This window comes from Podarcis vaucheri (genome assembly GCF_965113315.1).
Source record: "Podarcis vaucheri genome assembly, chromosome: 16".
Classification (NCBI taxonomy): Eukaryota; Metazoa; Chordata; class Lepidosauria; order Squamata; family Lacertidae; genus Podarcis; species Podarcis vaucheri.
This window is the reverse complement of record NC_138754.1, coordinates 2,934,410-3,076,490: the sequence shown is the minus strand read 5'-3', so window position 1 is coordinate 3,076,490 and position 142,081 is coordinate 2,934,410. Positions and strand designations below refer to the sequence as shown.

At 48.3% G+C, this 142,081-nt stretch overlaps 2 protein-coding genes across 5 annotated transcripts; both read left to right on the top strand.

Annotated features, from left to right (window-relative positions):
• Positions 1-9,927: 9,927 nt before the first annotated feature.
• On the top strand, positions 9,928-65,433 carry TUFT1 (tuftelin 1). 3 transcript variants are annotated; one of them, XM_082202408.1, is made up of 12 exons: positions 9,928-10,118; positions 41,023-41,097; positions 44,214-44,318; positions 46,614-46,700; positions 49,614-49,685; positions 51,349-51,465; positions 53,788-53,916; positions 55,353-55,447; positions 57,006-57,111; positions 60,308-60,391; positions 61,521-61,612; positions 64,555-65,433. In XM_082202408.1, exons 1-12 carry the CDS (start codon positions 10,002-10,004, stop codon positions 64,616-64,618), a joined length of 1,143 nt encoding a protein of 380 aa, XP_082058534.1. In that variant the 5' UTR covers positions 9,928-10,001; the 3' UTR covers positions 64,619-65,433. The 3 variants fall into 3 exon arrangements, with proteins under 3 accessions (XP_082058534.1, XP_082058533.1, XP_082058535.1); XM_082202407.1 differs by having other exon boundaries at positions 61,521-61,624; XM_082202409.1 differs by lacking the exon at positions 9,928-10,118 and adding an exon at positions 24,807-24,905 and having other exon boundaries at positions 61,521-61,624.
• Positions 65,434-76,944: 11,511 nt separating this feature from the next.
• On the top strand, positions 76,945-122,472 carry SNX27 (sorting nexin 27). 2 transcript variants are annotated; one of them, XM_082202239.1, is made up of 13 exons: positions 76,945-77,234; positions 100,538-100,769; positions 106,029-106,221; positions 109,602-109,666; positions 112,593-112,697; positions 114,609-114,687; positions 115,365-115,528; positions 117,592-117,681; positions 118,553-118,702; positions 118,845-118,973; positions 119,200-119,259; positions 120,861-120,923; positions 122,243-122,472. In XM_082202239.1, exons 1-13 carry the CDS (start codon positions 76,960-76,962, stop codon positions 122,288-122,290), a joined length of 1,653 nt encoding a protein of 550 aa, XP_082058365.1. In that variant the 5' UTR covers positions 76,945-76,959; the 3' UTR covers positions 122,291-122,472. The 2 variants fall into 2 exon arrangements, with proteins under 2 accessions (XP_082058365.1, XP_082058364.1); XM_082202238.1 differs by having other exon boundaries at positions 76,945-77,369.
• Positions 122,473-142,081: the final 19,609 nt, after the last annotated feature.

Sequence of the window (142,081 nt, the reverse complement as noted above, 5' to 3'; positions counted from 1 at the left end):
AGTGGACCGGCCCTCTGCTGAAAAAAATTGCTGACCCCTGGGGTAGATGACCCTACTTTACAATTTTATGATTCTCCCAGGGGTCACGGGGAAAGGTTTAGCTAGGCGGCCCACATGTTTGCCTAGCATTATTATTAATAATAATATTAATTAATTAATTAATTAATATTATATTAATTTTCTCCTGCCAACCGAGCAGTTTGAAAGCACGAAGTGCAAGTAGATAAATAGGTACCGCTCCAGCGGGAAGGTAAATGGCTGATAAATAGACCGTTGTCAAATGGGCATCTCACTTCTCTCAAAGGGAAGAGATCGCCTTTCGTACCACGATGGGGCCGCTGCTCTTGTTTTGGTATAATCTACATAAAATCACATGCGCACCCATGCAGTATATATCCCGTTTTCTTTCAGCTTTGTAATTAGGCAGAAGTCGTGTTGCGGCCTGCTTCCCCAATCTGGCGGTGTAATCCCAGTAAGATCTGCAGGAATAAAACCTTCCTTGACACAACTTCACGCCATTTCTGAGCTGTGCTTTATTCTAGCCCTCTCAGCTCTGGTCCACAGCCCTAAATTAGGGCTATCCCCCTCCCCACCGCGACCCCATTGTCATTGTGGGCAAAAACACCTGTAACCGTCAGGCAGAAATCCGACTGGTGCACCTTTCCCCTGGCACAGAAGTCTCTACCCGCTGAGTGAATGTCTGCAGCTCACATTCCGTTTCTCGAATTGAATTCGCTCTTAATTGGGCTGTCGCCTGATTTAAACAGAGCTTTATTACCTAACTGATGAATACCATCTTGAAAGAGGCATTCTCTGTTCCTTGCTTGAAATGTACCAAATTCCACCCCCCACCCCAGTAAAAGAGAGAATTATGCCAAAAGACCCTGAAATGTTTACAGCCATTCGAGGGACATTCAGCTTGATGGTAGCAGAGCAGCAAGACTTTCACATCATCGGAAGGCCATATATATATATCTATATATTTATCTGTATCTCTGACCACAGCCATCGCCTCCCCCATCTATATTTTTTTTACAAGCTAATTCATTTTACTGAAAGCAGATTTAGATCAACGCGAGAGGCAGCTGTGGTTTCCAAGACAAACACCGCCATGAGCCGAAAACTAACACATTAACTTTTTCCCGCCGCCAAACTGGAGATGGCGGATAAATTTGGCTCGGTTCCTGTTTTAACGAAGGAGCTCCTGCGCTTCTTGAAACAGTGTAAGAACTGGAACAGCCATTCTCCACAACCTGCACCTCTCCGGATTTTGCAATGCCCTCCTCTAACCCACCAAAAATGTCTATAAAAAGGCAGCCGTGTTGGTCTGCCATAGTCAAAATAAAAAAATTCCTTCCAGTAGCACCTTAAAGACCAACTAAGTTACCGTATTTTTCGCTCTATAAGACGCACCAGACCACAAGACGCACCTAGTTTTTGGAGGAGGAAAACAAGGAAAAAAATATTCTGAATCTCAGAAGCCAGAACAGCAAGAGGGATCGCTGTGCAGTGAAAGCAGCGATCCCTCTTGCTGTTCTGGCTTCTGGGATAGCTGCGCAGCCTGCATTCACTCCATAAGACGCACAAACATTTCCCCTTACTTTTTAGGAGAGAAAAAGTGAGTCTTATAGAGCAAAAAATACGGTAGTTCTTGGTATGAGCTTTCGTGTGCATGCACACTTCTTCAGATACCCTGAAACAGAAGTTGCCAGATCCTTCTATATAGTGAGAAGGTGGGGAGGGGTATTACTCAGAAGGGTGGTGGGAATGGGAGATTGGCAGATAGCTGAGATGAGCCTGTTGACGACTCTTAACAACTGCAATAGGTCTTCCAGGAAAAGGCAAAGGGTGAGAAGGTGAAAAATGGCTTAGTCATGTATAATGAGATAAGAATCCAATGCCTTTGTTCAGACCAGGTCTCTCCATGGTTTTAAGTTTGGTAATGAATTGCAATTCAGCAGCTTCTCTTTCCAGTCTATTTCTGAAATTCCTTTGTAGTAAAACAGCTACTTTGAGATCTTGTATAGAATGTCCTGGGAGATTGAAGTGTTCTCCTATTGTGTTCTCTGTTTTCTGACATCAAGAATCACACGGGCAGAATTTGAACCCTGATCTCCCAAGTCCTAGCCTGACACTCTTAACTGCTACACCGGTTAGGAGTAAGTGTGTGTAGAGATGCATATATTCATGAGAAAGACATGCAAGTAGATCTGCCCTATTCCTGTAATTTGTTTCAAAACTACTTTTAAATATTGAATTTTGTATTGGTGCAGCCCTAACTCTGAGACCTAATGTGGAAGGGAGGGTAAGAAATCTAGTAGTAGTAGTAGTAGTAATAATAATAATATAATAATAATAATGTAATGATCAATAAATAAGAACAATCAGTTGATGATGTATTTATTGAGTTATTACATTTATACATACAGTGGTGCCTCGCAAGACAAAAAGAATCCGTTCCGTGATTCTCTTCGTCTAGCGGTTTTTTCGTCTTGCGAAGCAAGCCCATTGACGGATTAGCGCTATTAGCGGCTTTTAGCGGCTAACTGCTGATCGGATCAGCTGATAAGCGGCTTAGCAGCTTAGAAAAAAGGGGGGAGGGAAAAAACCCCGCAGGAACTTGCAAGACATTGTCGTCTTGCGAAGCAAGCCCATAGGGAGATTCGTTTTTCGAAGCACCTCCAAAACGGAAAAGTCTTTCGTCTAGCGAGTTTTCCGTCTTGCGAGGCATTCGTCTTGCGGGGTACCACTGTATCCCACCTTTTTCTCCCAGGAGGGTGGCATATGCAGTTCTTCCCCCTCCACATTATCTCCTCACAACAGCCCTGCGAGGTAAGTTATACGTTAGCGAGACAGCGGCTGACCAAAATTTGGGAGACCAGCAGCCACACCTAACAAATGCATGTTCTTGCTAGTTAGCACGAGAAGGGGTTAATGCCACAGAGCTGTCTTGCTGAGAGGCAGATAGACAATAGAAAATGTAAATGGAAGAGGGGGCTGTGTGTGATGTCATTTCTCCTCTCTTCCTGTTTCCTGCCCCCTCCCTCTCCTTCTCCCTTCGACTGGCCATGAGGACAGACGTACCCTGTGCTTGCTCCAGTCCTAGCCACAAGCATGAGATGGTTTTCACTGTGAACACCAGCATTTCACCAGCATAGTTTTTACTACTGCTTGTTTTCCAGGACCCTCTAGGAGTTCCCAAACTGATCTGAGGACCTCTCAGTCATCCACCAGCTCCATTGTTGGACTACAACTCCTATCATCCCTGAGCGCCAGCCTTGCTAGCTAGGGGTGATGGGAGTTGTAGTTCAACAATCTCTGGGGACCCACAGGTTGAGAAAGGCTGTGAGGGAACAGCACACTGTCATAAGAAAGAATACGTTTAGTTCTCTTATGGGGTATCTAGAGCCCTTAAGTGTAGAGCCCTTAAGTGGGTTCCCTATTGGTAGGAGAAAAATAACAGAGGCCAACTAGAGAATACAGTGGTGCCTCGCAAGACGAAATTAATTCATTCCGCGAGTTTTTTCGTCTAGCGAATTTTTCGTCTTGCGAAGCACGGTGTTGGAAAAGTTTTGGAAAAGCTTCAAAAATCACCAAAGTCTTTAAAAACCTCAAAAAAGGCTACTATGTACACTGCGTTCTATGAGTTGCTCCTCGAAGTCAAGTCACAACTGTATTAACTGTGTTAAGAAAAAGGAAACAAACTTGCAAGACGTTTTCGTTTTGCGAAGCAAGCCCATAGGGAAAGTCGTCTTGCGAAGCAGCTCTAAAACCGCAAAACCCTTTCGTCTAGCGAGTTTTTCGTCTTGCGAGGCATTCGTCTTGCGGGGCACCACTGTATTGAGAAGCAAAGTGGCTAGTAAGCCTGATATTTATTAAAGGAAATAAACTGTTGCAACAGGGTCCCCACTCACCACACGCAGGAGGGAGGAGAACCCCCAACAATGGTGTGCCAGCCTCTATAAAGATTTTTGAAATTGCCCACCCTGTAGCCCAATAATAATAGTAATAGTAGTAGTAGTAGTAATAATAATAATAATAATAATTTATTTGTACCCCGCCCATCTGGCTGGGTTTCCCCAGCCACTCTGGGCGGCTTCCACAAAGACCAAAAATACACTAAGATGCCACACATTAAAAACTTCCCTGAAGCCCAAGACCACCCCCAAAAAACATCATACCTACTTCGCAGAAGGAGGCGGTCTACAGCAGAAATTTGAGAGTGTTGCTTCTCTCCTGTCTGCCAGGATCCCTGATAATGCCTTACTTGACTGCATTTTCTGAGTAGCTTGACATTCCTTTGAGATGGTAAATACTTTAGTTCCTGAATCTCTTATGTATATTGATAGTTTGCTCAGTTTAACAGATACTTGCCAGACTGTATCTGAAAAGGAAGGTATAAGCCCCTAGGAGTCAAAAGACAATTGGAAAGCTTTTCCCATTTCCTTCCTCCTTGCAAAGAAAATTTTGAAGTCAATTTGGGAGAGTCAAAATGGCTTCAGGATTGCTCTCAGGCACTATACTTATGCATGTGTATTTGCCTTGTACGTTTATGAACATTTATTCTGTATTTGCGACCTTAGAATTCTCATAACAGCACCCATTGCATTCAATATTCAAATTGATCTTTAGTTATTTAACCACTTCACGATCGCTTCTTTTCTTTCTTAGATTGTGTTTTATGGCGCAGCAAATTGAATTCTATTTGCAATTTGCATTCTGTACAGGACAATTTCTAGAAAATGAAAGAGGCAATTAAAAGGCAATTAAGAACCATCCAGCGTCGTTTAGCACGGCCCATTAACAATGGCTACAATAAGCAGGGAAATCATTAAGGGGTCTGCCAATAACCTCAGCCATTTCCCAACGCTTTAAAATACGCACTAAGATGCTGGCAAATCATCGTGAGGACTTTGAACATTGCAAGCTGGTGCAGATAAGTCTCAAACTGCAGATGGCAGCCGAAATTGACAGATTTGTCCACTCCTAAGCCATCCTCCTTTTTTAAAAAATCCATAGCACTGGGCAAATTTTTTTAAAAAATATTTTATTAGTTGAATATAAGAACAACATGTCTGTGTATGAATAGGGTGAGTCTGTGACCTGGCTCAGGAACTAAGTATTTATCATTACAAAAGACTGGCCAGGCTCCCCAGGGTATACAATCAAGTGAGCATTAACAGGTAACCTGCCAGACAGGAGGTAAACAACGCACTCAGATTTCTGTGGTAGACCGCCCTTTCTGTGATGTAGGTATGATGTTTCTGGGGGTGGTCTGGAGTTTGAGAAAAGCGATGACAAACCTGGACAGCATCTTAAAAAGCAGAGACGTCACCTTGCCAACAAAGGTCCGTACAGTTAAAGCTATGGTTTTCCTAGTAGTGATGTATGGAAGTGAGAGCTGGACCATCAAGAAGGCTGATTGCCGAAGAATTGATGCTTTTGAATTCTGGTGCTGGAGGAGACTCTTGAGAGTCCCATGGACTGCAAGAAGATCAAACCTCTCCATTCTGAAGGAAATCAGCCCTGAGTGCTCACTGGAAGGACAGATCCTGAAGCTGAGGCTCCAAGACTTTGGCCACCTCATGAGAAGAGAAGACTCCCTGGAAAAGACCCTGGTGTTGGGAAAGATGGAGGGCACAAGGAGAAGGGGACGACGGAGGACGAGATGGTGGGACAGTGTTCTCGAAGAGACCAGCATGAGTTTGACAAAAGTGCGGGAGGCAGCGGAAGACAGGAGTGCCTGGCGTGCTCTGGTCCAGGGGGTCACGAAGAGGCGGACACGACTAAACGACTAAACAACAGATATGATGTTTGTGGGGGTGGTGGTCTTGGGTTACACCACTTCTGTGATGTATATATGATGTATGGTGGGGTGGTATGTGGGGCAGAGAGTTTAAAATAAGGGCAGGCACACCTTTGTTGTGGGTCCTCCTCCTCTCCCGTGTGCGAGGGGAGCACCCTGTTGCAACAGATCAATAAAGATCAGGCTTACTAGCTGCTTTGCTTCTCAATATTCTCTGCTTGGCCTCTGTTCTTTTCTCCTACCAATAGGGAACCTACGTAAGGACTCTATACGGGCTCTTGGATACCCCATAAGGGAGAAAGGGCAGATTTTGTTTAGAACAGCAGGCAGAGCTAGAAGAGAAAAGCAGGATACGGAAAGAGAGAGAAAGCAGATGAGCTTTGTGCCTCAAGTCTTCCGGCCTCCTTGTTATGATCCTGTAAACACCACCTTTGGCCAGATGTTGCGTGTCTGCCGAGTGATTCACAGGGCAAAAATGATCCGCTCAGCCATCTGCGGTGATGAAACTTCTCTGAGACTGCAAAGGAATCGCTCTGTAATTGGACACTTGGGTTTGCAGAACTCACCTCCCTCCTGCTCAGGTGTGACATCATACCTGCGGCGAGACGGAAAACATGACCGTGTTGGGTATAGAGAAAGGGCAACCTCCGTAGGATGGAGGAGCCAGCGAGGTTTCCTCTGATCTTCCCTAATCTGTGCAACAGTTCCACGTAGCTTTAGATCAGGGGTCAGCAAACTTTTCCAGCAGAGGGCCAGTCCACTGTCCCTCAGATCTTGTGGGGGGGGCGGACTATATTTTGAAAGAAATAATGAACGAATTCCTATGCCCCACAAGTAACCCAGAGATGCATTTTAAATAAAAGGACACATTTTACACACGTGAAAACACACTGATTCCCAGACCGTCTGTGGGCTGGATTTAGAAGGCGATTGAGGCGGATCCAGCCCCCAGGCCTACCCAGGCTATAGGTTTTCATTCATAACCACTCATATTTCTAGGTGAAAAACAGAGAGAGAGAAAGAGAGAGAGCGAGGGAGGGAGGGAGGGAGGGAGATTCACACCAGGCCAGAATGAATATTTTTATTCATCCGTTCAAACCATTTTTTAACCCACTGTTCACTGCTGGAAAAGCCTTCCAAGTCAGCTTGGAAGCATGAAGGAATAAGACAGACACGGCACAAAAGGAAAAGCGATTGGGAGGGAGGAGGAAAAAACAATGTGGTGCAGCACGCAGGCCCATTTTACATCTGCGGAACACTGAGGCTCAGAGCTTGCTTACAGTTAGAGCAGAGTCGAGAAATGCTTTCTGGTCTACTGAGAAAGACTCGGCAGCCTGCTGGCAATCTACCAATTTCCCAGATCCTTTGCACCCCAGAAGCTCCTTCCCTTTGGAGCAGGCAGGAGAAGGAAAGCGGCTTTGCTACATCTCAGATATCAAAAATCTGCCTAACTGGCCCCAGTTATCAGCTGCTGGGGTAAGTGGCAAACTGTGGGCTGGGCTGGGCGCTGCTCGTGTTTGCCCAGCTGGTCAGGACAAAGTTCACTTCCAATTCCACTGTGCAACTTTTGCAGGTGCCCTTCGCTCAAATTTCGCTGTGTTTCCTTAGGAGGAGCTGCCAATCAGAGATCATTGCCTACCTTTCCAGGTAGAAGGTTCCAGGGAGTTGTGCACAACTTTCCTGCCCGGCCTTCTGCTTCATCTGGTGGCTGATCTTCTGTATTTTTAAGAGCAAGCTGTCTTGCATAAGGATAGAATCATAGAATCTTAGAAGGGGCCCCAGGGGTCATCCAGTCCAACCCCCTGCAAGGCACAAATCTCAGCAAAAGCATCCATGACAGACGGCCGTCCAACCTTTGCTTAAAAACATCCAAGGAAAGAATGTTGTAAACAAAATCTGCCCTTTTTCCCTTATGGGGTATCCAAGAGCCCATATAGAGTCCTTATGTGGGTTCCCTATTGGTAGGAGAAAATAACAGAGGCCAAGCAGAGAATATCGAGAAGCAAAGCAGCTCGTAAGCCTGATCTTTAGTGATCTGTTGCAACAGGGGGCTCCCCTCACACGCAGGAAAGGAGAAGGACCTCGAACAACGTCTAGACATTTTAAATTCCCTGCCCTGGAGCTCAAGACCACCCCTCCACACATCATACATACATTACAGAAGGGGTGTAACCCAAGACCACCACCCCACATACCTACATCACAGAAAAGGCGGTCTACAGCAGAAATCTGAACGCATTTTCCCTGTCTGCCAGGTTATATGCCTTTCCTGATTGCCTTTCCTGATAGTCTGTCACCCATTAAAATGCTGATTACTCAATTCCTGATACAGTGGGAAGGCTCCCTGACCCCCCCTACTTGCAGAGAAAACATTTGGTCAGCTTGGGAATCAAGAATGGTTTCAGGTTGGTCTTCCTCTGCTGATCTATGTACTTGCTTGGTTGGTACACTTATGAACATTTATTATATATCTAGGGACGTGGGTGGCACTGTGGGTTAAACCACAGAGCCTAGGACTTGCCGATCAGAAGGTCGGCGGTTCGAATCCCCTCGACGGGGTGAGCTCCCGTTGCTCGGTCCCTGCTCCTGCCAACCTAGCAGTTCAAAAGCACGTCAAAAGTACAAGTAGATAAATAGGTACCACTCTGGCAGGAAGGTAAACGGCGTTTCCGTGCGCTGCTCTGGTTCGCCAGAAGCGGCTTAGTCATGCTGGCCACATGACCCGGAAGCTGTACGCCAGCTCCCTCGGCCAGTAAAGCGAGATGAGCGCCGCAACCCCAGAGTCGGCCACGACTGGACCTAATGGTCAGGGGTCCCTTTACCTTTAAAAGAGGATTGGATGTATTAATTAACGGAGGTTACCAGAACCTCCACAGCCAGAGGCAGCAGTGCGTCTGAATACCAGTCGCTGGAAACCATAGGAGGAGAAAGAGTTCGAATCCTGACGGTTCCCCACAGGCCTCTGGTTGGCCAAGGTGAGAATCAGAAGCTGAACTGGTTGCGCCCCCTTTGGCCCGATTCGGCAGGCTTTCCATATGTTCTTAATCCTGGGAACCGTAGTTTCCCCATGGGCAGATCTAGAGTTCCCAGCACTCTTAAAAAACAACAACACATTGATTGCACAAAACTGGAAGACTGGAGAAATACCAACTAAAGAACAACGGCAATAGAAGTTGATGAACTATGCAGAACTGGCAAAAAATGACAGATAGACTAAGAGAAAAAGACAACAGAGACTTTGAAAAAGATTGGGAACCATTCATATTATATTTGCAGAAACAAAGAAAGGCAATAGACTGGATGGCAGGATTTAAATAAACATCCACATTATCAGCATCAGAAAATGTTTAGAAGATGGTGAAATAGGATGGTGTATTTACTTTTATTTCTATGTTTTTAGGTTTGATGTTATGTCTAGTATACCTGAAGGAGCGTCTCCACCCCCATCATTCTGCCCGGACACTGAGGTCCAGCTCCGAGGGCTTTCTGGCGGTTCCCTCTCTGCGAGAAGCGAAGTCACAGGGAACCAGGCAGAGGGCCTTCTCGGTGGTGGCGCCCTCCCTGTGGAACGCCCTCCTACCAGATGTCAAAGAGAAGAACAACTACCAGACTTTTAGAAGACATCTGAAGGCAGCCCTCTTTAGGGAAGCTTTTAAATAGATTATTGTATTTTAGTGTTTTGTTGGAAGCCGCCCAGGGGAAACCCAGCCAGATGGGCGGGGTATAAATAAATAAACAAATTGTTGTTGTTGTTGTTGTTTTCTGTTGAGATAGCAAAGCGGGTGAAAGGAGAAACAAACCAGAAGCGGAAGTTGGGGGAAGTCTTGGAGGGGAAGGAGGGAGGAATATATAGTAAATGTTCAGAATTTGAGATGTATGTAATGAATGAAATAGGAAAATGAATATTATTATTTTTAAACAACAACACCACCACATTCCCACGGGAGAATGTGCTTTAATTCTGTCGCTGTGCATGCAGCCTCCCTGATGTTTTTGAAGGCTTCCTTCCATCGTTGGGCCTCCATGATGTAATTTCGAGGGAATGTGACAATTAGGAGGAGGAGGAGCAGCCCAAGGGAAAGATGGAACGCCTCTCTCAGCCGAGCTGGAGGTCAGACCGGCTCAGGCAGGTGAGGAGGAGAAGAAGAAGAAGGAGAGGTTGTTGTCGACAGATGCTCCGAGCCGAAAAGGCGCCATGGCCTCCTGGAACTGTCCCAGGAGGCTCTCCATGCCGGCCGGAGGGATAGGGAGAAGCTGGCTGCACCCTCATCTCTGGGGCCCAGAGGAGGAGAGGAGGGTCTTCTCCCCCCAGGTGAGTCTCGGAAGGGGAAGGGGCTTCCCGCAGAGTCTGCTTGGTGACCTGGGTCGGCAACTGGCGGACCTTGTGCCAAATTTGGCCCAGGAAGGATGGATGAACTGGATTGGGGACCTTTCGGAAGCACATTCGATCCCCACAAAAAATATGGGAATTGTCGTTTGTCGAGGGTGCTAGGAATTGTAGCTCTGTGAGGGGCGAACTAAAGTGTTTCCAGGATTCTGGAGGGGTAGGTGTGTTTTAAATGTAGTTTGTTGGGGTGCTGGGAACTGTAGCTTTTTTAAAAGAGGTAAATGGCAGTTCTCAGGTTATTGGGGTGTGTGGCTGCTTTAAATGTAGTTTGTCAGGGGTGCTGGGAAATGTAGCGCTGCGAGGGGTGAACTGCAGTTTTCAGGATTCTTGGGGTGTGTGTGATAAAAGTTGTTTGTCATGGGTGCTGGGAATTGTCGCTCTGGGAGAAGTAAACTATAGTTCTCAGGTTATTGGATGGGGGTGTTAAAAGTAGGTTGTTGGACATGCTGTGAACTGTAGTTCTGTAAATTACAGTATACTGGGTTCTTTTTGTGGGGGAGCAGTGCTTTAAAGATATGGTGTGCAGGCGACACTGGGAAGCAAAATGGCACTAGATGGAGATCTGTCAAGCGATTTGGGGCCAAGGAAGCTCACAGCTGACCCCTTGGGCAAAATCCGCTCCGTCTAGACGTCATCCCTAAAGTGGGATAAACGTTTCTCCTAGGTCTGTGAGGATGAGGCCAGATAGAGCCTCTCCAGCCAGGAGTGGTCTACCTGCGGGGAGTCCCTGGAGGTGTTCCCGCCTCAGAAAGGGGGGGTCTATCTGTCTGTTGGTGTGCTGAGTGCTTTGGTGAGAGAGAGAAAAAGATGTCTCTTCATTTTATATCTTTCAGAGGAGGCTCTCGTAGGAACATTGGGAGCTGCTGGCTCCAACCAAGTTAGCCCAGGGGTTCATTTAACTCAATATTGTCTACACTGACTGGCAGGCTCTCTCCAGGGGTTTCCGGCAGGCTCTCTCCAGGGGTTTCCGGAGATCTTTGGGATTGAACCGAAAATCTTCTGCATGCAGGGCAGCTGCCCTGCCCATTTAAGCTGCAGTCTTTTCCTTAAAAAGAAATTAAGATTCCAATCCTCAGCGTTCGAAATATGGGGCTGATTTAAAGATAGGAAGAAGACGGGAAGCTGTTTCCCAACCCTACCAAGAGATGCCAGGAATTGAACCCAGAACCTTCTGCACCCAAGGTAGAAGCTCACCCACTAAATCCTTCTCCTGCAACGAGTGTTTACATGCTGCATTTGACAAGTACAGTGGTGCCTCGGGTTACATACGCTTCAGGTTACATACGCTTTAGGTTACAGACTCCGCTAACCCAGAAATAGTGCTTCAGGTTAAGAACTTTGCTTCAGGATAAGAACAGAAATCGTGCTCCGGTGGCGTGGCGGCAGCAGGAGGCCCCATTAGCTAAAGTGGTGCTTCAGGTTAAGAACAGTTTCAGGTTAAGAACGGACCTCCGGAACGAATTAAGTTCTTAACCCGAGGTACCACTATACACAAGCTGTGCAGCCATGTAGCTGCTCACCTCTCAGGTTCAACGACAAACGTGTTCACTCTTTCCCACAAGTGCCGCCCACGGCTGGAAGCAGCCTGTGCTCCGTTTAATGCGCCGATGAGTCTTGAGTCTGTGAGATGTGCTGGTCAGAGTGTTGGACCGGGACCTGCGCATTGTCCGACTGCTTTAAAACCTCCTGACGACTCGAGACAGCGAGCCACGCTGCAACAGGCAGAAAACAGATGCCTGCTCTTTTTTATTTTCTCAAAAAAGTATATTCATTTTATAACACAAATAAAAAACACAAACAGAAAAGACAAACGATACAAACCAATTCTTGTCATATCCTTATTTTTCTAAACATTGTTAGGTGGGCTTCCCCAAGTCCCCCTATCTGATTTTCATTTTACTTCATCTTTAGCAGTTTACATATATCATAATTTCTAACCATCTTTTTTTTTTATCACACTTAAAATAACTTCACCTTTTATCACTTGCAAATAATACTGTTTTAAAATACCCTATCTTCTACTTCTAACCCTACAGCCTATATCCACTTCCAAAGCTATTCTAAGATTTAAATATTAACATATTTTTTTCAAAATAAAAAATTCCTTCCTGTAGCACCTTAAAGACCAACTAAGTTAGTTCTTGGTATGAGCTTTCGTGTGCATGCACACTTCTTCAGATACACTGAAACAGAAGTTGCCAGACCCTTCTATATAGTGAGAAGGTGGGGAGGGGTATTACTCAGAAGGGTGGTGGGAATGGGAGATTGGCAGATAGCTGAGATGAGCCTGTTGACGACTCTTAACGACTGCAATAGGTCTTACAGGAAAAGCCAAGGGGTGAGAAGGTGAAAAATGGCTTAGTCATGTATAATGGGATAAGAATCCAATGTCTTTGTTCAAACCAGGTCTCTCCATGGTTTTAAGTTTGGTAATGAGTTGCAATATTTTTTTCAAATATTCTTTAAACTTCTTCCAATCTTCTTCCACTGTCTCTTCTCTCTGGTCTCGGAGTCTCTCGGTCAGTTCGGCAAGTTCCATCTAGTCCATCATCTTCATCTGCCATTCTTTGATAGTTGGTAAATCTTGTTTCTTCCAAGTCTTCGCTAAACGGATGCCTGTTCTTGAAGCAATTTGACTTGGTACGGCAGGAGAGGGGAACCTGTAGCCCTTCAGAGGCAGCGGTTGTGTAGTGGTTAGAGTGCCGGACTAGGGAGAGACTCGGGTTCAAATCTCCAGTCGGCTGTGGAGCTTCAATGGCCCAGTCACGGCCTCTCAGCCTAGCCTACCTCACAGAATCGTTGTGAGAAGAACCTTGGGATATCAATGTAATAAATATTGGAGATGAGTTATTTCAGGGCTTAAGATGTGGTGGTAGCGATTGCACGGTTATCTGTTATTGAGGGGCACCCAGGCTATTGGATGGGGTGGCCTTGCACCCCAATAAACCCTAGTTCTCTCTGTGTGTGTGTGTGTGTGTCAGAGAGTGATACACCTGCTTTGGTGTTGAATATTCACTGACGTGTGCTTGACATATTTTCAGCAGCTTGATTAAAAAAGAAGTCTGTACGTGTGATTAATCCTCTGTAATTTGACTCATTTAATCAATTAAACAAATTAGCATTTGGACAAAACCTCAATATGTTTTCAAGGTATTTAAGGACGCGTCTGCTGACACGGCGATGTGATAAGCAGAGACGCCCTCTCAAGGAAAAGGCATATGGATGGGCTCATCTTGAATTCTGGTAGCTCATCCAGATCTCAAGAAGCTAACACAGCAGAAGGGGTGTAATTTGAACTCAGGGTCTGATTCATTTGAAAGAAACCACTTGTGTTTTTTGAAAAGAAAATACATTTGCATGTCGATGGAGAAGTATATTCAAATCACCTGGAGGAGGCAGTCAAATTTAGATAGGAAATATGTCATGCATATCTGACAAAAATTTGCAGGCTACAGACTATTTGGTGTGAAGACTTGCAGGCGGAAGCGCTGAAAGGAATTTATTTATCTTTTTGGTATAGCTTTTCTGTTTCATTTTTAACGAAAATGAATATAATGCATATAAGAGAGAGAACAAGCATAGCAACAGATAACAGATGAAAATTAAAAGATGAAAAGCAAAACTATAAAACTGATACCGAAGGGAACGGATCCAGCAAATGCAGGTTTTCTCCTTCTTCAATGTCCTCCTTTAAAAAAAAGAACTTCTCTCTCCATTACCGAGGAGGCAGGTTTAGTCGTTGTTTGAAGACTATCCCTGCCTCCGGGTCTGGCCTTGACCAGATGGGTACTGGAATCAACAGGGGAAACCCACATAACCTGAAGGTGTTGCTGTGTAATGCCAGGTCAATGATGAATAAAACCACTGCCATCCACGACCTGATTGTGGATGGAGGATTTGACCTGGCTTGTGTGACAGAGACCTGGTTGAATGAGGCAGACGGGCCTGTCCTTGCTGCCGCTTGCCCACCGGGTTTCTCTTATGCACAGCAACCCAGGTCATGTGGGCGGGGAGGGGGGGTTGCAGTGATTTTTAGGAAGTCATTAGTTTGCATCAGGCGTCCTGTTGGGAAGACCCAGTTTTCTGAGTGCATGTTCTGGAAGTTGGGCAATAGGGGCAGTACAGGATTCCTTTTGGTGTACCGACCTCCCCGCTGCACCAAGGATTCCCTGTCCGAGCTGCTTCAGGTCGTGGCGGATGTTCTCCTGGGGACACCTAGTTTGGTTGTCCTAGGGGATTTTAACATCCACGCCGACACGACCTTACAAGGGGCCGCTCGGGACTTCGTGGAAAGCATGGCCTCCATGGGGCTGTCCCTGAATAAGTTGGGCCCAACTCATAGTCATGGACATGCCTTAGACCTGGTATTCACCTCTAGCGACGTGGGTGATCTGACACTAAGTAAAAATGAAACCAAAGAAGTGCCATGGTCAGATCACTTCCTGGTGCAACTGGACTTCTCCGCGACCCTTCCCCTCTGCAGGGAGGTGGGACCAATTCGGATGGTCCGCCCCCGCCACTTAATGGATCCAAATGGTTTCCAGAGAGTGGTAGGGGATGCTTTATCCCATGTTGATGGCCTTTCAGCTGATTCCCTGGTGGCCCGCTGGAATGCGGAGTTAACCAGGGCTATCGACTGTCTGGCTCCGAAGCGCCCTCTCCGATTGCATGGAGCCCGGACAGCCCCGTGGTTTTCCCCGGAGCTGAGGGCAATGAAACAATCGCTGAGACGGCTAGAGCGTCGGTGGCAAAAAACTCACTCCGAATCTGACCGGACACAGGTTAGAGCTCAACGTCGAGCCTACCAAGTGGCGATAGCGACGGCGAAGAAGACTTTCTTCACCGCCTCTATTGCATCTGCAGAAAATAGTAGCAGGAGACTCTTTCAGGTGGTCCGCAAATTAACGGAACCACCTTTACCACCGGGGCCTTGTAAAGACCCCAAGATCTCCTGCAATGATTTTGCAAAGTTTTTTGCAGATAAAATCACTCATATTCGGAAGGAGCTAGACACCACCGTGGGAGCAGGGCCGGGGCGGGAGAGTGCTAGAGCCCTGTCTGGTCAAGTTGCATGGAATCAATTTCAATCCGTTACCCCCGAGGATGTGGACAGGCTGCTTGGACGCGTGAAACCAACCACCTGTCTCCTTGATCCTTGCCCATCCTGGCTAATAAAAGCAAGCCGGGAAGGGCTGGGCGATGGGCTCTGCGGGGTGGTGAATGCTTCCCTCTGTGAGGGAACATTCCCAGATCCGCTGAAAGAGGCGGTCATTAAACCGCTTCTTAAAAAACCATCTTTAGACCCGGCCAGTATGGCCAACTATCGCCCAGTCTCAAATCTTCCATTCTTGGGCAAGGTGATTGAGCGTGTGGTTGCTGAACAACTCCAGGCACGCCTGGAGGATGCGGACCATTTGGATCCCTTCCAATCAGGGTTCAGGCCTCATCATGGGACTGAAACTGCCTTGGTCGCACTGGTTGATGATCTCCGGCGAGCTAGGGACAAAGGTGAGAGTTGTTTCCTAGTTCTGCTGGATCTCTCAGCGGCCTTTGATACAATCGACCATAACATCCTTCTGGACCGTCTAGAGGGGTTGGGAGCTGGGGGCACTGTTATACAGTGGTTTCGCTCCTTCCTTCTGGGCCGTGTTCAGAAAGTGGTGGTGGGGGATGAGTGTTCAGACCCCTGGGCCCTCACTTGTGGGGTGCCTCAGGGTTCTGTCCTCTCCCCCATGCTTTTTAACATCTATATGAAGCCGCTGGGAGAGATCATCAGGGGGTTTGCACTGGGTGTCCATCAATATGCAGATGATACCCAGCTCTACCTTTCTTTCAAATCAGAACCAGTGAAGGCGGTGAAGGTCCTGTGTGAGTGCCTGGAGGCGGTTGGAGGATGGATGGCGGCTAATGGATTGAAGTTGAATCCTGACAAGACAGAAGTACTGTTTTTGGGGGACAGGGGGCGGGCTGGTGTGGAGGACTCCCTGGTCCTGAATAGGGTAACTGTGCCCCTGAAGGACCAGGTGCGTAGCCTAGGAGTCATTTTGGACTCACAGCTGTCCATGGAGGCGCAGGTCAATTCTGTATCCAGGGCAGCTGTCTACCAACTCCACCTGGTACGCAGGCTGAGACCTTACCTGCCCGCGGACTGTCTGGCCAGAGTGGTGCATGCTCTAGTTATCTCCCGCTTGGACTACTGCAATGCGCTCTACGTGGGGCTACCTTTGAAGGTGACTCGGAAACTACAGCTAATCCAGAATGCGGCAGCTAGACTGGTGACTGGGGGCGGCCGCCGAGACCACATAACACCAGTCTTGAAAGACCTACATTGGCTCCCAGTACGTTTCCGAGCACAATTCAAAGTGCTGGTGTTGACCTTTAAAGCCCTAAACGGCTTCGGCCCAGTATACCTGAAGGAGCGTCTCCACCCCCATCGTTCTGCCCAGACACTGAGGTCCAGCGCCGAGGGCCTCCTGGCGGTTCCCTCATTACGAGAAGCGAAGCTACAGGGAACCAGGCAGAGGGCCTTTTCGGTGGTGGCGCCCGCCCTGTGGAATGCCCTCCCATTGGATGTCAAGGTGATGGACAACTACCTGACATTCAGAAGACATCTTAAGGCGGCCCTATTCAGGGAAGCTTTTAATGTATGATATTTTAGTGTTTTTTGGTTTCTGTGGAAGCCGCCCAGAGTGGCTGGGGAAACCCAGCCAGATGGGCGGGGTACAAATAATAAATTATTATTATTATTATTATTATTTTTAAAAGCACAAGGCAACTTACAATAACATGAATATAACAACATTTCTCTATCTCTCTGTCTGATCAGATGTAATACATATTGAGAGGGGAGCTTGCTATCTTTAATGCTCTTTCAGGATAATATTCAGTAGCTGCCTGTCCAGCAGAAAACTCCCAGGTAAAGCTTTCCCCCTTAGCACAGAGTTGCAGTGAAGGACATAAGCTACACCTGCAGAATTTCTGCCTGTCACGTGGTGTCTCTGCCCCCCAAACGATGGCAGCCTCCGTTTCTTTTGGCCAAACAAAGTTCCTGTTTCCTTTTTTTAATTCTGTGACTGTGCATGGACCATATATTTAAAGCACCCCTCCAATAATGTTGGGAACTGTAGTTTTTTATGGGCGCTGCGAACTTGCAGATCAGTGAAGGGCGAACCGCACTTCCCAGGATTCTCGGGGTGGAAGGGATGTGTTTTGTGTACACCCCGCTCAAGTTCCTTCTCGGCCTCACCTAATTAAAATTCCTGACCTGTGCAGGACGTATTTAAATTTGTTTTGTTCTTTGCATTGTTCCAAAATGTCATTGGCAGTGACATTACCAATGCCTTGAGGGTGGACAGGACTTCCTGATGACTTCCAGGATACAAGTTCCAAGAACAGAGTTGCTCTTCGTTATGTGTCATGTGTGTGCAACTGCTTTTTTTTCTAATGCCATTGTCTGCAAACACTTTCCCTATTGGTTGACCTTCTCTGATGACACAGAATGTTCAGCTGCCTCCAAAGGGCAGTTGCGGAATGCAGAAAAACGGATGGAACTGCAGAGAGTTGACAGGCGGGAAATTAGTATTTCTGTGGCCAGAAGCAGTTTTAGGAAGGGAGGAATATCAAATATGGCACAGAGGCAAAGAGATCTCTTGAAGCGGAGTTGAGGAGTCAAGGGGCTTGGGATAAAATAAGGGGGTGCTAGGACAGGACATCACCTTGCCAACAAAGGTCCGTATAGTTCAAGCTCTGGTTTTCCCAGTAGTGATGTGTGGAAGTGAGAGCTGGACCATCAAGAAGGCTGATCGCCAGAGAATGGATGCTTTTGAATTCTGGTGCTGGAGGAGACTCTTGAGAGTCCCATGGACTGCAAGAAGATCCAACCTCTCCATTCTTCAGGAAATCAGCCCTGAGTGCTCACTGGAAGGACAGATCCTGAAGCTGAGGCTCAAAGACTTTGGCCACCTCATGAGAAGAGAAGACTCCCTGGAAAAGACCCTGATGTTGGGAAAGGTGGAGGGCACAAGGAGAAGGGGGACGACAGAGGACGAGATGGTGGGACAGTGTTCTTGAAGCTACCAGCATGAGTTGGTCAAACTGCGGGAGGCAGTGGAAGATAGGAGGGCCTGGCTTGCTCTGGTCCAGGGGGTCACGAAGAGTTGGACACCACTAAACAACAGGACAGGACAGGTTTTGTGTGTCAGCGAGGGGTTCAGAGAGGTATAGATGGCTGAATTTCACACCGGTATAAAGCCAGATCTTTGGTTTCTGTAATATTTCTTGGATTGAGGAAGAATAAGCTGCGTACACACATTTAAAGCACATTTAATGCACACACCAAAGATCCTGGGAACTATAGTTTACCTCTTGACAGAGCTACAATTCTCAGCACCCTTAACAAACTACAATTCTTTTTCTTGGATTTGTGTGTGTGCTCTTTAAATGTGCTTTATAGAAAGACCCCGGACTGAAACCCCACAGAGGAAACCAGCGTAGGCAATACAGTATGAAGCTAGGCAGACCATTGGCCTGACTAGGCATAAGCTCTAGATAAGGCTTTCTAGAGCAGCCCTGTATTCAGGAACCATGAGGACTAGCCTCTTACTTTAAGAGAGAGGCTGTAGCTCTGTGTTTGAGCACCTGCTTCCTATGGCTCAGCTGTATAGGATAAACATGCAAAGACACACAGCCGTTTGCAAATAGACAGAAGCAGCAGGCCTAGCTTTATTGCTCTAACTCTGATGTTTATTTAAGGAGAAAATGCAGGGCTTAAAAAAAAGGGTTGTTTCTAGTTCTCATGATTCTATAGGGGGGGGGGACCAAATTACTGATGAAACTGCAAGGAGCTTTTCCTAAGGGTTCAGCCGGAGCAAAAACAAACAAAAGCCCTTACCCAATTCTTGTTTTCGTTTTAAACCTTACGATTCTGGCAGGGTGAGTGAGCCCTGTAATTTATCCTTAACTCCTTGGGGTGTGTCTCTCACACAAGCGCTGGCCTTTCCTTACATCAACAACCGGAACGGAGAATAAAAAGACACGGATGTGTTCACATCAAAGAACTTTATTCCTGTCCTGGGTTTTCTCTTGCCTCGCCTCCCAGCCCTACCCAGAGCGTGTTTGAGATCTGCTGCTAGGAACTACGCCTTATCCCTTAAATATAACAGTTAAGTTTCCAGTTCTCATGGTTTTGGTTATAGGACTGATTTAAATGTGAACACAGCGAGTGTAGTTCTGTATACAATATATTGATTTCAGGGTGGTTTTTGACAAAGTCCAAGTGATATTCTCACGAGGAAGCTGGTAAACTGTGGGTTGAACAAGGTAACTGTTAGGTGGATTTGTAGCTAGTTGACTGACCGAACCCAAAGATTAATGCAGTGGTTCTCCACCTGTGGGTCCCCAGATGTTGTTGGACTACAACTCCCATCATCCCTAGCTAGCAAGGCCGGAGCTCAGGGATGATGGGAGTTGTAGTCCAACAACATCTGGGGATCCACAGGTTGAGAACCGCTGCATTAATGTTATACTGGGGGAAAGTTGGCAAGTGGGGTGCTGCAAGGTTCTGTCCTGGGCCCGTTGTTGTTCACTGTCTTCATAAAAGACTTGGATGAAGGAATAGAGGGGGTGCTCATCAAATTTGCAGATGACACCAAACTGAGAGGGGTAGCTAATGTTGCAGAAAACAGAATCAGGATTCAAAATTACCTTAACGGATTGGAGAACTGGGTGCAAGCAAGCTAAGAAAAATGAATTTCAATAAGGGTAAATGTAAGGTTCTCCACATGAAGAACCAGATGCACAAATATAGGATGGGGGACACCTGGCTTGCCAGCAGTACAGTGGTAGAAGGTAAAGGGAGCCCTGACCATTAGGTCCAGTCATGGCTGACTCTGGGGTTGTGGCGCTCATCTCGCTTTACTGGCCGAGGGAGTCGGCGTACAGCTTCCGGGTCATGTGGCCAGCATGACTAAGCCGCTTCTGGTGAACCAGAGCAGCGCACGGAAATGCCGTTTACCTTCCCACTGGAGCGGTACCTATTTATCTACTTGCACTTTGACGTGCTTTTGAACTGCTAGGTTGGCAGGAGCAGGGATCGAGCAATGGGAGCTCACCCCGTCACGGGGATTCGAAGCTCTAGGCTCTGTAGTTTAACCCACAGCGCCACCCGCGTCCCTTAAAATGAATTTAAATAGGGGCAAAAGTAAGGTTCTTCACTTAGGCAGGAAGAACCAGATGCAGAAATACAGTGGTACCTCTGGCTATGTACTTAATTTATTCTGGAGGTCTGTTCTTAACCTGAAACTGTTCTTAACCTGAGACACCACTTTAGATAATGGGGCCTCCAGCTGCCGCCACACTGCCACCGTCCAATTTCTGTTCTCATCCTGAAGCAAAGTTCTTAACCCGAGGTACTATTTCTGGGCTAGCAGAGTCTGTAACCTGAAGCATCTGTAACCTGAAGCACCTGTAATCCGAGGTACCACTGTATAGGATGGGGGATTGCCGGCAGTACATGCAAAAAGGATCTAGGGGTCTTGATGGACCCACAAGCTCACCATGAGTCCACAGTGTGATGCAGCAGCAAAAAAAGCTAACGCTATTCTAATCTGCATCAACAGAGGTATAGTGTCCAGACCAAGGGAAGTAATAGTCCCACTCTATCCTGCCTTGGTCAGGCCACACCTGGAATCCTGTGTCCGGTTCTGGGCGCCACAGTATAAGAAGGATGTTGACAAGCTGGAACGTGTACAGAGGAGGGCAACCAAAATGATCAAGGGTCTGGAAACTAAGCCTTATGAGGAATGGTTTAGGGAGCTGGTTATGTCTAGCCTGGAAGAGAGGAGACTGAGAGGAGATATGAGAGCTATCTTCAAATATCTCAAAGGCTATCACATGGAAAGATGGAGCAAGCTTGTTTTCTCCTGCTCTGGAGATTAGGGTTTGAGGCTCTTGTCCAGCCCATTACTGAAATAAGACACCAAACCAGCACATTCCCCGCTGCACTTTCTGATGTAAAGGCGAAATAAGAGCTGTGTGTCATCAGCAAATTGATGACAACGCACTCCAAATCTCTGGATGACCCTGCTCAGCAGATTCAGATCGATGACCACTGACTTGGACGGTTTTGAAAGAACGTTGGATGAATACAGGGAGGAGGGGGGCAGCTATCAAGGGCTACTAGCCTTAGTAGCTATGTTTTGTAGGATCCTAAATGGGGAGAAGGACGCGGGTGGCGCTATGGGTTAAACCACAGAGCCTAGGACTTGCCGATCAGAAGGTTGGCGGTTCGAATCCCCGCGACGGGGTGAGCTCCCGTTGCTCGGTCCCTGCTCCTGCCAACCTAGCAGTTCCAAAGCACGTCAAGGTGCAAGTAGATAAATAGATACCACTCCGGTGGGAAGGTAAGTGGCGTTTCCGTGCGCTGCTCTGGTTTGCCAGAAGTGGCTTAGTCATGCTGGCCTCATGACCCGGAAGCTGTACGTCGGCTCCCTCGGCCAGTAAAGCGAGATGAGCGCCTCAACCCCAGAGTTGGTCACGACTGGACCTAATGGTCAGGGGTCCCTTTAACTTACCCTTTAATTGGGGAGAATCAACAAGCTTAGATATGCAGATGACACAACCTTGATGCCAGAAAGTGAGGAGGAATTAAAGAACCTTTTAATGAGGGTGAAAAAGGAGAGTGCAAAATATGGTCTGAAGCTCAACATCAAAAAAACGAAGATCATGGCCACTGGTCCCATCACCTCCTGGCAAATAGAAGGGGAAGAAATGGAGGCAGTGAGAGACTATACAAAGGTCCGTATAGTCAAAGCTATGGTTTTCCCAGTAGTGATGTATGGAAGTGAGAGCTGGACCATCAAGAAGGCTGATTGCCAAAAAATTGATGTTTTTGAACTATGGTGCTGGAGGAGACTCTTGAGAGTCCCATGGACTGCAAGAAGATCAAACCTCTCCATTCTGAAGGAAATCAGCCCTGAGTGCTCACTGGAAGGACAGATCCTGAAGCTGAGGCTCCAAGACTTTGGCCACCTCAGGAGAAGAGAAGACTCCCTGGAAAAGACCCTGATGTTGGGAAAGATGGAGGGCACAAGGAGAAGGGGACGACAGAGGACGAGATGGTGGGACAGTGTTCTCAAAGCGACCAGCATGAGTTTGACCAAACTGTGGGAGGCAGTGGAAGACAGGAGGGCCTGGCGTGCTCTGGTCCAGGGGGTCACGAAGAGGCGGACACGACTAAATGACTAAACAACAACAAAATGGGGATATCAGATTCTGCTTAGAATCATAGAGTTGGAAGGGACCCCTGAGTCCATCTAGTCCAACCCCACCAATGCAGCAATGTGTAGCTGTCCTTTATGGACACAGTAAGAACAGGATGCGAGACTAGGTGGGACTTTGGCTTCATCCAGCAGGGCTCCTCAGATGTTCTGATGGAACCTCCAGCTCCAGAGACAGTCCATCTAGATTTCTGGGTTCTTAGGGGCACTTGGCCACTGTGAGAACAGGAAATTGGCTTGATCCAGCTACAGGGCTCTTCTTACATTCTTAACAGCATGGGGGTGGGAGGACTGACTCCTGTAGACCCCCGTTTTGAAGGCTCCAGGGGGCCAGGAGCCTTCAAAGCAGAACTGATTCCCAGTGGTATGGAAAGCCACAGAGAGAATCAGCAGACTCACACTCTCTGCCATCTCCCTTGTGCCAGGCGCTGGTGGGACCTACGGGCATTGATGGGTGGGCAGGGGGGCGGAGGTTCGCACGGCTGAGAAGAGCATGCATCGCAGCAGGTGCATTAAACATGAGATGTGCCTAAAGCGTCAAAATGTGGAAAATATGGAATCAAGTAGGAGAGGCAGGACCAAGATGTGGGGATATGCTTCAGAGATACAGACTGTGGGGAGCTCCGAAAAATTAATAATTATAGTTTGGACTATAATTTGGTCTTTTTTATTTTAGTTTTTTATTTTAATTGGAGTATTATGATTGGATATATTAATTGGATGTTTTTTATTGGAAAATCAGTAAAAATGATTTTTAAAAAAATGAGATGTGCCACTCAAGAGAGAGAGAATTGTACTCATTTGTTTTGTGGCACCTGCCAGATTACGTACATCTTGAGGGCATGTGGCCCTTGTCAGAAAAACAAAACAAAACATATTGGCCACTGTTGAGCTCAGGCTTCAGGGCCTGGGAGCAAACTGGCACAGGCTGTCCTTGCCAAGCTGCAGTCCTGGGTTTATGGGCCAACGATGGCTCCAGGCGGCCACCTTCCATGTCAGGTCGGTGGAGATGTGCCTGAAGGCGATTGCTTAACAGCACGGGCAAAATGCACTCTGCACATGCTCTTGAGATGTGGTGCTTGGTGTTTCTAATTTATTTATTTAGTTCTCTTCATTATCACATTTCTACCCCACGTTTCCTAGTCCATGTCCTTTTCCCCCCATCCCTTGTATTCTCAAAACAACCCTGTGAGGTGGGTTTGGCTGAGAGGTTGTGACTGAACCAACGTCATGGGACTGTGTGGGGATTTGAACCCTGGACACGCCCAGATCTTAGTCCAGCCCTCTAACCACTATACAACACTGCTGCCTATATGTATATGGGTGTCTGTATTTATTTGCCCAATCATTTGCCCAATGAGGGGCTCAAGCCAAGACCCTGAGATTGAGCTGCATTTTGTGACAGCTCAGCTATTTTCCCCTTTGTGCAGTAACCTCGTTTCCACACCCAGACAACCCAAACATTAAAAGCCTTGCCAGAGTGTGTTGTTTTGTGTATCTCTGACTGGTGCTGTTTGCAAAACAATTGTGTGTCTCCTGCTGTATCTGGAAGTGACGAAAGCTAAAGCAATCCTCCCTGAACAAAACAGTCTACCTGTAAACTACCTGAGCCTGGAAGGTGGCTTACAATACCATGCACTCAGTAACTAATGTATGACTATTACTATTTTTAATATTTAATATTTATATTTATATTTAATATTTAATATTTAATAAGCCTAATCAATAACAATTACAATTGTAATTTTTAAATAAAATTGTCATTTCTCAATTATGTTTATTAATAATCGCAATCAGTAGCCAAAACTTAATTAATAATCAGTTTATACGTAATTATTAATTGGTTAATAGCCAATAATTAATCATTATTGAAAATATTAAAATGAATTATTATTGACTGGAGGCTGGATCACTGAGGACGGCAGGCATCCGGACTCTAGAGGCAATTCCCTGCCCTCAAACATTTGCAGACTTTATGCAGGGTACTAACCAATTAGTTAATAGATGAATACATTGCCAATGTATTAATATAAAGGGACAAAGCGAGTGCGCATGTGCGGGGGAAAGGGAGTAGGGAGGGGGAAGGGGGCGGAGCCTAAGGAGTCGCCGAGCGGCGGCGGACAAAAGAATGACGGCAAAGGTGGGCGGGCCTTTGAGAGCGCGCGGAGGCGTGGCCAGCGCGAAGGGAGATGACGCTGCAGAACGGAGGGGTGGGCGTGGCCGGCGCTGGCGGGCGAGGAGGCGAAGGGGCGTGGCCGAGGCGGCAGGGGCGGGGAAGTGGGCGTGGCCGGTATATAAGGAGCGGGCGTGGCCGGATGCGCCTTCAGTCGCCAGGAAGCGTCGCCGGGAGCGGAGCGGGCAGGGCAGGTTTGCTGCAATGAACGGGGCTCGGAGCCTTTGCACGCTGGTGGATCTGCAACCGGAGGCAGAGAACCCGGTAAGCGACTATGCACCTTTTCAGCCTCCCCTGTTCGAGGCTTTTTAGATAATAATCAAACTTTTAAATATATTTTGCTTCTCTCTAATTTTTAAAATCTTTGCAAGACTGTGGCAATCGTAAAGAGTAACGAACAGGTCCCGTAGCAAGTATTTTACTTTTTAATATCATTTTTAAAAATTCCTTACCGTTTGTAAAGCAGCGTTCCTCTGCACCTTTTCGAGGCTTTATAGATAATAATTAAACTTTGAAATAAAGCTTACTTCTCTCTAATATTTCAAACCTTTTGCAAGACTCTGGCAATCGTAAAGAGTAACAAGCAAGTATTTTACTTTTTAATATCATTTTTAAAAAATTCCTTACCGTTTGTAAAGCATCGTTCCTTGGTAACTTTATTTGCTATTTTTTTAAAGGAAAAAAAAAGGATTTTAGGTTGCTAAGTGTTACTCAGAGTAGGTCCACTGAATTTTCGGACCCTGAATTAGTCGTGTTTCTTCAATGGGTCTACTCTGAGGAGCATCGAATTAACCCCCTTGGAAAGTGATGTGCCCTGTTGATACTTAAAAGAAAAAGAAAATGAAGTTTTGCAATTGTGTGTGTGTTTTTAATGCAGTGCTGTATTTAAGAATAACGCGGCATCCGAGATGTAAAAAGAAAAACGACTGTCAAAAAGATAAACAAGTCCTTTCTAAGTCAAAATCAGATTATAATGCGATACTAAAAGCAGCCAGAAGTGTAGGTGTGTGTTTGACAGATCATGGTTGAATCCTATAAACACTTGGACTGTCATCTTGTCCCTGAGAGTACAACTCCTTGAACCTTAGTGGAGCTTACTTCTGAGTAGATCCATGTAGGGTCACACTGTTGAGTACAGTTGGCACTCAGTTAAATACGTACTCTACAAGATTGTGCTGTGTGGTGGTTACTTGTAATGTAAATCCTAGCTGTCGCTCATTACACTTTGTAAAGGTTGTCTCTGAGCATGTGCAGTTGGCCCTTGTGTCAGCAAGTTCCAGACATTTATACAGTATTTGTTAGTCTCTGTCTCTTTTTTTTTTTTTGCAAGTCACCCCTAAAGCAGAGGTTACAGCTTTTTGGCTGGGGGGGAAGGCATGGTATCCACAATTCTGGGCCAAAAGGCTCATATTTGGTGTGGAACAGACAACTAGAGGCACATTTTTTATCTGGGATTAGTCTGAACTTGTGTTAAAGTCAAGTAGACTCAAGATTTAAAGAACAAATCTATTGCTTCAAACCTATTGCTCGGAAGTAACTCCCTGTGGAATTCTGTGGGGTTTACTTTTGAGTAACTTTACATTACTTTACTTTCTGTGGGGTTTACTTTTGGGGGGCGGGTGGCGCTGTGGGCTAAAGCCTCAACGCCTAGGGCTTGCCGATCGAAAGGTCGGCGGTTCGAATCCCCGCGGCGCGGTGCGCTCCCGCTGCTCGGTCCCAGCGCCTGCCCACCTAGCAGTTCGAAAGCACCCCCGGGGGCAAGTAGATAAATAGGTACCGCTTACCAGCGGGAAGGTAAACGGCGGCCACGTGACCCGGAAGTGTCCCCGGACAGCGCTGGCCCCCGGCCAATAGATGTGAGATGGGCGCACAAACCCCACAGTCTGTCAAGACTGGCCCGTTCGGGCAGGGGTACCTTTACCTTTACCTTTAGGTGTAGCTAGGATCACCGCCTATATGTATGCGTGAGTCTGCTGATCAGATTGCTCTGTTTGCTTCTTCCTTGGGTGTCCTGTTTTAAAAATAAAGGAGAAAAGCAAACTATGTTTTAAAGAAATACATAGGACACGCTCCTTTGTAAGGAGGAGGCTGTATAATTTTTTACTAATATTCTTGCGGTGACTTCTGAGTTGTAACACTTAATATTTGAGAGGCTCAACGGTTTTGAGAAGTATTTATTTTACAGGGCGATCTGTGCAAAATGTCAAAGGCAGTGGCTAGATTTGGGAAATAATTGACTTGCTGCAGTTGAATAAGGATTCCACAAAAAAGTTTTTGTAAGCTTATATTATCTGGCCTTAACACTGACCCTTGGAAGCGAGGAAGGAAAGCTTTGGTGTTCCCATTTTGCAGATGGCAATGGGGCAAATGGAGGCCAGGAGAAAATGACTTCCCTCAGGCCACCCGATGAGTTTGTGAGGACTACCAATGTTCACCGCAGTTGTGTTTTACCTTTTGTCATAGTGATTTTTGTTGTATGAGGTAGCCCGGAGGTGACATCTATTCCCATACGTTTGTGAGGTTGCAGTTACTGAAGGCCTCCTTCATTCTAGGACTTATTTTAGGGCAAGGTCCATAAAAAGCAATGATTGTTTTTTTTAAAAAAAATATGGATTTTTTTTGATTTAAATAGGATTTTTTTTTAAAAAAAATCTTTTGGAGGAAAAGTCTTTCTAAAGGTAGTTTTCTGTTTAGGTTACATTATAGTCCAAAGGCTGTTCATCAGGAAATAAGGATTTGTTTTAAGTTAACAAACATGGATACATATGCTACAATGTTATTGCTATAGTTAAATAAGTTGTTTAAATTGTTATTATGTAAATGATTATTTTTCTCCTTCTACTAAAGTACAGCAGAAAAGTTGTCCAAATATAAACAGTTCACTTATTGAGCCTCACAATAATTTCATAATTATCTGTCTATGTATTTCTAATAGTATAACCAAATCAGTGATTTTTGATATCACTGTAAAAACCGCTCTGGAAATTTATTATTCCAAAAAGGAAGCCTTCATCTGGTTGTAATTATTGAGATTATACCAGCAAGAGTGAGTCTCTGTAAAAAAAATGAGAGATTTAAATCAAGTCTTACTGACTAGTGATTTAAATCGATATTTAAATCAGACCCACCCTGTTTTAGAGACTCTCCCACCATTACCTCTCACTTGTGAAGGCCGCCCAGTGATCATCTCTCTCTGGTGAGTTTGGGGTTGTCCCATCTCCCACTCCCCCCCCCCAATAAAATTCATATAGCAGGATCCCTGTGACTCTTTAGATCCCAGGGTGGATTTAGTTGTAGGGGTCTGGGAGTCAGCGACTGGGGCTTGGCCTGCTACCTGGGGAGTCCCTACGGGTTTTCCAACATCTTACTATTGGGGGGGGGCTTCCATGGGGGTTGCGTGGTCTTTGATCGGAGTGTTTTGTACTGTGAGATGCAGGAATGAGTCTTGTTTCTTTTCTTTTTTTCCAAAATTTTTATTAATTTTCCCCAAAAAATTTTTTAACAAACACACAAATAGAAAAACAAACATAGATCTCAACCGTATTTAAACCAAACTTGGTAACATTGTTGAGTGACTTCCTCATATTCCCCCTGCTTCAATTTCAGTGTATATCATTTTAACGGTTTTCCAAAACCACTATTCTTATAAAATTAACTTAGTCACTTAAAATATTTTTATTTTCCTTTCCAACTCTGTATTAAACATATTAATTCATCCTATTATCTGATTATGTCCTATCTGTTATTTGCAAGCTTCTCCAATTAGTTTAACTTAACATATTTTACTAAATAGTCTTTAAATTTCGTCCATTCTTCCTGGTAATCCTCCGCCTTCTGGACTCTTAGGAATGAGTCTCGTTTCTCAGGTGCCCGAGAAGCAGCGGAAAGTCAAACATGATTTAAAACTGTTATCTGAAGGAATTGCAGGTTGGCTGTTTTGACACGTCCAACCTTTTGGGGATGGCACCAATAATGACATGATGATGCCACTCCCTGCTGCTGAAAATGGTTGCTTATCTGATGTCTCCGCTGGGAGATGAGGAGGGCAAATTAATGAGATATTCCTGAAATAGGCCTTTTTTGGGGAAGGGAGGTGGGGGTAGGAGTTGAAAGGATGGATGGTGGGAACATATTTTTCAAAAAATTAATGCAAGTTCAGGCGGATGATAATGTCTTGCATTTTTGCAAAACAGAGTTGGCGTCTGTTGTGTTCGTTAATTTATTTATTTAACAGAATTTACGTGCCACTTAATTGTAAATCAAACCTCTTTAGAGGTACACACAATTGTAAACTGCCCAGGTTGGTCTGACCCGAGAGCTAAATTTACCTGTGTTTACTCTCCTTAGAGAGATAGGGAGGGGATTGTAGCTCACCTGAATTGTCTCTCTCTTCTTCCTTATCTTGTTCTTCGACTCTGCTGTTATCTGGTTTTGCAAATTCCTCTGCCCACCCAAATTCTTGAAATTGCTGTATCAAAGCATGAACTTTGACCATCTTGCAAATCGCCTCCTTCACCTTAAAAGGCCAAGATAATGAGTTTCTCCTTCCCAGCCTTGTCCTTGGCTTAATTTACTGCTCATTCCTTGTCGGGTCTTGGCATTTTAAAAAAGTAAAACAACAACAACACTCTAAACAGGAGTTTTCTTCCTTTCTTTAATGAGTAGCTGTCGCTTGGATAAAAATTTGGGCATTTGACCCAGCAAAAAAGAAAGATTTATCCAGTTGACCAGTCAAGTTAACAGTGAAGCATTTTGCAATTTATTTGTGTTGGAACAGAAATGTGATTTAAATCGTTTAAAGTTTAAATAATCAGCAGGCTTAGCAGGTAGGCGGAACACAAAAACAAACTCTGGTTTAGAAGCAAAGGAATCCAGTTCCTTTTTAGTTAATGTTCCAACTTTGCACAACACTCCCTAAGGCTTCCAATAAATAAACAGATCATGACATGCGCTTTTTATTTAATCCTGGAACACAGAATCTGCTTCAAGTCAATTTTTTAAGGAAGGATATTAAGCCAAATAATGTAACAGCAAGCTTTTTTTTTTTAAAGCCAAACCTGAAACAAAGGCTGTTTTTGCTAAGTAGACAGCCGTCCACTTTGTCAGGCCTCATAGAATCTTTGACTGCTGGCAAATTGACAGCATTTAAGTGGTCAGTTGGCTGGTGTACAAAACTTAATTTTAAGCCGAAGGAGGAAGGCTTATTGAGTGGATTTTAGCATATATATGCTGCTGAGGGAGTAATAAAAGGTCAAAGGGGGGGGGGAACCATCTCTTCTGGTTAGAAACAGGGATGCTCACCTGATCCCCATCATTGCTTACCTTTAGGAAAACCTTTTTCCTTTCTGCAAGGCCTTCGGCTTTCAGATATCTGTAGGCTCCTTGATTGGGTGGGATGTTTTAATCCTGCCTTTTAAAAACACAATTGTCTTTTTGTTCTGTTTTAAGCTGGTTTTAATGTTTGCTTGTTGCTTTTGAATTGGCTTTGTGTTTTTTTTGAAAAGACTCATAAGTTTAATAAATAAAATAATGCACCGTATTTTTCGCTCTATAAGACGCACCAGACGACAGGACGCACCTAGTTTTTGAAGGAGGAAAACAAGAAACAAAATATTCTGAATCTCAGAAACCAGAAAAGCAAGAGGGATCATTGCGCAGTGAAAGCAGCAATCCCTCTTGCTGTTCTGGCTTCTGGGATAGCTGCGCAGCCTGCATTCGCTCCATAAGACGCACACACATTTCCCCTTACTTTTTGGGAGGGAAAAAGTGAGTCTTATAGAGCAAAAAATACGGTAAATAAGCAACTGGAATGCTTAGCTGCCCCAAGGTGGTTGTTCCCTGCCCACTCCTTAAAAAAAAGGTGTTTTGCCAGGGATATATTGTGTGATCATTGAGAAGGAAAGTTACCTGTTTTTTTATCTACTGTGACCCTCTGTTCTTATTAGGCAGGGTTACGAATGTGAAGTCCTGGTTTATCACAGACTTCTGAAATGGCGTCTTTGTAACTCAGATTTCATTTGGAAAACAGTATCTTTATGACAAATTTTTGTTTGCAAGACATGGGTTACGTTCAGAAGTGGGCTTTTTGTGTGGACTAGTTTTCCTGGTCATAAATTGTAGCGCTTACGTCTTGATTTTCAGCATTCCGTTTAAATTGCAATGCCTTGCGTTAGAAAACTCTGGCTTTTAAAAAATCAGTTTACTGCCGCATCACGCTGAATTTTAAATGGCGGTAAAGAACTGTAATTTTGCCACTGCAAGTTTTCCCGAGTTAACAGTCTTGCAAATGCTCCCTCTCCTACAAGAAATGATTAAGGCAGAAATTAGAGCTAAACCTCCACTGAATGCAGCCGTGGCATTTCAGGACTCCAACTAGGTATTTTTAAAATTCCTAGGCAGGGTCATAACAATAGCATTCCTCGTCTTCAGGGTGGATTTATAAACATCTTCTCCCACCCTTCCCCAGCTTGAGTTCTTGAGGAAAGTGACTGTTTTGACGATTCTTATTTTCATCAGTTGTGTGCTAAGCTGATCCCAAACCTGTTATAAGATGGCGCTGTGGGTTAAACCACAGAGCCTCTTGGGCTTGCCGATCAGAAGGTCGGCGGTTCGAATCCCCGCGACAGGGTGAGCTCCCGTTGCTCAGTCCCTGCTTCCGCCAACTTAGCAGTTTGAAAGCACACCAAAGTGCAAGTAGATAAATAGGTACCACTCTGGCGGGAAGGTAAACGGTGTTTCCGTGCGCTGCTCTGGTTTCACCAGAAGCGGCTTAGTCCTGCTGGCCACATGACCCGGAAGCTGTACGCCGGCTCCCTCGGCCAGTAAAGCGAGATGAGCGCCGCAACCCCAGAGTCGTCCACGACTGGACCTAATGGTCAGGGGTCCCTTTACCTTTCCCTATCTCTTGTTTTGGGATGAGCCAGCTTTGTGGTTACTGTGTGAATGTATCCACGTTCTAGCAACCGAGGGTGCCTTAGCGGTGACGTCACAGGCGCTGTCCACTAGGTGCCTGTGGCCTTTCTGCAATTACATCCTGGATCACAGGAGCCTGGCTAGCTGGACTCCTATATAAATGTTAGTTATTACCAAATACGTAACATGCTTGCAGTTGGGAGTTAGTTATTATCAAATACATAACGTGCTTGCGTTTGGGAGTCGGAAGTTTGTGATCTAGGTTGATGACACAACAGCAGCAACAACAACAAACCCAGAGGGATTTGGTGGCTAATATCCTACCTGGGTGGATACTGGTGATTAAGCACACTGAGGACTAGTAACTTGCCTCTCTTCCCAAGTTCAATGCCCAGTATCTCCAGTTCACCCACCTCAAGTCGGAGTGTTGTGGAAAAGACTTCTGGCTGGCCTCTAAGCCCTGCTGAAGAGAAAATGTGAAGGCTTTGTACATCTTTCACATCTTATCAGGTGGCGGCTGTTATTTATTTTTTTTATTTATTTAACCTGTCCTTCCTCCAGTTTTCCCAAGGCTGCGTACGTGGTCTCATCTTACCCTACCAACATCACTGTGAGGTGGGACTGTGTGACCGACTTAAGGTTCACACAGTAGATTTTGGAACCCGGGTCTTGATGACCAGTATACAGCAGTGCACCACATTGGCTAAAATATGTCAATTAGTGCCTTTTTAATTGATGAGCGTTGGAAAACATCACTTGCATCAAAATCTCCACTTAATTACCGTATTTTTCCGTGTATAAGACTAGGTCCCCCCCCCAGAAAATAATGTCATAAATTAGGGGGCGTCTTATACACGGATACATCCTCCCCCCAAAGCGGGGGCATCTTATACATGGGGGCATCTTATAGATGGAAAAATATGGTAAATGTGTGCCAATCCCTTCCTCTCAGCCTAATCACCCTGATCCATTGAGCTTTGTGACTTCAGTTGAGATTCTCCCCCCAGGGAGCCACCACAGTTAAGACAACGCCCTTCCATTACCACCCTGTTCTTAGTTCCCGTCTTAGAGAAGAAGTAAATACATTTATTTATTTCATAAAATTTATACAAATCTTGATTGTAAAAAGCCTCCAAGTGGTTTTCAAAAAATGAGTAAGACTCATTACCCGAAGGCAGCATCTACTCACTGTAAGTGACCATCCCAACGGCTGTTTTAAGGCATCCATTCCTCTTAACCTTGGGAAAAAAACTACAAATAGGGGTTTGGTTATGTGTTTCTTGCTCATTAGTGTCTTGAAAAATACCTATCCCTCTGACCTCATGTTTTCTCATAAACGTCGCTCGCAAATGGGTTCCGATGGAGTGAGGAATGTAAAGATAATTATAACCCGGCGTGGAAAATGGGACTGTAATCTTTCTGCAACATTTAACATGCCCCTTGCCGAGTGGGTAATTGTGCCGGGGACTCGGGAGAATCGCATTTGCGTAATCAAGACATCTCCTGGGACTTAAATTGCGGCGTGTTGCTCGTTCAGTCATTTATTTCTCAGGAGAGAGCCGCGAGGCTTAGCTGCAATTTCGTTCAGCTGATCGCATCTCGGCTTGAAGTGACGGATCCAGATGCGTGTCACAGCTCTCCTGACACAGCACATAATGCCTTTTGAGGTTTTAAAAGAGGAATCTGGCTGAGCGGTGGACAGCAAAGGTGAATGGAGGTACACTGGAAACTGATTCTCTGAAAACCTGGGGAAATCTGTGGGCCGCTGTGATGAAGACCACCCACCCACAGCCCCTCTTTGATGTAATTAGTGCTTTTCTAGATGCTCTTTTCAGTTGCAAATTGATTTTGCGATGGCTCTTTGTGCAAAAAACGCTAAGGGGTTGTTTTTCAGAGTCTCGAGTCCACAGACGGTGCAGATCTCTAGCAACTGCCAATGTCTGCATGATTTCTGAACTGGGGTGAACCTTAATTGCTTTAAGGTCGGGCATTTCCCTAGCCAAGAAATAAAATAGAAAATTGACCGACTGGCCAGAGCAACCACCCCCAACCTGGTTCACGGGTTTTGGACCACATCTGTGAAGCAGAACTCCCTCCATTGCCTCTGTTGTGGCAGACCAGCTCCACCCAGTCTCCTCTCCCCCCCATATTTCAGTGGGAAAAGCCATTCCATCAGGCTGCGTCAGTGGGAGCGTTGGGAAGCAATAGCGCACATCTCATCATCTTTTCTGGAGACCCCGTTCCCTTAGGCACGTTCCTGCCCCTGAGCTGCGCCAGCATTTGGTCATTACAGGAACACCTGTTGAGAGATAGGTGCTTGAGTTTTCCTCTTCCCTCCCTGTCCCTTTTCCCTTGTGTGTCTTTTTTAAAAAAAAATTAAAATATTGAGGTAGGGACTGTCTTGTTTGGAATCTGTTAAGCAGCGGCAGGATTATCCACTTCTGTGCCTGTTCTCCTTTCCCATCCCGGCTGGCCACCTAGAAGAATTTGCAGCTAAGAACTTACACCTGGATTTGCGCTTTTCCCTGGGAACTGTAGGGTGTTCAGGGTGCTGGGAATTGTAGTTCTACAGCTCCCAGGATTCTCTCAGGAGTGTGTGTGTGGGGGGAGGCCATGATTCTTAACGTGTTATCGCATGCTTCCAAATAAACAAGCATAAGATTCACGAAGGAAAAATTCCGTGCTTAGGCTGTTTACATAGAGCAAGCTCGTTGACCGTTAACAAAATATTAACTTCTACACCTTGACTTGTATTTTCTGGGGTGGTTTTCTTTTTGCGCGCGCATGTGTGTGTGTGTGTGTGTGTGTAGATATATAATTCCCCCAGGGGCTTTCCCACCTTGATATTGGTGAATGCAGTGACTCATTTCCTGAAACACTCAGCCGATCTGTGAAGTTCTTCCCTCCCCCCTACCATATATGGGGCGATTGCAGAATCTCACCTGTGCATTTTGTGTTTGCGTGGCGATGGCTGCTATAGAGACCAGCTTAATAACCGCTTCGCTTGACCTGCCACGCCTTCAGAATTCTTGGTGGGGCTGGTAGATCTCTGCCGCAAATCCTCATATTTCAGGAACTGGAGCCAGTGACCCAAACAGGGAAGAGGTAGTCAGCCATTGGAAGAAAATCTGCAATTAGTCAAATCTCCTGGAGATATCAGCATTCTTTACATCAGCAAATTTCGACCATATGTTAGTGGGCATTGTGATTCAGCAACAACTCCAAGTTGAAGAAACCATTGCTCTAGATCATGCCCCCCCCTTTGAAGGGTTGGACTACGACTCCCATCATCCACTGGCAGTGCCAGCAATGGATGATGGGAGTTGGAGTCCCAGCAGCGTCCATTTTTCAGGCATCAGGTTGGGGAGCCCTACTGTAGGCCAGAAGTGCGTTTTTTGTTTGTGAGTTGTGTATGGCCACATTCACACCATGTATTTGAAGCACAAATTCTGGTTGTGGTAGTTTAGGCTGCTGAGAGTTGTTAGGAGAAAGTCCTCCCCACCCCCAATTGTATCAAATATTGATGTAGCATCAGATACTCAAATTGGTTTCTAATTGTATTTTTATTGCTGCTTCTGTTTCGTACGTTGCCGTAGTATGGCTTGAATCCTGTGGAATTCAGATCGTGACATGATAGATTACAATGTGTAAGAACTAAAAGAAGCAATAAAAATAATTGCAAATGCTACCACAGGCAGGAAAAACAACAACCATTAAGCCGGTGCCCCCCCCCCCCCCCGGACTCTTGGCAATTTTAATGTGGCCCATGGCAGGCAAAGTTTGAGAACCTCTGACCTAGGCATTAGCCCAAAGGAGATGGAGAAAAAGTGGGGGATGAAGACAAGGGCTGGTATTCCAGCCACCCTCTTCGTTTTGGTGATTCCCGCATTCACCACCTGCATTCTTCCAAGTTTATCTGTGCATAATGAGGACTGGATCCTTGTTTGTGTGTATGTGCTTTTAAAAGCTGAAATTCTCTGAGATCAGAATTTGGGTCTCACTATCATAAAGGGACGCGGGTGGCACTGTGGGTAAAAGCCTCAGCGCCTAGGACTTGCTGATCGAAAGCTCGGCGGTTCGAATCCCCGCGGCGGGGTGCACTCCCGTTGCTCGGTCTCAGCGCCTGCCAACCTAGCAGTTCGAAAGCACCCTTAAGTGCAAGTAGATAAATAGGTACCGCTTTATAGCAGGAAGGTAAACGGCGTTTCCGTGTGCTGCTCTGGTGCCGGTTCGCCAGATGCGGCTTTGTCACGCTGGCCACGTGACCCGGAAGTGTCTCCGGACAGCGCTGGCCCCCGGCATCGAGAGTGAGATGAGCGCACAACCCTAGAGTCTGTCAAGACTGGCCCGTGCGGGTATCATATTACGTGTGGGGTTTGCGTGCTCCTGGATAACAGAACGAGCCTGTTTATATTTTTTATTTTGGTTCGGCAGCTCTGCTGTGGGCTTTGATTCGGGAATCAAGAAGGCATTTTCTGTTCTGCCCTGTAGTGGTCGCCCGTGGCGCCATGTCTGTTCCCCTGCAGTTTGCCTTCTGCCAAAAGCTACGTCGTGGGGCTCACTCTCTGCCGTGGCGAAACCTCATAACTTGCGTAATCACATTACGTAAATGATAAAGCCCTGACGTTATGCCAGGCGAGTTCTTTTCAGTGCAGAGGGAACGTATTGTGAGCAAACCGAAAGCGGAATACTGATTGTATTCTCTGGGTTGAATTCCTTTCCAGACACGAGACAGGTAGATGTGGTGCAATCATTTGACCCTCTTATACCCCACTTGCTATCTCCAGCTGAACCCTCCCCCCAAAAAAGTCAAATATCTTCTTGCAAATGTGAGTGAAGGATTCTGCACCTCTGGAGCAGCAGCTGGGTTGTCCTGGGTGTGGAATGACACATTGCGGAGATCCTGTTCCGAGTTTGCCTAAAAAATGTTGCCGTCCCGGTTTGTTCCTGATTCTTGCTTCAGAAGCCCTGGATGTCGTAATTGAGAATTGGGACAGACCCAGAGCAAGGAGGAAAAGCCCCAAAATGTCAGAGGTGGGCGGAGGATGCCTTGCCCTTGTGCCACAAATCGCCCCAGGTCGGCCCAAACTCCTGGCCGCCTGCCAACGTGGTGCTGGAATGGTGTTGTTTTTTTGAAACTGCAAACAAGATGATGACTGTGACTTTAATAGGCTTCGCCAGAGCCTTTTGCCCCCCAGGCAATTAAGGTACGCCTTTCTGTGTCACGTTGAAAGACGTTGTGCTCTCGAAGCTGCTTCTGGAACGCACGCCCTCCCTCTCGACTGGAATTGGGCGTTCAAGGGCTGGCAGCGCACGTACAAATTGCTGGCGATTAAAGCAGGGGAAACGTGGGTCGTTCCTAATTGTGGCTCCCAGGGCGTCCAGGTGGGGTCACGGGTATCCTAAACAGGTGTGTGCAGTTCCACAGAGGTGTGATGTGCTGAAGTCTGCTAGTGCTTTTCTGTCCCTGGACAGGACGCACTCTCTTGCACCTTGCCCAAATGCTCACGCTTTGCTGATCGCGCCGTACTTGTCCGCGTGCTGATAGTGCCGTGTTAATTAGCTGAACGATGGAAGGATCCTGGCTCACACCAGCACCCACGACACTCAAGCAGTCTGCTCACGAGGAGCCCACCAGCAGGAAAGGAAAGCAACAGCGCTCTCTCAGATGGTGTGCAAATTTGTCGAGAGAGGTCCTGTGTCAGGTGTTGTGTGACATTGACTGTTGCACCCCCCCCTTCCGTGTCACTCCATTTCATAAAATGCGTTCAGGACGTCGAGGGGGTGTCTGAAGGTAGGGTAGTTCTCCAGTAAACCAGGCCTAGACCACCTGTCATGTAGGATTTAATTGTTGTTGTTTAGTTGTTTAGTCATGTCTGCCTCTTTGTGACCCCCTGGACCAGAGCACGCCAGGCACTCCTGTCTTCCACTGCCTCCTGCAGTTTGGTCAAACTCATGCTGGTAGCTTTGAGAACACTGTCCCACCATCTCGTCCTCTGGCGTCCCCTTCTCCTTGTGCCCTCCATCTTTCCCAACATCAGGGTCTTTTCCAGGGAGTCTTCTCTTCTCCTGAGGTGGCCAAAGTCTTGGAGCCTCAGCTTCAGGATCTGTCCTTCCAGTGAGCACTCAGGGCTGATTTCCTTCAGAATGGAGAGGTTTGATCTTCTTACACTCCATGGGACTCTCAAGAGTCTCCTCCAGCACCATAATTCAAAAGCATCCATTCTTCGGCGATCAGCCTTCTTTATAGTCCATCTCTCACTTCCATACATCACTACTGGGAATACCATAGCTTTAACTATACGGACCTTTGTTGGTAAGGTGATGTGTCTGCTTTTTTAATATTAAGGATATTAATATTTTTTTAAAAATTAAGGATTTAATAATAAATAATAATAACTTAAAAACAAGATTAAAATACAACATTAAAATGCAGCCTCATTTCAGCAGAAATTCAAAAACTTTTTTGGGGATGAAAACGTCAAGTCTTCACCGAGGCCAACTATCCAGACTGGTCCTACGTGGGCCAGAAAAAAGCCAGGGAAGTCCCCAAATAGGAGTTCCATCACAGAAGGAAAGAGGGGAAGGGGATCAAGTTGATTCCAAGCCAAAGGCCAGGCAGAACAACTTCGTCTTACAGGCCCTGTGGAAAGAAATCAGATCCTGCAGGGCCTCGGTCTCATGAGGCAGAGCGTTCCACCAAGTCGGGGCCAGTGCTGAAAAGGCCCCGGCTCTATTGAGGCTAATCTTTGAGATTCCTTCATTGTCTGGGGTTGGACTAGATGACCCTTGGGGTCCCGTCCAACTTCGCATTTCTATGATGCCTTTCAGGTGGTTTCTGACTACAGCTCCCATCCAGGGTTCAAAATTCAACAGACCCAGGCTCCGCCACCTGGAGTTGCACGCCTGGGGGTCCTTGGATTTTGAGCAGGGGTCAGCACACTTTTTCAGCAGGGGGCCGGTCCACTGTCCCTCAGAGCTTGTGGGGGGCCGGACTATATTTTGAAGAAGAAAAAAATGAACGAATTCCTATGCCCCACAAATAACCCAGAGATGCATTTTAAATAAAAGGACACATTCTACTCGTGTAAAAACACACTGATTCTTGTTTGGTTTTTTTTAATGATATTTATTAAAATTTCAGAGAAAAGAATTACATTAAAACAAGAAATACAAAAATAAAAAACAAAAATAAAAATACAAGAAAAATATAAAATACAAAATACAGAATAAAAAAATAAAAACACTTACAAAGGAAAAGAAAAAAGAAAAAAATGGATCAATCTTTCCGTGCCTTACATTCATATCCTTGTTTCCCTGACCTCCTCATACCTCCCTTTTTTGTATTCCAATTCAATTAGTTAATTCAGCAATTTCTAAAACACGCTGATTCTTGGACCATCTGCGGGCCGGATTGAGAAGGCAATTGGGCCGGATCCGGCCCCCAGGCCTTAGTTTGCCTACCCATGATCTTGACTGTTTCCACACATCAGCAACACGTCCTGTAGAATCCTTCCCGTTACGTTTTATCTGCACAATCGGAATGAATTTCAGGAACCAAGAAGTCACATTGGAAAACATGACTTGGAAGCCGCCTCGCCCCCAAATGGCCATTCGGCATTCCATTTTGGTGGCCGTATGCCTGGTTTAAGGAGCCGTTTGGCTAAATACAGATCTGAGTTTCCCTTGAGTGAGCTGCCGTCTGCTGTGGAAATGTTCACGCTGAGTTTGTTGGATGTGTGCACGGCTGCTGAAGGGCTCCATATCTGCTGTGGACGACTTCGCAGAGAGAGAAAAGACACCATAACTTTAGAGCGTCGCTTCTGCCGTGTCTCAGAGCCCTGATGTCTGGCGCGCGCTCTCTCTTTCTCTGTGTGTGGCTAAAATAAGTCTATTTTCACGCTTGTTTACAAGGCTGAGAACAAGTTGCTGAACAAGTTTGGCTAGGGGCAGAAGGAGAAAAGGAAAGCCTGCATGTTAAGCTCTTTACGCAGCGCGGGGAGGCGGAAACGAATCCTCCGCGCCAACTGTCTCCCATGAATTAAAAATGAGTGCCTGTCTCTCAGGCAGAACTGCGCTTGCATTGATTCCTGCAAAGCCGAAGTTGGTCAGAGTCAGCCTGAGGCCTGGGAGGGTTTGGGGGCTCACAGGAAGCGGCTTTCTGCAGATCCAGACCTGTAGTCCCTCTAGTTCAGTGCAGACTGCACTGGCTGGCAGCTGCTTGCCAAGGTTTCAGGCCGTGGGACGTTCCCCAGCCATTCCTGGAGACGCCAGCGATGGAAGCTGGGACCTTGTGCATGCAAAACGGCCGCTCTGCCCCTAAGCTGCCTTCTCCAAAAACAAAGCAAGGCTCCAGTCCTCATTGTTCTGAACATAGGGGTAGTTTAAATGGGGCTTTCTGCATGCAGAGCAGCTGTTCTCTACCACCTTTGGCTGTTCGCTAAGAATTGCTAGTCACCCAAAGCTGTTATTTGTTCATAATAGTGCCTTTTTGGGAGACCCTCTTCAGCTGTTAGACGGTGCTTCATTTCCCCTGCTTAAGATCCCTCTGTAAAATCACCCCATCCCGTGAAGCCTTGGCATTCTTGAGATCAGGAGATCTGCTTCGCACCATGACAGAACCAGGCCTCCCGTGTGGTGGCCCCTAGCCTTTGGAACTCCCTCCCACTGCACGTATCAGACAGGCAGCTTCTCTCTCGTCTTTTTGGCACCAGTTTAAGAAGTTCCTCTTTCGACAGCCTTCTAAATTCTCTATCCCAGCTTCCTTCTCTCTTCGATGGGTCCAAGTTGATTTCAAGCAACTGCCGTTATGTTGAGACCGTGTTTTGTATTTTAGGATATACAGGTGAAACTTGAAAAATTTGAATATCGTGGGAAAGTTCCTTTATTTCCGTAATCCAACTTGAAAGTTGAAACTAATATATGAGATACACTCAAGACATGCCAAGCGAGATATGTCAAGCCTTGATTTGTTACCATTGCAATGATCATGGTGTACAGTTTATGAAAACCCCAAATTAACAATCTCAGAAAATTAGAATATTCAAGGAAATCAGCAAAACAAGGATTGCAAATCGAGCAAGATTGGACCTCTGAGAAGTAGAGCATTTCTCGCTTTGCATGTCATGAGTCGATCTCATATATTAGTTTCGCCTTTTAAGTTGAATTACTGAAATAAACGAACTTTTCCACGATCTTCTAATTTTTCGAGTTTCACCTGTATATGCATATTTTATAGACAGCATATGCAGTTCTATATAAGGGTTGATTATGTCTTGATCATGACGCAAATTTGGGATGCCTCGGGGGAAGCGATCCACGAACGAAATCGACAACAGCGCCTTGAATGACAACCTTTCTACGGCTGTCATATTTATTAGAGATCGCTTTGGGATGCAATTTGCAAATAGTGGTGAATGTTGCTAAGCCAACGTCTTGAGCGTGTCTCTTTTGCCGTCTTGTTTTTCAGGACAGTGTGAAAATACTAAGGTTGACCCTCCAGAATGACCTCCCTGGGGACAGGTGCGACCAAGGAAAGCAAAAGGTGAGTGGCTTGTGTGAATAAGGCCCCGCTTGCTATACTATTTTAGCAGCCACTACTGCCCCCCAAAAACCCTGGGAGCTGTAGTTTGTTGCGGGTGCTGAGATTTGGCAGGAGACCCCCCCCCCCAGTTCCCCTCACAGAGCTGCAACTCTCAGCAGCTTGACTGAACCTTCCTAGGAAATTTTGGGAACTGTAGCTTTGTGACGGGAATTGGGTGTGGGGTCTCCTCACAACTCTCAGCACCCTTAAAATGCTACAGTTCCCAGGATGAGGGCCGTATTTAGGTCTGATGAGGCCCTGAGCTACTGAAGGTCATGGGGCCCTTTCTATGTCCAGCTGTCCTTTGTCAACAACAAATTGCCACTGTTTTTTTGTGCTGAATATATGCTATATGGAAATTGATGGACCTAATAGGTATCTAAAGCCATTTGCACATCACAAAATATGTATTTTATCAAAGTAATTGTTGAACTGCAATACAATTTAGAAGAAGTACCGTATTTTTCGTGTATAAGACTAGGTTTTTTGTTTTTTGTTACTAAAAAATAACGTTAAAAGGGGGGGTAGTCTTATACGCAGGGGCAACCCCCCATTTTCTTAATTTTGAGCCCCCCCAAATAGGGAGCGTCTTCTACACAGGGGCGTGTTATACACAGAAAAATACGGTATATTAATAGTGAAATGCAATTAAGAAGTATATGGGGGGGGGAGAGAGTAGGGCCCTAAGTGATAGCTTGTTTAGCTTATACGTAAATCCGGCACTGCCCAGGTTCCTTTGGGAAGAAGCCATGTTTGTTAAATGTGGCATAAAAGACAATGTCCAGGTCCTCGTTATGGGGAGCGATTTGGGCTTCCCCAGCCACTCTGGGTGGATTCCAACAGAACACTAAAATACAATAACCTATTAAGCGTTAAAAGCTTCCCTAAACAGGGCTGCCTTCAGATGTCTTCTAAAAGTCTGGTAGTTGTTGTTCTCTTTGACGTCTGGTGGGAGGGCGTTCCACAGGGCGGGCGCCAACACCGAGAAGGCCCTCTGCCTGGTTCCCTGTAGCTTTGCTTCTTGCAATGAGGGAACCGCCAGAAGGCCCTCAGTGCTGGACCTCAGCGTCCGGGCAGAATGATGGGGGTGGAGACGCTCCTTCAGGTATACTGGACTGAGGCCGTTTAGAGCTTTCAATGTCAGCACCAACACTTTGAATTGTGCTCGGAAACGTACTGGGAGCCAGTGTAGGTCTTTCTAGACTGGTGTTATATGGTCTCGGTGGCCGCTCCCAGTCCCCAGTCCAGCTGCCACATTCTGGATTAGTTGTAGTTTCCGGGTCACCTTCAAGGGTAGCCCCACGTAGAGCGCATGGCAGTAGTCCAAGCGGGAGATAACCAGAGCATGCACCACTCTGGCGAGACAGTCTGTGGGCAGGGAGGGTCTCATCCTGCCTACCAGATGGAGCTGGCAAACAGCTGCCCTGGACACAGAATTGCGCTGTGCCTCCACGGACAGCGGTGAGTCCAGAATGACTCCCAGGCTGCGCACCTGGTAATGAGAGGGAGGTGTGTTTGGGGCTATATATAGAAATCTCTGGGTTTTGTGGGGCTGGAGAGCTGCCTGATTGCAGAGGTGTTTTTTTTTAAAATTGTTATTAAAATTAATATTAAAGCAAGTCATGACAATAGTCTTCAAACGAAATTTAAAGTTGCGATAAAACTTTGTCTGTTGCTGCAGCATTATAAAATATTCCTAATAAAAAGCTTTAATTACACATTGCTGCCATGTCGGCCACAGTTTTCAGTCAATATCTAACCGTCACATTGGCTCATTAAATGTTTTCAGTCGCCATACCCTGTCCATAAGCATTCTGGGGATGATGAGGGCACTTAAATGTCTCCGTTTTTCATTAATAAAAGGGGGGGGGGGAGAGAAGGAGACCAAATGCCGGTATGAGCAAGAAGGAAATTATTTCTTTGCATCCGAGAGTAAGATTTGGAGTCGGATCTAATAAAAGCAAGGGCCAAATTGGGAGAAACGGACTGTTTAGTGGTTTTGGAGGACGGACGAAACACCTTTTCCCAAAAGTGCAGTCCTGCCAGTTATGAAAATAGGAACCTTGCTCTCCACAGCCTTTCCAGCACACCAATGCAGGATTTATTCTTGCAAGGTTTGTGTCCAGTGCCATTGAAAGATAATTTTAAGGAAAACTGCCCGGAGGCCATCTGAAATTGTTTTTAAAGATGGGTTGCGCCGTATAGATTCCCATGAAATGCTGAAATGCATGGGAATCTATACGGCGCAACCCATCTTTAAAAACAATTTCAGAGTCCTTTGCCCTGCTTGCTTTTGCATCTAGGCCTCCTTTAGTGCGGCCCCCACGAGGCTTCCCAGGAAGGGAGTGTGGCCCTCGAGTCCGTCGCCACCTCCCTTCGAGCTTTCCCACTGCTAACTTGGCCCTACGTGGAGAGATAATAATAATAATAATAATAATAATAATAATAATAATAATAATAATGTGGCACCTCAGGTTAAGTACTTAATTCGTTCCAGAGGTCCGTTCTTAACCTGAAACTGTTCTTAACCTGAAGCACCACTTTAGCTAATGGGGTCTCCTGCCGCCGCAGCTGCGTGATTTCTGTTCTCATCCTGAAGCAAAGTTCTTAACCTGAAGCACTATTTCTGGGTTAGTGGAGTCTGCAACCTGAAGCATCTGTAATCTGAAGCGTATGTAACCCGAGGTACCACTGTAATCATCATCATCATCATCCAGCTGAAGCTGGGCTCAGAGTGACAGTTACATAAGATCACAATCAATTAAGCGATAAGGCGGAAAGTGGTGGGAAGTAGGGGGAGGAGAGGTGGGGAAATATTGTTAAAAAGGTGTAGCTATAGGTATATCAGTACTCTAATCTGAATTGTTAAATTGTGTTATTGTGGTTTTTGTTGTATGTGGTTTTTTGTTGTTTGTATTGAAAAAATGAATAAATAAATTTAATAATAATAATAATATATAAAATAAAATCACAATCAATTAATTAAAATACATTCTAAAATCAATTCAATCTAAAATCCAGAGGGTAAGCAGAAAAGGGAACCTGCTCACACGAAGCCTTCGTTTTGTCTCCCGCAGCCGGTGGGAAGGGCCTTTGCCATGGTGGCCAACCGACCCCCCAGCAGCCACGCCTTGGCCTCGGAGTACGTCAAGTCCAGCGAGGGCGACGAGGAAATCATCAAGGTGAGCTGGGACCAGCCGGCGCTCGGCTTTCGTGGCTTTATTTTTAGCAGACAGGGTGTTGTTTGCCAGCGAGAAATAGAAGGAAGGAACCGGCTTTTCAGGGAGGGTCTTGTAGTCCAGGGGGGCAGAGCAGCTTCTTTTGCAACCAGAAGGTCCCAGGTGCAAAAACCCAGCATCTCCAGGTAGGGTTGGGAGAGACACCCTGCCTGCAGCTGGCAGTCAGTGTAGGCAGTATGGAGCTGTATGCCCAGATGCTTTAATATAAGGCAGCTTCTGGTGCCTCTGCTTAAAGCAGCCCTCTTGCTCAGAACCATGAGGACTGGAGCCTTGCTTCATTTTTAGGGGGGATGTGTGCAGCTCTGTGGGAGAGTCCCTGCTTTGCATGCAGAAGGTCCTAGGCCAGGGGTCTGCAACCCGTGGCTCCGGAGCCGCATGTGGCTCTTTTACACCTTTGCCGCGGCTCCGGGGCGGATACTAGCGAGGGGAGGAGGCGCATTGTGCGCCCCGACACTCCCCACTGTGGCGGGCACCGTACTGGCTGTGACGTCACATGGGGGCAGTGCGTGCATTAGTCACGCACCCTCCCGACGGCACCTTCCCGCCCACTGTCAGATCGGAGGGCAGCGGCGCGCATGTTTGCGGCTCCCAGTTTTTCCCCCCTTTGGAAACGGGTCCAAGTGGCTCTTTTTGTCTTAAAGGTTGCAGACCCCTGTCCTAGGTTCAATCCTGCCCCCCTATCTCCAGATGGGGTTGGTTTCTTCTTGAAACCCTGGAGAGCAGCTGCCAGCCAGTGTTGGCAGCCCTGAGGTAGGTAGACCCCAGTGACCTGGCTCTGTAGAAGGACAGCTTTCCGTGTTCCTGTTTAAGGTCACGGCGTAGATTTAAAGCACCTGCCTTCTCCTCAGGGACTCTATTTTATTTTATTTATGCTTTTCAGGTTTATACATTTCCCTAATTTCACAATCCTTTTAACATTTCATAACTTTGACTTCCTTCCCGCTCTTTCCGTGGTTCCTTAGATTTTTTTTAATACCTTTTGCCTATCCAAATTCACTTAATTTGCTCATTTATTCATCTGCTTTAAATATATGCTCTTATAGAACTGTGGGTCATTGCAATAATCCTGCCAATGTTCTTATCTGTTTACAATTTATCAGCAAATATTCAATAAACCATTTCCATTCTTTTACAAAAAGTTTGTTAACTTGATTTCTTACTCTTCCGGTAAGTTTCTCCGCCTGTTCTGTAAGTTTTTGAATCCGTTCTTCCTTTGCTCAAGGGTTCCTGGGAACTCTAGTTTGCCCCCTCACAGAGCTGCGGTTCCCAGAATGTTTTGCAAGGGGAAGCCGGGCGCAGTGGCTCTGACTTCTTTTTCGAAACATGAGGACTAGAATCTTTGCTGTTAGGAAAAGGTTTGCAGCTCAGCAGCAAGGCTGTGTAGGTGAAGCTTACAGAGGAGGCGGTGTCCATCCTGATGTTGCTGGACTCCAGCTCCCATCACCCCTGGTAAAAATAAACTAAATAATAAAAATCAGAAAGTTTAAGGGAAAAAATTAGAAAATTGAACAAAGCCTAATGGGATAATAATAATAATAATAATAATAATAATAATAATAATAATACATTTTATTTATATCCCGCCCTCCCCAGCCGAAGCCTTGCTCAGGGTGGCTAACAACAATAAAATAATACAACATTCTAAAATCATTTCATTAAAATTAATTCAACTCAAATTGATGGCAACCATTAGGCTAAAATTCTGTGACGATTGCCAAAGGAGGGAGTCAGGCTGTACCCTGGCCACAGGCCGGCTACAAACCTCGTTTCACTGAACTATTCAGTTTCCTCTGAAGGAAATAGAAAAATCATAAACCTTAAATGACCAATTTTTTTAAAAAAGGGGTAGAACTCCCAAAAATTCTGAAGTGTCATAATCCTAGGTAAAGCAAGGTTTTTCTAATTTTTAAACTTTTTGATTTTTATTAGTTTATTTCTACAAGATAATATTTCTAGTCGATTACTTCTCATTTCAGGGATTTTCATTTGTTTTGTGCAATTCTCAGTTCCGTGACTGTCTTTTTTCTGCTGACTCCCCTCATCCCTGGTGGCTGGCCATGCTTGATGGGACTCGGAGTCCAGCCACGTCTAGAGGGCTCCAGCTTGCTGCCCAGCCCTGATCCTCAACCGTTCCTCAAGCACACGCCTGTCCCATCTTGCGCCGGGTTTGCCTCCTTCCTATCAGGGCGGCTTTCCTTCCCAACTTGATGGGCGTTGTGGTTCTCCTCTGTGACTCAGGTCTACCTCCGAGCCCGAGCCGAGGACAGGGCCCAGAACGAAAAGAGCCTCCATCAACTGAAAAGTGACGGCTGTCATCTCCAAGCGGTAATTAGCGTCCTTTTAAATAATGTGTGCTGGCAAGTAGCGGGGAGGTAATTTTGCAAAACGGAAGGAGGTGGTGGCACGGACTCTCAACGGGGCACTGAAGGGTGTGTGTGTGTGTGCAGAAATAACATAAATACCGTATTTTTTGCTCTATAAGACTCACTTTTCCCCTCCTAAAAAGTAGTGGGAAATGTTTGTGCGTCTTATGGAGGGAATGCAGGCTGCGCAGCTATCCCAGAAGCCAGAACAGCAAGAGGGATCACTGCTTTCGCTGTTGTTCTGGCTTCTGAGATTCAGATTTTTTTTCCTTGTTTTCCTCCTCCAAAAACTAGGTGCGTCTTGTGGTCTGGTGCGTCTTATAGAGCAAAAAATATACAGTGGTGCCTCGCAAGACGAAAAGAATCCGTTCTGTGATTCTCTTTGTCTAGCGGTTTTTTCGTCTTGCGAAGCAAGCCGATTGACGGATTAGTGCTATTAGCGCTATTAGCGGCTTTTAGCGGCTTATCGTCTTATCGGATCAGCTGATAAGCGGCTTAGCGGCTTAGAAAAAGGGGGGAGGGGAAAAAACCCGCAGGAACTCGCAAGACATTTTCGTCTTGCGAAGCAAGCCCATAGGAGATTCGTTTTGCGAAGCACCTCCAAAACGGAAAACTCTTTCTTCTAGCGAGTTTTCCGTCTTGCGAGGCATTCGTCTTGCGAGGCACCACTGTAGTATTTCTGAAGTTTACTGCAGCGGCTGAAGAGGCAAGCAACTTTTCAGTTGCAGCCGGAAAGGGAGGCTTGCCTCTTCAGCAATTTGGTAAAAACCTGTTGCTACCCAGTGTATTTTTCTCCCACCGGTGCACAGATTCCGTCCCAGAAAAAAAATACTTGTGCATTCTTGCTGATGCATTCTGCAAAGGGGAGTAAGGAAGGCCCTTAAGACAGGTTGCAAAAGGCAAACCTTTGTGCAGAGGAACGAACGCCTTGTTTTGCAGCTTGGCTATAGAAATCCGCTCCACCTAACTGGCACCAAAGGGTGTTTTCTCTCCCCCCCCCTTTTGCATCAAGAAGGTCGCTGACTCACGCCCGCCTTAGAAGCTCTGCCCGATCCGAGGCCCTAATTGCTTTGCTAGCTGGAAAGGATCTGTCAGGAGTTGCCTTCTGTGTTTTGTCTGCCCGTCTTGGCCCAGTTGCCTGCCTGCCACACCTCGCAGCGAGGGCCTCTCCCCGCTCTGAAGGTGTTGGCGGTTCCTTTGGCAAAGTCCCCGGCGTTTCCCAAGAGTTTTGGGAGGTCTGCAACCACAGGCAGCCTGATGGGTCTTTGCTCGGTTCCTTCAAAGATGAGAAAGTCTGAGATGGAGAGGGGTGTTTTGTTTTGTTTTTGACAATAGTGTTTATTAATTTTCAATAGACATAACAAAAAAGAAAATATGCAACAGCCCAATAGAGAAGTGAAAAAGAAGAAAAAAAGAATAACAAACTTAAAATACGTAAACAGGAAAAAAACTCAGTTAATTGATTGAAATCCATTTTCATAAACATTTTAGTTGACTTCCTCTAATCTCCTCCATCTGAATTTCCTCTTAATTTGAATGTAGCAGTTTCCAATATCATTATTTCATAAAACAATATTACAGTCGTATTCAAATTTCTTTACCTTTCTTATAGTACGTTTTCTTATTTATATATTTAAGTCTAATTTAATCCTAGGTCTGATTGGTTCTTTCAAGTGGTTACATTTCTTTAATATTAGAATATTTGTTCAAATAGTCTTTAAATTTCTTCCGGTCTTCTTGGTAGTCCTTTCTGGTCGCGGATTCTCCCGGTGAGATCAGCCAGCTCCATAAATTCCATCATCTTCATCTGCCTGAGACAGAGAGGTTAGGCTGAGCCAGAGGGGGAGCAGAGCGAGGGTTTGGCTCCGTCTTTCCTTCCAGGAATTCCAGGGCGATGTACGGGGTGTTTCTCTCCCCCAACAACAACAAAAAATCCCCGAATTTATCTCACGACAACCCTGTGAGGTCGGCCAAGCTGAGAGGTTGTGACTGGAGTCTGTGTGTGTCTGTGGCGTCGCTCAGGAAGCAGCAGCCCCCATGGACCCTGCTAGAAAAATGCAACCTGTGTTGCTGATAGAAGTATTGCGACTCATGCAACACGTTGGCACTTACCGTATTTTTTTTTGCTCTGTAAGACGCATTTTTCCCCCTCCTAAAAAGTAAGGGGAAATGTGTGTGCGTCTAATGGAGCGAATCCAGGTGGGGGGTTCTGCTCAGCGCTCCCTTTAAAGAGCCGCGTGGAGCGATTGTGCGGCTCTTGGGGGCTTTTCTCCGAGGAGGGAGGAGGGCTGGCCATCTCCCTCCTCAGGGAAAAGCCCCCAAGATGGGGCAAACACTCCACATTGCAGCATAGCTGTCAGCTTACAGATAATAAGGGACCAGCAGCCAAAATAAGGGATTTTCCAGGCACAGGTATGTTCAACTTCTTAGCCCTTCCGAGCCAAAGGCAGAAAGTCCAGCCGGCAGCCAAACGAAGCCTCAAGCGGTGGCTCCCACAGCGCAGCAACCCGGCAAAGGGGATGCTGCAAGGAAAACCACCGTCCCCTCTCTGCTGGGAAGCGCTGAGCAAAGGCGAGTCCCCAGGCAATACGGCCGATTTGATTGGCAGAAGGCATGCAAGCTCCATCCCCCAGTCGTTCTTAGACTCCTTATTGGGTGAGCAACGCAGGCCAAGCAACAATATACTTTTAAAAACTGTCCTAAAAATGACGTTACCCATCAGCTGCTAAAAGCCTGGCGATAAATACAGTTTCTTTATCTGCATGATTAAAAGAGTGTGAGAGACAACTCTGTGTGGAGTTCTGTCACGAAAGAAGTGATGTTCTGTTCCCTTTTCCCATTTTATTTAACTTTATTTGTATGTCTTCAAACACAGAAAACGCTGGACAAGCCGAACGGGATCCGTCCTCACAGAACTGCCTCATTTCGAAGCCCGTCACTATGCCAGGTCCGTGCGCGAGAGTCCGTGGCCGTGGTGGTGGTGGGGGGGACGGACGGTTGGCGTTCACAGGTGGCCTCCATGCCTGGAAGGAACTGAGGTTGGGGAGAAACTGGGCTGGTCACAAAAGGGCCGGCTTGTTCACTCGCTCTGACCTAGAGCTGAAGTTAGGGGAGAGGGGAGGCAGTGCAATGGCTAGAGCCTCAGGCCAGTGGAGTAGGGAATACTCACTCTGCCACTGGGTGATTTTGGGGGGGCCCCGACCTTGCAAGGAGAAGCCAAGGAAGTGAAAGCCCTGTCCCTTGCCTTGGAACTTCTTGCGGGGGGGGGGGGGAGATGTTAATGCAATGAATTAATGCCTTGAGCAAGGTGAATCAGCTTGCTTGTGGCTCGTTTGCACGTTATTTATTATTGCATTTATACCCCACCGTTTCTCCAAGGATCTCAAGATGGCCTATGCACCTCTCCCTTTCTCTTCACCCCCCCCACCCTCACAATAACTCTGTGAGGTAGGTTAGGCTCAGAGATGTGACCCCAGTGGGGATTTGAAGCCCAGTCCGGCACTCTAACCATTGCACCACCCTGGATGTCAGCACCAAATAGGGAGATGGGAGTCCATCGTTGGCAGTTCAGGGGTGGGGAGATCTCAGGCCTGGGGTGCCTAAATGTGCCCCTCCAGGCCTCTGTGTCTGGTCTTTGCCCAGCCACTCTGGGCGGCTCCCAATCGAGTGTTAAAAACAATACAGCATAAAATATTAAAAACTTCCCTAAACAGGGCTGCCTTCAGTTGTCTTTTAAAGATAGGATAGCTGCTTATTTCCTTCACATCTGAAGGGAGGGCGTTCCACAGGGCGGGTGCCACCACCGAGAAGGCCCTCTGCCTGGTTCCCTGTAACCTCACTTCTCGCAATGAGGGAACCGCCAGAAGGCCCTCGGAGCTGGACGTCAGTGTCCGGGCAGAACGATGGGGGTGGAGATGCTCCTTCAGGTATACTGGACCGAGGCCGTTTAGGGCTTTCAAGGTCAGCACCAACACTTTGAATTGGGCTCGGAAACGTACTGGGAGCCAATGCAGATCTCTCAGGACCAGTGTTATGTGGTCTCTGCGGCCGCTCCCAGTCATCAGTCTGGCTGCCGCGTTCTGAAAGGTATCCCCATGTAGTTCAAAGGTAGCCCAACGTAGAGCGCATTGCAATAGTCCAAGCGGGAGATAACCAGAGCATGCACCACTCTGGCGAGACAGTCTGCGGGCAGGTAGGGTCTCATCCTGCGTACCAGATGGAGCTGGTCAACAGCTGCCCTGGACACACAATTGACCTGCACCTCCATGGACAGCTGTGAGTCCAGAATGACTCCCAGGCTGCGCATCTGGTCTTTCAGGGGCACAGTTACCTCATTCAGGACCAAGGAATCCCCCACACCCGCCTGCCTCCTGTCCCCCAAAAACAGTACTTCTGTCTTGTCAGGATTCAACCTCAATCTGTTGAGAGAGAGCGAAGTAGGAAACTAACCTATCATTAAAAAAACCCATCCCCTTTCATTGCTCCACCCACTCTTGTTTCTGGCCCCGCCCACTGCTGGTGTGCGGCCCTTGGGAGGCTGCCCCCAAATGGGAAAGTGGCCCTCCGGCCGAAAAAGGTCCCCCTTGCTTATAAACCTTACCTCCCTTCAGGATGAGCCGACGTACCCCGGAGAAGACATCTCGATAATGCGGGAAACCACCAAGAAACTGTTCACGAAACTTCAAGAGGCCGAGAAGCGCCACCAGTCGGACAGAGCTGCCTATGAGGTCAGAACGCAAGAAATGCCCGCTGGATCAGGCCAGCGGTTCCCAAACTTTTATGGGGGGGGCACCGCTCCCTTGGTTCCATAAGCGCATCCCCAGGATCCGCAACCTTAACCTACAAAAATCATGATTATGTGGTTTTTAGCTGCACTACTATAAGGGAATATGAAAAATGGATTACGAATAGGTAAAAATTTAATGTCACAATATTTTAAGATTAAAAACTAGGATAAACAAAGAGGGGAAGGATTTGCTGAACTAACAAACTGAACTGGAATACAGAAAAGGGAGGCGTGAGGAGGTCCGGGAAACAAGCTAATGAAAAATAAGTAATGGAAAGATTGAGCTGTTTTTAACTATTTTTATTTTGTATTTTTCTTTTTTCATTTTGTAATATTTTGAAAATCTCAATAAATATCTTTAAAAAAACAACAAAAATCATGATTCAAAACTGCAGTTTGAGGGACCCGCTTGGGAAGATCGTAACACAATAACATTCAAAGCGGTCGCAATCAGTTGCACATTCTTCAAAATCCAGTTCAGACAGTTTAGCTTGACTAATGCAACAAAGCTGACGAACTTGATCCAGGGATAGCGGCTTTTCAAAGTCTGACCATCATTTACACCTCCAGCACCCCTGTGTAGGGCTGGCTTTCAGCGTTGGCTTTCACCAGCTAAACATTGCGATATACAGTGGTACCTCTGGATGCAAACGGGATCTGTTCCGGAGCCCCGTTCACACCTGAAGAGAACACGACCCGCATCTGCGCGGGTCGTGATTGGCCGCTTCTACACATGCGTCGAGCAGCGAAACCTGGAAGTAACACGTTCTGTTACTTCTGGGTCGCCGCAGAGCACAAAACTCTCAAGCTCAACTTTAACCTGAGGTATGACTGTAGAGTTCTGCCTTGGCTCCCAGACGCCCTGGAACTTGGGTGTTTCGGCTCCCGGACGATTGAAACCTGGAAGCGAGCGTTCTGGTTTTCGAACGTTCTTTTGGAACCTGAACCTCTTGACGGGGCTTCCTGCAGCCAATCAGAATTTTCAAACGCTTTGGAAGTCGAATGGCCTTCTGGAATGGATTCCGTTCAGCTTCCAAGGCACGACTGTACTGATATATCATGCTGTCTGAAATAAGGATGGAGCTATTAGGGACGCGGGTGGCGCTGTGGGTTAAACCACCAAGCCTAGGACTTGCCGATCAGAAGGTCGGCGGTTTGAATCCCCGCCACGGGGTGAGCTCCCGTTGCTCGGTCCCTGCTCCTGCCAACCTAGCAGTTCAAAAGCACATCAAAGTGCAAGTAGATAAATAGATACCACTCCAGCAGGAAGGTAAACTGCGTTTCTGTGCGCTGCTCTGGTTTCGCCAGAAGTGGCTTAGTCCTGCTGGCCACATGACCTGGAAAAACTGTCTGCGGACAAACGTCGGCTCCCTCGGCCAGTAAAGCCAGATGAGCACCGCAACCCCAGAGTCGTCCGCGACTGGACCTAATGGTCAGGGGTCCCTTTACCTTTATGCAGAGCATTGGCTGGCTTCATGGTTTCCCCCGCATCCCACACAACAGAGACACACATCACCCCCCCCCGAACCCTGCTAGGTAATCTCCCCCCTCCCCCAGGAGTGGTACTGTCCACTTTGACAACTGCTGATCTGGCCCAATTTCCAACACCCGGGAGGCCCGTGGCTTTGCATCCTCGACCGGGGTTGCAAGGACTACCCTTTCTGAGGCTGTGCTGCCAGTTGAATGAGATGCTTGAGCTGTGGGCCAGGGAAGGGGTCCTTCGTCATGGCCTCCAAATAATAATAATAATTATTATTATTATTATTATTATTATTATTATTATTATTATTATTATTTATTTATACCCCGCCCATCTGGCTGAGTTTCCCCAGCCACTGTGGGCAGCTCCCAATCAAGTGTTAAAAACAGTACAGTGTTAAACATTAAAAACTTCCCTGAACAGGGCTGCCTTCAGATGTCTTTTAAAGAGAAGATAGCTGCTTATTTCCTTGTCATCTGATGGGAGGGCGTTCCACAGGGCGGGTGCCACCACCAAGAAGGCCCTCTGCCTGGTTCCCTGTAACCTCACTTCTCGCAGTAAGAGAACTGCCAGAAGGCCCTTGGCGCTGGATCTCAGTGTCCGGGCAGAACGATGGGGGTGGAGACGCTCCTTCAGGTATACAGGACCGAGGCCGTTTAGGGTTGATGATGGTATGATGATGGTTGCCAGGCTTTTGGGGTGAACAGTGCAGTTTCGCTAGCCGTGTGTGTGTGAAACGGTCAACATGCATGCAAAAGTGCCCCCTCTCCCCTCTTCTTGCAGACGTCCATTTCCCATTATCGGAGGGAAGCTGAACATTCGGGAGCAGCTCTCCGAAGGGCGGAGCTGGACTTGGAAGAGAAGGATTTGAAGCTGGAGGAGCTGCAGAGACTCCTGACGGGGATGGAGAAGGTACTCGCCTGACGGAAGACGCCGGCGGTTGTCCGCAGGGCAGATTGGCGCAGCGAAAGCCGTTGTGCCGCTGGGCAAAAATTGAGGGAGAGTGCAAATTCGCTTGGTTTGGTGATGCAGCTAATTGTACCTTTTTGTTTAATTTAATTCAGAACCCTCTTTCCTTTAGTTGTCTTTTATTTGGAGTGGCCCTTGCAAGCGGAAGATGGCATTAAAAACAGTCTAGCAAACATATCAGAGACCAAACAATTCTTTAGACCCTGGAAAGGAGTAGCCGTAGACCAGAATGCCTTTTAAAATAAATAAATAAATAAATAAATAAATAAATAAATAAATAAATAAATGTAATGATACCATTCAACCAAAAACGTGCTGGTTTACAGCTTAAAAGACTAGGACTAGCCGCCTGAGAAACAGTTTCTATCCAAATGCGATTTTGGTTTTAAACGCAGTGTAAGGGGTCTCTAGGGGGACTCGGGTGGCGCTGTGGGTTAAGCCACTGAGCCTAGGACTTGCCGATCAGAAGGTCGGCGGTTCGAATCCCTGTGACGGGGTGAGCTCCCGTTGCTCAGTCCCTGCTCCTGCCAACCTAGCAGTTCAAAAGCACGTCAAAGTGCAAGTAGATAAATAGGTACCGCTCCGGCGGGAAGGTAAACGGCGTTTCTGTGCGCTGCTCTGGTTCGCCAGAAGCGGCTTAGTCATGCTGGCCACATGACCCGGAAGCTGTACGCCGGCTCCCTCGGCCAGTAAAGCAAGATGAGCGTCACAACCCCAGAGTCGGCCACGACTGGACCTAATGGTCAGGGGTCCCTTTATGTTTACCTAAGGGGTCTCTATGGAAGTGTATTGTATTTTTAAAATGGGGTATCAGGTTTTTAGGGGGCTAACCAGGTTGGGATAGCATGCTTGTTGGTTTTGAATGTCTTGTGTAGATTTTTTCCCCCTTCCAATTTCGTAGTTCTGTATGGGGCAATGACAATAAAGATTATCGTATCGTAAACCAACATTTCCCATCCTTGCGCCTCCAGCTGTTTTAGGACTACAACTCCCATCATCCCTAGCTAGCAAGACTGATGGTCAGGGACAATGGGAATGGGAGTCCAAAAAATAGGCGGAGACCCAAGGCTGGGAAACACTGGCTTAGAGTACCCACACCTGCTCAAGATGGGAATCTAAGAAGAACTGTTGCCTTTTCATCCTCTGTGAATCTGCCCCGTCCTCTTTTAAAGACATTCAAGTTGGCAGGCGTCGCTCCCTCCAGTGAGAGCAAATTATGTGCGTACTGTGGGTCAGGAATACTGCCCAGCCCCACGGTGTTCTCCGTTCTTCCCCTCCCTAGGTGTAGCTTTTTGGGTTTTTTTGCAAGGCCTGCTGTCGGATCTGAGAGCCTCGCGGCAGACACCTTAACCCTGCTTGCCCTTCTCTCCCCGTTGCAGGAGCACAAAACTCTGCTACAGAAGATGAGAGACGACGAGTCTGAGCTGGAGCAGCTGCGCAGCGTCGAGAAGGACAAAGTTGCCGAGCAGGAAAGGTGAGAGGCTTCAGCCCCAGGCGTGGTGGATCTGTGGGGCTGGGGACTTGTGTCTGACTTGCGTCCAATAAGGTTTTGCGACGGATAGCACAGAACAGGGTGTGGGGTGGGAGGAGAGATAATAAGCAGCTCCCCATTTGCATACAGGTTACATTCCGAGGCGCAACACGTTTAAGTGAAATCACATATATTGGAACACCATTGGGAAAACCGCCAAACACCCTCCAAACTTCTGGAAAACCCTTAAAAGAAATATACACCAAACTCCACTGTGATCACTTCTTGCTCAAACTCCCAACGCTCCACAGGCCTCAAAGTTCAGTGCTGGGATTGCTAGATGCTATTTTTGAGTCATTTTTAATAATAATAATAAAAAATTTTATTTATACCCCTCTCTCCCCAGCCAGAGCTGGGCTCAGGGTGGCTAACACCAGTAAAATTACAATAAAAACATAATAGGGGAAAAACAACAACAAAACAATTTAAAATACAGGTTAAAATGCAATTTAAAATGCAGCCTCATTTTAAAAGTAGCCCAATGGTCAAAACCAAAAGGGGAGGGAAAACATAATGGTCAGAAGTGAGTCCAAACCAAAGGCCAGGCGGAACAGCTCCGTCTTGCAGGCCCTGCGGAAAGATGTCAAGTCCCGCAGGGCCCTGGTCTCTTGGGACATAGCGTTCCACCAGATTGGGGCCAGTACTGAAAAGGCCCTGGCCCTAGTTGAGACCAATCTAACCACTTTGCGACTTGGGACCTCCAAAGTGTTGTGATTTTGCCGTTTTAGTGCTCTTTCGGGGCTGTTTTCACCCCTTTTTATTCCGCGTCTGAGTTCGCAGCGATGCACGCGTGTGCCCCGAGAGCTCGTAAATGGGGAGTTGCCCATGCAGCCGCTTTTCTTTTTTTTATTCAAAATTATAACAAGACATATTATCCAAAAACATATCATCCTTGTTCCCCCCCCATTTCCCCTCCCTCCCCCCCCCACAACCCGCCCCCCGACTTCCCTCAGTTCCAGTCTTTGGTTTCTCTAAGAATGCTGTTTTCTGCATGTTACAAAGTTCTATAGATTCTCAAACTATTTAGCTGATTATTATCAATAAAAAGTTTGTGAATGTTTATTCAAAACCTGCCAAGGAGTCCAGTTCACTTTGTTGCGTCTTCAGATACTTTGTAAAGGCTTCCCATTCATCCTTAAAGTCACAGTTATCCTTCTCCCATAGCTTATATGTCAGTTTTGCCAGTTCTGCATAATCCATCAGTTTCTCTTGCCATGATTCTTTAGTTGGGGTTTCTTCAGTCTTCCATCCTTGTGCTACCAGAACTCTCGCGGCCGTTGTCGCATACATGAAGATGTTTTTCAACTTTTTTGGCAGGTCTTTCCTTACAATCCCCAACAAAAATGCCTCGGGTTTTTTAACAAATGTTAAAGGGAACATTTTCTTCAGTCCGTGCAGCCGCTTTCCAAGCTGGAACGAAAAGCGGGATCTTACGGAACTGGCTTTTGCATAACCTGCGGCCTCTTTCTCCTCCTCTTCTTCTTCGTCCTCCTGCTCTCAGGTCGGCCAAACTGGAGAAGGAAGTTGCCACTTTGCGAGAGAAGATCCACCACTTGGACGACATGCTCAAAAGCCAGCAGAGGAAGGTCCGGCAGATGATTGAGCAGGTGGGTGCTGGCATGGAGCGTTTTGGGGGTCTTGTCCCCTCCCTGAGTTTGGGGTTACGCAAAGTAATAGTGCCCCTGTATTCTGCTCTGGTCAGACCTCACCTGGAGTACTGTGTCCAGTTCTGGGCACCACAATTCAAGAAGGACACTGACAAACTGGAACGTGTCCAGAGGAGGGCAACCAAAATGGTCAAAGGCCTGGAAACGATGCCTTATGAGGAACGGCTAAGGGAGCTGGGCATGTTTAGCCTGGAGAAGAGGAGGTTAAGGGGTGATATGATAGCCATGTTCAAATATAGAAAAGGATGTCACATAGAGGAGGGAGAAAGGTTGTTTTCTGCTGCTCCGGAGAAGCGGACACGGAGCAATGGATCCCAACTACAAGAAAGAAGATTCCACCTAAACATTAGGAAGAACTTCCTGACAGTAAGAGCTGTTCGACAGTGGAATTTGCTGCCAAGGAGTGTGGTGGAGTCTCCTACTTTGGAGGTCTTTAAGCAGAGGCTTGACATCCATATGTCAGGAGTGCTCTGATGGTGTTTCCTGCTTGGCAGGGGGTTGGACTCGATGGCCCTTGGGGTCTCTTCCAACTCTAGGATTCTATGATTCTAACCTGCTTCTTTCTCCTTCCTCCACTCTTACCTCTCCGCTTGCCGGCAGCGTGACATCCTCCTGTCTCCAGAGATAATGTTGTGCTAGACCCGAGCGTAATACAAAGAGCAGGATGAATCCAGCATCCTTGTTCCCCCTCTGCTCTCAGCCAACTCCCTCCCTGCCTGGCTTCCTACTTAACAACCAGTACGAGCGATGGCCCTGCCTGTTCGCTTCCTCCTCACCCTTTGTCACGGTCCGGTTCACGGGCGATCGAAATCCCAGCTGGGGACGTCAGGACCGGGGGCAAGATGGGGTGGGAGCAGGAATGGGGGGTCCAGAAGCCAGGAGTCAAGAAGCCCAAGAGTCCGAGGGTCAAGAGGCAAGGAGTCGCGAAGTCAGGGGTCCGAGGGTCAGGAAGCAAGGAGTCACGAAGTCAGGGGTCCGAGGGTCAAGAGGCAAGGAGTCGCGAAGTCAGGGGTCCGAGGGTCAAGAAGCGAGGAGTCACAAAGTCAGGGTCCGAGGATCAAGAAGCAGGGAGTCAAGAAGCCGAGGTTCAAGAATCAGGAAGCAAGAAACCCAAGGCAGAAACGTGCTGCTGTGGCAAAGAGCCGAAGCAAAGTGCTGACCTTATATCCCTTCCTGGCTTTTGCCATGAAGTGCTGTGAGTTACCAAGCAGCCTCACCTGTGCAGCCACGCCTTGCCTCTTCAGAACAAACTTAGGAAGGCCCCAGTCCTGCAAAGACCTATTGGTCACAGGGCCTGGCTCCTGCATGCACTCCTGACACCCTTGGTCTCAACATTGTCCCTTGTAGAACTTGGCTGGTAGGAGGAAGAAGGGGGGTGGAGTAGAGGAAGTTGGCCCCGCCTCCTGTTGACACTGGCTCCACCCCATTGACACAGGCTCCACCCCTTTGGCTCTGGCTCCACCTCCCATTGGGATTCTTTCTCTGCCTTCTTCCCCACCAGTCCCAATCGGCTCCAGGCTGTCACTGGGAGTAACCCCAAAAGAGCATTTTTGCGTATCTGCTCTTACCTATTTTACTCCGGAGAGTTTATATGTCACTTGAATGTCAAAAAGCTCATTGGACCGCAAAGCAGATTACGGAGAGAATAAAGCAAGGGAATTACCTGTTTTTCAAAAACCTGTCGAACAATTGTTTAAAACCTTCAAAAAAAAAATAAAAATGAAGAGCTATAAAAAGCCATATTAAAACACACGTCAGTGCTCTGCGTGTCTGGATAGGCTTGTCTTCGTTCATTTGTAAGTCTAGACGGTGAAAGTGAGCTAACAGCCAAACATAACAGAAACCAGATGGTAAGATTAACAAATAAAAAAGAGAGAGTCTCTCCGCCTTTAAAACCAGCCTTGTGTGTATCTCCCTGACTTGGGAAAGAGTTAAATCTTAAGCCCTGTGCCAATTATTTTGGCTTCTGTTTGATTTAAAACTGACCTCCCAGCTTTTGAGTGACTCAGACCTCAAAAGGACTCCTGTAACTAAGCCCTTTTCATGGAGGTGTCTGGGGCTGATGCAGTAAAGATTCATTCTCTCTCTCTCTCTCTGAAAGTTCTGCAAATCGGCAGAGGATTAGGGATTCAAACTTAAAATTGTGTTAGAAAAACCTACCTAAACGAACTCCATGCAGCTGAGAGACCAGCAGCTTTTGGAGCCTCCCAGCTGATCGTTAGAACAACTTTGCAACTTACGGGCTTGAGTTTCCTTCTTTCCTCTTCCCTCCCAATCGGTTTTCCTTGTGTGCTGCGACTTTTTAGATTGTAAGCCTATGGGGAGGAGCTGTTGCGTTTTTAAAATGATTTATAAGCTGCTCTAGGAGCCCGATTAATCAGGCAGCATGCATTAACTGCAGAGAGAGAGAATTCTGTGTCATTGGTGGTAGTGGATTACAGCTGCATTCCTGACCCTTGACCCTGTGGGCTGCTGGGAGTTGAAGTCCAGCAACATCGGGAGCTTCCTGCAAATTCCTCACCCCTCCTTTGACAGCTGTGGCCCCACATCATGGGAGTTGAAGTTTGATGTTGCACCTTTGCTTTGAGATCTGTCTGTCTCTCTCCCACCTTCCCCATGAATACAGGTCCCATTTTCTCTGGGGGTAGGGGGTGCTAGTTTTAAACCCCTGGTGCAACTTAAAAGGTAAAGGGACCCCTGACCGTTAGGTCCAGTCGTGGCTGACTCTGGGGGTTGCGGCGCTCATCTCGCTTTACTGGCCGAGGGAGCCGGTGTACAGCTTCTGGGTCATGTGGCCAGCAGGACTAAGCCGCTTCTGGCGAACCAGAGCAGCGCACGGAAACACTGTTTACCTTCCCGCCAGAGCAGTACCTATTTATCTACTTGCACTTTGACGTGCTTTCGAACTGCAAGGTTGGCAGGAGCAGGGACCGAGCAACGGGAGCTCACCCCATCGCGGGGATTCGAACCGCCGACCTTCTGATCAGCAAGTCCTAGGCTCTGTGGTTCAACCCACAGCGCCACCCGCGTCCCTGGTGCAACTTACCTGGGCCATTTTGGGGCATGTTTGCAGCTAGCTTCTCCTTTTCTGGAGACTCCCGGGCTGTTCATTTCTAACAATCCTCCTTCTCCACAGCTTCAAAACTCCAAGACCGTGATTCAGTCCAAAGACACAATCATCCAGGAACTCAAAGAACGTGTGGCCTACCTGGAGGCAGAGGTAGGCAGCCATTTTTATTAAAGTTCCTAATCCTGTTGCCTGCAAGATGTTGACATTAAAGGGCCGAGGTTTTCTCATGAGTTGTTCTTCTATGCATCGAGTGGGGCTAACATTGGCTGCAAACCCATATAGTCCCCTTTTAGAGCCATCCAGCGCAGTCCCCTGTCAGCTCACCTTGTGATCATATTTCTCCCTATGATGTTTGTGCATATGGCTGCAGATTATTACAGTTTTATCCAACGTTAGTCCTACTCGGACTCATTGAAATCAACATGCCTAGCTTAGGTCTGCTAATTTCGGCGGAGGTCTACGCTGAGTAGGGCACCAGTCCTGAAGCCCACATTTTGAATGTGCTCCTTACGTACGAAATGCTCTTTTAAAAACGTAAAATGCACCGCTAATAATTCTCAGTGCATTCACCTGCAAAAACCAGGCATGACGTACACAGCCTTAAAAATACCCTGGTTTTTGCATGTGCTTTAAGGCTGCGTACACACCCTTAAAAACACCTATTTTTGCACATGCTTTCCCATTGTGAAATCTGGAGAAAATGCGTAATCCAATTTTGGGGTGGGGTGTTTGCATTTCGATTTTGCAAGTTGGTGGTGAAAGACTAAGCACATTCCTTGCCCCAGAAGAGCGCTTGGCTCAGCTGCCCCCTGGTGGGGCGTTTGTGGTGCTACGGGAATGCCGGCCGGGTCCAGAGCGGAGTCTTGCAACCTGACTCCAGGTGTGTTGAAAGGACACACACAGGCACGAAATTGACTTGCAAGTGGGACTGCTGTCCCTCCCCGCCAAAATGAGCATCAAAGCAGAGGAAATGGCGCCATCAAAGAGACATTTAATGCACATTTTGCCAGTTTCTGCCAAATGCGTAGTTTTTCTCTTGGCACGTCCCGGCCATGATGCTTTGCTCCCGTTACTGAAATGCCGTTTGTTCTTCCAGTGGTTCAGGCCATGTTCTGTCTGCCTCCCTTTTTCCCGAGCGAAATGTTGCTGGTTTAATGAACATGCCCCCTTTTTTAAATATGGTTTTAGAGCTGGAAGCCCCCCACCCCCAGTTCGTTTAGACCAGCCCCCTGGAAATCAGTGAAATCATCCCTTTCACTCTCGTGTTTTCTCCCTTCAGAACCTCGAGATGCACGACCGCATGGAGCACCTCATTGAGAAACAGGCCCAGAGCGCCGGGGTCCACAATGCAAGGCCCCGCTCCAAATCAGAGTACGTCAGCAGGTGAGCGGCTGGGAGAGGGGGCGGGGAGGAGGGGTTGCCCCCTGCCCTGTAGGGGCAGTGGCAGCCGGCCTGGGATGGAATAATAATAATAATAATAATAATAATAATAATAATAATAAATTGATTTGTATCCTGCCCTCCCTGGCCAAAGCTGGGCTCAGAGCGGCTAACATCATATAAATAAGACAATATGCATAATACAATATACAATATGCAAATAAAATAACATTCAACATTCATTAGAATACAGTGGTACCTTAGGTTACAGACGCTTCAGGTTACAGACTCTGCTAACACAGAAATAGTACCTCGGGTTAAGAACTTTGCTTCAGGGTGAGAACAGAAATTGCGCGGTGGCAGCGGGAGGCCCCATTAGCTAAAGTGGTACCTCAGGTTAAGTACGGACCTCCAGATCGAATTAAGTTCTTAACCCGAGGTACCACTGTACTATTAAATATCAGCACCTCAAGATTAAACAGAAATCCACTCTTAACAGTTACAATAAGTAATTCCCCAACTCCAGTCAATACAACAACAGCAAGCCACAGTGCACAACATAATGCAATGAGAAGCAGAGACTGGAGGGTGGGGCAAGGCAGGTGGAAAGAGGCCTTGCCTGGTGGGGTCTCGCCCCTCAACTCCTACACTCCCTGAGCCATGAGCCCCTTTGGTGCACCCCCTTCTCTTCCTCCTCCCCAAAGCAACTTACATGTTCCTAAAATGTGAATAGCTTAACACGCCTTCAAAGCGATGGGCCAGAATACCTAGGAAGTGCTCGTCCGCATATTCAGTTCACTGCAAAAAGGGACAAGTCCTACCCACTCACTGCAGAACAGGCCAGGAACAACAACAACAACAACAACAATTTATTAATTTATTAATTTATTAATTTATTAATTTATTAATTTATTAATTTATTAATTTATTATTATTTATACAGCACCCATCTGGCTGAGTTTCCCTCGCCACTCTGGGCGGCTCCCAATCGAGTGTCAAAAACAATACACCATTAAATATTAAAAATTTCCCTAAACAGGGCCGCCTTCAGATGTTTTTTAAAAAGAATATAGCTGCTTATTTCCTTCACATCTGGTGGGAGGGCATTCCACAGGGTGGGTGCCACAACCGAGAAGGCCCCCTGCCTAGTTCCCTGTAACCTCGCTTCTCAGTATGAGGGAACTGCTGGAAGGCCCTTGGAGCTGGACGTCAGTGTCTGGGCTGAATGATGGAGATGGAGATGCTCCTTCAGGTATACTGGACTGAGGCCGTTTAGGGCTTTCAAGGCCAGCACCAACACTTTCAATTGTGCTCGGAAACGTACTGGGAGCCAATGTAGGTCTTTCAAGACCGGTGTTATATGGTCTCGGCGGCTGCTCCCAGTCACCAGTCTAGCTGCCGCATTCTGGATTAGTTGCAGTTTCCGGGTCACCTTCAAAGGTAGCCCCACGTAGAGCGCATTGCAGTAGTCCAAGCGGGAGATAACCAGAGCATGCACCACTCTGGCCAGACAGTCTGCAGGCAGGGAGGGTCTCAGCCTGTAGACCTTGGAAGGGGCGTGGCTCACGGGGGGGGGGGGAACCAGAATGTCCCCAGCATCTCCCGTTAGGGCCAGGGAACGGACTCTTGCCTGAAACCCTGAAGAGGCGCTGCCAATCAGTGTCGACGATGGTGAGCAGATTGGCAGGGCAGCTTCCTGTTTTCCTCTTTGAACCCTTGATTCAAAACCATGGGGACTGGGATCTTGACATTCCCCAAGTGAAGGTACGCAGGCAGCAACCTCCAAGTAGGCCCATGTGAGCGAGAGGTCATCCTTTGGTTGGCATGCAGCCAAGAAAACGGGGGCAATTGGCATGCCCCCAGCTGGCTCCAGCCCAGCGGCCGGTGTGCCAGGCGAACTCCAGTCCTTGGGGCTGCATGAATCTGTGACCCGAGGGCACGCAGTTTGTTCAGCACACCGTATTTTTCGCTCTATAAGACGCACTTTTCCCCTCCTAAAAAGTAAGGGGAAATGTGTGTGCGTCTTATGGAGCGAATGCAGGCTGTGCAGCTTTCGCTGAAGCCAGGAGAGCAAGAGGGATCGATCCCTCTTGCTCTCCTGGCTTCGCTTCGCTGGAGAGCCGCTGCACAGTTTTCCCTCTCTGCGCAGCGCCCCTTCAGCGAAGTGGGAGGAGAAACGGAGCCCCTTCCGTTTCTCCTCCCGCTTTGCTGGAGAGGTGCTGAGCAGAGAGGGAGAGAACATTTTTTTTTCTTGTTCTCCTCCTCTAAAACTAGGTGCATCTTATAGAGCAAAAAATACGGTAAGGTAAAGGGACCCCTGACCATTAGGTCCAGTCGTGGCCGACTCTGGGGTTGCAGCACTCATCTCGCTTTATTGGCTGAGGGAGCCGGCGTACAGCTTCCGGGTCATGTGGCCAGCAGGACTAAGCCGCTTCTGGCGAACCAGAGCAGCACATGGAAACGCCGTTTACCTTCCCGCTGGAGCGGTACCTATTTCTCTACTTGCACTTTGACGTGCTTTCGAACTGCTAGGTTGGCAGGAGCAGGGACCGAGCAACGGGAGCTCACCCTGTCGTGGGGATTTGAACTGCCGACCTTCTGATCGGCAAGTCCTAGGCCCTGTGGTTTAACCCATAGCGCCAACCGCATCCCTAGCACCACCCGCGTCCCTTTTTAAAATACGGTACATCAGGACAAAAGGAAACATGTCTGATCTCCTCCGTGTCCAAAGCAAGACAGCTAAAGCAAAAGCTATACACAAACTTCCCAGCAAGCTGTGCTGGAGTGTAAACAGGCATGTGACACACAGCAATCATTCCTGCTCCTTAAGGTGGAACGGAATATCCCAACACCTTTACCTCCACGTTTCCTAATGTCGGCTTATTCTCTAATATCTCTCTCCCTTCCCTTTGTCTTCTTTCTCTCTCCTGCAGCAAACGGCTCACCAAGTCTCCAGGCCCCAAACCTTTGCCTCTCATCCGAGTGCTGGAAACATGAACTCAAACCCCTCTCCTCCGCTCCCTGCTCCCCGGAAAAGGAACCCTCTGCAAACTCGCCGGGCCCTTAGTCCATCGCCAGCTGCTTCGCCTTTGCTGCTCGCTCCCCAGAGGCAACCCAACTCCCTTGTAGCGTGCGGTGGGACTGTCTGGGGAGCCCCATCTGCCCAGCAGCACGGCCTGCTTGAAGCTGCAAAAAAGAAAAAAAAGGAGGATTTTCTGAAAAGGGTTTGATCGGGACGGGACGCGAGGACGTTTGAAGGCCAAAAGGACGCTTTTGCCCCACCCAAAGGCCGCAAGAAGGAACCTTTGCAGTCCTTGCAATTGATCTGTAAGGCTGGTCCCTTTTTGGAAAGAAAGTGCCTTTTTAGTAATTATATATATATAATTATATATGTCATGTATATATATGGCTATTAGCTCCGTCCAGTGCTAGGAAGTTTAGTTTTTATCCCAGCGCTAGGAAGTTCAGTTTGTATGCCCATCAAGGGTTACTTTCAGATTATTAATAACAGTGTAAAGGCGCATTGGGTTTGACAAAGTTGAGGAGGAAAGATGTGTTCTGGTTTCTTGCCTCTTCTCGCCTCCGAAAGAATATGTCTCTCCAACTGCCCATCCACCTCTCAGGCAGAGAGTGAACTTCTCCCGTCAAACTCAGCCTAGCCCCCTAGAGAACAGAGATTACCCCATGTCTGCATTTAACCCTGTCGGTTGGCCGCGCAGCACCGTGGCAGAATGTAGAGGATCGACTCGTATCATGTAATCTAGCATTGTGTGAATGTAGAAATAAATACTGAGTTGAGTGTTTAAAAAAAAGAGGAGGTGTTTCATATGCATTAAGCAGGGGTCAGCAAACTTTTTCAGCAGGGGGCCAGTCCCCTGTCCCTCAGATCTTGTGGGTGGCTGGACTATGTTTTGCTGGGAAAAGTGAAGAGATTCCTATGCCCCACAAACAACCCAGAGATGCATTTTAAATAAAAGGGCACATTCTACTCATGTAAAAACACGCTGATTCCTGGACTGTCCGCAAGCTGGATTTAGAAGGCGATTGGGCTGGATCTGGCCCTCCGGACCTTAGTTTGCCTAGGTAAAGGGACCCCTGACCGTTCAGTTGCGGAGGACTCGGGGGTTGCGGCGCTCATATCGCTTTATTGGCCGAGGGAGCCAGTGTTTGTCCGCAGACATGTGGCCAGCATGACAGAGCTGCTTCTGGCGAACCAGAGCAGCGCACAGAAACGCCGTTTACCTTCCTGCCGGAGTGGTACCTACCGTATTTTGCGCCCCATAAGACGCTCCGGCCCATAAGACGCACCTAGTTTCTTTGGGGGGAAATAAAGGGAAAAAAATTATTTCCCCCCCCAGGTGCGGGGCTGGAAGAACCAGGTCGGGGAACAGTGGGAAGGCACGCACTGCCTCCCCGCTGTCCCCCGAGCTTGTGGGACTGGCGATGGGGAGAAGTGCACCAGTCCCGGGAGGGCAGGCAGCTCTGTGCCGCCATCCCGAGCGGGGCGGGACTTAGCGCCCCGCTCGGGATGGCGGCGCAGAGCTGCGCTGGTCCCAGGACCGCAGGCAGCTCTGCACGGCCACCGGGAGCGGGGCGGAGCTTCTCCCTCGGCTCCCGGTGGCCGGGCAGAGCTGCGCTGGTCCCGGGACTGCAGGCAGCTCTGCGCAACCCTCAGAGCCGGTCTCCCGAGGGTTGCGCAGAGCTTCCTGAAGCCTGGAGAGCGAGAGGGGTGGGTGTGCACTGACCCCTCTCACTCTCCAGGCTTCAGCAAAAGCCTGCATTCGCCCCATAGGACACACACACATTTCCCCTTCATTTTTGGAGGGGGAAAAGTGCGTCTTATGGGGCGAAAAATACGGTATTTATCTACTTGCACTTTGACGTGCTTTTGAACTGCTCGGTTGGCAGGCGCAGGGCCAGAGCAACGGGAACTCACCCTGTCGTGGGGATTCGAACCGCCAGTCTTCTGATTGGCAAGCCCAAGAGGCTCAGTGGTTTAGACCACAGTGCCACCCACGTCCTTTGAGTTTGCCCTCCCATGCATTAAAGCAAGGGTGGCTTGCTTTGAGTCTGCTTCTAAAAAAGATCTTTGCAGCCTGCTATCGGTTGATAAACTTTGCAGCTCCAAGGGGTTTGACCCCCATCCCTTGGAGAAAGCTCCTTGGTGCGCGCGCACCTGCTTTTGAGAACGTTAGGAGTCGCCTCTTGGCTGGGTCAGAACAAAGGCTACTGCATCTGGATTCATTTTGCAAAAGTTGGGGTCTGCCTGCCGGAAACTTTTGGCCGCCCAGATGCTATGGCACCCATCACCCCTGGCTTATTGCCCATGCTTGTGGGGCTGGTGGGAGTTATAGTTCAGCGACACCTGATGCGCCAAAGGTCCCCCACGCCTGAAACCTGCTCTCAGCCCTGCCTGGCTCAGCTACAACTTCCTTCAACCCAGAGCGTGGACGATGGCAGCTCTCCAGAAAAACAACAACTGCAGGTTGGGGAAGGCAGGGTCCTAGGCCATGGTGGGGAATGTTTTCTGCCTGAGAGCCGCATTCCCTTCTGGGCAACCCCTTGAGGTCCACTTACTGGGGTGGGCTAAAGGGAGTGGATCAACGCATGCAAATTTTACTTTTTTCTACAGTAGGCTAGTTTCTAAACACACAGCCCTCTCTGTGTCTGCAAGAAGCATCATCAGAGTTCAAGGAGGCATTTCAGCCTTGCAGAAATAATAATAATAATAATAATAATAATAATAATAATAATAATAATAATAATAATTATTTATTATTTGTACCCTGCCCATCTGGCTGGGCTTCCCCAGCCACTATGGGCAGCTTCCAACAAAATATTAAAATACAGTAATGCATCAAACATTAAAAGCTTCCCTAAACAGGGCTGCCTTCAGATGTCTTCTAAAAGTCTGGTAGTTGTTTTTCTCCTTGACATCTGGTGGGAGGGCGTTCCACAGGGCGGGGGCCACCACCGAGAAGGCCCTTTGCCTGGTTCCCTGTAACTTGGCTTCTCGCAATGAGGGAACCACCAGAGGACCCTTGGAGTTGGACCTCAGCATCCGGGCTGAATGATGGAGGTGGAGACGCTCCTTCAGGTATACTGGACCGAGGCCATTTAGGGCTTTAAAGGTCAACACCAACACTTTGAATTGTGCTCGGAAACGTATTGGGAGCCAGTGTAGGTCTTTCAAGACGAGTGTTATGTGGTCTTGGCAGCTGCTTCCAGTCACCAGTCTAGCTGCTGCATTCTGGATTAGTTGTAGTTTCCAAGTCACCTTCAAAGGTAGCCCCACGTAGAGCGCATTGCAGTAGTCCAAGTGGGAGATAACCAGAGCATGCACCACTTTGGTGAGACAGTCTGCAGGCAGGTAGGGTCTCATTCTGCATACCAGGTGGAGCTGGTAAACAGCTGCCCTGGACACAGAATTGACCTGCACCTCCATGGAGAGCTGTGAGTCCAGAATGACTCCCAGGCTGCACACCTGCTCCTTCAGGGGCACAGTTACCCCATTCAGGACCAGGGAGTCCCTCACACCCACCTGTCCCCGAAGAACAGTACTTCTGTCTTGTCAGGATTCAACCCGAATCCATTAGCTACCATCCAACACTTGAGGGGCATGCAAAGCACGGGAGGTGTGGGTGTGTGGCCTGCAAAGGGTGCCGGGGGCCACATAGAGGCTTGGAGGGGTCCGCATTTATACTGTGGGTCCCCTTTTGTCTTAGTCCCTGCAGGCAGTGGCTTCCACATAGAGAAGGATGAACACAACATGTCAGCAAAACCTATACATGTTTACAGAGACAGAGCCTTGGGAACCCAGAGAGGTGCTTTATACCAGTGGTGGCAAACCTTTTAGAAACCCAGTGCCCAAACTGCAACCCAAAACCCAGTTATTTATCGCAAAGTGCCAACACGGCAGTTTAATCTGAATACTGAGGTTTTAGTTTAGAAAAAACAAGTCATATGTTAACATCTTTTGTCTTAAAAGGAAAATGCAATAACAGCTTTCAATGATGCAAACAGCTTTTTATGGAAAGGTAAAAGTTTGCATTATCCTTGCTTGGGAAATCATGAAAAAGGGAATTACTCCCAGACAACATGGCCGTTTAGACAATTTCCCTTCAAGAAACTCCTCTTTGGGAGATTTCAAATGGCCATCTGCCATGGAAGCTGTAGTTGAGATCCCGCATGTAAACGTAATAGGATGTATAGTAACAATCGCAAAGTTAATGGACTTTGTCCCTTTTTCTTTTGTCAAAATATCTGTATTGTGATTCATCCTCTTATACCTATCCCAGATTGGGAGTGTTATGTACTGAAGTTCTCACCCTGGGCCACCAGGGGGATACTGTAGATAGTTTTCACTCAGGTCCACATATGCAAATGAGGGATTGAAAGTGACATTAAGTGATTGGATAGTTAGAGAAAGTGGTTACAGTTGCGTTCTAGTGGAGCTCTATATAAGCAGGCTGGCTGAACCCTTCAGTTCAGTTCTGTTCTGGCCTGTGAATCAACAAGAGCTGTTTGAAGAACCGCTGTGTCGTCTGATATGTTCACCCACAACATAACAAGGAGGGTTTTTAAAATTTTCTATATATTTGAAACCTGATAAAAACAACTAAAAACTGGCACCAGAGAACAAATCAACCTTCTCTGGTAAGTCTGAGCAGTAGGCCTGGTCCCTGAGAAACTTGCGGGAGGATGAATCGCCTACCTTTTGACAGGATGATGGATGTGTTGCAATTTAGATCCTGCATCTCAAGATACAAACCTTACCAGGGTGTGGCTTACAAGCAATATCATTCAATGGACAGACTTCAAAAATATGTGCTGCTAACCTATTTAAAAGGCACTGGGATCCTTTCCACAGGGCAGCTGGCGATACTCATTTTGACTACGTACCTCTTCGTCTCAAAAGCTGGGAAAAACAATGCAATGCAGATAAAAGTAAGTGGAACCCATAAAATCGGGATTCAGTTTAACTGCCTGCTGGAATGAAAGAAGACTTCACTTGGTGTTGGAAGTTCAACAGTGAGAGTGGGCCTGTCTGACCTCAACTGGAAGGAAGATAGGGAGGCATTGCCCTCACGTCCCACTATCTGTTGTTTAGTCATTTAGTCGTGTCCGACTCTTCGTGTGCATGGACCAGAGCACGCCAGGCACTCCTGTCTTCCACGGCCTCCCACAGTTTGGTCAAACTCATGTTGGCAGCTTCGTGAACACTGTCCCACCATCTCGTCCTCTGTCGTCCCCTTTTCCTTGTGCCCTCCATCTTTCCCCACATCAGGGTCTTTTCCAGGGAGTCTTCTCTTCTCATGAGGTGGCCAAAGTCTTGGAGCCTCAGCTTCAGGATCTGTCCTTCCAGTGAGCACTCAGGGCTGATTTCCTTCAGAATGGAGAGGTTTGATCTTCTTGCAGTCTCTCAAGAGTCTCTTCCAGCACCACAATTCAAAAGCATCAATTCTTTGGCGATCAGCCTTTTTTATGTTCCAGCTCTCACTTCCATACATCACTACTGGGAAAACCATAGATTTTACTATACAGACCTTTGTTGGCAAGGTGATGTCTCCCAGAGTGGCTTACATACATTCAATTAAAACAAGACAAGTCTCTGCCTGCAGGCATATAAGAAAGAAAGAAAGAAAGAAAGAAAGAAAGAAAGAAAGAAAGAAAGACCACCACGACACACAAGGAAAAAGGCACAGGGAGGGAGGAGGAAAAAAACAAATTCGGGCCCCAATTCTTAAACAATTTTTTTTTGGTGGTATGATCAAATGCTGGCACAGTGTGGGGGTAGAAGGCGCCTGCTGGAGCTGGCCTTTCGGCAGAGCTGACGGAGCAAATTTTCTGCCTCCCATCTCTCCCACTGAGGCAGTCGGAGGGAATGGCTGCCCCCAGGTGACAGCTCTGGGTGAGGAGGCCTGAGGGAACTGATCTCACAGCAGAGCTGATGGGTTAGCCTGTGTTTGGTGCAATAAACCCCGAAACCCACAGCCCACTCTGAGATTGCACCCATGGCCAAGGGGCAGGGGAAACGCTAGCAGTTGACATCATCCCCATCGCATGCAGAAACCACCCCAAGTTTCCAATTCTGTTTCTTTAGTGCACCTCATAATACGAAGCTCATGTAACTCTGAAACCGGAGGGAAGCCTGCTTTCCGGAGGGAAGGCTTGTTGTGTCGGGAATCTGAGGCAGGAATACCTGGAAATTGTAATAAACAAAAATCTACCCTTATTCCCTTATGGGGGACACAAGAGCCCTTATAGAGTCCTTTGCAGGTTCTCCATCCGTCGTAGAAAATAACAGAGGCCAAACAGAGAATATGGAGAAGCAAAGCAGCTAGTAAGCCTGATCTTTGTTGAACTGTTGCAACAGGGTGCTCCCCTCACACGCAGGAAAAGAGGAGGACCCAGAACAAAGGTGTGTTCGCTCTTATATAGAAATTTTAAATTGCCCACCCTGGAGTCCAAGACCACCCCCAGAAACATCATACCTACATCACAGAAGGGGTGGTCTACAACAGAAATCTGAGTGCATTGTTTACTTCCTGTCTGGCCGGTTACTTGTTAATGCTCAATTGATTGGATACCCTGGGGAGCCTGGTCAGTCTTTTGTAATTATAAATACTTAGTTCCTGAGCCAGGTCACAGGCTCACCCTATTCATACACAGACATACCCTTAAGACAGGATTTGTGAACGAAAAGACAATGGGGAGGCCTTTCCATTTTCCTTCGACCTTGCAGAGAAATATTTGTGGTCAATTTGGGAGGGACAAAATGGCTTCAGGACTTTTTCTGCAGGGTTTCAGACATGTGGTTTATCTATGCAGTTATGACCATTTATTATATTTATAAGACCTCAATTTTTAAATTTCAAAACAAACCTTGCTGTGTTCCAATTCAGCAAAGATGGGACCAAATGAAGACTGTTAATTTGATCCTGCAAGGGTCCCTCTCCTGTACGGTAGAGCGATGTCCAGCTAGCTGCACCCAGGGGTGTGTGTCCCTGCATGCGGAAAATGCAAACGCTTTTACCTGCCCAGGTGCGCGACTCTTGCAGGCAGGCCTTCCAGGCAAACATTTGCTGTTGCAGAGGTTTGCTTGAGTGCAAAACAACAACACGCACAACCCTGCTCTGTTTCCCCTTAAGCCGACGCAGCTGTGAGCATTTGCAAACATTGACTCGATTAGCTTCCCATTAGCCCATATGTGTTGACAATCAAATGCGCAAGCTGTTAATTAATATCGCCCACTTCTCCTCCTCTGGTTGGCGGGTGCCTCTGGGAGGAGAAGGGTGCCTCTCGCCTTTCGGAAGAGGTTTCCCTGAGTCTCCGAGGAAAATGCGGACAGGTATAGAGGGAACTCTGAGAATTGTAGCTCTGGGAAGGGGGAACAGAGATCTCCTAAGAACTCTCAGCACTCTTGTTGTTGTTTAGTCGTCTATTCGTGTCCGCCTCTTTGTGACCCCCTGGACCAGAGCACACCAGGCGCTCCTGTCTTCCACTGCCTCCCGCAGTTTGGTCAAACTCACACTGGTCTCTTCGAGAACACTGTCCCACCATCTTGTCCTCTGTCGTCCCCTTCTCCTTGTGCCCTCCATCTTTCCCAACATCAGGGTCTTTTCCAGGGAGTCTTCTCTTCTCCTGAGGTGGCCAAAGTCTTGGAGCCTCAGCTTCAGGATCTGTCCTTCCAGGGAGCACTCAGGGCTGATTTCCTTCAGAATGGAGAGGTTGTATCTTCTTGCAGTCCATGGGACTCTCCAGAGTCTCCTCCAGCACCAGAATTCAAAAGCATCAATTCTTCGGCGATCAGCCTTCTTTATGGTCCAGCTCTCACTTCCATACATCACTACTGGGAAAACCAGAGCTTTAACTATACGGACCTTTGTTGGTAAGGTGATGTCTCTGCTTTTTAAGATGCTAACGAACTAAAACTCCCACAATTCTTTGGCGTGGTGGTGGAGGTGGGGAACCATGGCTGTTTAGAATTTATGGTGGCTGTAGCTATGTCCACAGATTTCAGTGGGTCTGCTCTGAGTATGACCAATGCAAAATAACAGCCGTAATGTCCAAAACTGTTTATGAAACAAAAGCAGTTGTTTAGTCATTTAGTCGTGTCCGCCTCTTCGTGACCCCCTGGACCAGAGCACGCCAGGCACTCCTGTCTTCCACTGCTTCCCGCACTTTGGTCAAACTCATGTTCGTAGCTTTGAGAACACTGTCCCACCATCTCGTCCTCTGTCGTCCCCTTCTCCTTGCACCCTCCATCTTTCCCAACATCAGGGTCTTTTCCAGGGAGTCTTCTCTTCTCCTGAGGTGGCCTAAGTCTTGGAGCCTCAGCTTCAGGATCTGTCCTTCCAGTGAGCACTCAGGGCTGATTTCCTTCAGAATGGAGAGGTTTGATCTTCTTGCAGTCCATGGGACTCTCAAGAGTCTCCTCCAGCACCACAATTCAAAAGCATCAATTCTTTGGCGATCAGCCTTCTTTATGGTCCAGCTCTCACTTCCATGCATCACTACTGGGAAAACCAGAGCTTGAACTATACGGACCTTTGTTGGTAAGGTGATGTCTCTGCTTTTTAAGATGCTAACAAACTATAACTCTCACAATTCTTCGGCGTGGTGGTGGTGGTTGGGAACCATGGCTTAGAATTTATGGTGGCTGTAGCTATGTCCACAAGTTTCAGTGGGTCTGCACTGGATTATACAAAATAACAGCCGTAATGCCCAAAATTGTTTATAAAACAGAAAAGCAGGGTACAGTTTATTATTTCTGAGTGTGCACAGTTCATTAAGTGAGCAGGAAAGTAGCACTGAATATGCAAAGGTTAATTTGTAAATGTCGGAACAACAAATTGTATGGCCATGTGCCATGTCTGATCTAGCTGGGATTCCCACCTTGTAGGGGCTTGGATTAGATGATGGTGATGATGATGATGATAATAATAATAATAATAATAATAATAATAATAATAATTTATACCCCACCCATTTGCCTGGCCCCCCCTTCCAGCTCATGATTGATTCTATGGCTCTAAATAACATGGCTATCATAACAGCGAATGTTGTCAGCAAAACTCGGTTTTATTTTTATCTTATTTTCAAGGGTGGGTTCAGGAAACGTTGCACGCTGTGAAAGAAGCAAGCCAGGCCCCCGCGCTGTGGTTGCCCATAGCAACCTGCTACCCACTCCCCACTCAGCGGAACTACAGCCCCCGAAAGCCCTTGCGCGAAAGAGGCGGGGCGCGCCTCCCCTGACGCCGCGCGAGGACGGAGAACGTACCTCTCCGCTTGCTCACGTTTTCCCCCCCTTGGAGCAGCGGCCCTTCCAAAGGGGCGTGTCCTAGTCTGCCTGTCTCTATTCCTGAACTCCAACTCCCATGAGGCATTGCAGCAAAGGCGCGTGCGCAGTCTTGGCATAGCGGCGCCCAGGGAACCGTTTTAGATTTACTGGCTGCCCTGGACTGCAATTCCCATGAAGCTCTGCGACGAGGATTTAGGCTCTAATTAATGAGTTATTAATAGTTGAGATCATTAATTAACATGCAGTGCCTTAATGTTTATTAGCGCATGGAAAGGGAATTGCATTCTCTACCTGATTTTGGATGTGACTTGCCCCAAATTGCAAATCCTGTAACATTTCCCCCCCAGGATTAAACTCCTGTGAGGGTTGGTAGCTCCAGCACGGGAGGAAGGAGGCACATTCTCCCCCAGCTCGGACAATAAAGGGATTTTAGACGCTGGACTTAATGGTCTTGTGGGGAGGGAGGCAATATGATACGAGATGGTAATGACTGTTGCTTCTAATGTTGCAAGCCTCTCCACCTTTTTATTGCATTTATTAGGATTTCTTTACTGCTTTCATGTCCCATCCTTTAGCCAAAAAAGGCTCATAGACTGTGTATACCTCACCAGCTTAAAACACAGCTAGGTGGTTCTTTTTTCTGTTTGGTTCAAAGCTGTTTTTCCGGGGGTAAAGTAGGATTTCATACAATCGTGGCTAACTTTGGGAGTGCGATTGATGCAGAGTAAAACGCAGGTGGCGCTGTGGGTTAAACCACTGGGCCTAGGACTTGCCGATCAGAAGGTCGGTGGTTCGAATCCCCGCGATGGGGTGAGCTCCCGTTGCTCGGTCCCTGCTCCTGCCAACCTAGCAGTTCGAAAGCATGAAGTGCAAGTAGATAAATAGGTACCGCTCCGACGGGAAGGTAAACGTCATTTCCATGCACTGCTCTGGTTCACCAGAAGCAGCTTAGTCCTACTGGCCACATGATCCGGAAGCTGTACGTCGGCTCCCTTGGCCAATAAAGCGAGATGAGCACCGCAACCCCAGAGTCGGCGACGACTGGATCTAATGGTCCCTTTACCCTTACCTTTGCCATACAGCCACCCTTCCTTCCTGAGACTACATCTCCCATGATCCATGCCTTTTCCCTTGGCTCGCCTGAGGGAACCACACAGGGTACTACACTAACTAGACCAGAGTTTCCCGAACTTGGGTCTCCAGCTGTTGTTGTTTCTTTTTGGACTACAACTCCCATCACCCCTAGCTAGCAGGACCAGTGGCGAGGGATGATGGGAACTGTAGTCCTAAAGCAGCTGGAGACCTGAGTTTGGGTCTACTATGCGTGCGTGGAATCCGCTTGCCCGCTTGTGCGCATGCGTCATCGTGCGTGCGGTGCCGGCGCCTATGGAAGCCGACGAGCTGGAAAGGAGGCAGAGGGAGATGGAGGCATATAGAGGGAGAGGGGGCGTGGCTGGTCGTGTGGCAGCGCTCATGCTCTCAGGGGGGGGGCAAACAGGAATCTATCATTGAGCTATGGCTCTTCCACAGCTGTATATATACATGTATTAAAAATGCAATATACTGATGTTCTCCATCCCTGCTCTGGTCTTCTGAAATAGGAGGCAGTTCGGGAAGCCAGCTATCCTCCCACTTCTCAGCGACGGAGGGGGGGGGGAATTGGGAAGGGCATTGACCGTCTTCCTGGTCCTCAGAGCCAGACTTAACTGTTGTTGTTGTTTAGTCGTTTAGTCATGTCCGACTCTTCGTGACCCCCTGGACCAGAGCACGCCAGGCCCTCCTGTCTTCCACTGCCTCCCGCAGTTTGGTCAAACTCATGCTGGTCGCTTTGAGAACACTGTCCCACCATCTCGTCCTCTGTCATCCCCTCCTCCTTGTGCCCTCCATCTTTCCCAACATCAGGGTCTTTTCCAGGGAGTCTTCTCTTCTCATGAGGTGGCCAAAGTCTTGGAGCCTCAGCTTCAGGATCTGTCCTTCCAGTGAGCACTCAGGGCTGATTTCCTTCAGAATGGAGAGGTCTGATCTTCTTGCAGTCCATGGGACTCTCAAGAGTCTCCTCCAGCACCAGAATTCAAAAGCACCCATTCTTCGGCGATCAGCCTTCTTGATGGTCCAGCTCTCACTTCCATACATCACTACTGGGAAAACCATAGCTTTAACTATACGGACCTTTGTTGGCAAGGTGATGTCTCTGCTTTTTAAGATGCAGGCTACTACAGTGGTACCTCAGGTTAAAGAACTTAATTCGTTCCGGAGGTCCGTTCTTAACCTGAAACTGTTCTTAACCTGAAGCACCACTTTAGCTAATGGGGCCTCCTGCTGCCGGCAAGCTGTCAGAGCCTGATTTCTGTTCTCATCCTGAAGCAAAGTTCTTAGCCTGGGGTAATATTTCTGGGTTAGCAGAGTCTGTAACCTGAAGCGTCTGTAACCTGAAGCATCTGTAACCCAAGGTACCACTGTATCTTGCATTCTGGAAATGTACATCCATGTGTTTTTTTCGTTCCAGAGGTCTGTTCTTATCCTGAAATTGTTCTTAACCTGAGACACCACTTTAGCTAATGGGGCTTCCCGCTGCCGCCGCATGATTTCTGTTCTTATCCTGAAGCAAAGTTCTTAACCTGAAGCACTATTTCTGGGTTAGTGGAGTCTGTAACCTGAAGCGCCTGTAACCTGAAGCTAACTAGACCAGAGTTTCCCAAACTTGGGTCTCCGCTGGGTTTTTTTGGGGGGGACTACAACTCCCATCATCCGTAGCTAGCGGGACCAGTGGTCGGGGATGATGGGAACTGTAGTCCTACAGCAGCGGGCGACCCGAGTTTGGGTCTACTATGCGCGCCGAATGGGCTCGCCCGCTTGTGCGCATGCGTCCTCGTGCGTGCGTGCGGCGGCGCCTACGGAAGCCGGCGAGGAGGCGGAGGGAGGCGGAGGCAGAGAGGGAGAAGGGGGCGTGGCCGGTCGCGTGACGGCGCTCGCGCTCTCCGAGGGGGGGGGGCGGGGGGCCCAAGAGCCGCGGCGGCGTCTTGCTCGCGCCAAGATGGCGGACGAGGGGAGCGAGGGGCTGCCGCGCTCCGTCCTGCCGGGCCCGCTGAGGGGCGGCAGCTCCGGGGGAGGCGGCGGCGGCTCGGGCTCATTGGCGTCGTCGTCGGCAGCAGCGCCGGCTCCCTCCTCCTCCTCCTCCGTCGCCACCGCCGCCACCTCCCCCACGGCTCCCCCTCAGCCGCCGCCGCCGCCCTCTCCCGCCCCCCCGGCGGGGCCTCGCGTGGTCCGCATCGTCAAGTCGGAGTCCGGCTACGGGTTCAACGTGCGCGGGCAAGTCAGCGAGGGCGGGCAGCTGCGCAGCATCAACGGGGAGCTCTACGCGCCGCTGCAGCACGTCAGCGCCGTCCTGGGCGGGGGGGCGGCCGAGCGCGCCGGGGTGCGCAAAGGGGACCGCATCCTCGAGGTGTGAGTACGGGGGGGCGGGGCCGGGGAGGGGGGAGGGAGGGTCCCTCGTCCACCCCCCAAAAACACACACGCACCTGCAGCTCCCCCCTTTCTCCACACGCGTGTGCGTGTGTACACACCAACACGTGTGCAGCGTGAGGCTGTGCACCCCGGAGTTTTATTTGCGTGCATACGTGTGTGTGTATATATATATATATATATATATATATGTATCTATGCATATGTATGTACACCCATGCATGCATATAATTCAGAGCATCCTCTCCCCCCCTTTCTCCACACGTACACACCAACACGTGTGCAGCGTGACGCTGTGCACCCCAGAGTTTTATTTGCGTGCCTGTGTGGATATGCATATGTATATACACCCATGCAAAGGGGACAGCATCCTCGAGGTGTGAGTATGGGGGGCGGGCCCCCAAAACACACACCTGCAGCTCCCCTCTTTCTCCACATGCCTGTGTGTGTGTATACACACCAACATGTGTGCAGCGTGAGGCTGTACACCCCGGAGTTTTATTTGTGTGTGTGTATATATAGATAGATACATAGATATACAGTATACATATGTATATACACCCATGCATGCATATAATTCAGAGCATTCTCTCCGCCCTTTCTGCACAAGCGTGTGCATGTGTACACACTAGCACGTGTGCAGCGTGAGGTTGTATACCTCGGAATTTTATTTGCATGTGTGTGTATATATACATCGATCGATCGATATAGATAGATAGATCAGTATGCATATGTATATACACCCATGCATACATATAATTCAGAGCATCCTCTCCCCCCTTTCTGCACATGCGTGTGCGTGTGTACACACCAACACGTGTGCAGCGTGAGGCTGTACACTCCGGAGTTTTATTTGCGTGCCTGTGTGTATATGCATATGTATATGCATGCATATAATTCAGTTCTGTTCTCAAGACTCATCAAATGCCACAGCTGATGCCTCTGCTTAGGGGTCTCACCCTAGCTACCTGCAAATCCCAATTTTAGATCTCTTCCCTGTTTTCCCCCCCCTGTGGGTCTGTGGCTCCCGAGTTTATGCATAGGTTCAGTTGTGTTGATAAGACTGCCTTATCACTAGCACGGTCCTTTCGCAGCGCCCACACAAGCACACATGTGTAGGGGGAGTATATGTTTATGCCTGAGTTTATGTCTATATATTTAGCTGTGTTTTGATGCTGAAGATGGTGCTTCTTAGTATCATGGCCCCATTCAAGATTTGCACCACAGGTGAGGGGATGCATTTAGTGTGCGTAGCCTGCCACAATTATTTATTGTTTGTTGATTTCACCAAATTTATATACTGCTTGGTTGTAATAAAATCTCCAAGTGGCTTATAGTTATGTAGTCATGTTCTTCATATATCTATATATGTATCTGTGTGCATGTACTCCCAGAGCGCATATATATATATATATATATGCAGGTTTTGGTGTCTTCGGGTGTCTTCCCGTGTAAGAGTCGGGGTGTCTGTGCGACGTTTCGACGAGGTCTCACTCGTCATCTTCAGGCTGGTGCTTTCGGCTTCTTGTTACTGGAACAGAGCAGAGTCTGGTGTTTGAGTTCCTCAAACAATGTCTGGGAAAATCCGAATGTATGGCAGCCCACGTTGGTAGAGTAGATTGGTTATTTTCATTTTTTTAAAAGCAACCCTACTTAATGAAAATATGTACCAATACTAGGATATTCAAGAAGGTAGAGGTTGCCCATGATACTTAGGGGGGCATTGCCTCTAAGAGAATCATAGAATCATAGAGTTGGAAGAGACCACAAGGGCCATCGAGTCCAACCCCCTGCCAAGCAGGAAAAGACAGGGCCCCCAATAATCTTGCCCCCCCCCAACTTTTATCTTATTAACATGAAATTCTGAAAGCAGCTTTCACTTCATAAAGTCCCAGTAGCAACAAAACCATCTTCTAGGAGAGAAGGAGGGGAATCAGCCACAGCAGAACAAAAAATGTTACGTTCAGCAGAAACTAAAGTCAGTGGTTAAAAAAAAATATCAGAATCAAGCTTCTCCAACTTATAACTGGGGGGAATTAATAAGGGACTCCCAGTTTTCATCTGTATTCAATACCCCCTTGATCATCCCTTTGGGGGAGGAAGGCCACACACAGGCATATATTCCACTCCTGCCTGCTGACTTTCAAATCTTCTTTTTACCTGTCTAACAGAGAAAAGAGAGGCGCTTATGAGAACAGGCGAGCGAGTAAGGTGTCTCCAAGTGGAGGATCCCACATAGGGTATGGTCTGAAGGCACAGGGGGCTACCACTAACCAGGCCTGGGCTGGAGCAGTGTATTAACAGAAGACTCCCTGGGAACCCCAGGCACCCCATTGCCTTGGGTTCCATGATGGAAGAAAGGTGGGATTTAAAAAACAAGCAACTCCCTACATTTTATAACATTACACTCACTTTTCTTTCATTAACATGCAGGGAAAGGGGAATGTGGAAATGACTAAAAGCCTGAAGCTAAAACAAAGCCTTGAATAGGCCATGAAAAACAATTAAGACATATGATAATACTGTATCTTAATAATATCCATCCCCTACAGCTGCAGCCAGTCTTGAACCAACCATTCTAAAGAGTAGCATTATCTCTGATGCAATGTATCACAATATTAACTGCTGATGGAGGAATGGGGAGGGGGGCTCCCCATATCTCTCCTTGCAGTTATAGGGAAATCCTAGATATACGAGGGAGAGTGCTGTATGCTGTCCTCTGGGGAGGTAATAAATCAACTTTAGAATTTTGCTGTATGAATTGTGGGTGGTTTATACCAAAGTGAAATGCACCTGTAGAAGAAAGTTTAAAGCAGCAATGATGTAATCTGAAAAACCCTTACACATTTCCTTTAACAGGGAGAATATTGCTACATAAACCATAAAGTAGAGAACTCTTCTCCCACAACCTAAACATTCCTTCGCTCAGCCTGATATAATCTCAGAATACTGTATCAAACTTTTTTCATTTCTAAAGAGGGAATAATGCAATAAAACTTCTGAGTGGGTGTCCTTCCCCCCAAGTACCCCCTCAACTATAGTGAAAACCTTGAACAGGCCAGGATGCAAGTAGCAGCACAATATGGTATCCCCCCAATATGTGAGGAACATTTCTATATAATTGTAGATGGGTTGCCCCCAAAAGGATGGGGAGCTCCACATATCCCCTCACCTTTAATGGAAATCTTGAATACAAAGAAGGAATATGAGCTATATGGTGTAGTGCAAAAATTTAATTTTTTAAAACAGAAAAAGAGAGAATATGATTACATAATTTGGAATGGGTTATACAAATAGCGTGCATATGATGTGGTGGGAACAATCCACTGTCTGACCAACAAATCTCAGCTGTAGTGAAAAAACAAATGTAGTATAATCTATTATTTACTCTGAAACTAGGTATGTTTCCAGGAGAGTTAGCTGTGCTGGCTTCCTATAGAATAAGCTTTTTTTAACAAAAAAAAGTATTGTGGAATTTGAAAGCTGGCTTATTGGGACATATAAGCTTTGCTAGGCTTCGGTCCACTTCATCAGATGCCCCTAATGAAGGCCATTAAGACTTATTAAGACTTAATAAATTTATTGGCCGTCAATATTTCACAAGACTCTTTCTGCATGTCCATATATGGGTCGTATCTGGCTAAGTCATCCTCAGTGCAAACCTACTGACATCAATGCACTTGGTTCATTTGAGTCCATATGATTCCAATGGGCCTACTCTGCGTATAACTTAGCAAAATGCAACTGTGTCGGGGGGGGGGGCATAGTGCACACACCCCTAACATACATATACTGTATATATAAAGTAAAATGTAATATATATATATATATATATATATATATATATATATATATATATATATTTGCTTTCGTAGGTTTTCACGGGTACAGGAATGCAGGTTTTGGTGTCTTCGGGTGTCTTCCCGTGTAAGAGTCGGGGTGTCTGTGCGACGTTTCGACGAGGTCTCACTCGTCATCTTCAGGCTGGTGCTTTCGGCTTCTTGTTACTGGAACAGAGCAGAGTCTGGTGTTTGAGTTCCTATAAATACTGTTGAGGGGTGTGGTGTATAGCCTCCAACGTTCTGGGCAAAGAGGAAGTTCCTAGATTAGTGTGCCTTTTCTTCTTTTGTTCCTTAATTACTTGAGGGATATCTTGGGTGATTTCATGAGTGATATTCAGAATATCACTGGGTGGGTCATTAAGTGTAGATTAGTTGCTAAAGCTTTCGTGTCTTGACCTCTTGAGCTTGTGAAGAGTTTTTCTGAGAAGATGGCTGTGCTGCATTTAGTTGTGCTCTGGCTTGGCTTCGTGTATAGGGGCGAGCTATGGTTTTGTGCCTAGTGCCAGCCAGATCTGTGTAGGGATTGCAGGGGGGTGCAGCATCCGGAGGTGCCACTATAGTTTGGCTACTGGATGGAGTCTGTAATATGTCTGTGGAGAGGGTCTGGGTTTGGGTCTGGTGTGGTTGATTGGTGACGGCGTTCTGTGTGCCTCTGGTTCTGGTGTCGGTTTTTGTGGGGAGGGCTAATTTCCAGATGTCTGGCAGGCGGGACGTGTCGTCACGCTTGTTCATGTTGTGAGGGTGTTTCTCTATCTCGATGGCTTCCATGATTATTCTCTTGTGGTGATGTTCCATGTTAAAGAGCAATTTGGAATCTGCAAAATTAATTTCATGTCCTGTTTCTTTCATGTGTTGGAAAAGAGAGGAAGTTTTTTCTTCTTTTTTGACGGCATTCTTGTGTTCTGCGATACGTGCATTTATTCGTCTGTTTGTTTGTCCAATGTACGTGGATGGGCAGACTTTGCAGGGTATTTCATAGACCCCTTGGTTTTCCAGCTGGATTTTGTCTTTTGGGTTTCTGAGGATATTGGCTATTTTTTGGTTGGTGCAGAAGGCTGTTTTGATATTGTGTTTATGGAGGATTTTGCTGATTTTGTCTGTAGTGCCCTTGATATAAGGAAGGAGGGCTGCCATACATTCGGATTTTCCCAGACATTTCAGCGATTTCCGCCTGGACACTGCTTAAGGGGGCTGAATACCAGACATACGGCAACCCTCCATTAAGAAGCTCCTGGTTCAGTCTGTTCCCTCCCAAGCTCTCCCCTCAAACATCACCTCCATGAAGATGGAATAGAGAGGAGGACTTGTGTCCAGGAAGTGTCTTTATCTCCTAGCAGGTTATCCATGAAACTGTTGCATTGAAATAGTCCTGCTTAATAAAGCACGATATTCCCTGACAAAAGTAGCAGAAAATGTTTCTCAGTATTCTTTGGATGGCAGTTCTCCCAACCTGGTGTTTTTTTTTGGGTTGCAGCCAACTGAGTTCTACTTAGAGAAGATGAGTTGAAATTAGTGGACTTGAGTTGTATGGATTTCAATGAGAGTCTGTTCTTGAGTAGGAGTAGCACTGCTTGCAACACTTGGGAGCGGATTTATTGGGTGTGGGTGCAATAGTTAGAAACAAGATTGAAGCACTTCTTTTGCTCTCTGATCAATGTCTTGTTAGGACTGGTGTACAAGTCAGCTGGTCTGTTTCTTCCCCTGTTCGTTCTTCAGAGCAAACCAGTTCCTAAGAACGTCTGTTTCATTTAAACGTTTTTGTTGAACACCGACAAAGAGTGTCTCTTTACTAGGAGAAAATGAAGAGTTTTGTAGCAGTTGGAAGGATGCGTTGGACGTGCTGAGTTTGGATTCCCTTACTGGCTCCGTGAATTGAAATGTTTTGGTCCATGGGATGGCTAAAAGAATTGCCTACAGGGCCAGCTTCTCTGCAAGACCAGTTACCCTCCCTACTAGTGGGTGCTTTGAGTTTTCTGTGCCGAGTGAGTTTGGGAGGTGTCAGCAGAAGGGGGAAAAAATGTGTCCTCATTTTAGTCTTGTTAGTTGGGCAATGTTCCCATGAGCTGGAGAAAAAGTCACTGGTTTTTCCATTGCATGAATTAAACCCAGCATGGACAACTTTCTTAGTCAACCCTGGGTGGGGATTTTCGTTTTGCATGCTGCTGGCTTGGCGGACGATTTGTTCCGGTGCTTGGCAGTGGCATAAGGTTGCAGTGCCTGCGTGGAATAGGGTCACTTCCATTGAAGAAGGAGAAGAGGTGGTTTGTGATGTAAAATGAGGAATTAGGTCAGTGCAAGGTTGTCACTAACGTGGCCTAGAACAGCAATCTAGCAGCTTCTGGGATGGGGTTGTGGGGAGACAAAAAGTGATATTGGACCCTTCATATCTTCCGGGATTCTGCACCTGACCAAACACATTTGGCGTTTAAACTTCCGTGGACACACAAATTGGGTCTTATTAAACTCACCATGGGGATCAAAACAGGACTCTTTCTTATGCGTTGGAAGTGTCGAATATACTCCCTATTTTGGTCATACTGGTGGTTTACAGACATTGCTGAATCTTTCCGGGTAGAAAACTTTTTTTTTTAACTTGTCATCCTTCTCTGAGGAACACCTCAGAAGGACTTTGTTGCTGTCAGTCTGAATATTTGCACACGCAACCGAGCATGTATGGCTTTAAAACATTTTGCTTGTTCTGTGGTTTATTCTGTGTAGCATTAATCCGTGTAGCATTAAAGATTGTGAGCCCCTTAGCACAATGAGAGGTTGGTCTTTTGCAGGACACCACCTGTTTGATACTCTTCAGGTTCTTGTGAATAAGCTCAGCAAGGGGTGTGACTTGGCATGTGCAATCTCTTCCCCATCCCCATGGAGAAATTCTGGGAGTCCTATCTCATGTTGCAAGTCAACCCTGCCCTTAATTTTGCCCAATCCCTCTCCCTGGTCTGTAATAGGAACATGCTACTGGTTCCCTACCTTAACAGTGTTGCTGGGTCAGGGCAGGGGCCCATCTAGTCTGACATTCTGTTCTCACAGTGGCCAACGAGATGCCTTTGGAAGGCCTGCAAGTAGGACCTGAGTCCAACAGCACACTGCCCACCAGTGATTCCCAGCAAAGTGGTATTCAGAGGCATGCTGCCTCTGAGTCTAAACTGAATCATGCCATATAAACGCTTTTAACAATGATCATTTAAGCTAGCCCTGGGAAAGATAAGACTCCGTTTACCGGTACTGAAAGGTGAATATGAGCCTTTTTGTGTATTTTAAAGTTGTACTTAAAATATCTAAAGCCTTCCCAGGAAATGTAGCCCTGATTTCTTCTTATACAAGTGAAACAGCACAGAGTTGAAGCTGGCATACTTTTACACTGGATGTAATTTCGCCTCTCCTAGTATGCCCCACGGAGGACCTTGAGGTCCACAAACGACAACATATTGGAGGTCCCAAGTCATAAGGTGCTTAGGTTGGTCTTAACTAGGGCCAGGGCCTTTTCAGTAATGGCCCCGACTTGGTGGAATTCTCTGTCACAAGAGATTAGGGCCCTGCGGGACTTGACATCTTTCCGCAGGGCCTGCAAGACAGAGCTGTTCCGCCTGGCCTTTGGTTTGGACTCAGTCTGACCCTTACGTTTCCCTCCCCTTTATGATTTTGACTTTTAAAATGAGGCTGCATTTTACATTGCATTTTAAGTTGTATTTTAAATTGTTCTTTTTCTTTTTTCTTACTATGTTTTTACTGAAATTTTATTGGTGTTATCCGCCCTGAGCCCGGCTCTGGCCAGGGAGGGTGGGGTATAAATAAAATTTATTCTTCTTCTTCAAATCACTGAGGTATGCATGATCTTGACTTTGGAGGATGACGCTTGTGAGCTCTACCCAATGCTAGTCCTATTGGTGGCAGACCCAATGAAAATGATGGTCTTGGGCCCATGAATTACAGTGGATCTCCTCTAGAACTTAGTTGGAGACAAACCCTGTGGATTCCACAAAGGGCCTCCAGCCTTTCCTGCCCACCTCCCATCCCATTTTGAATACTATTTAGGTCCAAATCCTTCAAGTATTATGGTCATGATCTGGCCCTATTCTTTAAGTTTGGGTGTGGGAACAAGTCAAGCCCTTATTGCATGAGAGGAAGTGATGTAGGGCTCTGTGTGCAGGGCCATCCCACCCGTGAGACAAGATGAGATGACCGCCTCAGGCAGCAGGGTCCGTCTGGCCTCCAAGGAATGCATCTCTTGCAGCAGAGGTGGCTGTGGCATGCTCCGTAGAGGCTGGATCTGCTGCTTCCTTGGCATCCTTCCCAGTGCCCCCTCCACAGTGGCCTCTTGGCAAACAGGCACTGTTGCTGGTCTCCTCCCATCCCTAGGGAGGAAATGGCAGGGGCTGCCCTCTGGAGTCCCCAGGGCTCTGCTCGGTGTGATTCAGGGCCCTCTCCTCCCTAGTTCTCGATGTAGATCTTGATTCCCTGCTTGTTCCCTATGCAGATCTTCACCCACCTCTCCTTCCTTGGCAGGTGGGGGACAGGATGGGACGAGATGCCCTTTTGTGGTTTGCCTCAGGTGCCAAACTGTCTTGGACCAAATTATGTGTTGCATCCAGCTAGGTTATCCTCCACGGATATCAGGGGCCCCAAGTTAGCCACGTCCTTTAATCTCAGTGGGTCCACACTGTGCTTGACTAACCCTAGGAGTCAGAGTCCAGGAAACTTAAATAAACAGAAGAGTTCTAAAGATTCTTCCTGTCTCTGCCTCACAAATTCCTACCCAGTTGGGAAGTCAGATGCTTGTGTGCTTGCTAAAGATGTCTGGCTGGCCACATCTGCAAGCAAGTAGGCAGGGCGAAGAGAGATCTTTGGCTTTGTCCACCAATGCATTTCTTGATATACACAGTTTTAAAAATCAAAGTTTTGAATTTCCTGGCCTGGGAAATTTGCAGCAACAAATGCCATCTAATCCAGTGGCTGTCAACAAACAGTTTAGAGAATGAGTTGTTCTTTTTAGTAGTGTCTGGTGGAAAGTACTGGATATTTAGGATGCGCTTGAGAACAAGATAGTTTTTGTTTAGCAGCTTGGGATATGGCAGGGTTAGGCAACCGATGTACAGACCAACAGGTGTTTCTTGGAGGAAACAAGAACAAACGTTCATGTTGACTAGTATTCATCGAAGAGGCACTATTCAGTGATCAAGACCTATATATTTTAGATCAGAGGTGGAAAATCTTCGGCCCCCCTTCCAGATGTGGCCCTCAATGCCTCTCTGTCTGGTCCTCTGGACTTCCTCCAGGTCATGGATCTCCCTGACTTAACACCTTCCTCAGGCGCTTTTGCCTAGCTGGAATGTGTCCTTCAAAAGCTTGCCTGGATGAAAGACAGAAGTGTGTGGGAACTTCTGCTTTTCCATGGCTGGAATGCACCTTGCTGCACAAAGGTTAGAGTCACCTTGATTCCCTGTCTGGGGGAAAAGGTGAGAAACGAATGAATGAATGAATGAATGAATGAATGAATGAATAATAGGTTGCTTATGAGGTAATGCGACCCTGAGGCTGGAAAAAAGTTGTTTGCTTTAGAGGAAAAACCCTGGAATCATGATTCACAATCAATATCTGTAAGCATAGGAATGATTCCTTTTTTACAACACGTGTTATAATTTCAGCACCACTGATGGCATTTTGCCACGTCAACAGGTGCCATTGTGCTATTAATTTCTGAGTTGCAGAAGTTAACAAAAGTTCACTCTATGTGACATAAAATCTACTGAGGGCACTTTTTTTGCTTTCTTTTGCCCCAGTTTCATTCTGGTTATTGTGACTGTTCTGCTAGGTTCTGTGCTTCGTTCCCAAGAGCCATGTGCCCCACTTCTAAGAAACCAGACTGAGGAGTTTGCTTTCCCAGAAGTCTTGTTTCCAGCTGCTAAATAGTCTGCTGCTGTTCTGTGGCTTCTAAGCTGAAGGTGGGATGGTGCTTTGCAGTGGGCCAGGGGGAAACAAGTTCTTTCCCCTGGTAGGCTGGTGACACATAGGGATGCAGTTAGGCAAGGTAAAGGTAAGGGGACCCCTGACCATGAGGTCCAGTCGTGGACGACTCTGGGGTTGCGGCGCTCATCTCGCTTTACTGGCCAAGGGAGCCGGCGTACAGCTTCCGGGTCATGTGGCCAGCATGACTAAGCCGCTTCTGGCGAACCAGAGCAGCGTACGGAAACGCCGTTTACCTTCCCGCCGGAGCGGTACCTATTTATCTACATGCACTTTGACGTGCTTTTGAACTGCTAGGTTGGCAGGAGCAGGGACTGAGCAACGGGAGCTCACCCCGTCGCGGGGATTCAAACCGCCGACCTTCTGATCGGCAAGTCCTAGGCTCTGTGGTTTAACCCACAGTGCCACCCGCGTCCCTACAGTTAGGCAAAGTGGTGAATAATTGTTAGCTGGCATCATAATCCTCATCCCCAAAATTTATAACTTGCAAAAGTGTCTAAAGCATTCTGGGCATTGGACAGGAAGAAGACATACTGGTCCCTTCATACAGCAGAGAGAAAGTGTTGATTTAACCCAAGCCAGACCCTTGGTCCATCTACCTTAGACTTGTCTACACTGACTGGCAGCAGCTCTCTAGTGTTTCAGAGAGATCCCACCCCCACCCTACACAGAGATTCCAGGGATCAAACCTGGGCGCCACCTCTTTGCCCATTTGCAGTCTAAAAAAAAATAAAATTTAGAGAGAAGAGGGGATTTGGAGGGGGGACCTTTGCACTGGAGAGGTCAGAGTGTTTCTTTTAAAGTAGAACCTTTGCACTAATTAACCCGTGGGGAGGAAAAGGAATTGCCTCAGAACACCAAGAAGGAAAAACAAAAGTTTTGAGTCACTTTGTAAAGCGGAGCAAAGGAGACAAGGAAGGGAAGGAGGCCAGGACAGGTAGGGCCAATGGATGTTGTAGTCCAGTAACAGTGGGGCGGAGACAAGGGCAGAGCAAAGTCTCCAGAGTTCACATTCTGCATGCAGGAAGTCCCCTGGCATCTCCAGGTTGGTGAAAGCCTTTGCCCTTGGACATTGGAGTAGATTACACATGCCAGGCCAGCCTCCCCCAGTAGCTGACTGGGGGCTGTTGGGAGTCATAGTCCAAAACATCTGGAGGGCACCAGGTTGGGGAACACAGGGCTAGGGGACCAGTGGCCAGCCTGATAAGACAGCTTCCCACACCCATAAGCTTCCAGACAAGGAGCCTTCCTGGGCCCCCCTCCAGAGATGATTGAACTGCCCTGGCAGCCAGAATATTGAACCCTCCTGCTTGAAAGCCCCTTTGCTTCCCATCCCGTCCTTGATGCACACAGCGCATCATGAGGTCACTCGCTTGCCTGTGCAACAGAACAAAAGCTAAACTCTTTATCATGCAGTACAAAGATACCCGTCCTTTAAAGGCTGGTTTTTAATTTTGCCGGAGCTGCTGCCGGGAGCATACAAAGTGGAGGGTCTCTGTTCTTTCCGAGTCGCTTCTGATAACAGAACTTGCCCTTCTGTGCACTGTGGAGGGATCTACTTAGGTCCCCCAACAGATAGGATGACGATATTCCCTTGCAGTCCTGCTCGGTGGCTCTGCCGTTACTGGAGTGGCATTGGCAGCAGCGCCCCCCCCCCCCCCGGCTCCCACACCCGTGCCAGTAAATGTGACTTGGCTCATAAATCCTGGCCGCTCTCCTTCTTCCCATTCTTGGTTTCTCTTTCTTTTTTTACTGTTCCGCTATCAGCCGAAAGCCCTTGAGGGAGGATCGTAAAACATTCCTGCGTTCTGGGCATCACCTCCTTGTAGAGTGGATAGGTTTCTTAATAGGAGGGTGTCAGGGACCTTGAAAAAGTGATTGTGTGGGCAAAGCTACCTGAGGCAAGATGACGCCTTCCTTTTCCTCCACCACCAGTGCCCATGACCAGGGTAACTTTGATGCCTGGCCCAGCAGAGGTCCCTTACTGTCCCTTGTAGGATTTGTGACAGTGATTGCATCTTTAAGGCCACACCATCCTGATGGTTTTAGGGTTAGGCAGAGAGGATTGGACAAAGTCACAAGGGATAAGGCTTTCTAGGCTCTGCATCCACGGTCAGAGGCAGCGACGCTCCTGGACATCTGAACGCTTTGCAACATCTGCCTGATGCATTCAGCCGGACAGGAAGGGAGCGTTACCTGCAAGTAAAGCCTGCTGAGGATGGCAGCCGTTAGTTACCTGCTTTCTCCACGGTCTCAATGAGCCGAGGGGAATGCAAAGCTTGGCGAAGGCATAGAATTGGTCTCTGAAAGCAAGGCGGTGTCCCATCTACATTGGGATATTTTCACAGTGCTTGAGCTTGGGAGAGGGTGCCAGAACATGGCTCAGTGAAGGGATCGGCAGAGTGAGCAAGGCCAAAATATTTCTGTCTTGTGGGCTGTCTTAGCACTTAAAAAAAATAAATAGCTGCAGGATTCTGCATTAGGACACGGCATTTTGTGGGTGCTTCTGTACTTGCTCAGGAAGTGGAGTGTTGGATTCTCTCCCCCCCCCCCCCGCCCTGCCCGAGAAGCTCACAAATAGTGTATGAAGGGTGGTAAAAAGTAAAGCACCCCTGACAGTTAAGTCCAGTTGCGAACGACTCTGGGATTGCGGTGCTCATCTCGCTTTACAGGCCGAGGGAGCCGGCCTTTGTCCGCAGACAGTTTTTCCGGGTCATGTGGCCAGCATGACTAAGCCGCTTCTGGCGCAACCAGAGCAGTGCATGGAAACGTTCACCTTCCCGCCAGAGTGGTACCTATTTATCTACTTGCACTGGTGTGCTTTCGAACTGCTAGGTTGGCAGGAGCTGGGACCGAACAACGGGAGCTCACCCCGTTGCGGGGATTCAAACCGTCAACCTTCTGATCGGCAAGCCCAAGAGGCTCAGTGGCATCCGTGTCCTTATGAAGGATGGTAGCCCTCCCTTATTGTTAATCCCTTCAGCTGGTAGTCAGAGGTAGACTGTCCCTAAACCCAGAGGCTCTATAAAGTCATCATGGCCAATGACCTTTTTATCTCTGCTGTCCAAATCTGTGGCCTTAGGTAAATTTCGCAGCTTAATTAACAGGTTTTAAGAAGTACCTTTCCTTTTGTGGACTTACTGCCATTCAGCTTCTTTGGGTGATTCAGAACTCTGGCATTCAGTGGGGAAAGACTGCTTCCTTATACTGTTTAGCAGTGATACAAAACTCTGTCTTACCTATCTGCCCTTTAGACGCTTTTATAAGAAAAAGAAAGAAAAGGCCCCCAATGTTAGCCTTTCCCCAGTGGAGAAACGTCTCTGTCCTTTGATAATTTTTGTTACCCTTTTCTGCACCTCTTCTAGCTCTACAGTATCCTCCCTGGGATGAGGGGGGCGGTATCCTGAGCTCTGGCCAATCACGAAATGCCTTGGGTAGGGTTAGTTTTCTCCTGGCCTCCTGTACCCCATCTGTGAAATGGGCATAATAAAGTCTTCCCTAAATGATTTGGGCCACAAGTATACGAAAGAGTGCCTCCTTCCGTACAGACTAGCCTGGGGGTTATGATCGGTGAAAAAAGACCCTCCTGGTGGTTCTGTTGCCCTCAGACATTTGAGGGACAGGAGTGGCTCTTGAGAGGGCCTCCTCAGTGGTGGCCCCAAGAATGCAGAACTCACCGCCCATAAAGATGTACCTGGCAGCATCTCTCTATAGTTTCTGGTGTTGATGTTTTCAAGTGCTTCAAAGCACGGGTTGTTTAAAATTAATATTATTTCAATACAAACCACCGCATTAATGTTTTTAACACTCTTAAAACAGTTTCACAACCATGTTCTTTTGTTCTCATTTAATTTCCGAAACCACCTTCAGCATGACCCCATAACGTTTGCAGTGTGGTTTAGTGGCTGAAGCTCTTCCCAAAAGAGCAAAGACTGTGTTCCTTTGTTGCAGACTTCCTAATTGAAACAAAACAAATTACGCGAAAGCATGCGAGAGGAAAGCGGTGCGGGCAAATCCCTCGCGGGGCTGTTGCTCCATTACTTGGACTGCTTCCAGGCTGTTTCCCCAAAGGAAATAGCTGGCAGGGCTTGGCCTGCGCTGGAAGGTGTGCCTCGCCAGCACCAGACGTCTTTAGGAGGCTTGTTAAATTGAAATTCCCCCGTGCTGAGAATTCTGGATCTGCCGGAGCCGAAGCAAATGTGCTTGTGCGAGATCCGGCTGGCGTGCAATTTCTTTGGGAGCGCATTTTTGCTGTGCCTCAGTTTCCCCAGACAAGGCGCTGCATTGGGCGGCTGTGTGGGGAAGAGGAGATGTCTGGAGGGAGCCAGCTTTTCAGAGCATAGCTGCAGTTCTTAGCTCATTTGCCTTCCCGACCAGTGGCGGCTGGTGCCCACTGGGAGAGTTGGGTTTTGTCTCCCATCCTCCTCCTGCGTTCAACAGTATGGATGCTAAGGAGGAGACTTGCATGCCAGCTGTGCAAGCGAGAAGACAGGCCGGTGGGCTTGGAGGAGGCTGGTGCCCTATTGGCGTCATAGACCAGCCTCCCCAGCTTCCCACAACCTTGAGGAATACACCAGTGCACTTGAAAGAATTTATACCAGTGACAAAAGATCTGTGCTGGCTGTCTATTAGTAACTGAAACAAGGCCAGTGCTTTGCTGCTGCCATTCCTCCACCTCCTCCTTTTATTTATTTATTTTTATACATCCCACCTCCCCCCCCCCCCCGAGAACCAGGACTTAAGGCTGCTCACAGAAATGAAAACAAATACTGATAAAACACACTTTCTGCCTAAAATGCAGATGGGTGGAAAAAAGGTACCGCCTGCACAACTTGGCAGTGATGAAAGTGCCTTATGCCCAGTGAAGGGGGCTTTTTTGTACATCGTGGCAGAGCCCGCCCGCTGTTTCCATTCCTCAGCTCAGCCTCAGGGTGGGTCATGAACCAGTGACCGGAAGGGTGTTCAGCTGCCCAAAGGCCAGCCACCTTTCACCAAGGAGTGGGGAAATTTGCAGCGAGAAAAGAGGAGCGAGGGGCCCCTGGCTCCATAGGCCAAAGCAAATCGAGCGGCAGCCCCCAGTCCGGCACTGGGCCTGCCTGATAGCCAGTGTCTTGGCGGTCGGTCGGTGGCTAATGCTTTGAACAGGAGAACAAGTAGGCAGGATGTTCTGCTGTGCTGAAACCGGGGAAGGGCAGGCGGGCGGGAAGAGAGAGGCTGCCAAATTCTCATTATTTACACCAGGCCTGTCCAGTCCACCCGCCTTACCCTCCTCGCTGATTGCAAGAGTTGATCTTGGGCACTTGTGCCTGGGGGGGGGGATAGATAGAGCAGCCCCCCAACCCCCTGACAGCATGTATGTTTTAAACATAAGTTATATATTTAGATAGTCTAGTTCTATCAGTGTTTCATTGTATTTTAACGATTGAAATTTTCTGTGTTTTTAGCCGTTCTTGTTTTTATCCGTAAGCTGCCTAGAGTCCCGTTAGGGAAAAAGGCGGGTTATGAATAAATATAATAACAATGACGATGTCCAAGCTCCCGCACTGCCGTAGATAAAAAAATAAATAAGAAATCCACAGATCTGCTTGGCCTGGCCTCAGTTTGGAATCGCTCTCCTCCTCCAAACAATCCTCCCTGGGGACAGGGCAGGTCTGCTGCAACAACAAGAGGTTCCTTGTGGGAAGGGACAGATTTCAGGTCCCAGGGGCCAGAACCAGGAAACGTCTCCAAGATTCAGAGCGTGGCACCTCCCTGGTGCTTGTTTTCCCTTTCTTCCATAAGAAGGAAGAGAATTGAAGCACAACAAACCCGAACAATTAATTCATTCACTTAAAAAAGAGGCAGCGGTAGCACCAGCGGCCGCTGGCGATCTCTTCCCTCTGTGCTTCTCCGTTTCGCAGATCTGCAGCTCTTGGCTTTCGCTGCTGGTTGTTCCCAGCTGGGTTGCCATGGAGACCTGACTGCAAAAGGTCCTAGCCTTTCGGTCCCCTCTGCTGTGGCATGTGGAGATGCCATGGGAGGGTCGGGAGCCGGATCGGGGCCAGGAACCAGCAGCTTCATCCCCAGGGTTGAAGCTGCAGTTGTGCTGTGTTCTTAAATAGCCATGCATGCACCCAGTGACTCTGTCATTCTGGCAAGGTGAGCTCCAGGGAACTGGTTCTGTGTTGATCTCTCCCCGACTGGCCCGAGTGCTGTCCTGTGAGGGGGGGGGTCTTCCCTGCCCCTGGGTCTGACCGTCATGGTGGCTGCAGCTGACGTAGCAAAGGAGCTCTGTGTAGTTCCTTCACTGTACAAAGCGTGACTTTGGTTGTTGCTCCCAGCTGGCTGCTGCAGAGATTGGCTTTGCTCATGTTCGCCTCCATGTTTTAGCTGTGCACGTCAACGCAGGAACAAGGAGTTTAGCTGCAAAAAGGAAGAGAAAGGAGGGTACAGGTTGCATCTAGGGAACATCAGAAGCTGTCTGACGCCAAGCCGAAGCATTGGCACTTCCAGCTCAGTATTGTCTTCGCTTCCTAGCAGAGGCACCCGGGAGTTTTCAGACGGGCCGCATTCCCAGCAGTGCCCCATTGACGACCCTGATGGACCCATTGGCTCCTCTGCAGTCCCCCACCATGCCTAGAGCAGCTTTGCTTCAGTCAGGTTGCAAAAGCCCCATGTACCTTCAGACTGTAGCATAAAGGTTAAACTGTCTGCTTAGATAAACGGCAGCAAAACAAGGCAGAGCAATTTTTAAAAAACCTGACTACAGGTGGGAGTTGGAATCCTGCAACATCGGAACGGCGTCCTGTGTCCAGGCTCCCCACTGCTGGCTAATCCAGCCTCCCTTAGAAGGGAATTGCGTCATCCTGGTGCTGCCACTGAGAGAGACCCGTCTCCCACACAGCCTCCCCGTCTCACCTGGAGCATGGTCTCCAGCCATGAGCTGAACTCACATTCTGCAATGGTTTTAGGCTTCCAATAACCTGGGAGATGAGTGACAGTGGAAAGATGAAGTCATTTCAGTGGCAATTTGTTCAGATTGTAAGCTATTTTACTCTTTTGAAATGAACTTGCCCTGGCACGGCCCTTGAAGTAAAACACAAATTTGGATCTCTAGTTCATGGGCAGGCAGCTTCCTTGTGATGGATGAGGCCTGGGATTGGCTCACACCTTGATTTATTTATTTATTTATTTCAGCAGCAGATAATGTCCATTTAGCCGGGATGTTGCTGGCATGGGAGCCAGGACACCCACCACTCTTTTAAACTGTTGAATAAACTATTTTAGATGCCTTTAGCCAACAATCTTGCCAACCGAATAAACACAGCTAAATTTAGTTCTGTAGCGGGAAAAGAGAGCCAGTGCTCCTCCTTAGAGGTCTGTGAGGGAACTGTGGTCAGGGTGTGCGCCCAATGTGCTGGCGGACGTGAGCCTTTTGAAAACAGACTCGCTTGTTGTGGTCAGTTTTCTCGGGCCTGTGTGGTCAAGACCAGATTTGACAGCCTCCTCTCCACTGCATCCTGCAGCTGTGACTTTATAGGTGAAGATTCCTGCATTAATCCTACTACTACTACTACTGTACTAAGGGATGTGGGTGCCGCTTTGGGTTAAACCAAAGAGCCTAGGGCTTGCCGATCAGAAGGTCGGCAGTTCAAATCCCCGCGACGGGGTGAGCTCCCATTGTTCGGTCCCTGCTCCTGCAAACTTAGCAATTCGAAAGCACGTCAAAGTGCAAATAGATAAATAGGTACCATTCCAGCAGGAAGGTAAACGACGTTTCCGTGCGCTGCTCTGGTTCACCAGAAGCGGCTTAGTTGTGCTGGCCACATGACCCGGAAGCTGTACACCGGCTCCCTTAGCCAATAAAGCGAGATGAGCGCTGCAACCCCAGAGTCGGCCACGACCGAACCTTATGGTCAGGGGTCCCTTTACCTTTACCTTACTACTGTACTACATTTATTACATATACCCTGCTCATCTGACTGGGTTGCCCCAGCCACTCTTGGCCGATGGGGGTTGGACTAGATGACCCTTGGGATCCCTTCCAACTCTACAGTGCTATGATTTTATGATTCACAGGTGGGACTCTGCCTTGTTCAGGATTTGGTGTGGATATTTTGTGCCTGTATGTATTAAACGAAGCTGGAGGCTCTGCCAGGGTGCAGGCCTTGTAACAATCCTTCCCTTGCCTGCTGGCCCTGTTTTGCACCCTCCTTGAGTGTCTTTGCCTGGCCTGAATATGCCCTTGAACTCTCACTGTGCGACTTGCTCACCTGGGTGGGAGATAGAGAGGGGTGTGTGTAGAAACTAGCTTACTGTACCAAGATAAAATATCTGTCCTCTGCCCACTTTCATGGTGTGCACACCCTGGAAGATTGCCCAGAAGGCTTAAAAAAGCCCCCGCCCCAGTCTTAAACGTGAAACCTGTTTGCTGTAGGTGAGCTGCAGACCATGATTTTTCATCATCATCATCAAACCTTTATTGGGATCACATACAAACATTCAGAATAAATAGGCCAGTGCGATCTCGTCGCCATTTCAACAGTACAGTCATTTGCCAAAGGGAAGAAGAGGCGAGCAATCTATTTCATCTCTGTGGGTCTCCAGCAAGGGCAGGATCTTGTAGCGTACTTTGGCGACAAAAAAACCGAATAGCGGAACTTAGCTACTGTCTTGGCGAGCTCCTGGTCTCTCCCCTGTAATAAGAAGCATATAACCTCCCTCTCTGGTTTCCATGTCGGAATACATAGATGGTCTAGAAATTGTTGGCGGAGAGCATACATTTAAGGACCATGTGAACTAGAGTTTCCACCAGGTGGGCATTGCATGGGCAGATCCTATCTCCTTCTGCCATACTCGCAAACCTACCCCAAGCCATGATTTCCCCCTGCAGACATTCCCTGGCTGAACTAGCATCCCAGGTAGTTCCGTCCTATTCCCTGAGACCGTAGACACCGGCTGCCAGAGTTGATAGCTCTGGGCTGCATGAATGGTTGGCTTGATGGAGGCAGCAGGGCTTCGTGCGCCACTTGCTAGAAACTCTGTGAGGGGAGGGTGCTCTTGTGCGCAGGCCCTGCTTCTGGTTTTCCCATAGGCGTCTGCTTGGCCACTGTGAGAACATGATTCCAGACTAGATGATCCATTGGCTTGATCCAGGAGCCTCTTCTTGTGTTCTTACGACTTGGTTTAAGGCAGCCCCCATTGAGCCTTCTGGGGGACTCCGTTCACATCAGCTTCCCACCTTCTGTCTTTCCATCTTGAAGTCCTGGCAAGTCCTTTCTGAAAACGTGGACACTGTGGTTTAGCATCGTAGGCTGGCAAAGACATGAATCAGTGCAAATCCTATACGTTTATTAAAAAAAAACCCCTGTCCTCTGACTTTCTTGTTTTAGGACCTCAGAAGAAGGACCTTTAACGATGAATTTTATGGTTTGGTGTCTATATCCCGCCTTCCCATTGCTTCTCCCCCAGCCATTCAGACTTACTTTGCGCTGGCTCCGTTTGTACAGTGGTGCCTCGCAAGTCGAAAAGAATCCGTTCTGTGATTCTCTTCGTCTAGCGGTTTTTTCGTCTTGCGAAGCAAGCCCATTGACGGATTAGCGGATTAGCGCTATTAGCGGCTTTTAGCGGCTTATCGGCTTATCGGATCAGCTGATAAGCGGCTTAGCGGCTTAGAAAAGGGGGGGGAGGAAAAAAACCCCGCAGGAACTCGCAAGATATTTTCGTCTTGCGAAGCAAGCCCATAGGAGATTCGTTTTGCGAAGCACCTCCAAAACGGAAAACCCTTTCGTCTAGCGAGTTTTCCGTCTTGCGAGGCATTCGTCTTGTGGGGCACCACTGTAGTTTTATATCCTGTGGCTGGGATCCCAAGGTCCCCATACAATCTTCTGTTTGCGCACAGGGGCTTTCCAGCCTCCCTTTTTCAGTGGCAGCCTCCTGGGAAGATTGTGGAGGGGCTCCTGAGGCACAGAGGTCTGCAACTGGAAGCGAAAGCGAATAACACCCTCTCCCTTTTGTGCATCACACACACACACACGCACACCACAAGGATTCAGTATTCCTTCTGCAGCACAAAAACACCTTCAGCCTCCCTTTTGACTTGCTTTGCCTGAACGCTTCCTGCCGTCTGGCTCCCTTTACAAAGTGGAACATACTCTCCTTCCTGCCCTCAGCCTCCCCCCTCCCCCCCCGGCCAAAGGCAAAGCCTCTTCTGGGTGGTCATATATCCCCATCGTCTAGCAGATAACATAGGAAACTGCCTTACGCAGTGCCAGACACTTGATCCCTCTTGTTCAGTGTTGTTTACACTGACTGGTAGCAGCTCCCCAGGGTTTCGGGCAGAGGGTCTCTCCCAGCCGAGCTTGGAGAAGCCGCCAGGATTGAACCTTCTGCCTTTGAGATTGTGAGCCCTCTGGGGGCAGAGACTGCCGGTGCCGTGTTCCGCACAGTGCCTGGCACAGTGCCAGTTCTTAACTACAGATCAGTGCTCTCCTTCCAAGCTGTTGGCGAGAGAACAGTAGCATCTTCAGGATTCCCAGGGGTCTCTTTCATGTCTGTTCCACCCAGGGAGCAGCAGAGGTCAAGGTAGCCAGTGGGGTATGTGGAGCAGCGGTAAAGGTAAAAGTAAAGGGACCCCTGACCATTAGGTCCAGTCACAGACGACTCTGGGGTTGCGGCGCTCATCTCGCTTTATTGGCCGAGGGAGCCGGCGTACAGCTTCTGGGTCATGCGGCCAGCAGGGCTAAGCCGCTTCTGGCGAACCAGAGCAGCGCGCGGAAATGCCGTTTACCTTCCCGCCAGAGTGGTACCTATTTATCTACTTGCGCTTTGAGGTGCTTTTGAACTGCTAGGTTGGCAGGAGCAGGGACCGAGCAACGGGAGCTCACCCCGTTGCGGGGATTCGAACTGCCAACCTTCTGATTGGCAAGTCCTAGGCTCAGTGGTTTAACCCACAGCGTCACCCGCGTCCTGTGGAGCAGTGGTACGTGGACACTTCTGGCTCTGGGGGGTTCTAGGGAAGGCCCCTGAGATGCTGGCACCTACTGCTCCTCTCCCCTCCAGTATTCTCAGTTGTGAACTGGGGAGGGGATGGAAGAAGACAAGCAGTAAAGCAGATGATTCCTCCCACGATGCTTTGCTGTCCTCCATACTGCCATTCTCCAAGGGTGTTGAGAGATTCTGCCCCCCCCCCTCGCCAGCTCACATAGCAAGCCTTGGTGGTGGTAGAGGAGCCTCTTAAGCATGCAAAGGCCTGGAGGAAATGTCTTTGCCTCCCCCTCCTGTTGTTTATTTGGGTGGCCTCCACATCTCCAGAAGCCTCCCTGTCTTGTGGTTAACGAGTTATTCATTTGCATCCCACCCTTTTTCCGCAAAAGAGCGGCATGCGTGAATCCCACCCTCATTTAATCCTTGCAACAGCCCTGAAAGGGAGAGTAGATTGAGAGGCAATGGCTGGCCAAAGGTCACTCCCATTGAGCTTTATGCTCAAGGGGGGGATTCGAACCCTGGTCTCTCCGCAGGTCCTAGTCTGACTCCCTTTTAACTGCATTTGCTCTCTGGCAATGGTTGTCTCTTTTCCTTGGAGGGCTCCCCCTTCCATACTTCCTGTTCTTCATTCGGCTTTGCATTGGTGAATTGGACTCTTAATATACAGAGCTGGGGAATGGCTCTCTTGCTATCCTGCAGATGACCCACCCCTCCGCTGGCGAGGGGCACATGCATGACTTGCCTGTTCTCTTGGTCGCTCTGGAGGGAGACCAAGAGCCACAGATGTGCAGGGACTCAGTGCCTCTAATTAACAATTTTACGCACAGTCTAGTAGCTGCTGTGAGGATACAGACGTCTAATCTGCCTATTGCTTTGTTGTTGTTGTTGTTGTTCTTTTGAAGATAAACGTCTCAGGCTCCCCGTGGGTGATTTTCCCCTCAAGCTCAATGTTCTCTCTGAATTCAGGCTCGCCCAAGCTCCTCTGGACTTTTGAGGCATTGTTCTCTGCAAGTAGAAGTCCCCGGAGAAGGAAATTCCTCTCTATTGGGGGAAGTGTGTGTGTTGCGTTTTCAAGAGCCAGAAAGTTGTCTTCCCCGCACGGCTCTGTTTACAAAACATTTCCTTCCCAAGTTCCCAAATGATTTTGCGTGTGCCTTAAACGGGATGTGGCAGGCTCCTGTCGAGTTTGTAAATGGCATTGAACAGGGGGGTGGGGGGGCAAGTTCTGCAGCCTTAGTCAGTAACTAGTCTGAGCTGCAAGGTGTCTCCTGAAGAATTGCTGCCCCTTCAGCTCCCATCATTTTGTGTGTGTGTGTGTGTGTGTGTGAGAGAGAGAGAGAGAGAGAGAGAGAGAGAAGTTAAAGGTAACCCTGACCATTAGGTCCAGTTGTGACCAATTCTGGGGTTGCGCGCTCATCTCGCTCTATAGGCCGAGGGAGCCGGCGTTTGTCCGCAGATAGCTTCTGGGTCATGTGGCCAGCATGACCTAAGCCGCTTCTGGCGAACCAGAGCAGCGCATGGAAATGCCGTTTACCTTCCCGCCAGAGTGGTACCTACTTATCTACTTGCGCTTTGAGGTGCTTTCGAACTGCTAGGTTGGCAGGAGCAGGGACCGAGCAATGGGAGCTCACCCCAAAAACACAGAGAAGACAGATCAGGACTTACTCGTCCCGCCCCACTCAGAGAGGCCACAGTGCCACCATTCAAATCAAGGGCCGAAAGCCGAGGCAAAGAGAAAAGTCTTTGCCTGGAGCCTCCAAAAGATGGTGCCAGGCGGGACTTCCTGGGGAGAGCACCCCACAAGTATAGAAAGGCCTGATCTCATGTTGCCACCCTCCTTTTATTTCCAAGTGGAAGCTTGTAAAAGAGGAGTCTGCGCAGCTTGCAGCAGAGATCATCTTGAAATCCACACACCACCCAGGTTATTATTAAATGATGCTGGCAGGCAATAGCTAGGCACACTTCTTTTTTGTAATGAGATTTTTATTAAAGTGTTTCATAATATGATAAAGTAGCTGCTGCAAAAAATAGAAATAGAACAGGTAGAATACGGAGCCCTCTCTTAAAACTAATTCTTATCCCTTACCACTCACAAAAGATGGTAGCTCATCCTAACTCTCGCCTGTTCCTATCTCTTCCCAGCCTTCTACATGTCTTAAGAGGGGCCTTATACGCCAGAAGTAAGGCAACAGGGAAAAGTCCTGAATTTTAACACCCCCTGTCCCTTTATTTTCCTCTGGTTTTCAAATCCTAGAGCTGTTCTGTCGCTTCAGTTTCTGCACTCTTTTTTATTTGCTAATACTGACTCCGGTAACGTTGGCGCCTGCCTCAAGCTTGTGAAACAACCGTCTCCCCCTTCTCCTCTGCCAGGAACGGCGTGAACGTCGAAGGGGCGACGCACAAGCAAGTGGTGGACCTGATCCGGGCGGGGGAGAAGGAGCTGATCCTGACGGTTCTGTCGGTGCCCCCCCACGAGGCGGACAACCTCGACCCGAGCGACGACTCTCTGGGCCAGTCGTTCTACGACTACACTGAGAAGCAGGCGGTGCCCATCTCCATCCCCACCTACAAGCATGTGGAACAGAATGGTGAGAAGTTTGTGGTGAGTACCAGCCCGGCTGGGGGGTCCCCTCTTGGGTGCCTGTGCCTCGTGACGGAGGGCTTTGGAATGCTCTGGCATGTCTTTCTGCTCCCTGACTGGTATAGAGTCCGGCTAGCAAATGTTTGGGCAAAAGAGAGAGTGCTGGCCTTCAGTGTTTGCCCGTACAGCCTAGGACCCTCGTACCTACAGCACTGCCTCTCCCGGTCTGCCCCACGGAGAGCCTCAAGGTCCATAAATAGCAACACCCTAGTGGTCCCGGGCCCTAAGGAAGTTAGATTGGCTTCAACCAGAGCCAGGGCCTTTTCAGTGATGGCTCCGGCCGGGTGGAACGCTCTGCCTCATGAGACCAGGGCCCTGCAGGATCTGATCTCTTTCCGCAGGGCCTGTAAGACAGAGTTGTTCCGTCTGGCCTTTGGCTTGGAGCCAATTTGATTCCTTCGCCCTCTTTCTTTTTCCTTTCTCCTCCTGTGATGAGGCTGCATTTTAATGTTTCAATGTTCCAATGTTTTATTTTAATCTTGTTTTTAAGTTGTATTCATTCAACTTGTTTTTATTATTGCTTGTTAGCCGCCCTGAGCCTGGCCTTGGCTGGGGAGGGCGGGGTATAAATAATAATAATAATAATAATAATAATAATAATAATAATAATAATAATAATAATAATAATTATTATTATTATTATTATTATTTATTACACAACTCTCCTGTCTGTCTCCTTCTCTCTGGGAGAGGAACGGGATTCCTCTTGTTCTGTAATGTGAAGGAGGGGAAAAACAGCAGGAGCCCCCTTTTCTCCAAACTGCTTGTGCAAGTCTTTGGGAACTCCCTGCCTCATCCCCGAGCTTTCCGGCAAGCAGAAAGAACTCAAGGGAAGACGGTCCCATTCACACTACAGATGACAGTGATGTCATTTTCAGCAGCCATGGCTTTGCTCCCTAAGGATTCTGGGTGCTGTTGTTTTTTAAGGGTGCTGTGACCTGTTAGGAGACACACACCCTTTCCCCTAGGAGCTACAATTCCCAGAGTTCCCTGTGAAGAGTGATTGTTTGTTAAACCACTACAGTGGTACCTCGGGTTACAAAAACCTCGGGTTACAAACTCTGCTAACCCGGAAGTAGTACCTCTGGTTAAGAACTTTGCCCCAGGGTGAGAACAGATATCGCGCGGTGGTGGCAGCGGGAGGCCCCATTAGCTAAAGTGGTACCTCAGGCTAAGAACGGTTTCAGGTTAAGAACGGACCTCCGGAACGAATTAAGTTCTTAACCAGAGGTACCACTGCTTGGGAATTGTGGCTATGGGAGGAGACTAGGGACCTCTTGACAACTCTCAACGCTCCCAGACTCCCAGAACTGGCCTGGGTACGGCTCTCGCTGCATCTTCCCTTGTCCAAGTCTCCATTCAAGCAAGGCCCCTGTTGCCCAGTGGTCGACTTTGCACATGGCAAGTCCTAGGTTCAGTCCCTCAAGGCATCTCATAGAATCATAGAATCATAGAGTTGGAAGAGACCACAAGGGCCATCGAGTCCAACCCCCTGCCAAGCAGGAAAGACCATCAGAGCACACCTTGGACCAAGAGCACCATCTCCAGCTAGGGCTGCTCAGGTCCCCTGCCTGGAACCCTGGAAAGCCTCTTCCTGTTGGCGTAGACAACCCTAAGCAGGATGGAGTGAGAGGCAGAGCATCCTCTTGGCAGGCAGTGGTTCCAGCAACACCAGAAGAGCTTGATGGGTCTAATTCAGCGTCCTGCCCTCGCAGCAGCCAACCAGGTGCCTCTGGGAAGCCCACAAGCAAGACCAGAGCGCCAGCAGCAACTCTCCCTGCTTGGGATCCCCAGAGGCCTTCTGCCTCCGACAGGGGAGGGTAGAACAGAGTCATTTTGGCTAGCAGCCACAGGTAGCCTTATCCTTCATGACTTTTTCTAAGGGTAAGGCTGGGAAATTGCCAATAAACAGATGAATCCAAAATGATAAAATGGCTGTTTTGTTGTGGCTTGACAAAAACGGCAGCCGATTTAATCAGGATAAGAGCAGGCTGTGTGCGCACACTGGGCAAATGCTTTGCGAAAGGCATTCCACAACCCGTTTAGCTGCCATTGGCCTCACCTCTGAAGGAGAGGACACCTGGAGCAAATTCTACTGTGACCCAACCTGGTGAAGGAAGCATGGCGATGCATGATGCACCTCTGAGATTCCTCTTTTGGTGATGGAAAGAAAGCTAAGCTCACTCTGGCCACATCCACAGAAAACATATTTAAAGTTTCCCCTGAAGAAGCCTAGGAACTGTAGTTTAAGGGTGCTGGGGATTGTAGCTTTGTGCAGGGGTAAACTATGCTCTTAAAAAGTAGAGACACCACCTTGCCAACAAAAGTCCATATAGTAAAAGCTATGGTTTTCCCAGTAGTGATGTATGGAAGTGAGAGCTGGACCATCAAGAAGGCTGATCGCCGAAGAATGGATGCTTTTGAATTTTGGTGCTGGAGGAGACTCTGGAGAGTCCCATGGACTGCAAGAAGATCAAACCTCTCCATTCTGAAGGAAATCAGCCCTGAGTGCTCACTGGAAGGACAGATCCTGAAGCTGAGGCTCCAAGACTTTGGCCACCTCATGAGAAGAGAAGACTCCCTGGAAAAGACCCTGATGTTGGGAAAGACGGAGGGCACAAGGAGAAGGGAATGACAGAGGACGAGATGGTGGGACAGTGTTCTTGAAGCTACAAACATGAGTCTGACCAAACTGCGGGAGGCAGTGGAAGACAGGAGTGCCTGGCGTGCTCTGGTCCAGGGGGTCAGGAAGAGGCGGACACGACTAAAAGACTAAACAACAACAACAAACTATGCTCCCAGGATTCTTTGGGGGAAGCTGTGTCCTTTCAGTGTGTGGCATGAAGGCGACCTAGGTGCAGCAAAACGTGTTATCTGCATGGCCACTCCATGGGGACTTCTTTGCCATTGGACTCCCCTCTGTGAAAACAACCGGCTGTCCCATTCTGCCATGCACTGAGTAAAAGAGCCAGGAGAAGGTGATTCTGTTGCAGAGGACACTCTGTCCGACTGCTGCTTCTGCCCAGGAGGAACCAAAGACATCCCATCCCCATTCCAGAGCTGCTCCACGCTGCCTCTTTTGAACGTTCTCCACAACATAGCCCACCCCTCGTGGGTCTTTCGGTAGCCATTGAAAAGCGGAGTTATTCCTGGTCATGTGCCAGCCCTGCAGGAGTGGGGCGTGTGCCCATCTGCTGTCCCAGCCTGTGCCAAAGCGGCCTGCTGCCCACGAACTCCCAAAGGACCCAGTGAAGCCTTCAGATCCCATCTGGTCTTGTGGGGTTTGGGACCTTTTAGCCTGTGTGTGTGTGGCTATAAATTACTCATCAGTAATTGGAATGAAGCAGCTTATTTACGGGCTCTGAGTACAGGGGGGAAGTTTGCTCACTGAACGGGCAAGACGGATGTTGCACTGATTTCCACCCCCTTCCTCTCTCCTCCCCCCCCTTGTGAAACAGGAACTATATTTCCAAGGAAAGGCAAAGAAAATGCTTGTTCAGAAAGGATCATGTGCTAAATTGGAGTCTCCACAAATTTGCTGAACTTTTTTTTTCCTTTGCAAAATCTAAAAAATACATATATGAAGCTTTTGAACTATTTTTAAGGAAATAAGACTTAGACATTGGTTGCCATAAATCTGGATTTCCCCGGACATTTCAGCGATTTTTGCCCGGGCACTGCTTCTGACTGCAGTATTCTGGCTGTGTCTAGAAAATTCCAGACGTATGGCAACCCTACCAAATAATGTACTGGAGGGAGATCTGATTTTAGGGCAGAATTAGAGGTTTGTTATCCCCCCCCCACCCTGGGCAGTGCATCTCTATAGATTACGCAGTTATTTATGTTGTGTTATTCTCCTTAAGAAACAAATCAGAATTCGTGATGGTAAGAACTTCAAGGTTCTTTTGGCATAGCTGGGCTAAGAGGACGGAATAACAAGAACGTGTGTGGGGTGTTTGAGAGCGTGGATAAGTAAAACAAGCTCAGCAGGAAAACACCTGCTTTGCACGCAGACGGTCCCAGTTTCCATCTCCTGGAGAGACTCTGCCAGTCAGTGTGGACAATATTGACCTTGATGTGAGTCTTACTTGATGCAAGGCAACTTCCTGCTTACAAAACGTTGATTGATAAGAAAAACTGGTGTTCCAACAGCAACATATTATATTTTTTAAAAAAACACAGTCAGGTAAACAGCCTGGGAGATAGCTGGGGCATTCTGCTTATCGACCCCCTAACTGGACCAAAGAGAGCTGCCTTATTCTGATCCAAGCCATTGGTCCATCATGCTCAGTGTTGTCCACACTGACTAGTATCAGCTCTCCAGGGTTTCAAGCAGGGAGTTTTCCTCATCCTCTATGCGGGGCTGCCCTTGAAGCTGTCCCAGAAACTCCAGCGGCTGCAGAATGCTGCAGCGAGGCTCCTCACGGGGTCTCTGCCATGGGAGTATATTCACCCAGTGCTTTTCAAGCTGCACTGGCTCCCGGTGGAGTACAGGGTCAGATTTAAGGTGCTGCTTTTGACCTTTAAAGCCCTTCACGGCCTAGGACCCTCGTACCTACGGGACCGCCTCTCCTGGTATGCCCCACGGAGAGCCTCAAGGTCCATAAATAGCAACACCCTAGTGGTCCCAGGCCCTAAGGAAGTTAGATTGGCTTCAACCAGAGCCAGGGTCTTTTCAGTGATGGCTCCGGCCTGGTGGAACGCTCTGCCTCATGAGACCAGGGCCCTGCAGGATCTGATCTCTTTCTGCAGGGCCTGTAAGACAGAGTTGTTCCGCCTGGCCTTTGGCTTGGAGCCAATTTGATTCCCTCCCTCCCTCTCTTTCTTTTCTTTTCCTTTCTCCTCCTGCGATGAGGCTACATTTTAATATTTCAATATTTTAATGTTGTATTTTAATCTTGTTTTTAAGTTGTATTCATTCAACTTGTTTTTATTATTGCTTGTTAGCTGCCCTGAGCCGGCCTTGGCTGGGGAGGGCGGGGTATAAATAAAAATTATGCGATCGGGGATTGAACCTGGAGCCTTCTGCCCTCAAACCAGGTGCCCCACCCCTGAGCTACTGCCCTTCCCCATCACTGTTGCTAGATCTGAGTATATCCTTCGGCAGTGCTTAATTGATGTTTTCTTTGTAACTGTTTATGGTTTTATTATACGTTTGTAATACACGGATTCGCCTTCACCTTGTTCCCCCCCCCTGCCCTTTTCCCGCCTCCCTCCCAGGTCTACAACGTTTACATGGCAGGCCGGCAGCTGTGCTCCAAGCGGTACCGCGAGTTCGCCATCCTGCACCAGAACTTGAAGCGGGAGTTTGCCAGCTTCACCTTCCCCCGCCTGCCGGGCAAGTGGCCCTTCTCCTTGTCAGAGCAGCAGCTGGATGCCAGGCGGCGGGGGCTGGAGGAATACCTTGAAAAGGGTACGCAGACAAGAGCACGTGGGTCGGGGAGGGGGACAGCCGATTCATCTGAACAAACCACGGTTTGGTCAGCTGCTTCCTTAGAAGTGGAGCTGAAACAAAAGGTTTCAGAAAGGCTAATAATTCAAATTTTTTAACAGTATCCCTGCAGTGAATTAGGCCACAGATTTTCCATGCATTTATTTTATTAATTAATTCCGAAACATTTATACACAGCTTGATTGTAAGGAGCAAACAAACCAACTCAGCAAGCCTCAAAGAGGCATATATATATATATATATATATATATATATATATATATATATTTGCTTTCGTAGATTTTCACGGGTACAGGAATGCAGGTTTTGGTGTCTTCGGGTGTCTTCCCGTGTAAGAGTCGGGGTGTCTGTGCGACGTTTCGACGAGGTCTCACTCGTCATCTTCAGGCTGGTGCTTTCGGCTTCTTGTTACTGGAACAGAGCAGAATCTGGTGTTTGAGTTCCTATAAATACTGTTGAGGGGTGTGGTGTATAGCCTCCAACGTTCTGGGCAGAGAGGAAGTTCCTAGATTAGTGTGCCTCTTCTTCTTTTGTTCCTTAATTACTTGAGGGATATCTTGAGTGATTTCATGAGTGATATACTGAATACCACTGGGTGGGTCATTAAGTGTAGATTAGTTGCTAAAGCTTTTGTGTCTTGACCTCTTGAGCTTGTGAAGAGTTTTTCTGAGAAGATGGCTGTGCTGCATTTAGTTGTGCTCTGGCTTGGCTTCGTGTATAGGGGCGAGCTGTGGTTTTGTGCCTTGTGCCAGCCAGATCTGTGTAGGGATTGCAGGGGGGTGCAGCATCCGGAGGTGCCACTATATAGAATGCCGTCAAAAAAGAAGAAAAAACTTCCTCTCTTTTCCAACACATGAAAGAAACAGGACACGAAATTAATTTTGCAGATTCCAAATTGCTCTTTAACATGGAACATCACCACAAGAGAATAATCATGGAAGCCATCGAGATAGAGAAACACCCTCACAACATGAACAAGCGTGACGACACGTCCCGCCTGCCAGACATCTGGAAATTAGCCCTCCCCACAAAAACCGACACCAGAACCAGAGGCACACAGAACGCCGTCACCAATCAACCACACCAGACCCAAACCCAGACCCTCTCCACAGACATATTACAGACTCCATCCAGTAGCCAAACTATAGTGGCACCTCCGGATGCTGCACCCCCCTGCAATCCCTACACAGATCTGGCTGGCACAAGGCACAAAACCACAGCTCGCCCCTATACACGAAGCCAAGCCAGAGCACAACTAAATGCAGCACAGCCATCTTCTCAGAAAAACTCTTCACAAGCTCAAGAGGTCAAGACACAAAAGCTTTAGCAACTAATCTACACTTAATGACCCACCCAGTGGTATTCAGAATATCACTCATGAAATCACTCAAGATATCCCTCAAGTAATTAAGGAACAAAAGAAGAAGAGGCACACTAATCTAGGAACTTCCTCTCTGCCCAGAACGTTGGAGGCTATACACCACACCCCTCAACAGTATTTATAGGAACTCAAACACCAGATTCTGCTCTGTTCCAGTAACAAGAAGCCGAAAGCACCAGCCTGAAGATGACGAGTGAGACCTCGTCGAAACGTCGCACAGACACCCCGACTCTTACACGGGAAGACACCCGAAGACACCAAAACCTGCATATATATATATATATATATATACCCGAAGACACCAAAACCTGCATTCCTGTACCCGTGAAAATCTACGAAAGCAAATATATATATATATATATATATACACACACACACATATACACCCACACACCCACACACCAATAAAAGTGTCAATAAGAAAAAACTAGCACCAGTAATTTAAGATTAACAAATTTAAGCAACAGAACCTGTTTTCAAGGCAAGGTAACACGCCATGCTCTTAAAAGAGGCATTCCTTATAAGGCTTGGCGGGGAGGAATTCCTGTTCGGGGAGAGTGCATTTTTTATTTAGAGTTACGAGAATAAGCAGATACATGCAGATGCATTAAATCATGCAACCGGCTAAGCCTCATTTGATCGATCACCTGGGAAATGTCTGTGGCCCCGCCCAGATGTGGCTGGACTCCAAGTCCCAGCAGCTGCAGAAGCCAGCATGGGCAAATGGCGATGGGAGTTGTAGTCCCGAGAGCATGCAGAAGGCCTCTCAGGCTGCCCATCTCTGGCCCTGGCAGTTCTTTAATCACGCTTCAGGCTGCCCTGGAAGCTTTGAGAATTGAGGTCGACAGGAAACAGCCTTTGCCTCCTGTCCAGCCCTTCAGATTCCTCCTCTGGCATGGAAGTCTGGTTACGACAGAAGGTGCAAAGATTATCCTGGGAGCACCCAGTCCTGTAGCTAAGGAGGTGTGCATTAGATCAGTACTGGATGGGGGGGCACTACCTCCCTCTCCAACCCCACATAAATTGCATTAGCAGCCCACCTGGCAAGCGCATAATATAGTCCCCTCCCCAGTTTTTTACAGGCTAAATGTTCTGGGGTGGCCATGGAATAAGCAGGTGGGAGTCTGTGCTTAGCAGTGGGGCAGACCCACCACTGTTAATCTCCAAGGAACCTTGAAAACCATCCAGGGACTGAGACCTCCTCTTGTTCTGCCTCTTCCTGCCCGTTAACTTTAAAAATATTTTTTTTTTTTTACCAACAGCCAAAACACAAATAGTGAAACCCACAGGCGGCTGATACATTGAGTATACATAATCAATAATAACATATTCAAATCAACCATATGTACAATTTTATATACGTTAACACTCCTCCATCCACAAGGTTTATTTAACTTTTAACATTTTAATTGCCCCAAATTGTTCAAACCTACCCAAATAATTCAATATCTTCTCAAGCCAATCCTCCTCTTTCTCACGGACCTTAAACCCTTTCATTCTGTGTATCTTCTCAGTTAGATATTATAATATTAGATATTATAGTAAGATATTATAATAAATTATAATATTATTCAGTTTTTTCCTCCATTGGTTCACCTCTTACTCTTCTGCATTTTTCCAATTTCTCGCTATAATCTGTCTGGCTGCAGTTACCATCAATTTTATCCATTTACATTCCTCTTTTGTTTTTATCTCGGTGCTACTCAGACTAATAAGAACCATTAATTTAGATATTCCCACCATCCTACCCACAGTTCCCGATATTTCTATACCAATCTGTTTCCAAAATTCATTAACTAACGGACAATCCCACCACATATGACTGTACTTTTCCATCACTCTACATTTCCTCCAACAATTCTTCCAGATTTTGTAATATGATATAACCTTACAGATTTATAATACCATTTTGGTACCAACTTCCTGCCTGTTAACTGACCTGTTCTCCTTCCCTCTGCAGTGTGTTCCATCCGGGTCATCGGGGAAAGCGACATCATGCAGGAGTTCTTGTCAGAGTCAGATGAGGTAGGCGAGCAAAAAACCGGATGCTTCAAGGGAGGTGCCAGAGCATGTGCAGTTGATGCTTAAAGTATGCCCTAGAGTGTTGGACAGGGACCTGGGTGGCGCTGTGGTCTAAACCACTGAGCCTAGGACTTGCCGATCAGAAGGTCGGCGGTTCGAATCCCCGTGATGGGGTGAGCTCCCGTTGCTCTGTCCCTGCTCCTGCCAACCTAGCAGTTCAAAAGCACATCAGAGTGCAAGTAGATAAATAGGTATCACTCTGGCAGGAAGGTAAACAGCGTTTCCGTGTGCTGCTCTGGCTCACCAGAAGCGGCTTAGTCATGCTGGTCACATGACCCGGAAGCTGTACGCCGGCTCCCTCGGCCAGTAAAGCGAGATGTGCGCCGCAACCCCAGAGTCGGCCACGACTGGACCTAATGGTCAGGGGTCCCTTTACCTTTAGAGTGTTGGACTAAGTCCTTGGAGACCAGGGTTCAAATCCCCACTTGCCCATGAAACTCGCTGGGTGACCTTAGGCCAGTCACTGCCCCTCAGCCTCACCCACTTCACAGGACTGTTGTGGGGATTAAATGATGAGGGACAGAACCATGCATGCCATCTTGAGCTCTTTGCAGAAAATGGTGGAACACCCCCCCATTAAATAATAAACAAAAGGCTGTAGGTTCAATCCCCGGCTTCTCTCATCAAGGTGTCTAGAGCTTTGAGAAGCTCAGCAATGACTTTTCCTGCCAGGCATTTCAGGAGAGTTGGGAAATCCTGTGTGTTTTGAGTTCTTACTTATTGTTTTTTTGAAAAACTAACACCCACACTCCTGCTTTCTGTTTAAGTGGATTGGCCCATCACATTTCATTTCATTTTTATGAGCCGTATACTTTGAGCCTCTTTGTGGAGGACATAGTTGGCAGAAGAGTGGGACAGACATCTCAGCAAACGGGAAAAGCAGAACAAGGTGTCCTGGGGGGGAAAGGCCCCCACCTGTACGTGCATATCAATCGTCCTGTGGGGGTGTAGATAGAAGCTGCCCTTCCAGAGCAAGAACTTGCTTGGCCCTCCAGGCAAAGAGCCTTCTGAGACATGGGGCTTGGGGACCCAGGCACCTCAAAGAGCACCTTCCTCCGTATCAACCTTCTCGGGTCCAGCCATCAGCAGGCGAGGACCTGTGGGTGGTGCCACTGCCACGGGGGGTTGCCTGACCTGTCACAGGGTTTTTTTTAGTGGTAGTTCCTCGTTTGTGGGGCACACACACACACCCCTGTTTATGGAGGCATTTGATAGCTAAAAGTTCCCTTCCTGGAAATTCTGAAATTATTTTAAGGACAAGTGATGGCTTTTATGAGTTTTAAATGATTTTTTAGAAGGTTGTATTGAACCTTTTTTTTTAAAAGAAGTCTTAGTTGTATTAGTATCGATCCTTTTGCTGCCCCGGGCTCCTTTGGAGCAGGGTATACTTCTAAAAGTATAAGGGATGTGGGTGGCGCTGTGGGTTAAACCACAGAGCTTAGGATTTGCCGATCAGAATGTTGGAAGTTTGAATCCCCACGACGGGGTGAGCTCCCGTTGTTCGGTCCCTGCTCCTGCCAACCTAGCAGTTCGAAAGCATGTCAAAGTGCAAGTAGATAAATAGGTACCGCTCCGGCGGGAAGGGAAACGGTATTTCCGTGCACTGCTCTGATTCGCCAGAAGCGGCTTAGTCATGCTGGCCACATGACCTGGAAGCTGTACGCTGGCTCCCTCGGCCAGTAAAGTGAGATGAGCGCCGCAACCCCAGAGTCGTCCGCGACTGGACTTAACTGTCAGGGGTCCCTTTACCTTTACCTATACAGTGGTACCTCGGGTTACATACGCTTCAGGTTACAGATGCTTCAGGTTACAGACTCCGCTAACCCAGAAATAGTACCTCGGGTTAAGAACTTTGCTTCAGGATGAGAACAGAAATTGTGCAGTGGCGGCGCAGCGGCAGCAGGAGGACCCATTAGGTAAAGTGGTGCTTCAGGTTAAGAACAGTTTCAGGTTAAGAACAGACCTCCGGAACGAATTAAGTTCTTAACCTGAGGTACAACTGTACTTCTAGAGAATTGTGTGCAGTAGGGTGTTCCCCATGATCCAGGGAAGCCACAGTCCACCCCCCCCTCATTATGGTGGGACCAAAGGCTTTTCCAGACTGGTGGCTGCCATATACCCTTTTAGGCAGCCTCAATTCCCCCAGCCTCTCATGCTAGGAAAGAATCCGGTTTGATAATGCAGGCTTCCACTTGACTAGGTGCAGGGAATCCTTGGCCGTCTAGATGTTGCTAAACTACGTCTCCCATCACCCCTAGCTATTGGGCATGCTTGCTGGGGCTGATGGGAGCTGCACTTCAGTAACGTCTGGAGGGCCAAAGCTCTCCTCCCCACCCCTAAACGGCCTTGGTCCAGGATACCTGAAGGAGCATCTCCACCTCAATTGTTCTGCCTGGACACTGAGGTCCAGCGCCGATGGCCTTCTGGCAGTTCCCTCGCTACGAGAAGCCAAGTTACAGGGAACCAGGTAGAGGGCCTTCTCGGTGGTGGCACCCGCCCTGTGGAATGCCCTCCCATCAGATGTCGAAGAGAAAAATAGCTACCAAACGTTCAGAAGACATCTGAAGGCAGCCCTGTTTAGGGAAGCTTTGAATGTTTAATAGGTTATTGTATTTTAATATTTTGTTGGAAGCTGGGGAAGCCCAGCCAGATGGGCGGGGTATAAATAAATTATTGTTATTGTTATTGTTATTGTTATTATTAGTGGCTCCCCTCTCTTTCCCCCTCTCTTTGCAACATTGCTCCTCATAGCTGAGGATCCTTTCCTTGTGCCCTGGAGAAACTTAAAAACCTGGGACCGGAGCATGAGAGGCATACCTTAAACAGAAACAATAAATCCTGGCTTTATCTTCCCGCCCTTGCACCCTAGAACTACAACGGCGTGTCGGACGTGGAGCTCAGAGTGGCGCTTCCGGACATCACGACAGTGACCGTCCGGGTCAAAAAGAACAGCACCACGGACCAGGTGTATCAGGTGAGGAGGGCAAGGGGGCATCTAGGGATGCGTTTCCTCACCGGCAACAGAGAAGAAAGAAAGAAAGAAAGAAAGAAAGAAAGAGGCTCGGATTTCTTTACTCTTGTTCCATCCAGCTCAGCATTGTCTGCACAGACAGGCAGCAGCTGTCTCGGGTTTCAGGCAGAGGGTATCTCCAGGCTTAACTTCCCATTCTGCACGTGACGCACTGAGTCGTTTTTGTGGGAAAACTCCACCCTGAGAGACATGAAAAGGGAAGTGTGGGGCACCCTTCGTGGCTGTCCGCACCGGGGTGTGCCACTATGAGCGGCTCTTTGCCTGTCTCCAGGAGCAGAATGAGGCCTTGGCAGTCTCTCCGGGCCAAGCAGAGGAAGCTAGAAGGTCAGGTCATTGCCCCCAGCCTTTTCCACCCCTGGTCAGTTCAAGGCCCCAGCCCTTTCCTCCTCCTCCTCTCACGCCTCCCCCACCATCTTAATATCGAGAATTGAAACTGGGTGGATTGAAAAGAGCTGACTTAACCATCTCCAAAGCCTGAATCACTTTGCAAGAAGAAGCTCCAAAACAGCCTTTCTTAACCTGTGGGTCCCCAGATGTTGTTGGACTACAACTCCCATCACCCCTAGCTAGCAAGGCCAGAGCTCAGGGATGATGGGAGTTATAGTCCAACAACATCTGGGGACTCACAGGTTAAGAACCGCTGCTCTAAAATAACAAGCAGATGTGGGGGTTGGGTCAGTTTTCATTCCTCTGGCCTCAGAGTTAGGCTTGAGAATTAGCGGCTCACCCCCTTTTCATTATTATTGTTGTTGTTGTTGTTGTTGTTGTTGTTGCAGGCGTGAGAATTAGCAGCTCACTCCCTTTTCATTATTGTTGTTGTAACATAATAACCTTTACAAACAGCCCAAGGCACAGTGGAACCTATTATGATTATTACTTATTAATTTATTACTCTCCATTCCCTCTAAGGCAGGGTTACCCAACCTTTGGTCTCCAGCTGTTTTGGGACTACAACTCCCATCACCCCTAGCTAGCAGGACCAATGGCCAGGGATGATGGGAATTGTAGTCCCCAAATAGTCAGAGGCCCAAAGTTGGGAAACACTGCTCTAAGGTGCCAGGATGGGCCACAGCATTAAAAACAAATGAAAACATCTTGGCTAACAGAATGAGCCCCTGTCTGCATTCAACCCTGTCAGTTGGTCAGCGTGACAGAATGTAGAGAATTGATACGTATAATGTAATCTAGCAGTGTGTGTATATATAGATAAATACTGAGTTGAGAGGGGGTTTTTATTCATGTTTTTATTGTAGCATAATGAGCTTTACTAACAACCCAGAGGTGCAACAGCAGGGTATTTCATCGCACTATGTCCAAACCACAAGAAATGAAGTCCCACCAGCTGACATAAAAGAGTTCTGGGTCCTCTGTCCCTCTAGAGGCATGCAATTGATGTTATTTCCCCCTGCTATAGCCAAAGTCCATACGTTCGTATATGACACAAAGACAGAGGTAGATTTTCTGAAAGGTTTTCCACTGCTGGGCTGTTGAAATCCCAGCTGCAGCTAACGTCTGTGGAGTGACCAGTTTTCACATTATCAGACTGCGTACTCAGTGGCGACAGTGGTGGGAAGGCCTGAACAGGCGATTTGAGCTATTTATTGATATAATTTGAGATATTTATTGATATGCTCGGGACCAGAATAACGAACCCCAAGGGCACCAAAGATGGAAGAATGTCCTGCAAGCGACAACCCTGCCAGCCGTCCTGTGTGTATATTAGCATCCCTTGAAGGGACAGTCGTGTGCCCAGAGACAGCCCTGCTGTGCCTTGCACTGTCCCAAGGATTAAACACCCCCCCCCCAGTTTGTCTGATGCTTATTGTTTCTCTTCTCCCTCTTTTTGCCCTTCAGGCTGTTGCTGCCAAAGTTGGGATGGACAGCACAACCGCCAACTACTTTGCCTTGTTTGAAGTGATCAATCACTCATTTGGTGAGGCCTGAAGCCGGGTGGGAGGTTCAGAGTGTGTGGGGGTGTGTGTGTCTTTCTTCTGCATGTTCAGAGATTTCCTTGAGCCCCTTCCCTAGGAGGGAAAAGCTCAAGCAGCAGACAATATCCAGAAAAAACGAGAAACTGCTAAGTGAGGGGAAATGCATGATACCTTTATAAGATTCTACACGTTGCGGAGGAAGCACCATATTTTTCGCTCTATAAGACGCACCCGGCCATAAGACGCCCCTAGTTTTTGGAGGAGGAAAACAAGAAAAAAAATATTCTGAACCCCAGAAGTCAGAACAGCAAGAGGGAGTGCTGCGCAGCGATCCCTCTTGCTGTTCTGGCTTCTGGGATAGCCGCACAGCCTGCATTCGCTCCATAAGACGCACACACATTTCCCCTTACTTTTTAGGAGGGAAAAAGTGCGTCTTACAGAGCGAAAAATACGGTAAATGAGCTTTTCTCTCTCCCCACAACCCAGAATATTGTAATTCAGGGCCACCCACTGGAATTAGGCAGTGAAATAGTTTCAAAGGATCTGGTTTGAGTTTAGGCATCTTTGTCTTTGGCTCCGTGGGGGGAGCGGGGAGTTAAATGAGCACCCTCTGCATATGTGGTACCAATCCTTCACTTCCTCCTCCCATTCACATTTCTGCATCCCCCCCCCCACACAGTGAGGAAGCTGGCGCCCAACGAGTTTCCCCACAAGCTCTACGTGCAGAACTACACCTCGGCCGTGCCAGGGACCTGCCTGACGATCCGGAAGTGGCTCTTCACCACGGAGGAGGAGGTCCTTCTGAACGACAACGACCTGGCGGTCACCTATTTCTTCCACCAGGTGGGCGCCCTCGGGCGGTCTCTGTGCTCACACGGTCCTTGTGTATGTGTGTCCGTCCGTCTACTCGCAGGCTCTTCTTTTTGAAGGCGCCCCCGGATTGCAGAGGGTCTCACACGCACAGTGCCTGTAGAGACACGAGAGGACCATATGCGACATGTCATGTTGCAATCTTTCCAGGGAGCGGGAGAAGGAGGTGTAAAAGGCAGCTGGGGTAGCATGAACAGAAGTGCTTAAAATTATACATGGCATAGTGACAGTGGGCAGAGAGGTTTTCCTCCCTCTTTCAGAATACAGTCATACCTCGGGTTACAGACTCGTCAGGTTGCTTTTTTCGGGTTATAGACGCGCCGAAACCTGGAAGTACCGGAACGGGTTACTTCTAGGTTTTGGCGGTCGCACATGTGCAGAAGCGCTAAATTGCACTTTGCGCATGTGCAGAAGCGTCGAATCGCAACCCGTGTGTGTGCAGACGCAGCACTGCGGGTTGCGAACCCTGTGGGTTGCAAACGTGCCTCCTGCACGGATCACGTTCGTAACCCGAGCGTCCACTGTACTACAAGTGACTCGCATCTTACACAGGGCTTTATGTCCCTGCCTGCTGCACATATGAGCAAAATTGTGCAAGCCAGAAACCCCTGGAACTGGGCCCACTCACTGCAAGGGTGCAGGGCTGCTTGCCTGCCTTTGGGAAGGAGGTAGCAGGGCCAGAAATTCAGCACCTTGCTCACCTGTCTTTGGGAAGGCGGCGTGGGGACTCTGGGGTGCTGCCATTGCATATTTGTGCAGGTGTTTGTGTATGTGTGTGTGGGGGGGGGAGATAAATAAATGCAGCGTGGGTTTCCTCCACTATCCATTTATTTATTTATTCCGCGCCTCCCTCCACACAAAGCTGCAATCACAAAAGTAAAATGTAGGTAAGTTGCGAGTTACCTGTACTTTGCTTTCTTTACAGGCAGTCAGCAGACCATTAAAACATTCTGTAACGATCAGCAGTTATCTTTGATAAAACTAATAACAATGCACATTAATAAAGCTGACACAGAATCAAAATGCTAGACTGCATGTCAGGTGATCATAGGAGGCCTATTGAAAATATACAGTGGTGCCCCGCAAGACGAATGCCTCGCAAGACGGAAAACTCGCTAGACGAAAGAGTTTTCCGTTTTGGAGGTGCTTCGCAAAACTAATCTCCTATGGGCTTGCTTCGCAAGACGACAATGTCTTGCGAGTTCCTGCTGGTTTTTTCCCCTCCCCCCCTTTTTCTAAGCGGCTAAGCCGCTTATCAGCTGATCCGATCAGCAGATAAGCCTCTAAAAGCCTCTAATAGCGCTAATCCGCTAATCCGTCAATGGGCTTGCTTCGCAAGACGAAAAAACCGCTAGACGAAGAGAATCACAGAACGGATTCTTTTCGTCTTGCGAGGCACCACTGTATTTATATACTACTACTACTACTACTACTACTACTACTACTAATTTCTTATTTATACCCTGCCCATCTGGCTGGGCTTCCCCAGCCACTCTGGGCAGCTTCCAACAAAATATTAAAATACAGTAATGCATCAAACATTAAAAGCTTCCCTAAACAGGGCTGCCTTCAGATGTCTTCTAAAAGTCTGGTAGTTGTTGTTCTCTTTGACATCTGGTGGGAGGGCATTCCACAGGGCTGGTGCCACCACTGAGAAGGCCCTCTGCCTGGTTCCTTGTAACTCCACTTCTTGCCCTGTGGGAACCGCCAGAAGGCCCTTGGAGCTGGACCTTAGTGTCCGGGCAGAACGATGGGGGTGGAGACGCTCCTTCAGGTATACTGGACCGAGGCCGTTTAGGGCTTTAAGCATAAGGACTAGAAACTTGGAAGTCCTAATGACAGGACGTCAGGAGCTGGCATGGCGTTTGAAGCAAAACACAGAGATGGACAGTGGAGTGGAATGGAGGGTGACCAAAGCTGGTCTAGGCATACCCAGGTGATCTTGTGTTAGCCGAGCCAAGGAGAAACAAAAAATACTGGCGTCGGCCCTAGTCGAAGAACCAGGCTGGTCTCTGAATGCTTCTTATGTCATCCAGGCTGTTGATGATGTGAAGAAGGGGTACATTAAAGCCGAGGAGAAGTCCTACCAGCTGCAGAAGCTCTGTGAGCAACGGAAGATGGTCATGGTAAGGGAAGTCCGTCTCTCCCCCCATTCGGAGAAAGGCATTCTGGGATGTGGGCTTTGCTGTTCCCCCCTGCTGGGCTGTAGAGCCTGGAAGCAGCGAAATGCCTTTCCTATATCGTATGCGGAATTTTGTAACTTGGAGTTTTTAAGATCCTTTCCCTCTCTTTTGATTGGTATTTTGTGTTTAGAATTGATCACATTGACTGCATCGAGGTAATAAAGTTTTAATCTTGGCGATGGATGGGATTGGATTGGAAATCAAAAGAGCGGCATCATCTGCAAATAAACTGATTTTATGTTTTGCATTTCATAGCCCTTAATGTCTGAAAACCTCCCTCGCTGCTGTTGCCGGAGGTTCCCTAGTAATGAATAGCCAAGAGCAGCAGTGAGAGAGGGCAGCCTCGTTTTGTGCCTTTTCCAATTTTAACGTTGGCGTTTTCAAAGACGTTTAGTCTAAGGCTGGTTATGCTTTCCTAATATAGTCGAATTTTCTATTGATTTTAATCTATTAAAAGAAAAGGGTAAGTAGGAAGCCGATAAAGGAAAAAGGGGAGAGAACTGTACACAAAAAATTACTTTTAGATAGGAGAGTTAAAATTGAGTGAAATGAATTACAAGCCGATATGCCGTTAATTATTTTACTGTTCCAGCATTGGATGGACAGGGTTGGGAAGCATTTTATCGAGCCTTTTAAATCCTCTTAAACGAGCATATAGATGGGCAAGCATCGCTTTATAACTAACCCTAAGAAGCGGGATGTGGGAGCAACGCTGACTGTGCTTGATTGGCTGGCCTTTCAGCCAATCAGATTAGAAAGCAGGGAGGGTGCATCCTGCATCCCTCCTCACTTCCTGCGACTTCCTCCCCTGCAGTACCTGAACATGCTGCGGACCTGCGAGGGTTACAACGAGATCATCTTCCCGCACTGCTCCTGCGACTCGCGGCGGAAGGGTCACGTGATCACAGCCATCAGCATCAAGCACTTTAAACTCCATGCCTGCACCGAGGAGGGTCAGCTAGAGGTCAGCCGCCAGGGGTCCCTGGCTGGGGCGGTTGGGGTGGGTCTCCGCAGTGGGGCGAGAGCGGCTGAAAGGCCCCCACACCCAAGGAGGTTCCCTCTCGTTCCCTCTCATTGACACCTCCGCCTCCTCTCCGCTCTCCCAGAACCAGGTAATAGCCTTCGAATGGGACGAGATGCAGCGATGGGACACCGACGAGGAGGGCATGGCATTCTGCTTCGAATACGCGCGGGGGGAAAAGAAGCCACGCTGGGTGAAGATCTTCACCCCTTACGTGAGTGTGGGCCGACGGGGAAGACAGCGAGGCATCGGGGAGGCGGCAGGGGCATGGAATACCTAGCGATGCTTTTGGAGCTGCCACCAGCCTCTGACCTTTGTGGCGAAGAGGCGTCTGGTCGGTGGAGCTGCGGCTGGGATGGCGGAGCCGAATGAGAGGTGCAAACCCTCAGTCCTGAGAGATGGTTGTGTTTTCTCTTTCTCTCCGTCCCACCCCATTGCAGTTTAACTACATGCACGAATGTTTCGAGCGAGTCTTCTGCGAGCTCAAGTGGCGGAAAGAGGTGAGGAGTCCCGTTTGGCGTCATTTACGGTGATGCAAAGCGTGTTTTTGCCTCCCACAAGGAGATCTCTTCCCTACGGTTCTCTGTGTGAGATCCCTTCCCCTACGGTTCTCGGTGCGCAAGACTGGCAAAACTTGTCTGCCGGGTTGGGAAAGGGTTTTGCAAAGTGATCCTGCAGCAGCCACTAAGAGATGCTCCTTTCAGGAGAGGGCAGAGACCCTGTTCATGTCTATCGCTGTCTTGTGCTCGGCTGGTTCCTGCTTGCAGGCTTCCTATTAGAGCAGCGGTTCTCAACCCGTGGGTTCCCAGATGTCGTTGGACTACAACTCCCATCATCCCTGAGCTCTGGCCTTGCTAGCTGGGGGTGATGGGAGTTGTAGTTCAACAACATCTGGGGACCCACAGGTGGAGAAAGGCTGTACTAGAGCATCTGGTTGGCTATTTTGCGAACAGGATAATGGACTAGGTGGTGCCTCTTTGGCCTGATCCGGTAGGCCTTGTCTTATGAGTAACAGTGTGGAGGGCTCTCGCCTTCATCATCATCATCATCAAAATATTTTTTTATTTATATCCTGCCCTTCCCAGTTCAAAAGCCGGGCTCAGGGCGGCTAACAACAAATGTAAAACACTTAATTGTAAAAGCAGCATAAAGTACAGTATAAAAACATGAATAACAATAAAAATCAAAAAATCAATTTAGGGGAAATAAGCTTTGGATAATCCCAGGGCTAGCTGGCTGAATTGGTCCTACTTGGGCCAGTGAGGCGGCCAGGGGAGAATTAGCTGTGGGGTCTCAGAGCGGGTAATCTTCATAAAAGGGGAAGGGGAGGGAAGAGAAGGGAAATAAAAGAACAGGCTGAATTCAAATTAAAAGCTAGGTGGAATAGCTCTGTCTTACAGGCCCGACGGAAGGAGGTTAAATCCTGCAGGGCCCTGGTCTCATGGGACAGAGCATTCCAGCAGGTCGGAGCCAACACTGAGAAGGCCCTGGCCCTGGTGGAGGATAGTCTTACTTCCTTAGGGCCTGGGACCTCTAAGCTATGGTTCTTCATGGACCTTAAGGTCCTTTGCGGGGCAGACCAGGAGAGGCAGTCCCGTAATTATGAGGGCCCTAAGCCTCACTGTGGACTTGCTGGAAGAATATTTTTACCCACCGTGAGAATGAAGCTGTTGAATCCGCAGAGCCCGTTGACCTCATCTAGCTTCAGGGCTCTTATGTGGCACGTGCAAGCCAAGAACTGGAAGAGCTGCCATTTTTATTATCGCTGGGAGCCAGTGGAACGTTGCCTCCAAATTCCTGGCTGCCTCCTTAGTCTTCCCACCCCGCCTAGTGCACCTCCAGATGTTTCGGACTACAACTCCCACAATCCCCTGCTGGCATAGCCATGTGACGTTGGGGCTGGCAGGAACAGTGCAGGCGGTCAGAGCCCATTTGGAGGGTGCACCTGGTTTGGGGAAGACAAGCGATCTGTCAAGGTGGACCTCAAGAGGTTTGATTGGAAGGGTGGAGGAAGAGGCGGGGCTGACACCTCTGCTCCTGGAGCTGATTGGCCGCCGCTCGCTTCCATACTTCCTCTTAAAACAATCCTGTCCTTTCAAAGGTGGAGGAAGAGGCGACAGACAAGGATAACAAGAACTGCAGTAAAGACAACATGTGCAGCAAGGTAAGGGGATGAAGACTCTCCCAACCCCCCAGTTTTCTAGCGCAAGTGCAGGATGAGAGCTCTGCTTCTTTTCCGTGTTGTGCGGAACGTGTTTGAGGTTGGGAAGAGCTAACCCCACTCTCTGGTCTGCTTCAAAGAGGCGCCCAGTTTCAAACTGGGCCGAGACGTCTTCCAAGACTTGATCTGGCTCAAAACAGCAGTTTCTAAGTGTTGCTAATAATATTAATAGGGACACGGGTGGCGCTGTGGTCTAAACCACAGAGCCTAGGGCTTGCTGGTCAGAAGGTCGGCGGTTCGAATCCCCGCGACGGGGTGAGCTCCCGTTGCTCGGTCCCTGCTCCTGCCAACCTAGCAGTTCGAAAGCACGTCAAAGTGCAAGTAGATAAATAGGTACTACTCTGGCAGGAAGGTGAACAGCGTTTCCGTGCGCTGCTCTGGTTCGCCAGAAGCGGCTGAGTCATGCTGGCCACATGACCCGGAAGCTGTACGCCGGCTCCCTCGGCCAGTAAAGCAAGATGAGCGCCGCAACCCCAGAGTCGGTCACGACTGGACCTAATGGTCAGGGGTCCCTTTACCTTTAATATTATTAATAAAGTTAAGCCTGCAGCTTACTGCGGGAGTTCGTTCCATTCTGGGGATAGCGCCTAAGGCCAAAATTGCAAACAGACAAAGCAGGTTGGGTTCATTGGTGGGTGGGGTTGCCAAAGTCATTATTTTCCCCAGAACCCTGCTCTCTTTCCGCCCCCCCCTTTATTTATATATTTCCCGCCATACATGTCAAGCTGAATGCGCACGAGTTTAACGTGCAGACATTGTGGGCTTAGCATAATAATAATTTGCAGTTGAAGTGGTAATTGGCGTGGCCCAGTGGTCAAGGATTTGGGAATCCCAACATCATCTTTGCACCACGGGTGGTCCTCCCTCAATCCCTGCTTTGAAAGTGCTCTTCTGAGCATGCCCAGTATCACTTTTCCTGCTTGAAATCTTGGGATTTGTAGTTTCTTTGCCTGGGGAAACTGACTTTCCATCACTCCAGGGCAAGGCGGTGTGTGCCTGAGCCCAAGCTGAGGACCTGGGTCTACTGGCCGGCCGGCCAACCTCGTTTTATTAACTTTCGCCTCCTGCTGTTCCCCCGCCGCTGAAGGTGCCCATGAAAGCCCCTTCCGAGGATTTTGTCAGCGTTCACCAGGAATGCTTTCGCAACCCTGGCAGCTTTTAAGGCAGATTTTGTGGGGAGGGTCTGTGTCCGTAGATCACTTTTTCCATTGCTTCTCTTGGTATCTCAGCCGTTGTTCTCTCTCTTTTGGTCTCCTTTCCAGAACATCTTTCAGATGATGCGGACACAGCACAGAGACATTACGACTTAGCCTCGCGGCCGCCATGGACAAAAACAGACAACCACACACAGACACACACACACAGACAGACAGACCGAGAAGCAAAACGTATTATCCCTTTCCCCGCCCCCCCTTCCTGAAAATTAACACTTTTAAAAACGAAAAGGAGAGAGGGGAAAATGGTTTATTGTATTAAAGCCCTTAAAACTAAATATTAATAATACCATTTGTGAATTTCATGTTAAATCAACTGGGGGGGGCGGGGGGGGGCAGGCAGGGATCCAGCCAAGCTGTTGGAAGCAGGAAGGGTGGGAAGAGAGGGAGGTGGGAGCAGGGAATCCCGTTTCTTACCACCGAAAATTATGGGGGGGGGGGTCTTCTCCCCCCCCCACAGTTTGCCCCCCTTCCTGTTGTTCAAAGATGGACTCTGCTGAGGGTTTTTTTCTGTTCTTTCCTTTTCCTTTTTTTTTTTAAACAAACTGGATATAGAAATGTACATCCATTTGCACTGTTTGGACATATATATGTATGTATGTAAAAAAAATTATATATACAAACTATCACACACGTATATACATATATATATACTTTCATCTCGGCGGCCGTTTAACTTTCAGAATGCTTACATTTCTACACGGAGTTTTCCTTCCTCCGGAATTTGTCACGGTGGTGCTTCTTTTTCCTCTTGTAAAAAATAAATAAATCTGGAACCGGGAAGAGAGGGGGCGGGAACGGAAAACAGCATGAAGGGAGCTGCCTTTGCTCTCATTCATAGGAATTAACTGGAGCCGAAACAAATTTCAAATGCCATCATCGTCCATTCCCAAATTTTGAAACCATGAAAGAAGTTTGAATTTCAATGCTTGAAGCCCCTTTTAAATGTGTGTGTGTGTGTGAGAGAGAGAATTTCTTCCCCCTGTTTTTGTGGCTGCGTTTTGGGATGTCGGCAGGAGAATTGGGGGGAAGTCTCTGGACAGAAAGCATTTCAGGAAAAACACTTTTGGTTCCAACTGGATTGAAACATCCAAGTTGTGTTTGTAATTCTGGAATTTCAGCTTGAAGATTTTGTTGGGTTTTTTTTGTGGGGGGCAGTGTTGAAAAATTGCATCTGGGCGCCTTGGCTATTCCGGGCTTATAACACCTACTCCCCCCGTCACCCCCCACCCTTGTGGCATTTGAGATTTTGTCAGTGTCACCGCCACACATTTAAAATTGAGCAAAGTGGGGCTAGATGAGAAGAGGAGGTGAAAGAAGATTCCACCCTCCCTCCTTACTACAACCCACCATCATGGAAACATGATTGTTGCTTGAACTGCTAGCTGGCGCAGCCATGATCGGCAGCTGGAGAGTTCTGCCCTATTCCCCTCCCAGAACTACAATTCCCTGTGTGTTTTAACAGTCAGTCCCTCCTCCCAAGGCACTCCGGAAATCGCTGCTTCCCAGGATTCTTGGGGAGGGGGAACCGTGACTGTTTAAAGCATAGCTGTCAACGTTTCCCTTTTTCAAAGGGAAATTCCCTTATTCCGAATAGGATTCTTCGCAAGAAAAGGGAAAAGTTGACAGCTTTGGTTTAAAGTGGTATCATAGCGCTTTGAATGTGTGGTGCAAATGTGGCCAAGGCGAGGAGAAGCCGTGTCTTCCCCATCCTCTTTCTTTCAAAGCATTTATGGCTCGAGATTTCCTGCCAGGAGGCGTACCAAGAGTGGTGGGGCCGGGTCTGTTGCAGGCCAGTTTCCGGCCTCCAAAACAACACGGGAGATGATGGCCGAGTAAGCCGGAGTGGTGGCCTGTTCTCAGCCAGGCTTCCAGAGCAGGGAAAGCCCGGCAGGGGGTTGGACTCGATGGCCCTTGCGGTTTCTTCCAACTCTATGATTCTATGAAAGCAGGGTGGTGTGTGCGCGTTCGTGTGCCCAGTGTCTGGAGAAGGCTGGTCCCATGGTCACAGCTTTAAGGCACATACTGTAGGCAGAGGAGCTAAATCATTTGCCCACATTTTAGAAGTAGGGGCTGCAGTTGGGCTTAATGGAAAAGTAGGGTGTGAGAACATGCCCAAGCAGGTGTGACTTCACTGCCGCTGGACATACACTTGGATGCTTTTCTGAGGCTTTCCCCACAAGTTCAAGAGTCAACACCTGACTTGAGAGTGTAAGAAAAGCCCTTCGAAGCAGGGCTAAAGGCCCATCGAGCCCTGCTTCTCGCTCTCCCACTGGCCAGCCAGGAGCAGCAGGGCAAGAAATCCTTAGTTGTAGTTTCCAAGTCACCTTCAAAGGTAGCGCCACGCAGAGCGCATTGCAGTAGTCCAAGCAGGAGATAACTAGAGCATGCACCACTCTGGCGAGACAGTCCGTGGGCAGGGAGGGTCTCATCCTGCATACCAGATGGAGCTGGGAGACAGCTGCCCGGGACACAGAATTGACCTGCATCTTCATGGAGAGCTGTGAGTCCAGAGAGTAGGAAGCTACAGTGTGTATGCCAGAGAAGGATCTTTGCTCAAAGAGTGAGCATGTCAAAGGTCCCAGGTTCCATCCTCAACATCTCCAGATATGACTGGAAGAGATCCCTGCCTGAAACCCTGCAGAGCTAGTTGTTGTGGACAGTCCTGAGCTACATTGTCCAGTGGCCTGTCTTGCTCGAAGGCAGCATCTTACATCCTTGTTGAAACCTGCCTTACTCAGAACCATGAGGTGTGGAATGGCGTTCTGTTTCAAGGGCAAAGGCCATAGCTCATATGGGAGAGCGGCCAGAAGGTCCCTGGGCTTCCTGGTAGAGCTGAGAACGTCCCTTACCTGAAACTGGGAGGATCTCTGCAAGTCAGTGTGGGCTTTGCTGAGCTGGAGGGACCCCAATGGTTTGCCTTCCTCTGTTGCTAAGGCAGCAGCCCCAAGCGGTGCCCTGGAGGAAACTGGGCAGGCAGGTGAAATGACCCCCTCTGATGCCTCAAACACCTATGGTGTGTCCCTCCCTCCCTTCCCATGTAGAACAAGAATTGCCCCCAAACTGTTATCCCCGTAGGCTGGCCAGCGCTCTCCAGGTCTTAAGGTAAGGCTTCATCTGTGTTTGAGGCTAGGATTCCCTCCTGGGGCGGGCAGTGTGCTGTGTGCCTCTGAGCTAGTGCAGAGCGCTTTCCCTCCTGGCCGAGTGACTCCAGGCAGCCTCTGTTCCCCTCTCTTTTTAGAAGAAGTTCAGACATGGAAGGCACACAGAACTTTCTAGCCAGTCAACTTATTTCCTCAACTTATCGCATCATTCCAGGCAAGGCAAGCCTCACCTTTGCTTTTCAGCTGTTCCTCCTCTGAGAGAGAGTTCTTTCAGGAGCCGGTTCAAGCATGAGTAGCTGCAGGCACCAGCCGCAGCCAGAGAAGCGTTAGAAAGAAATTGAGTCCATCTTGTTTGCTGGAGCTTCAGGAAGTTCAAACTTCTTTTTTTTAGGTTTTTGGGGAGAGGAGACGGGAGTTTTCTAGGGGATTTTTGGGCTGGGGATTTCTGGTAGCCAGAAACATCTGTGGAGGAGCAGAAAGGAGTATTTATAATGGCTGATAAAACGAGCTATTGAGTGACTCTGCCTATTTTTGCATTGTCAGGGGCTGTGGAGACTTCTGTTAACAACCCTGACATTGGGTATGGGGAACCTCTGTCCCTCCAGGAGCCTCTGAGCCACAGCTCCCATGATTGACCACGCAAAAGTTCAGCCAAGGTTCCCCACCCCTCCCTTAACTTCTCAAACGTGTATCTCCCAAGACACAGCTATTACATGGAGGTTTGTTACAGTCCATTATGCATTCAGTTTATCAGTCGCACAACACAGAAGGGGTCTCTGAGCAGATTGCTAAATGTTTTAAACATGATGCGTGACATGAAATCGGGGAGCGAGGAGAGCAGTGCGTCGCAGTAGCTAGAGGTGGTCCTCTTGAGGAATTTGAAACAACCACATGTTCATTCAAAATCCAATTGAAGCTAGTTTAATTTGACAAAACCGAACTTGATACGGTGATGCCAGCTTCTCAAAGTCTTAAGAGGCATCGACACCTCTGGCACACCCCCCCCCCTTGCCGCTTAGTGCTCCGTCGCAAGGCCATCCCATCATCCACTTTAGGAACCTCTAACAGCTGAAAACATTATTCCACCCGGTGATCACAGGGTTGCCAGGAACACTATTCTTTAGCCCTGTGAGCAACAGGGACGTTTTCAACTTCCTCAAACGTCATAAAGATGGAGACAGATACATTGCACTGGGGGGACATTGCGCAACCAGGGGACCACCACCCAGAAGGCCCCGCCATGGGTCAGTGTCAACGAGGCATCACTGCTGTTATAGGCAGATGTTTCTCCTCTCCATAGAAGTCCCTGCAATGTGCTCTTACATCTTCAACTTGATTTGCAACAATTTTGACCTCTGGTTTTAAAACGTTGGCTTTTACCTTCGTTGACGTGGCTGCGGTTCTGATGTTGCTCTCTCCGGTAAGAACTTGCAGGAGAAATTGGGGCAGAGCCCCGTCAGGGTACCCAACTTGGTCTCGTTCGGGTGCTGTTGAACTCCCATCATATCCATCCTTGACCATCGGCCTTGCTGGCTGCAACTGGGAGCTGGACTCGGGGGACTTCCAGAGGGCGACCATGTTTGCTGCTCCTGCGCTAGGGAGAAAAGTTTTTGGCGTGGTGGTCTCAGCCCTGGGAATTGCCCCCTTTTGCCTGCCAAAGCAACTCGGGGGTCTTAGCAAAGGTCCATTGGCCACCAGGAAGCCCACGCTTGGGGCGTGAAAGCCCAGTGGGCCTGCTCCACCACTTGGCATTCGGAGGTAGACTGCCTCTGACGCTGGAGGTTCTGTAACCGTTATGACCGGTTGTTACCAGCACGCCTCCCTATTTAAAGCCATCTAAGTTGGTGGTGCTCTCCGCACTTTGTGGCTGCAAATTCATTGTGTGAAGCACCTTGCAGGGTGTTGGTGTGCGAGAGGAAGGGGCCAGTGAGTTGTGTAGCCTTGCGCACACTGAAATCCAGAACCTTGCCACCTGTCAGCAGCTGGTCCCCACCCAGCCCAGAAACACGGCAGTAGGAGAACCATGAGGAATCCTGGGAGCGACTCGCAAGTAAAATGGAAAGGAGGCAGTGTGCTGAGAGGTGAGAGTTTATGCTCTGAGCACAGATTCGTTCCTGGGCAAAGCTTCAACCCTCTGGGCCCTTGACAGCAAGAACCCAGAACTCATCAAAACTTGTGGCAAAGCTTGGACTGGGCTGCTTTAGGTGGCGGCGGGAGCTGTGTGATTGCTCTCCTAAAGAACATTACAATGAAACTTCCTGTATGTGGAAATCTAGCATGCAAGGCTGAAGCCTAGCTGTCTCCTTGACATGCGAGATTTCTCTGTTAGGGAATAAAAACCCCCCCTATAAATCAGAGTAACTCAAGAGCCCCAAGTCGCCTTCTCCCTTCACACCCCAAATATAATCTTGGTCGTTTCTTTGCAATTGGAAGATTTTTTTATTTTTTGCTATGCACAGATCAGTTTGGCGGAAAAGCAAATATCAGTGGCCCCCAGGGGGAAAGAACAGCATGCCTCTCAATTCTCCTGAATATATGAGCTGCATCACTTGAAAGTAGATTCCGGTCCTTTGCCCTAGGCAAGATTTCCTCCCCTTCCCTCACTAATCGGCTCTCTGGCAATCCAGATTAAATCCGTCAAGTGCGTGGAAGCACGAATGCCTTCCATATGCATTGCACCTGTTTTTCTCTTGCTTCTCACGCTCCTCTCCTCCCTGAATTTCCCTCCTGCTTTGCAAGCGACATGTAGGTGTGTGTTTTTTTAAAAAAGGCATCCCTTCCGGCTTCCTTTAACGCATCTTCATTTTCATTTTCCGAGCTGGTGACTTCTCTTCCTTTTTTTTTTTAAAAAAGGAATTACTCACAAAGCCATCCCTGGCGGCAACTCCAACGAGCCGTGTAAGCTAAGCAGGAATTTATTTATTTCGCCCCTAAATGGGTCAGGGTGTTTGTGTTTTTGTACAACAGCTCGGTGCATTCCTAATTTGAATATTCAGGAGCTACATTTTCTTTTTTTCGATGGAGAGGCTATTCTTAGCAGCAGTAACAGGATAAAGCTCCCAAGCAGCCGCCAGGCTATGCCGGGTGATGTCAAAAGCCAATGTTTGTGGGGTACGTGTCGGCAACTGGCTGCTTCCAAAGCCACGTCCTCCCTTCCAGTTGGGGGCACAGTTTGGCCCCCACGTTGCATCTGGGACCAGCATGGCCTTCGTGGGCTCGTGCCAAAGCCAGGAACAGCACCCTTAAGGTGAATTTGTTGGCTTATTGGTGCCTTTCTGGGACGCGGGTGGCCCTGTGGGTTAAACCACAGAGCCTAGGACTTGCTGGTCAGAAGGTCGGCGGTTCGATTCCCCGTGACAGGGTGAGCTCCCGTTGCTCGGTCCCTGCTCCTGCCAACCTTGCAGTTCCAAAGCACGTCAAAGTGCAAGTAGATAAATGGGTACCGCTCCGGCGGGAAGGTAAACGGTGTTTCCATGCGCTGCTCTGGTTCACCAGAAGCGGCTTAGTCCTGCTGGCCACATGACCTGGAAGCTGTACGCCGGCTCCCTCGGCCAATAAAGCGAGATGAGCGCCGCAACCCCACGGCCACGACTGGACCTAATGGTCAGGGGTCCCTTTACCTTTACCTTTACGGTGCCTTTCTGTATTGTATATGCTTTCCTGGGCAAAGTTGCCGCTTAATCACAGCCTTCTCCGGTCTTATTTTCTTGTCTGTGGGAGGAAAATAACTCATCTACTCCCCTGCCTGAAACTCTGGAGACCTGCTGCCAATCAGTGTAGACCATGTTGAGCTAGGCAAACTCAGGGCCCAGCTTCCTATGCCCGTCTTCAAACCAGCCCTTTATTCCGAACCATGAGGACTGGAAACTTGGGAGCTGTTCTCAGAGGAAGGGCCACAGCTCAGTCTCGGAGCCCGTGTATTGCGTGCAAAATGTCCCAGGTTCGAACCACAGCATCCCCAGGTAAGGCTGAGAATGCCCCCCACCCAAAACCTGAAGAGATGCTGCCAGCCAGTGCAGTCACAACACTGAGCGAGAAGTACCAAAAGGAGCTCCCGACACCCCTGTGTTGTTGCATTTTGGAGAACAGCCTGTTAGCTCGTCAGCAGAATGTGTTGCTCCTAATCCCTGTGCCTACTGTTTGGGAAAGGTTGAGCAGTGCAGATGAACCCAGAGATGTTTCCAGCTCAAGTTTCTGGAGAAGCAGGTTTCATGTTTTGAGAGGTGAGGGAGACCATGAGATCTTGGAAGATCACGGACGACTCCATCAAGCCTTGGTGGACCAGATGTGAGACTTCCGGGCTTGACAGCAGCTTGGCGGATGTTTTCGAGGCAGAAGGCCCTGGGTTCTTTTCTAGTTGAAAGTCCGCCTTGCAGAGTCCGGTTGCAAAGACCCCTCTCTCTGCCTGACTTCCAGATATTGCTGGTCAACATGAGCAGCAAGGTGACACAGCAGTCTGGCTCCATTTAAGACAGCTTCATATTTAACATTTGGTTGCTTTGAATCATCAATACTGCAATTCCGCGGACGTGGGTGGCGCTGTGGTCTAAACCACAGAGCCTAGGACTTGCCGATCAGAAGGTCGGCGGTTTGAATCCCCGCGACGGGGTGAGCTCCCATTGCTCAGTCCCTGCTCCTGCCAACCTAGCAGTTCGAAAGCATATCAAAGTGCAAGTAGATAAATAGGTACCACGCCAGCGGGAAGGTAAACGGCGTTTCTGTGTGCTGCTCTGGTTCACCAGAAGCGGCTTAGTCATGCTGGCCACATGACCTGGAAGCTGGACGCCGGCTCCAATAAAGCGAGATGAACGTCGCAACCCCAGAGTCAGCTACGACTGGACCTAATGGTCAGGGGTCCCTTTACCTTTTTTACTGCAATTCCGTACTTAAGGAGTGGGGAACCTGAGGGCTGAATGTGGCCCTTCAGCTGTTTCCACCCGGCCCTCGGAGCTTTCATGAGGCCATGCCCCTCACCAGCCTTGCATCCATTGCTCCACCCACTTTTGGCCCCGCCCACATCTGGCATGTGACCCCCCAGAAGAGTCCCAAGAAGTCCGAACATCAGACTTGGCCAACCCCTGCCCCACCGAAGTAATTGGGGCTTGCTTCTGAGTCAGCCTGCCTCACCTTGCATTGCACACAGCTTTTAAAAATTGAGTTTTAATAGGCAGGGGGTCTCCACTTTGTGCCAAAAGATCTCCAGCAAAGCAACATGAACCCTACAACTGCTTTTTGAACAAAAGCCTTTGGTTGCATTATCCTTGCATTTCCCGGGAGCATTTCACGTGTTACGTAACACAGGTTTCTAACACCTTTTGGGCATGAGAGAGAGAAAGAGAAAAAGCCTCTGAAAGTGACTGTTGTTGAATGCAAGAGCCTCAAGTGTTGGACAAATACGTAAATCACTCACACACCCTGAACCAAATGCTAGAATGGCCACAGTCCGTCCCTATGCTTTAGCTAAGCCAGCATGTTGTTGTTTAGTCGTTTAGTCGTGTCCGCCTCTTCGTGACCCCCTGGACCAGAGCATGCCAGGCACTCCTGTCTTCCACTGCCTCCCGCAGTTTGATCAAACTCATGCTGGTAGCTTCAAGAACACTGTCCCACCATCTCGTCCTCTGTCGTCCCCTTCTCCTTGTGCCCAACATCTTTCCCAACATCAGGGTCTTTTCCAGGGAGTCTTCTCTTCTCATGAGGTGGCCAAAGTCTTGGAGCCTCAGCTTCAGGATCTGTCCTTCCAGTGAGCACTCAGGGCTGATTTCCTTCAGAATGGAGAGGTTGGATCTTCTTGCAGTCCATGGGACTCTCAAGAGTCTCCTCCAGCACCAGAATTCAAAAGCATCCATTCTTTGGCGATCAGCCTTCTTTATGGTCCAGCTCTCACTTCCATACATCACTACTGGGATAACCATAGCTTTTACTATACGAACCTTTGTTGGCAAGGCCAGCCTGGTGCCCTGTTTTGCAGCTTGCATGGTGAGTGCTTCGGGGTCCTGATGTTCAATGCCCCCCCACAACCTGCTGGTGATCCCTGCCGCCGTAGCTTCTGACATTTAATCAGGTTTTGGGCATTTTAACGCTTTTCCCCAAGCTTGAGGACTAGCACCTTATATACAAAGCAAAAAGAAGAGCCCCTGGGGTACTCAGAATACTGAATTCCTTGTCCAATTGCAGATTCAGTCATCCTTGTGCCGTGGAGAGAGGATATAGGCGCAAGTAAATTAACCCTCTGCAAGGACCAAACGGAGAAGCCGTTCTTTTTTTTAGTAGCCTGACTCCCCCAGGCACAGACTCTTCAAACGGCTTTCTTCAGACTGCGTAACCTGTCAGCGAGAAGGAGGAAGCCAATAGTAGCGTATTAACAGCATATTTCAGATTCTGGACTGCCAAACCCTCTTGCCAGCAGCTGTCAGTCTTTCTACAGGGCGGGGACGGGGGGCGTCCTTCGGGGAGCAGAGCAGCCGCCTTTGCATGCAGAAAGAGTCCCAGGTTCATTCCCGACACCTTTTAAAAAGTAAACAGGAAAGTCTCATTTGAGGGCCTCTGGCAGAGTTTGACAATACTGGGCTGGGGGGTCACTGGTCCGATTCGAAGAATGGTTGAGGGACCTGGGTTTCTTTAACCTGGAGAAAAGGAGTCAAAGGTGATAGGAGAACCACCTTGAAATATCTGCCGCATAGAAGATGGAGCCAGTAGGACCCAAACCGATGGATTTGGATTCCAAGGACGGAGATTCCGTCTAAACATTAGGAAGAACTTTCTGACGGTAAGAACTGTTTGACTGTGGAATGGACTCCCTTGGGAGATTTTTAAGCAGAGGCTGGAAAGGATCTTTGATGCAGGGGCTGGATTAGATCAGGGGTCAGCAAGGTTTACCGGCCATGGGCTGGATCACTCTCACAGAGATCATCCGTAGGCCGGACTGGCGCAGCGCGATGCCGGAAATTGCTTCTGCGCATGCCCAGATGCCGAAAGCTGCGCCTGCACAGATGCAATTTTCAGTGTCTGGACATGTGCAGATGCGATTTACAGCGCCAGTGGCGTAGCGTGGGTTGTCAGCACCCGGGGCAAGGCAAGTAATTTGCGCCCCCTAACCCGTGGATTTGCGCCCCCTAACCCTAACCCCCAGATGTTGCGCCCGGTGCGGCCGGCCCCCCTGCACACCCCACGCTACGCCACTGTACAGCGCCACTCGGTGAGTCCCCACGCTGCGCTGGTTTAGCGCAGCGGGCGGGGTACTCTCCGAGTGGGCAGCTCGGGGGCCGGTAAAACGGTCCGTGGGCTGCATCCAGCCCAAGGGCCGTACGTTGCTGACCCCTGGACTAGATGGCTCTCAGGCTCCCTTCTAACTCTACAATTCTATGATAATTATATTCTTAGGAGTTCTTCTCTCTCCACCCCCAATTCCTAAATTTAACATGCTTGGCGCTATCTTCAGACAGGGAAATGGGCTTTGGTGGGTCTTGTTTTGAGCTCTGCTCGTCTGCCTTTGAGCAAAGGCACCGTCTGCGGCTGCTGAGAGCCCCTCCAGGACTAGATTGCGTTTGTGACGCACGTGCCTTTGTTGGGTCACCCCCCCATTCTTCCCACCTTGAGATGAAGCATGTTAAAAGCAGAAAGGATCCCCCCCCCGTGAAAGGCACCGATCGTGAAAATCCGACTGCCGATTGCATAAAACCGTCTGCAAGCGCCGCGTAAAGGTGGGTGATCGCTGGGCGCATTTACACAATCGGGTGGATTTTCACCACGACGATCACACCAATCACGAAAATCCGCCTGCTGGGGGTGTGAGCGCCTGCATCCTGATCCGCCGGGGGGATATTGTCACCCCCCCAGGCATGACATCTGGGTCGGACCGCACCCCACCTTGCAACGCCCCTGAGAAATGCCACCCCCACCTCAAATCCTGAACAGCTGCTACCAGGTATATAATTCCTATATACCTGGAATTAGTCTAAACATCTGTCTCTGCTCCTCCCTGATGCTGCTTCTAATAATAATAATAATAATAATAATAATAATAATAATAATAATAATAAAAAAATAAACTTTATTTATACCCCACCCTCCCCGGCCAGAGCCGGGCTCAGGTTAGCTAACACTAATAAAATCACAGTAAAAACATAATAGGGTAAAAAAAAAGGGGGGGGAGGAAAAGGAAAAAATGATAATTTTAAAATACAGGTTGAAATGCAATTTAAAATGCAGCCTCATTTTAAAGTAGCTGATAAAAGATGTCCCATTTACGTACTTGAACCAGTCATTCCCGGGTTCTCTGAAGCCATACGGCGCTCTCTTGCTCCCCTGTCTAGTTTTAATTTATTGTAGACATCTCTACATTGTGACTTCCATTGCAGTACCTTGTATTTTTTTTGTTGCACTTTTAAGATTTGGAGGAGAAAACAGATTCTTTTTGTGGGGTGGGGAAGCAAAGGGTAAAAAAAGAAAAACACAAAATCGATTCCCACTTTCCTGCAGTGTTTCATTCTTCATTTTCTTTAGAGCTAACCACTCTTAAAATTTTGTTCGGTAAAAGTCAATTAGTGTAACTAATTGTAACATATTCTTTTAAATAAAATTGATTGATTGATGAAACGTCTAAGCTTTCAGTTGGTCTTGGGGCAGGGATGCGGTGTGAAATTTATACTGGAGACACGTTTCTTAAACGAGTCTGTACATACTTGGAGTTTGCATTAAAACAAAAACACATCTTGTTGCACCTAGATCCTGCAACCTGTATAGCAGACAAGGGGAACCTCACACCCAGATGCCAAATACAGCCCCCGGGACCTTTATATCTGGTCCTTGGGACTCTGTCCAGGCCACGAACCTCCTGATGGATTCTGGCAATGCCTCCTGCTTGCTGGATGGAAGATGGAGGGGCGTGGGTGTGTTGAAACCACCCTCCCCAGCCAAACTCTGGGCGGCTTCCAACAAAATATTAAAATACAGGGATGTGGGTGGCGCTGTGGTCTAAACCACAGAGCCTAGGACTTGCTGATCAGAAGGTCGGCGGTTCAAATCCCCTCTATGGTGGTGAGCTCCCGTTGCTCTGTCCCTGCTCCTCCCAACCTAGCAGTTCGAAAGCACGTCAAAGTGCAAGTAGATAAATGGGTACCGCTCCGGCGGGAAGGTAAACGGCGTTTCCGTGCGCTGCTCTGGTTTGCCAGAAGCGGCTTAGTCCTGCTGGCCACATGACCCGGAAGCTGTACGCCAGCTTTCTTGGCTAATAAAGCAAGATGACCGCTGCAACCCCAGAGTCAGCCACGACTGGACCCAATGGTCAGGGGTCCCTTTACCTTTACCTTTACCTCCCCAGGTCCTAGTCCAATGCTCTTAACCACTACACTAGCCTGGCTCTCTTACTTGGGAGTTAAAATAAAAAAAATCCTTCCAGTAGCACCTTAAAGACCAACTAAATTAGTTCTTGGTATGAGCTTTCGTGTGCATGCACACTTCTTCAGATTACTTGGGAGTTGTAAGCATGACCATTGCAAAGGCTTGAGATATAGAAACTTGCTCAGTGCACCTCCCTGGAAACCTGGCCTCTTCAAAGTGGATGCGGGGAACAAGACCCATTTCTGCCCTTGCCAGGAATGGTGCTTAGACTGCCTGCCCTGCTGGTGGCAAGATTTTTGCAAGCAGAACTACCGTATTTTTCGCCCTATAGGATGCACTTTTTTCCCTCCAAAAATGAAGGGGAAATCTGGGTGCGTCCTATGGGGCGAATGCAGGCTTTTGCTGAAGCTTGGAGAGCGAGAGGGGTCGGTGCGCACCGACCCCTCTCGCTCTCCAGGCTTCAGGAAGACATCTGCAGCCTAGGCAGCCCTGTGGGAGGTCCCGCAGGGATGTCTAGGCTGCGGATAGCAGCCTGCCGCCCAGCGCGAGAGGCGCCCTGAAAGCAGAGCACCCCCCGCGCCGGGCAGACATCTGCAGCGTGTTGGAGCCCTGCAGGAGTTCCCCACAGGGCTCCCCACACTGCGGATAGCAGCCTGCCGCCTGGCGCGAGGGACTCCCCGAAGCAGAGCGCCCCTCACGCCGGGCAGACATCCGCAGCGTGGGGAGCCCTGGAGGAGTTCCTTGCAAGGCTCCCCACACTGTGGATAGCAGCCTGCTGCCCAGCGCGAGGGCGCCCTGAAGCAGAGCGCCCCCCGCGCCAGGCAGACATCCGCAGCGTGGGGAGCCTTGCAGGAGTTCCCTGCAGGGCTCCCCACGCTGCAGATAGCAGCCTGCCGCCCGGCGGGCGATGCGCCCTGAAGCAGAGCGCCCCTCGCGCCAGGCAGACATCGGCCAGCCCCACAAGCTCGGGGGACAGCAGGGAGGCCATCCCGCTGTTCCTTGACCTGGTTCTGTTTCCCCGACCAGCTTTTGGGGGGGGAAATAAAGGGGGAAAAATTCCTTTATTTCCCCCCCAAAAAACCAGGTGCGTCCTATGGGACGGAGCGTCCTATGGGACGAAAAATACGGTACCTTCCCAGCTTTCCAAAAGCATCCTTTCTTTGGTGGCGCGATGGGGAGGCGTGGGAGAGATTATTTAGGATGTCAGAACTCCCCGGGCTGCTTACAGATAGTTGCCAAACGGAAATAAATTTCCCTTCCTCTCTCTAGAGATTTAGCGGCGCCACGGACTTCTCTGACAGCTTTCAACTACGACTTTGTGGGTCAAATCAATAAATATTCCCAAGGGGGAAAGAGGTGGAAGAAAAGAGGAAGAATCTCTGCTAAATGCAGTCTGGGGTTGAAAAAAGAAACAACCAGGAGAGGCAAAGCACCGTTGGAAGGAGGTGAAAACAAAAAGGCTTTTTAAGTATTTATAATCCTAGTACTGATGGCATCTTTTCTCAAGATGCAGGTTTTAGTGTTTTAAAGAGCCCGGCAGGGCTTGGAACAATTCGCCAACATCCCAGGGAGATTTCAAGGCCAGCGAGGAAAGATACTTGTTTGTTTATTTATTACCTTTTCTTCCAAGGAGCTCAAGGTGGTGAGTCTTGTTGTTGTTGTTTAGTCATTTAGTGGTGTCCGCCTCTTTGTGACTCCCTGGACCAGAGCACGCCAGGCACTTCTGTCTTCCACTGCCTCCCTCAGTTTGGTCAAACTCATGCTGGTCGCTTCGAGAACACTGTCCCACCATCTCGTCCTCTGCCGTCCCCTTCTCCTTGTGTCCTCCATCTTTCCCAACATCAGGGTCTTTTCCAGGGAGTCTTCTCTTCTCATGAGGTGGCCAAAGTCTTGGAGCCTCACGACCACCGGTATGAAATTTACGGCATGTAATGCCCTAAAGGAAAATATTATGAAAATGATTTATATGTGGTACATGACCCCAGTCAAGCTTGCAAAAAATTACCATTTGCCTGATAATAAATGTTGGAAATGTAAGGAAACTGAGGGTACTTTCTTTCACCTTTGGTGGACGTGACTGAAGATTAAGGCCTTCTGGGAAATGATATATAATGAAATGAAAAAGGTACTTAAATGTACCTTCCCTAAGAAACCAGAAGCCTTCCTCTTGGGCATTGTCGGCCAATTGGTGCTAAAGAAAGATAGAACATTTTTAATGTATGCTACAACAGCAGCAAGAATACTTATAGCAAAGTATTGGAAGACACAAGATCTACCCACCCTGGAAGAATGGCAGATGAAGGTGATAGACTATATGGGACTGGCAGAAATGACTGGCAGAATCCGAGACCAGGGGAAAGAGACGGCGGATGAAGACTGGAAGAAATTTAAAATTTATCTTAAGAAACATTGCAAAATTAATGAATGCTAAAATGTGGAGGTTTTAGAAAAAAAGGGGATTACAGCTGTAAAGATTAAGCTAAAAGAAAAGAAAAGAATACAATTAGATAAAATTAAGGGTGAGGATTTGCTGAACCAAATTTGAAATTGGAATGCAGAAAGGAGAGGTATGAGGAGGTCGGTGAAGTAGGTTTTAAGAAAATAAGATTTTGAAATTATACTTGTTTGTTTTGTGTCTGTTTGTCTATAGTATGTAATGTGTATGTTTATATAATTTGTGAAAATTTAATAAATATTATTTTAAAAAAACAAAACAAAGTCTTGGAGCCTCAGCTTCAGGATCTGTCCTTCCAGGGAGCACTCAGGGCTGATTTCCTTCAGAATGGAGAGGTTTGATCTTCTTGCAGTCCATGGGACTCTCAAGAGTCTCCTCCAGCACCAGAATTCAAAAGCATCAATTCTTCGGCGATCAGCCTTCTTGATGGTCCAGCTCTCACTTCCATACATCACTACTGGGAAAACTGTAGCTTTAACTATAAGGACCTTTGTTGGCAAGGTGATGTCTCTGCTTTTTAAGATGCTGCTGGTGAGTCTCGTTCTCCCTATTTTATCCTCCCAACAACCCTCCGAGGTAGGTTAGACTGAGAAGATGTCTCTGGCCCAAGGCTGCCCAGTGAGTTTTATACCCGAGTGAGGAGTCAGACCCAGATCTCCCAGGTTAATCATTGCACCACACTCCCTCTGCTTTAAGGGAGCGGTGGGGGAACCTCAAATGCGGCCCCTTGGTCCTCTTTCTCTGGCCCTCAGAACCTTCCCCAGGCCCCACTCCTCTCTGGTCCTGCTCTGCATCCTCTTGGCTGGGCTGCATCCCTAATGATGATGATGATGATGATGATGATGATGATGATGATGATAATGATATTTATACCCTGCCCATCTGTCTGGGCATCCCCAGCCACTCTGGGCGGCTTCCAACAAAATATTAAAATACAGTAATGCTTTCAAACATTAAAAGCTTCCCTAAACAGGGCTGCCTTCAGATGTCTTCTAAGCATCAGATGGTTGTTTATTTCCTTGACATCTGCTGGAAGGGCATTCCACAGGGCAGATGCCACCACCGAGAAGGCCCTCTGCCTGGCTCCCTGTAACTTGGTTTCTCGTAATGAGGGAACCACTAGAAGGACTTCGGAGCTGGGCCTCAGTGTCTGGGCAGAACGATGGAGGTGGAGACGCTCCTTCAGGTATACTGGACCAAGGCCATTTAGGGCTTTCAAGGTCAGCACCAACACTTTGAATTGTGATCATACCTGGATGGGGGATAGAGGGTTGTGTGTCTTCATTGCTCTTCCCACTTTTCTTCTCTCCCCCCCCCCACGACATGTGGCTTTAAAACATTACCTGAAAGGGAATGTAGCCTTCAAGCTGGAACAATCTCCTGGTTCCTTGCCGCACCGGTTGCTGAGCATGGACCCAGCCGGTCACATCCTAACAATCATCACTGGTGAAGCAAAGATCACGTAGCTACCTCCTTTTGACTTTTTAATTTTTAGCTTTTCTTCATTCTCCTCCTGCCCCCCCCCCCCCCCACTGCAGGCTGCTAAGTTTTGGATGGCAAAATAAAACCCGACTCCTATTTTCTCCCGATTCTCAGCTTTGGGAAAAAGGAGACCTTTCTCTTCTTTTTGCTTACGTGGGCATTTATATCGCGCAAACCCCTCGCCCTCGTGCCAAGAGCCTGATTTCAATTAGAGCTTTGGCCCCTGCCGGTTTCTGCAGTGGCGGCGGCAGCGGCACGATTTATGGCTCCCACTGCATTACAGGACCATTGCAGAGGGGAGCTGCAACAGCGTGGCCAAGGAGAGACGCGGATGCTGCGGTTTGGGAGGCGAGATGGGGCTGGATCCTCGCAGGGCGAGGAGACGGGATCAGGACCATTGCTGCGAATGGTATACCAGGCGTGCATCTTCCTTTCCAAAAATGGAGAGCAAAGAGGGTGTGCGAACGAGTGTGTGTCTAAACTAGCCCATGCCATGAAAGTAACTATTATATTCATGTCTCCGACCACATTGGCCGACCCTTCCGCAGGAGAAAGCCACTTCCGGCTTGCCCAGGAGGTGGGGTTGCAGGCTTCACGCCCCCCCCCCACGTGAGCGGGGGCTGGTCGCAGCCCCCGCGAGAGCAGGGGAATCCCGGCCGGGCCTGCCCCCCCCAGCCAGCCAATCAGCTGGCTGGGGGGCGTGGCCTGTCCTATTTAGGGCCGGCGCTGAGGGGGCTCGCCCTCTTTTCGCCGGCTAGCCCTCACGTTTTCCCACCCTCCCTCCCTTTAAGTGGGCTTTAGGTAGGTCTTTGACTTTGCTATGGGCTTCGGTCTGTCGCCGCAAGGGGCAGGGTAGGAATTTTTCCCCAACTGGCAATTTCTAGCCTTTTGGTTTTTCGCCTACCTCGTAACAACTCGTCACAACTTCTCGGCATTGGCGGTAGGCATTGGTAAGAAGGGGTTAAGAGGATGTGTGTGTGGGGGGGGGAGGAACGCCATCACCTCCCCCCAGTGAGCGAAGGGTGGTCCGTTAAAGGACTCCGGGGGGCGTGGCCCTGTCTGAAGCCTATGGAGGTGTGGGCCAAAGGCACGCCCCTGAGCGGTGACCCAGGGGAGCTCCTAGTCGACTCCCCGATATAGTGTTAACCCTTCCCCGTGTCTCCAGCAAATGGGCTGGAGCCGGATAGTCGTTAGGACCAATGCCTAAGCCAATGCCTCTCATTCCTGAATTCAATAAAGTTGTGGCCTAATTCACCCAATTAACCTTAAATTATGGTGTCTCGTGTCTTTATTTATCCTGGTGGGGGGCGGGAACTCGCCACGCAATTCAACAGCACACATCTGTTTCTCAACGGCCTGGCAGGCTAGGAAACCATCCAGAGCAGCAAGGAAGCGCAACAGACTCTTTTCAGACTTCAGGATTCCCCAACACGGTGCCCTTGTGGTCTTCCCCTGGTGCCCTGAAAGCCTTTGGGCTGCCCGCCTGCAACTCACTGCTTCCTTGAACAGGAGGTGATGAGGGTGATTGAAAGGAAAAACTCCAGCAGCATTGAAGAATAACAAAAGGGTGTTTATTACTAGCAATAAAGCCTCAGTGGGATTACTTCCCATAAGCTCAGCAAAGCCCCCAAAGGGTGGGGCCTCCTTAATATACATAAAGGTAAAGGGACCCCTGACTATTAGGTCCAGTCGCAGACGACTCTGGGGTAGCGGCGCTCATCTCGCTTTATTGCCTGAGGGAGCCGGTGTACAGCTTCCGGGTCATGTGGCCAGCATGACTAAGCCGCTTCTGGCGAACCAGAGCAGCGCACGGAAACGCCGTTTACCTTTCCGCCGGAGAGGTACCTATTTATCTACTTGCACTTTGATGTGCTCTTGAACTGCTAAGTTGGCAGGAGCAGGGACTGAGCAACGGACGCTCACCCCGTCACGGAGATTCGAACCGCCGACCTTCTGATCAGCAAGCCCTTGGCTCTGTGGTTTAGACCACAGCACCACCCGCGTCCCATTTAATATACATAGCTGTTATCTATTAAAGCAATACATATGCATAAACCTCCTCCAGTCTAAAGTTACAACCCCATACAGTGCTACCCTGGTTTAAGTACTTAATTCGTTCCAGAGGTCTGTTCTTAACCCGAAACTGTTCTTAACATGAAGCACCACTTTAGCCGATGGGGGCTCCTGCTCCTGCCGTGCAGCCAGAGCACGATTTCTGTTCTCATCCTGAAGCAAAGTTCTTAACCTGAGGTATAATTTCTGGGTTAGCGGAGTCTGTAACCTGAAGTGTATGTAACCCGAGGTACCACTGTACTAATTATACCATGTATGGTCTTTTCTTCGTTACCTATTCATTGAGCAAGGGGACAAAGAGCTCTCTCTAAGCCGCGCCTTCCTTGATCTCTTTGCATTCCTTTCTACCTGAGGGGGCTAGAAGCTGAACAGGCCCATGAGCTGCCCCCAAACTGTGCCGCCCGTTCTTCGAAATCATGTCTGCATAGATGCCGGAAATCGCGGCCATGCACGTGATCCGGCCCACGGAAGGATCTCTGCAGGAATGAAGCGGCCCAGGCGAGGTAAACCTTTCCCGACCCCTACTCTACAGAATGTAGAAAAACTGCCTTTTTGAGCTTCGGGACCCACTACAGTGGTACCTCGGGTTACAGACGCCTCAGGTTACAGACGCTTCAGGTTACAGACTCTGCTAACCCAGAAATAGTACCTCGGGTTAAGAACTTTGCTTCAGGATGAGAACAGAAATTGTGCGGCGGCAGCAGGAGGCCCCATTAGCTAAAGTGGTACTCAGGTTAAGAACAGTTTCAGGATAAGAACGGACCTCTGGAACGAAAAAAACACCTGGATGTACATTTCCAGAATACAATATACAGTGGTACTTCGGGTTACATATGCTTCAGGTTACATACGCTTCAGGTTACAGACGCTTCAGGTTACAGACTCTGCTAACCCAGAAATAGTACCTTGGGTTAAGAACTTTGCTTCAGGATGAGAACAGAAATCGTGCTCCAGCGGTGCGGTGGCAGCAGGAGGCCCCATTAGCTAAAGTGGTGCTTCAGGTTAAGAACAGTTTAAGGTTAAGAACGGACCTCCAGAACGAATTAAATTCTTAACCCGAGGTACCACTGTGTTGCTCTTGTCAGCTCAATCTTTGACTCCCTCAGTCAAAGCCATGACCCAGGGTGCGGTCTCTGTCATGCCGTGGCCCAAATCTTTCTCCCGGTTTATCTCTCCAGGATATCTTCTCATCAATCTGGCTACCTTGCGTATCTATTAGTGACAAGGGGGATAAATTGAATTCAGTTCATGCTTAAAGGCAAAACTGCCTGATTTTGCACTTCATGAAACAATGCGCGAACTGAAACTCTGCCGTCCCTCGAAATTCGTACTTCCCCGAATTTTTGCAGCGCAGCCGTCCAGCCAAGTGCTGTGATTTAAAAATGCACCAACTGGGACAAAGTGTGCATAAAAACGTGTATATTGGTGAAGATA

What these genes read in the sequence shown, in the direction of transcription:
- TUFT1 (XM_082202407.1), top strand. Translation starts at nt 10,002, where the DNA reads ATGGCCTCCTGGAACTGTCCCAGGAGGCTCTCCATGCCGGCCGGAGGG. An exon ending in GGAGGGTCTTCTCCCCCCAG is followed by an intron (nt 10,119 to 41,022) that starts GTGAGTCTCGGA and finishes CTTGTTTTTCAG; the next exon opens with GACAGTGTGAAAATACTAAG. An exon ending in CGGACAGAGCTGCCTATGAG is followed by an intron (nt 51,466 to 53,787) that starts GTCAGAACGCAA and finishes CTCTTCTTGCAG; the next exon opens with ACGTCCATTTCCCATTATCG.
- SNX27 (XM_082202238.1), top strand. Translation starts at nt 76,960, where the DNA reads ATGGCGGACGAGGGGAGCGAGGGGCTGCCGCGCTCCGTCCTGCCGGGC. An exon ending in AGAATGGTGAGAAGTTTGTG is followed by an intron (nt 100,770 to 106,028) that starts GTGAGTACCAGC and finishes CCTCCCTCCCAG; the next exon opens with GTCTACAACGTTTACATGGC. An exon ending in AGTGATCAATCACTCATTTG is followed by an intron (nt 114,688 to 115,364) that starts GTGAGGCCTGAA and finishes CCCCCCACACAG; the next exon opens with TGAGGAAGCTGGCGCCCAAC.